General features: G+C 42.5%; 1 protein-coding gene and 2 long non-coding RNA genes across 4 annotated transcripts; 2 read left to right on the forward strand and 1 right to left on the reverse strand.

The window, feature by feature from the left end:
* The first annotated feature begins 23,932 nt into the window (after positions 1–23,932).
* Positions 23,933–61,010, forward strand: LOC139063351 (uncharacterized). The gene is made up of 2 exons (XM_070545068.1): positions 23,933–25,518; positions 60,503–61,010. Exon 1 carries the CDS (start codon positions 24,016–24,018, stop codon positions 25,027–25,029), a length of 1,014 nt encoding a protein of 337 aa, XP_070401169.1. The 5' UTR covers positions 23,933–24,015; the 3' UTR covers positions 25,030–25,518; positions 60,503–61,010.
* Positions 46,363–47,289, reverse strand: LOC139063408 (uncharacterized). Its single transcript, XR_011516772.1, has 3 exons — positions 47,217–47,289; positions 47,041–47,127; positions 46,363–46,557 (listed from the first exon to the last, which is right to left on the reverse strand). It is a non-coding gene; the product is annotated as an uncharacterized lncRNA (long non-coding RNA).
* A 3,801-nt stretch (positions 61,011–64,811) lies between the features above and the next one.
* Positions 64,812–68,218, forward strand: LOC139063409 (uncharacterized). Of its 2 annotated transcripts, XR_011516774.1 has the most exons (5): positions 64,812–65,519; positions 66,362–66,490; positions 66,628–66,696; positions 67,636–67,740; positions 67,893–68,218. It is a non-coding gene; the product is annotated as an uncharacterized lncRNA (long non-coding RNA). The 2 variants fall into 2 exon arrangements; XR_011516773.1 differs by lacking the exons at positions 64,812–65,519; positions 66,362–66,490; positions 66,628–66,696 and adding an exon at positions 66,731–67,048 and having other exon boundaries at positions 67,893–68,205.
* The last annotated feature ends 75,961 nt before the right edge of the window (positions 68,219–144,179 follow it).

Below are 144,179 nucleotides of genomic sequence, written 5' to 3' on the forward strand. Positions count from 1 at the left end.
CCAGGGTGGACAGAGAACTTGGTGGTGTGAGCCCAGTTAATCACCTTATGCCTGACGGAAGGAGGAACAAACAGGGTGCGGTTGGGTACCTGATTGGGACAGGGGTAGTTCCTGTGAGCCTCGAGCACCTGATCCCGTATCTCCCAGGTAACGGCTCCCAGGACACAATCTGGTGGTATGATGGTAGTGGGCTCTGGATCCGAATTCACCGAGAACTGTTGTGAGAGAGCGTCGGGCTTGATGTTCTTGTTGCCTGGTCTGTAAGAAATGATAAAGAGAAAACGTGAGAAGAACAGGGCCCACCTGGATTGACGTGGGTTGAGTCTCTTAGCTTCTTTGAGGTAGGAGAGATTTTTATGATTCGTCCATATCACAATGGGGTGCTCAGCTCCCTCCAGCCAGTGCCTCCACTCCTCCAAGGCGAGTTTCACAGCTAGGAGCTCACGATCTCCCACATCGTAATTTCTCTCGGCAGGAGAGAGGCGCCGCGAGAAGAAGGCGCAGGGATGGAGGCGGTGATCTGTGGGGGAGGTTTGAGAAAGCACAGCCCCAACTCCAGTGTCCGAGGCGTCGACCTCGAGTGTAAACTGTCTTGCAGGGTCTGGACGGGTGAGAATAGGGGCCTGAATGAACCTCTCCTTCAAGACACAGAAACTCCTGGAGGCTTCAGTATCCCAAATGAAAGGCCTTTTTACCGAGGTTAGTTGTGTTAAAGGGGCGGCTATCGGGCTTTACCCTTTAATAAACCGACGATAGAAATTTGCGAAACCCAAAAATCTCTGTAGCTGTTTGCGTGTGGAAGGAGTGGGCCAGTCCTTAACTGCCTGCACCTTTTCGGGGTCAGGTCCCAGCCTTCCACTCTCCAGTACGAAACCCAGAAACTTAACAGATGGAGCATGAAATTCGCATTTCTCCGCCTTAACGTAGAGCCGATTCTCGAGCAGGCGTTGGAGAACAGCTCGGACATGACCAGTGTGTTCCTCGGGGGTCCTCGAAAAAATCAAAATGTCGTCCAGATATACTGTGACAAACTTGTTCAGGTAGTCACTCAAAACCGTGTTAACCAGGTTCTGAAAAACGGCAGGTGCGTTCGTGAGGCCAAAAGGCATGACTAAATACTCAAAATGTCCGATTAGTGTTTTGAAAGCCGTCTTCCACTCATCTCCCTCTCTGATGTGAACCAGATGGTAAGCATTTCTAAGATCCAGCTTAGCGAATATGGTCGCATCTTGTATGGGTTCAAATGTGGATGACAGTAAGGGTAATGGATACTTGTTTCTTACGGTGATTTGGTTTAAGCCACGATAGTCGATGCAAGGCCTCAGGGTGCCGTCCTTCTTGGAGACAAAGAAGAAGCCAGCACCCAGAGGAGAGGTGGAAGGCCGAATTATGCCGGATGCCAGGGACTCGGAGATGTACTTTTCCATACTTTCACGTTCAGGCTTGGAGATGCTGTAGAGACGGCTAGAGGGAAGAGGGGCTGCAGGGAGAAGATCTATAGCACAATCGTAAGGGCGGTGAGGTGGTAATGAGGACGCTTTGTGTTTAGAAAATACCTGCTGGAGGTCGTGATATTCAGGCGGAACCCCGGTGAGGTCGGGTGGTGTGGTCTTCAGGGCTCGAGGCTCGGAACTAGAACGAGCTGGTCCCAAACAGGTTAAATGACAGTTATTGCTCCACATCTCCACTTGGTTTGTGACCCAGTTAATACGGGGGTTATGGTTCTTAAGCCAGGGATGACCCAGGACCACAGGAGACTGAGGGGAAGGAAATACAAAAAAGGTGAGTTCTTCGCTGTGGTTACCTGACGTCATAAGGCGAATGGGTGCAGTCTTGTGAGTGATAGAGGTGAGGGAGCCCCCGTCCAGAGAGGATACACGGTAGGGTGTTTGTAGAGGAAAAGTGGTAACCAGGAGTTGCTCCACTAGCTGTTGGTCAAGAAGATTTAATTCACAGCCAGAGTCAATTAATGCGAGAGAGGGAAGAGTAATGTGAATATGTGACAGAACATTCCAGCAAACACAGAGAGTTTGAATCTGACCGATAACCTCCCACCAGTACTCTCGGGGCTACTGATGGGACCTGGAGTTTAACTGCTTGGGGCAGTTGGCCACAAAATGCCCAGACATGCCGCAATACAAACACGCCCCTGAACTCATGCGCTTGTTTCTCTCCTCTTGGGTTAATTTAGCTCGACCAATCTGCATGGGTTCGCTGGGGGGCGGAGCTGGAGCTGCTGGATTCACATTTTGCGGACAGTTAAGACGAGAAGGTAAGGAGAAGTTGTTACCTCTTTGGCGTGCCTTATGTCTTTTCTCCATCCTACTGCACAGTGCGATGAGACTCTCGAGATCAGGTGGTTCCTGGCAGAAAGCGAGTTGATCCTGAAGCTGCTCGTTAAGAGCCTGGGTGAACGCCCCCTTAAGTGAGGCTTCATCGAGGGTGGAAGTGGCGGCTAGGGTCCGAAACTCTATGGCAAAATCCGCGATTGAGAGCTTCCCTTGACGTAAGCTCCAAATCTGTCTGGCCACTTCAGCCGCTGACTCAGGTTTGTCAAAAGTCATTTTAAAATCTGCCAGAAACTCATCTAACGGACTCTTAAGGAAGTGCGGGTTCCGGCTCTTTGCCTCCGCCCACCGGAGTGCCTTACCTCGTAGAAGGCCGATGATGTAGGAGATCTTAATTTCATCGGTGTAAAAAGACTCCGGAGATCGCTGGAAAGCCAGCTGGCATTGGAGGAGAAAACCTCGACAAACCTCCCGGTTGCCGTCAAACGTCTCCGGTGGAGGAGAGGTAGCGACCCGGAAGCTGGGCAGACTGGATGGTGCAGGAAGAACGGGTCCGGGCAGACTCTGAGCGGGGGATGAGGCTTGCTCCGGGGAGGTGAGTCTGCGGCTTAATTCCTTTACCATCGTTCCTACTTCAAACAAGGTGTGGTTAGTGTGGGAGAGTTGATCGGACAGAGCTTGGAGTGAATTACTGTGCTGAGCTAGGGTGGCGGAAACGACAGAGGGAACTGATTCTGTACTGAGGTTAGAGGAATGGCTGGATGATTCTGTCATGTTGTGGTGAAGAAATCTAACCCACGACATACAGAATCAGATCTGAGATGGTGTAAAATGGTTAAATAAGGATTTATTAAAGGGAAACCAAGGAAGCAGCGTAAACGTAGCTGAGTTCTGGCACAAGGAAGCTGGTGTGGGAAATGGTCTGGAGAGGAGGGAACTGGTTAGAGGGAGGAGTGGTCCGGTCTGGGTTGAGAGGAGATTCCTGAGGCTGAGATCCAGAAGGGGAGACGTGGAGGGAGCTGAGTTTGCTGAGATCCAGGGAGCTTAGGTGGGCAGCTGGAGGTGGTTCTGGCCAGGGAGAAGCTGAGAGACAAATGGGTAGGAGTTCCAGAGAATAGCCAGTCGGGGATGAAGGTGGAGGTTTGATCTGGTGACAAGAGCAGGAGGTCAAAAGGCAAAAATCCAAAAATCCAATATCCAAAAACACATCAAATCTCAAAACCTAAAATCCAAAAACAAATCTAAGTCTCAAGAGGTTAAAGAGCTCGAATAGGTTACACAAGTGGCTGTTAGAAGGTACCCAGGTAGAGTAATCATCCAGCAAAGTGTAGGAGTCTCCCAGCTGCTTAAATACCCCTGGCCAGCTGATGAGCAGATCTGCTGCAGCTTGGTCACCTCCAGACACGCCCACCTGCGGAGGGAAAACTCAAAAGACAGGGAGTGATAGCAGGGAAATACCTCAGACCATGACAAATTCACCATCACACTCATACTGATGGTTCTGAGAGAAGAAAAACTACATTTGTTGTCCTGTTACTCTAGATACCTGTTTATTTATTTATTTTTTATGAGACACAATTTATTCTGAGAATCACAAACACAAATCGGCTGTGCGGTTTGCTAAAAAATCAGTATTTGATTCACTTTTGTGATTTTGATCTTATTCCTAAGAAATTTTTAATCATCCCATTTTGGTTAAGACTCATTTTGTGTCATTAATTTGGGGTTTGCTTCACTAAAAATCCAAGTTGAGAGCATTTCCTATTTTGGGATCCTTTTGGGAGAAAAGTACTTCTGTAAATGTGATAATTGAATAAACCAGGCAGCCTGAGCACATATCAAATTGGGTTTTCCAAATAATTGAAACAAATTACATATTATTCACTCCAAAAGGGCTTTAGGGCATTTTTGATTCATTAAAACTGTCCCTGACTAACAATTATAAGCCAGAGTTAAAATAAATACTTTTTCTTTTGTGAGTTTTCTCTGTGGGCCCTAAGTCTGGCTTTAGAACACCACCATCATCAGCAGAGAGAAAATATGTAGTTTTTCACTTTGTGGTTAAAGTGACCACTGCCCCAAAGCAGCCTGCATCCAAACCATGTCATCTGGGTGTGATTTTAGCATAGTGAAGAGCATTCATTGTCTTCTAGGAGCCTGAGGGTCAGTTGACCGACAAAACACAGGTTCTCCATTAAGCACAGGCAGAGCTGGTGCTGCGTAAGGTTGGATATTAGGGATGTGGGAGTCCTATCTGTCACAATACAGTCTGTCCCAGAATTCACAACACTCAGCTGCCCCAGTACTGTCATCCATGTGAACAGAACTGACCCATAAAGAGTGATTGTGAGCAGGAGTCCAGAAACTGGGAATATGGTATGAAGAAAACAGCCTGGGATTTTTCATTTTTTCTTTTGCACTAAAGGAAAAAAGTTTCGATTAAAAGCACAGAATAAAAAAATAATAATTAAATAAAATTGTCATTGCAATAAAACCCAAATCAGCCTCGAGGCCTGCCCGGGTATGAGGGAAAAAAACTAACTCATACAGTCAAACCACAGCAGGGGGCCAGCTGTCCACAATAAAATGACTAAAGTACTTTGAGTGACAACAATGAGCTGACAGGAGATTCGATAACAATGAATAATGTAGAAGTTTGTCCTCACAAAAGGAGACAAACCCTGTAGGACAATAAGACCTGGGTTTTAGAGAGTAAACTTCCAACCCGGGGTACTGGTTTATAGTATGAGTCTGTTTATATCTGCATAATTATAAAAATAACTGTACTACTAGAAATTACTTTTAGAAGGTCAAACAGTAATTAAATTTTTGGGGTAATATTCTAAGTGTAGGGAGATTAACAGAAATGTTTAAGCTGCTTTCTGTGGCTCATCAGAATCACCATGGTAACAACATTTCTGTGTTTTTATTCTCCTGCCCGGACCCTAACACAGATTAAAAAGCAAATGCAATAAGCCACAATAAAAACTCCCAATGTCATCAAATGGAAACTGTTGTCAAGCAAAAGCCATCAAAGATATCAATGTTTAGACATAGTACTGAATTCTAAGAATAGTTTTTGTTTTCTCACATGTTTTGACAAAGTCTCATTAAAAATACAATTTTCTTACAACCTTTGTTTGCTTTTTACCTTGTAGTACTAATCAAACATAACACCAAATTATGTTAATCAATCCAAAGCTGCAGAAGGGAGAAGTAAACCAAAATGTGTGATTAAAGATTAATGAACAAGTAGCAGTTGGTCTGTTTATGGATTGGTAACTTTAATAGTAGTAGGAAAAAAATAAATCAGACAGACAGAATCCTTATCATCCCTATCTATTTCATTACATAATTCACTGAGTTAGAAATGGGCTGAGTAGTTGTTTTCCAGTTGGGTGGCTGGAGCTCTGATCTCTCAGTCCTACTTCCTGCTTAAGTGTCACAAAAAAGCCAAGCCTCCCCTTAACACTTGATTTGCTTACAGATGATTTTCACACTCCTGAGATTCTGGATTTACAAAACGATTAAATTTCAAATACATGAATGAACAGAAATTCTTGAGAAGATGTGCAACCATTAATCAAATCAAATCAACTTCAGTTTAAAGCGCTTTCACATGCCCAAAGCGGACAAACAAAGCACTGTACACCAATAAAAAAAAACACAGCAATAAAACAAACATATATAACATTAAAATACAATCAAAGTCAAGTCAGGTCAAAGTCAAAGTCATTTATTGTCATTTCTACCACATGTGCAGGACATACAGAGAAACGAAATTGAGTTTCAGTACACACAATTCAAAGATCAGACATACATGGGTAAGACACATGACAAGAATTGGTGACTGTGGTCATTCGCAACATGAGTCGCGCTACCTTAATAGATGAAAAGGGTGTTACATGAGGATAAGTGGGGGTAGGTAAAAAAAGGCATAGCAGAGTTAGACCCAGCGGGGAGTAACTCTATTATACAAAAAACTCCTTAACATGGAAGCACAAACAGCACAGATACAAACATCAGAGTCTGATGGGGAGGCAGGGATGGGCGGGATCCTGAAGCCTCCAATGGGAGCTGCCGGTACGGCGCATCAACCAGCTGCAGACCAACAGGTGGGAGGGAGAGATAAGGAACAGAGAGCACATTGAGTTTCCCGCAGACGTTCAATCTGAAGGAAGAGGGTGAAGGTCGGGACACAGCATCTGTCGGCATTCCTCCTTTCGTGGGGGTGTGTTGAAGCAGCCTTGAGAGGCTGCTATGGCGTCAGATAAGGATAAACATGACTTTGTTTGGCGCAGGCAGAGATAATTTTCCTCTCTTCCTTGGACTCTATAAGTGGTCATTCATGTCCACCGTGAAGCCAATTTTGTGTGTTCTAAACATCTCCACTTCGTCCGGCGACCCCCTCCGAGATGATATCCATCTTGCGTACTAATACAGGCAACGCCGCGAGGACATTATCCAGCTTACCGTTCACCTCGAGTAACGTCCCAGTCTGTAAGGTCACCGCCCGAGCAGCACATTCCATGGGCACGGGTCGCACTCCAATCGCTCCCGTCTTCCCAAATTTCCAGAAAACCAGATATCCTCCCGCTCCAATCAGAAGAAATCCAGTGATCAACAGGCCGAACATCCACAAATCTTCCACGTCCTCGATGGACAACTGAGAAAGGCACACGATCCGCCAGACCTCCCAAGAATGGAGTGCATATCCCGCTGCAAATGTCCCCTCGGGACAGGTGGGTGCCCCATTCTCCGTTCTCATCGTAGAAAAAATTTCGTCAATCGCGTTGAATGACCAGTTAATTAGGTCCATATTTCCAAAAAAGTAGTGGTTTCAGGAGAAATGCAGAGAAGTGCTCTGTAGGCAGACAGGACAAGAGCCTTGGGGAAGCCGATGAGGGAGCTGAGAAAAAAAGCGTCTGTACTCTCTGAAGGCTGAGAAGCACAATCACACTCATACAATATGAATTCCCGAGTACAGTTTAGCAATCCAGATCAGTCCCATTTCCAGAACAAGATCCAGAAACATTCAAAGTAACTTCAAAGTCCAAATGCCAACGAGAACAGATGGGTTTTTAGTCGGCTTTTAAAGCTCTCAAGTGATTGGGCCTGCTTCACATTGCCTGGTAGCTCATTCCAGAGCCTTGGTCCCAGTAGTGAGAAGACACGGCTCCCACGAGACTTCAAGCTTTACCTGTGCACAGTTAATAGTCTCTGGTCAGCTGACCTAAGGGAACGCACTGGAACATGCCGGTGGATGATGTCTGACAGGTATTTAGGTGTCCCCCAGTTTAACGCCTTAAACACAAACAGGATTACCTGAAACCTAATGCGATAGGACACAGGGAGCCAATGCAAGGCACATAGGACTGGTGTAATATGTTCCAACCTCCTGGTACATGTTAACAACCAAGCTGCAGAGTTCTGAACTGCCTGGAGGCGCGCTATTGGAGCTTGCCTAAGCCCCGCTTATAGCGAGTTGCAATAATCCAGCCTGCAGGTAACAAAGGCACGGATCACAGTTTCCAAATGGCTACGTGACAGAAATGGCTTAATCGTCACTATTCGCCAGAGATGAAAATAGCAAGATCTCACGATTCCGTTTACTTGAGAATCAAATCTGAGCTCTGCATCCCGCTTTACCCTTAGGTTAGTGACCACCACCTTCTGATGCGGTGCCAGTATGGAAAGATCAAGCTCTTGGGCACCTCCAAGGGTCGTTGGTGGAGTAAACAGAATTACTTCAGTCTTATTTTGGTTGAAACACAAGTAGTTGTGAGTCATCCATAGCTTAATATCCTCCAGGCAGTCCAACAAAGGTTGAATGGTGCATAAACCACCACGCCTAATTGGAAAAATAACCTGGCAATCATCAGCGTATAGATGGAATGACACATCATGCTTGCAAAATAGGTCACCCAGGGGTAGGAGATATAGGGAGAAAAATAGTGGGGCTAAAATCGATCCCTGGGGCACTCCCCAAGGCAGCTCAGCCAGGTCGGAGGAACAGTCCCCCAACCTAACACAGAAACTCCTCCCTATCAAGTAGGATCTCATCCATTTGAGTGCCTGGTCCGTAATACCCACACACTGCTCCAGTTGGTTTATTAGAATGCCATGATCAGTGGTATCAAAGGCTAATGTCAAGTCCAAGAGCACCAGAACCACATTATCACCGGAATCATTGGCCAGTAAAATGTCGTCAAGGACCTTCAGCAATGCAGATTAGGTGCTATGAAAAGGTTTGAACCCAGATTGAAAAACTTCTCCAATTCCCCATTCCTGTAGAACAGCGGTTCCCAAACTTATTTAGCCACGCACCCCCTTCTATGTCCCGACCATGTCGACGCCCCCCCCCCCCCCCCGCCCCCACATCGGGGCATCAAAGTAATTAGTTATAGTTACTGATTACTTTGTCAAAAAAGTAACTCAGTTACTAACTGAGTTACAAGATCATAAAAGTAACTAATTACCAACAAAAATAACTACTTAGTTACTTTTTTCATTAAAGAATGCAAGAATTACTACAATAGTGAAATATAAATGACTATTGACTGGAACGTAATAAAATGTATGTCCAAATGTTTTTTATAAACCTGAAAAATTTCAATAAATAAGCACTTAACAGGAGGAACTACTAACAGGAACATTACACTAACCTAGACTATTAAAAGGTCACTGTGTGATATTTAACAAGACCCCAATCAGCAAAAATTTAAAATTGCAAATAGAAACACCTGTAAAGGTTTCCGAGCCTTTAAACAGTCTCTCAGTCTAGTTAAATTACAGATATAAATGTAATTTTGCACAGTATTCTAATTTTTCCAGCTTCACATAATTGTGTGTTTTTAGTAGCATTTCTGTTGCTAGTAATCTAGTAATGGTTAAATAAATAAATAAATATCCTTTAAAATGACACTAGAAGAGGCACAAGCCTGATGGAGGACTTAAATGTACTAACGTGGGTCAGACCCAACCACAGAAGAGCTGAAGCTGGGTGGTAAACACACACAGGTAGTTCTAATAACACCTGAGCTCCATGATGTTAGAGACTGATGCATCATTGTTACAGCGGGACTAAAGACATGATCAGAAACAGGTTACAGCTGGATGATCTAGGAAGGTAGAAGATCAGGACGTCTGAGTGGTGAACAGGTGAGCGGACCTTCGGGACATCCCACTGTCACGCCAAGAAGGGCACGGCTGCAGACCCGCAGATTCGCTGCTGAAGATTCCCACCTGCAGCAGCGAATCTGCGGGGGGTCTGCAGCCGTAGATATTCATCACATCTTCCTCGTTCTTCACGGGCCGTGATGCTCTTGGATGAAAACATCTACCGCTAGCCCTGATCAGCTGATGACAGCTTCTACACACCGCGCTGCTTAACGCACGCATTTCCTTATCAGTAACAGAAACAAAGTTTTGATAAAAGAAGCCGTGGGCCGCTGCTGTAAAAAAAGTGAGGCGTGAACCGGAAAAGCTTCTGCCGATCACAATTTAACAACGGATTATGAAAGAACGGATAACGCTCGAAACACGCAGATTCTTCCTGATGTGAGAGGTGAGTCTCCACTTTGTTTTGGTTGTTTTGGCGTCGACATCATCCTAGCGCGCCGACACCTCTCTCTCCCTGCTGCAGCTGAAGTGTGGCGGTCAGAAAGCCTGTTGCTCAAAGTTCGACAAGCACATAGTAACGCACAACCTTCCGTCCCCGGTAACGGCGGGAAAAGTAATTAATTAGATTATTCCGTTACCTATAAAAGAACGCCGTTAGAAACGCCGTTATACTTAAACGGCGTTACTCCCAACACTGTATATATCAGATGTCAAGCTAAACAGACAGGGTTAAAAAAAAATTCCCCATCACTTTCATTTTTTAAATAGTAATTAATAAACATTCGATACCATTACAATTTCCTTTGATTTCATTTTTAATAAATATTTAGAGTGCCCAGGTAGCACATAAACAATGCAATTTAACGGTTTTCTTAAAGTAGGAACGTTTAACCTGTGCGGCCAGAGCGCTCTCCTTCCTTCTGCTCTGCATAAACCTGAGCTAATCACCTACTTGTGCGTAATCAAATGTCAATAGGGGACAAGATATAGCCATGATGTTCACTTTTACCTCAGACCGACTTATTGCTGTTTTATGGTGTGGCTTAATCTGCAATCCGCTGCCACGCTGACTGGAATAACAAATGCTGCAGTAACATGAGATGTGGTCAGGTTCATGAGGAGTCACTGGCTGGAGCGGACCCGACTCATCCCAGAAGCTAATATCTTAATTTGACCTTGAATGAAAAATAACCTCTTAAAAGTTTTTATCACGGTGGAGGCAGCACTCGCACTCATTTCTGCCTTCAGTCTGACGGCGCGCCGGAGTTAAAGCAGCGTGTGCGCTTATTGAATCTGTGTGCGTGTGTGTGTGTGCGCGCACGCGCGCGCGGCACAGCCGCTCAAGTCACCGCGTCTCGCGCTATTTAAACCAATGTTGTAAAATGACTTCTGCCCAGCCCAGATGTGCTCACTTGTGCACCCGTGAGCCGTGGTTCAGCCGGATCGCGTCTGACCTCTGACAGACGCACTCTGAACTTCAGATCTTCAGCGCGCTGTTAATAGCCTGAATGGGAATCATTTCTTGTTATTTTGTTACATCCACAATGTTCTGTGTGTGAGGTTTACAATGTGAGAACACCTGCATGAGACAGGTGTTAATTACAATCTGCCAGAATGACTCGCCACCTTCAGATTCCTCCAACACCGTTAAAAATGATCAAATACGGAACATATCGGCGTGCGCAGGCCAGAGTGCTGAAGCTCAGCGCATTGTTATATTTATGAAGTTAGGGCACATGCGGAGGACACGCACGCGCGTGACGGAACATATCGGCGTGCGCAGGCCAGAGTGCTGAAGCTCGGCGCATTGTTATTATGAGGCTAGGGCACATGAGGAAGACACGCGCGCGCGCAAAAATATACTTGTTTTCATTTACATTTATTGTGCCCACTTACTTTTTCTTTGTGTAACCCGGGTTAAAATATGCATAAATAGTAAAAGATAAGTAAAGTCAAAGAATATAAATATCACAGAGTAAAATTCATTTGTTCAATTTTCTTGTATATTAAAAAGATCAAAGTTCATGTAAAATGAGTAAAAACATGTTTGCATTGTTTAAGATAAGTTATCTTTCTTTTATTGTGAATTGCTTGTGAGAACTGTAATTTCCTACGGGGATATGGTCTGTGAAGGTAACACAGCGTGGGGAAGAAGAAAAAAAGAGGGAAGAGAAAGAGAGAGCACGAGGAGAGATGGTGGTGGTGCGTCAGTTATACGGAGTATCCCGAGCAGTTAGCTTGTTTTTATGTACTAGTAATAAGTGTGTTTTGACTTTTCGGAAACATAAGTCACAGTGTCGGTAAGCTAGTGACATAACATGTAAAGTTTCAGTGTGAGTCTGCTGGACTGTGTGTTTTGTTTACTGCGGCCGTGCACGCAGTGAGTTAAAGTGAGGCTAACACAGCCATTAGCTAACAAGGACTACTGTAGACTGCCATTTCGCTAAAGTTGTGGAACTTAAACAAGCTGCAGAGGATCGTTACTGGACTGGATAGCGACAGACAGACCCCAGATTGTCACTCTGAGTGCCCGCGTCACTCTGAGTACCTCTGGCAACGTGGGAAGCTAAAAACAAGTAGCTTGTGGAGCACGTGGAGATCACTGACCTTCCTCATCTTTGGCCACTGTGTTCAGAGCGGAGTGCTTTTGAAGGAGCTGAAGACAACATGTTGCCTGGATTAATCTGGTGGGAATTGCACGTTTCACAAGGTACTGAGTTTATTTATGTTTGCTCGTTGAGTGAAGAACTTCCGGTTTGGAGATCTTTTTGGATTTATACTGGAGCGATACAGGCCTGCAACGTAGGGCTTATCTCTGCCGGCTTTAAGTTTAGTTTGGGACTATAATTGTTTTATCACTGGTGGTTTATACTTATGGATAGTAAACAAAGGGTTAAGCACAACCTGTTTGTCAGAGAGGTTAACCATAGGCTCAAGAGATTTATTCAGCTTAAAAGTAGCAGAGAAAGTGTTGTTTATTTCAAACCTTGATGTTGATGGTGGGTTTTTGACCCCCTGGAAGAAATAAAAGTAAAGAAAAAGCGTTATGACTGTAAACAGCATGTTGCATGAATTCACGTCATGAATTGCAGACCAGAACCACCTCCGACCCAGTGCAGCTGGCACCGAACCGCAGCCACTAGTCCCCACTGCTCCCGACCGGCGGCACCCGCCTAAAACGGGCCCGTTCGGGCGGGCGGAGGGACCAGCGATGCTCGGCCGGTGAACAGTCTCCTGCGTCATGGCATGTTCTGGAAGCAGAACGTCAGAGAACCTTACACCAGGTGTAACAGTGCAAGAAAGATTTTGTCGTGTCTCGTCCATCTCCCATTAAGTTCAGAGCAACTCGCGTTTTTACCTTCTGAGCCGACGTAAAACTCCGGGCAGATTCCTTAATATGTCTCACACAAACAAGGACTGTCCGTAGCCTACTTAACTTTATGACACAGGGTAAAACAAGGAATTGTTGATAGAGAAATGAATACACACAACTTCACAAGATGGAAGAAAAAGGCATGGAACCGAGCAACGGAGGCTGTGAAAGCCGACCCGTCCACCGGTCCAAAATAAAAAAAAAAAAAATAATAAACCCTACGCTGCCGAGATGCTATCAGACGGACAAACGTAGCAAAATGTAGATTCTACACACCGTAGCGATTTACAAGAACCACCGCCAATGCGGGTTTTGTGAGGACACAGACTGACTGTGTCAGAAATGGTATGACAATCTAACGGGACGCGTTCCCTTTTTGTCTAACTGTGGTGCTAGCTTAGCTCTCCGGCCAGGTCTAGCGTTCTTTGTCTGTAGCGACCAGACTTAAACTTTCCCGATTAACAAGTAGGCATCTCGCCCCGCTTGTAATACGGACTTTAAAAAACGTACGCAATCTGAATGCAGTAACGCGTGACGGCCATAACCCGGCTTACGACGTTTACCGTGCAATCAAGCAACAGTAGGTGCCTACGGGCATTCCGTTCAGATTCCGTTTCTATAAGTCGCTCATGCAATGGAGATATTTTCCACAATAGCTCGCCCACAGTGTCAACACACTGAGACGAAAGGTGTCCGAGAATTTAGTCAAAAGCACAACTCACACGTTCGCTCCGAAGGCGAAGATGGGATAAATCAAAGTTAGGTCTGTAATTTGCGGTCAATTTGAGGTCGGAGATCTTCCCGGTCAAGTTTCCACCAGGACGCCTCCCGGAAGAGTGACTTCAGCGGAACAATTTCCGGTTAAGTTCAAAATAAGACATCAAAGTGAAACACAGAGAAAAGCGTTGTTTGTAGCTTTTAGATGTAAGAAATCAGACATATCGCAGATATAGAAGACTGGATACGCTCGCCATTTAATTAAATGTAGCGTTATGGATTTATGCTCTTTTATGAAAGAGAAACCATGCTACGTATTAATTCGGAATATTAATTTTAATAAATCAATAACCAAATTTTATATTGTTCAGAAGACTCAAAGGTTGTTTTCATCCATAAACTGCCGATAATATCTGAGTGTCTGTGTTTCAGTTCAATGAGGAAACAAGTTTGAAGGATTAAAAGTTTTAATTCTTCAAATTAAACTAATGATTTTGAAAATTGACAAACAGGAAATAACAATCACATTGGCAACTTTGTGGGACAATCTCTTTAACAGTTGATATGCTGTTCTGGCTCAAATAGACCTTCTGATGAATTTATGAAGATTGAGAATGTTGTGATGGTGAGAGTGATATGAGCTGGGATGGGTGCGTGAGTGCATCTGATTTTGCTTCAGGAAGAAACAGGTGTCTGAGTGAAAAGTGATGGTTTGAATAAACTTAGGCTTTTAGTTGGAAAAGATGCATCAAACGCTAAACACCGTGTTCTGTCTCACCGAATTCTTGTGGACCCTCTTTCGGATCCGGGCCGTGGAGGATGTTGTGGTTCATCCGGATGACACCGACGCTGACAGGAGACGTAGGTGTTGAGCGGACCCGGTCCAGAGTTGCCCCTCGGTACACGTTGATGGTAAAGCGTTTTGTCGACGCGCTTTCTTAAGTTAATTCACTCAGAAATCAAAAGACTCAGTAATGAGTCTGCGTTAGAAGTTGCGATTCAGCTATTCTGCCTGGCGTGGCAGAAACAGCGTGAGAGGAGGGGGGGGGATTGAGCCCATGGGCTCCGTTCCCCGTTAGCGGTTGTTCACAAGTCCTCTCTCTCTCGTGGCCCAACACGAACTGAATCAAAAGACTGAAAACTTACCAAAAACCTTTCTCTTCTCAAAGCAAACGTGCGTCATCAAATGTGTCTGGAGTTTACTGTGAGCAGGTGTGTGTGGATGTGTGTGAATGTTTATGCTTGAGTGTGTGTGAAGGTCAGTAACAAACATTCTCAACATTATTTAAGAATGGATTCATTAAACCATTATAATTACCCCAAAGCTAAATAGTCATTCATTTGATTAATCACATTTATAATGAGCAAAATGATAATGGTTACTTTAACATTAAAATCAAGAAAAAGAAGTTTAAACTTTATGTTTTGACTTGGTCTGGGTACAACTCATGTAAACACATCTTCTGGTAGACTGCAGGTGGCAGATGTTATGGTTTCCTCCCAGACTCGCTGGCGTTCAGGTCTTAATCTGTGGGTGAAAGTTCTCAGCGACCCAGCTATGACCCAGCTGAGTCCAACACCACCATTGTGACAGAAAACTCATATTTCCTCACGTTACACTGTGTATGTGGGGATTCTGTGTACACTGGGTAAATTGCTGTGGGTGTTTTGCTTTGCCTGTATACTGAAACCTGCCATTTTATTATTTTATTGTTTTCATTGTTTGGTAAATTAAAGGAGGGTTACATTGCTCTACTTTACATGGTGTATGATATGATTTACTGCACTGTAGACACTAGTGTTCATTTTTGTGTGTAGTGCCACTGTTAAGGAATTAGCTTCATTGATCCCAGAAACAAAAGAGAAGTTAATTTAAGAATATCGTACGGGAGTACACTAGTAAAAGAACCCAAAGCCCATTTATTTAATGGTATTGAGTAAATGAGGGCTACATAAAATGGAGGCACCGCTGGGATGTTTTGGGTCTCATAGAAGCATTAAAGGGGCAACACGCTAAAAAAAAAAAGTTAAAAGTTAATCTACAGTAGCTAGTTTACATTTCTTAGTATTTTTGTTTACTGAGAGTATGGCAGACCACACCGGGCTTGCTGCAGAGCTGAAGAGATGGTGTCGGGGTGAAGGTTTGGAGGAAGCTAAAGCACTCTTGGTTCTGGTTCCAGAAGAAGTGGAAATAGCCCAGATAGAAGAAACCATGGAGACTATTAAGTGTCTAGGGCGAGTCCGGGTTAGAGGGCGCTTGTTCCACACCCCCTTGAGGTGCCTAATGGTTCTCTGCGAGTGCAAACAAAGTGTACCTAAAGATAATGTGCCCAAGGAAGTGCTGGACCCGCACACTAGTGAAAAATGGCCGATAGTGACTCTTAATGAATGTGCCGCTCCTGACGATTTTGCTGTGAAGTTGAAGAGTCTCTTAGACACTGAGGGTAGGACTATTGAAGACCTACAAAGATTATTTCTCAGCCCTGCTCCGCCGCAGCCCAGCTCTGATCCTTCCATAAACTCCACGGAGTCTGTCTTGCAAGCAGTTGGTGATTTTTTGGAGAAGGCACGTAAACCACAAGCAGAAGGTGGTTATTGGAGTTTGAGGCTGTTTTCAGGGAACTTGCCAGTTCCCCTTAGTGAGGACCCCTTTGACCATTGGCTTGAGCAGGCATGGCTCATGGTGGAGGAAAGTGACTGTACAAACAAGGAGAGAAGGCGCAGGCTGATGGGGAGTTTAAAGGGGCCGGCGTTGGAGATTGCCAAATCAGTCCGTGAGTCAGACCCTGAGGCAGGCCCTGTTGAATACCTGGAGGCTTTGGAAAGCTCATTTGGCAGTGCTGAGTCTGGAGATGATCTCTATTTTGCTTTCCGCTTGATGCAGCAACAACCAAGTGAAAAACTGTCTGATTTTCTGAGGCGTCTGGAAAGGGCCCTCACTAAAGTTGTCCAGAGAGGAGGATTTCAAGGTTCTAGCAAAGACAAAGCGCGCCTGGAACAACTTCTGAGAGGGGCCGTCGCTTCCGATCTCATGCTAATTAATCTGCGCCTGAGAGAGAGAAAGTCCAAACCCCCAACTTTCCTCCAACTCTTAAGTGAGATTCGCACAGAGGAAGAGTATGAGGCATCAAGGAGAAAGCTAAATACCTCAGTCCAGCATGTACAGACAAAACCTTCAGGGACTGGCAATGCAGAAATACAAAGTCTCAAAGCTGAAGTTAAAGAGCTTAAGGCCAAGTTAGCCACCTGCATGACTAAGGCCCCTGATGTCATAGATAAAGATGTGTCCTCAGTGCAGTCAAGTGAGCACAGTGACACCAAATAACTGGCTGCTTTGAAGAAACAAGTGAAAAGACTGCAGCAGAAAGTAGTCCAAAGAGATACTGCTCCAGACTCCTCTTTAAAACTGGCTACCGTGGCAGCAGTAGAGGCTAACTCAAAGACAAGGACCCCTTATCAGAACAGAACACCTTTGGGTGAGCAATTCTGTTACCGTTGTGGGGAAAATGGACATTTTGTTGCAAAGTGTCAAAATCCTGAAAATCAGAGCAAAGTTATACGAAAGCTCATCCAGACTGTCAAGACACTGAAAGAAAGTGCAGCTACTTCAACGCGTAATGCCACTGACACTGACTGCCATGTCAAGCAGGGTCTTCTGACTTCTCCCACCCCAGCTGAAATTCCAGAAGGACTGATTGGGCCCCCAAGTATTGTGCCACTTAAAGTGAATGGACAGCCCTGTGATGCCTTATTTGACAGTGGATCACAGGTCACTATAATATTTGAATCCTGGTACAAAGCCCATCTGCCTTCCATCCCAGTGCATCCGGTCAGTGGTCTCAACATTTGGGGTTTCAGTGAGTCCAATGTCAGTTACCCCTACTTTGGCTATGTTGTGGTAGATGTTGAGTACCCGGCTGAAGCGACTGGCACCAAACACACAGTACCAGTCCTTGCCCTGATCTGTCCAAGCCCAAAAGAAGAGCAGATTCCTGTCATTGTGGGCACTAACACCAGCCATGTCCGCAATTTGGTACAGGAATGCAGAAAAGAGGGGCATGACATAACCAAAAGCCTGGGCATCCAAATTCACAGGGAGTCACTACCCACATTCACAGACTCCATCACCCTAGGCTCTCAAGATGACCAGGTTGGCTGTGTGACTTGGCAAGGTTCAAATCCATTGTCCTTACCCCCCGGAAAAGACTTGCAAATAACCTGCAAAGTTCGTTTTCAACAGACAGTTAGCAAAGAGATCTTGATGTTTGACTCTTCTCCCTTAGCTCCTCTGCCGGGTGATGTCCTGCTACAACCCATGGTTGTGCCCGCCCATGCAGTACAAGTTAACAGCTTCAGGATCCTGGTGCAGAACCATTCAGCCAGGGAAACCACTATCCCTGTTGGAACCGTCATGGGTCACCTTTATCGCACCGAAAGCGTAATCTCCATGCCAAGCAAAGAACCAGAGATGACAGCATTTGACAGCAGCCAGATCGACTTTGGTGAGTCTCCTGTGCCTGAAGAGTGGAAGGACCGGCTTAGACAGAAACTAGCGGAACACTCCCACATCTTCTCAGTCCATGAATGGGACGTTGGCCTTGCAAAAGAGGTGGAGCACACCATCCGCCTGGCTGACACAAGACCTTTTCGGCAAAGATCACGTTGACTGGCACCTGCAGACATAGAGGATGTAAGAAAACATCTGCAAGAGTTACTCTGTGCCGGCATCATTAAAGAGTCCCGTAGCCCCTATGCGTCACCGATTGTAATTGTTAGAAAGAAAAATGGAACCATACGGATGTGCATAGACTACAGGCTCCTTAACAGCCGGACTGTGCCTGACCAGTACACGACCCCCTGCATTGACGAAGCTCTGGATTCTTTGTCTGGGAGCAAATGGTTCACAGTGCTGGATCTGCGTAGTGGATACTACCAGATTCCAATGGCAGAGGAAGATAAAGAGAAGACGGCGTTCATCTGCCCCCTAGGTTTCTTCCAATTTGAGAGAATGCCGCAGGGAATAACAGGAGCACCTGCAACTTTCCAGCGTCTAATGGAAAAAACAGTCGGAGACATGAACCTCCTCCAAGTCCTGGTATACCTGGATGACCTGATTGTCTTCGGAGAGTCGCTGGAGGAACACGAAGAGCGGCTCATTAAAGTCCTAGATCGTCTTGGAGAAGCAGGACTAAGGATCTCCCTAGACAAATGCCAGTTTTGCCAGCCACAGGTGAAGTACCTTGGGCATGTGGTGTCTGCCCAAGGTGTCTCTCCTGATCCGCAGAAGATTGAGGCTGTTACCACCTGGCCTCAGCCCCACAATCTAAAGTCTCTGAGATCGTTCTTAGGTTTCTGCGGATACTACAGGCGATTCATTGCTAACTATGCTGCCATTGTGAGACCACTCACTGAACTGACCAAAGGTTATGCTCCGACACAGAAGAGTAAGAAAAAGAGTCCAGACCTCAAAAAGTCCTACTTGAAAGAGTCAGAACCCTTTGGAGATCGCTGGGATGACTCCTGCAGCAAAGCCTTTCAGCAGATCATCCACTGCCTAACCCATGCACCGGTATTAGCCTTTGCTGATCCTACCAAGCCCTATGGGCTCCACGTGGATGCAAGCTTCAAAGGACTGGGGGCTGTCCTATACCAGCTACAAGAAGGAGAACTAAGGCCGGTTGCATTTGCCAGCAGGAAGTTAAGTCAGGCTGAGAAGAGGTACCCCATACATCAGCTGGAGTTCCTGTCATTAAAGTGGGCTGTGGTGGATCGCTTTCATGACTATCTGTATGGAGCGCTCTTTACAGTGCGTACAGATAATAACCCCTTGACTTATGTTCTGTCTACAGCAAAGCTCAATGCCGTGGGACACCGATGGTTAGCTGCTTTGTCCACATATGACTTCGATGTCCATTACCGACCAGGCAAGCATAACATAGATGCAGACATCCTCTCCAGAAACTTTGACACTGACACCGAATGGGAGACTATACCGGAGGCAGCTGTGAAATCCATTTGCAAAAGAGTACGAGTGTCAGAAAGCACAGAGTGTCCCACCAGATGTGTCGACCAAACTGGGGCTTCCCCAGAATGCATCCCTGACATCTATGCATTTCCTCTTACAATGGAGTTACAGTCACTGGAACACGTCTCAAAAGCTGATCTCGCTAAGGCACAGAAAGAGGATCCAGTCATTGGTCCAGCAGTCAAAGCTGTCCAACAGAATTTATGGACAGGCAACAGTCCGGAGCTGTCGCTCCTAAAAAGAGAGAAAGATAAGCTGACTTTGCTGAGTGACGGTCTGCTCTACCGCATCACCAAACGTCACTCAGGGGAGGAGGTCCGTCAGCTAGTCTTGCCAAAGGTGTATCATGACGTTGTGTTGAGATCGGTACATAATAACTCAGGACACCTCGGCATAGAGAGAACTCTGGATTTACTCCATCACAGGTTCTACTGGCCAAGAATGTTGCAAGACATCGAGCAACATATCAAAAGTTGTGGTGAATGCATAACACGCAAGACTCCTGCCCAGAGAGCTGCACCGCTTCACCAGATCTCCAGTAGTGGACCTATGGATCTGGTGTGCATTGACTTTCTCTCATTGGAGACGGATTCCAAGGGCATGAGAAATGTTTTAGTGGTCACCGATCACTTCACACGCTATGCCCAGGCATTCCCGACCAAGAATCAGACATCTCAAACAGTGGCCAAAACCTTCGTGGATAAGTTTTTCATCCACTATGGCCTTCCGGCTCGTATCCATTCAGACCAGGGGCGAGACTTTGAGAGTTGTCTGATTAAAGACTTGTTGAAGAACATGGGGATACGGAAGTCACGCACTACTCCGTATCATCCGCAAGGAGACCCTCAGCCAGAGCGGTTCAATCGAACGCTGCTTTCAATGTTGGGTACTCTAAGCACAGAAAAGAAACGTCAGTGGAGCCAGCATGTCCCTTATTTGGTCCATTCTTATAACAGTACAAGATGTGATGCAACTGGTTTTTCACTATACTTCTTAATGTTTGAACATCTTAGGTGTGTTCTTGCTGTGTCTTTCTAAATCCATGCTTTCGTTCTTTTTTAAACACAGAAACAGTTTTGTTTACCTGTTTGTAGCTACGGTTTCGCCGACAGCTGCCGGCTTCTTCAGGCTGACGCTGATGGTGGCGCGTCACTTCCTTCTCCGTTTATCTGCGGGCAGCAGAGGACGTTGTCGCCCTCTACTGCCAGCTCTCCCCTCTCCGATGATGCAGTCCCATGCGTGGTCCAGCGTGTAAACTCCGTCGTCCCTGTTCATGGTCCCACATCCACGTCTCCTTATCTCTATTGCTTCCTCGATCCATCTTTTGTACTTTTGTTGTTCAGTGGTTATGATCCGTGTGCTGTCCCAGTCCATTATATGGTTTTCTCTTAAGCAATGTTCTGTTACGGCTGACGTTTTTATTGTACTTTCTGCTTCTTCTTTTGCTGCTCTTGTGTGTTTACGATTTGCCTCTTTCTCGCACTCCTTTCTGTGTTCTATTGTCCGTGTATTGAGTTGGTGTCCGGTTTCTCCTATGTATGTTTTATTGCATATTTTGCATGGGATTTCGTAGATGACTCCACATTTTTGTACAGCTGATATTTTGTCTTTTGGGTGTACTAATCTGTTTCTAACTGTTGAGAGGGGAGAGCGGGCAGTAGAGGGCGACAACGTCCTCTGCTGCCCGCAGATAAACGGAGAAGGAAGTGACGCGCCACCATCAGCGTCAGCCTGAAGAAGCCGGCAGCTGTCGGCGAAACCGTAGCTACAAACAGGTAAACAAAACTGTTTCTGTGTTTAAAAAAGAACGAAAGCATGGATTTAGAAAGACACAGCAAGAACACACCTAAGATGTTCAAAGAGAAATACGGACAACAAGGAACGAAGGACTTCCGCCATTTGGAACGATTACACCAGAAACGCGCACTTCTAAGAAACCACCTTCGCTTCTGTTTAAGATGCCGGGACGAAAACATCACACCCACAAGCCTACAGCTGAAAACATCGATCCGGACCCAGACAGCACAAAATATAATAGAAAGAGCACAGAGAGCACTGCTCAAGGAGAGGATAAGGAACGTCATAACCAAACAGAGGCGTGTGGGGGACGAACTGGAAAGAGGACACCTGGACTTGAAAAGGAATTACAAACTTGATAAAGAAATGGAGGAACTAATTAAAGGACACATGATGGAAAAACAGGAACAAGAGTTCATAAAAGTGAAAGAAAGACACATAAAGAAGTTAAACAGACTCATAAACAAGAAAAAGAGGGGAGAAATACAAGGCAACTCCACACCAAACTCATGGGTATGTAACATTTCACAATACAAACTAACAGAAGCAGAAGAGAGCATATTAAAGAAAGGTTTAAACTTTGCAGTCACACCAAAAGAAATACCATATGATGAATTTATTGTAGCAACAGAACTAGCATGTCAACAGATCACAGATGAGGGAAAGAAAGCAGAACTCAGAAATAACGTAGTTGGGATATTAAAAAACAGCCAAATTCAACACAGCAATATTACAAAAGAAGAACAATCAGCCATGACAGCTTTATCCAAAAATGAACAGATAATTATTCTACCGGCAGATAAAGGAAGAACCACAGCAGTTATGGACAGAGAAAAATATAAACAACAGATGAAACAGATGCTAGAAGACAAAAATACATATGAAATACTTAAAAAAGATCCAACAGAAAACATTAAGAAAAACATGAAAAAATTACTGAAGCCACTGCACGAAAAAGGCAAAATAACAGAAAAAATGTACAAACACTGGATTCCCACAGCAAACATAACACCAAGAATATATGGAACACCAAAAATACATAAACAAAACACCCCACTTAGACCAATAGTTGACAGCATAGGTACACCAACATACAACATGGCAAAAGATATCAGCAGAATCATCAGCCCGTTATTAGGAAATACAGACCAACACTGCAAAAATAGTATAGAACTGGCAAAAGAACTAAAGGAGATTACAATAGAAGACAACGACATACTCATCTCACATGACGTCACATCTCTGTTCACAAAAACACCAACCCAAAAAACCATAGACATAGTAGTTAACAGAATCAGACAAGACAAAACTTTACATAAAAGGACAAACCTCACAGCAGATGACATAGCACAACTGATAGGACTGGTAGCTAACTCCACTTACTTCACATACGACAACACAATATACAAACAACTGGAAGGCTTCGCCATGGGTAACCCGTTATCATCCACCCTGTGCGAGTTTTTTATGGAAGACCTGGAACAAAAAGCCATAGCCACCGCCCCCCCAAACTGCAAAATAAAACTATGGAAACGCTACGTAGACGACATACTGGAAATCATACCAAAAGGTCAAACAGAAACACTAACACAACACTTAAACAATATTGATGACACGGGCAACATAAAATTCACTTATGAGTTAGAAACAGAAGGCAGCATAGCATTTATGGACATGAAAATCACCAGGCAGACCGACGGGACCCAAAACATAAACACATACAGGAAACCAACACACACAGACCAATATCTATTATGGACATCAGAACACCCTACCATACACAAAATGTCAGTAATCAGAACATTATATCACCGAGCAAACATAATAACAGAAGAGAGAGACCGTAAACAAGAGGACAAACACATACAACACGCTTTAAAGACCTGCAGATACCCGACATGGGCAATAAACAAAGGAAAACAACAAACAAAAACAGAAAGCAAAGAACAACCCAAAAAAAGAACCAGAAACCCAGAAAGACAAGAACCAAAACCAGTGATAACCCTACCATACATCAGAGGCATAACGGAAAAAATAAGAGCAACAATGAAAAAACACAACATAAACACACCAACAAAGCCATACACAACAGTTAGAAACAGATTAGTACACCCAAAAGACAAAATATCAGCTGGACAAAAATGTGGAGTCATCTACGAAATCCCATGCAAAATATGCAATAAAACATACATAGGAGAAACCGGACGCCAACTCAATACACGGACAATAGAACACAGAAAGGAGTGCGAGAAAGAGGCAAATCGTAAACACACAAGAGCAGCAAAAGAAGAAGCAGAAAGTACAATAAAAAAGTCAGCCGTAACAGAACATTGCTTAAGAGAAAACCATATAATGGACTGGGACAGCACACGGATCATAACCACTGAACAACAAAAATACAAAAGATGGATCAAGGAAGCAATAGAGATAAGGAGACGTGGATGTGGGACCATGAACAGGGACGACGGAGTTTACACGCTGGACCACGCATGGGACTGCATCGTCGGAGAGGGGAGAGCGGGCAGTAGAGGGCGACAACGTCCTCTGCTGCCCGCAGATAAACGGAGAAGGAAGTGACGCGCCACCATCAGCGTCAGCCTGAAGAAGCCGGCAGCTGTCGGCGAAACCGTAGCTACAAACAGGTAAACAAAACTGTTTCTGTGTTTAAAAAAGAATGAAAGCATGGATTCTTAATGTTTGGTCGTGAAGCCAGACTGCCAGTGGACTTGTGCTTTGGGACCACAATTGACAAAGCTGAGGAAAGTCACTCACGCTATGTGTCAAAGCTTAAAGAAGATCTCCGTCAAGCTTACAAGCTAGCATCCGAGACGGCAGACAAAGTTCATCAGAAGAACAAAAAGGACTATGACCAGAGAGTTTGTTTCCAGTCTTTAGAAATAGGAGACAGAGTCCTACTGAAGAATTGGGGTCTCAAAGGGAAGCACAAGTTGCAAATAAGATGGAGTCCAACACCTTACCAAGTTGTTGGAAAAATGCCCAATCTCCCTGTCTACCAACTGAAGAAGGAGAATGGAAGTGGTCATCTAAAAACAATCCACAGAGATCACATCCTTCCCATTGGCCAACATGTGAAATTGCCAATCCTTGAAGAAGGCAATAACTGTTGTGACAGACAGAAACAAAAGGGCAAGAAACCAAAGCAGGCCACAATTGTGTCTGACCCTCAGCTGTCACAGGATTCTGATTCGTCCTCAGAGAGTGAATACTATGAGCCTCAGAGATACGGTTACTCTCAAGAAAGAGTACGAGAAGCACTAAGACAGGCTCTTAGATCCCAAGCAGTGTCACAAGAGGATTGTGCAAGTGACCAGGACAAGGTCAGTGATGAAACTGCTTCTGATGAGCGCAGTGAAAATGAGGAACTGCCACTGGAGGATGGAGACGTTAATCAGGACAGTGAGACCGAGCCCGACCAAATGATGGATATTCAGGAGGAGTCTGACCAAAATGAAGAAGATGATGAAGATTCTGCCCCAGAACCTGATCTGGATCACAGAAAAGCCCGGTCTGACAAAACTCAGAAACCAAATACACACCGTAATCTATTGGGTGACACTCCTAAACTAAGGCCTAAGAGACAGATTAAACCAGTAGTTCGTTTAACCTATGATGAGCCAGGAAAAGCTAAAGATCAGCCTATCACTATTATACATAGAGGGGTTGTTATCACTATAGGCAAAGACTAAGAGCCATAATATGATAAAAAAAGGGGGGTCATCCTACTTCCCAAGTTCTTGTAGTTCCTTGGTAGTCTGTTGAGGACACCAGACATTTAGTGGGGGGAGGGTGTAACCCGGGTTAAAATATGCATAAATAGTAAAAGATAAGTAAAGTCTAAGAATATAAATATCACAGAGTAAAATTCATTTGTTCAATTTTCTTGTATATTAAAAAGATCAAAGTTCATGTAAAATGAGTAAAAACATGTTTGCATTGTTTAAGATAAGTTATCTTTCTTTTATTGTGAATTGCTTGTGAGAACTGTAATTTCCTACGGGGATATGGTCTGTGAAGGTAACACAGCGTGGGGAAGAAGAAAAAAAGAGGGAAGAGAAAGAGAGAGCACGAGGAGAGATGGTGGTGGTGCGTGAGTTACACGGAGTATCCCGAGCAGTTAGCTTGTTTTTATGTACTAGTAATAAGTGTGTTTTGACTTTTCGGAAAGATAAGTCACAGTGTCGGTAAGCTAGTGACATAACATGTAAAGTTTCAGTGTGAGTCTGCTGGACTGTGTGTTTTGTTTACTGCGGCCGTGCACGCAGTGAGTTAAAGTGAGGCTAACACAGCCATTAGCTAACGAGGACTACTGTAGACTGCCGTTTCGCTAAAGTTGTGGAACTTAAACAAGCTGCAGAGGATCGTTACCGGACTGGATAGCGACAGACAGACCCCAGATAGTCACTCTGAGTGCCCGCGTCACTCTGAGTACCTCTGGCAACGTGGGAAGCTAAAAACAAGTAGCTTGTGGAGCACGTGGAGATCACTGACCTTCCTCATCTTTGGCTACTGCGTTCAGAGCGGAGTGCTTTTGAAGGAGCTGAAGACAACATGTTGCCTGGATTAATCTGGTGGGAATTGCACGTTTCACAAGGTACTGAGTTTATTTATTTATGTTTGCTCGTTGAGTGAAGAACTTCCGGTTTGGAGATCTTTTTGGATTTATACTGGAGCAATACAGGCCTGCAACGTAGGGTTTATCTCTGCCGGCTTTAAGTTTAGTTTGGGACTATAATTGTTTTATCACTGGTGGTTTATACTGTGTATGTGGGGATTCTGTGTACACTGGGTAAATTGCTGTGGGTGTTTTGCTTTGCCTGAATACTGAAACCTGCCATTTTATTATTTTATTGTTTTCATTGTTTGGTAAATTAAAGGAGGGTTACATTGCTCTACTTTACATGGTGTATGATATGATTTACTGCACTGTAGACACTAGTGTTCATTTTTGTGTGTAGTGCCACTGTTAAGGAATAAGCTTCATTGATCCCAGAAACAAAAGAGAAGTTAATTTAAGAATATCGTACAGGAGTACACTAGTAAAAGAACCCAAAGCCCATTTATTTAATGGTATTGAGTAAATGAGGGCTACATTTGGCCCACCCACAAATGAGTTTCTACAACAATGGTGACATATGACAGACTTCTCTGAGCTCCGCAGCCATTACACTTTTCACCTCGCGCACCCCCTAGCGGCAGCTTGCGCACCCCCAGGGGTGCGCGCACCACACTTTGGGAATCCCTGCTGTAGAAAATACATCAGTTGGATAAAAACAGCCCTCTCTATGATTTTAGAAATCAAAAGGAGTGTAGATATAGGTCTAAACTTAGATAAGACTGCTAGGTCCAATCCTGGTTTCTTTAGCAGAGGTCGTACCACCGCCTGCTTTAGGGAAATGGGGACTTCCCCAGATAACAAGCTGCTATTCACAATTTGCATTACATAGTCCCCCACTACCGGAAAAACTCCTGTCAGTAGCCTGGCCGGGAGAAAATCAGTTACCGCCCCTGTTGGCTTAAGTCTCATGACCAGATCCTCAAGCCCTGCAAAAGTTAATGATTGAAAACCTTCCAGTGCCTTTGGAACACAGAGTCATGTAGATGGGTCATGCTTAAGTGGTGGAATCAAGGCCCTTGTCCCCACTACCTTGTCCACAAAGAAATCCAAAAGATTGTTACATGACTCAATTGTGTACTCAATCGCAAGGGGCTCATTCACATTTAAAATAGAGTGCACTGTTTTAAAAAGTATCCTAGCATTCTGTGAGTTTAAGGAGATTACATTGGCAAAGTACTTTCTCCTTGCATCTTTCTGATAGCCAATCCAATGTACCATTAGTAGGTCAAGCGAGCTCTGGAGCCCATCCTTTTCCACCTTCGCTTGGCCTTCCTACACATACTTTTCAGTACTCGAGTACTCTCAGTTAGCCATGGCTCCTTTTTAGACTTAGGTTTCTTTACCCGTACTGGGGCTACCATGTGAAGTGCCATGGTGCATGCTGAGCCAAAGTGTATGACAAGCTCTTCTGTGGTCCAAGGTCTGTAGGCTTGACCCCCCCCCCCCCCCCCCCCCCCCGAGGTCCAGATAAAATACATATGAAACAACAGATCAATTAAACAAAATAGATAAATAGAAATAAAAAGATAACAGCATAAAATTGAATAAAAATCTAAATGTAATTAAAAACTTTACTATAAACTGTTCCACACAAGGTTAACCACACGAACACTTCAACCAATGTTTCCTTATACTGGACAAATAGCGACAACTGCACACAGTAGGATCAGTGATTGCAGAAATTATACTGTTGGCAGTCGGCCTTTAAAGTGAATATGAGTTTTCTTAAAAGTGCTTTAAAAGTACAAATGCCTGCTGTTACAAACATCTGACTGGCACTGCCCCCTCTGGGTATTTTAAGTATGATCCTTAAGGCATCATTGTATGCAACTTGCAGCTTATTCATGCTGCTTTGATTGTAGGATGACCACAGTTGGGCTGTGTAAAGCGGAGTACAATATGCTTTAAATAAACCCACCTTAACTGGAGGTGAACAAAAACCAAACTTACGAGCTATAGTATTAGCTTGTGCATACAGCTTACAGCACTGTCTGTGGATGTCAGCATCATCACGCATTTGATCGGTTATAAAGTGGCCAAGGTATTTCACCTTCTCACACACATTAAGATCACTATTAGACAGTTTGAACACAGGAAAGTTTAGCTTTCTATCCTGCTTGGTTCTACATATCAAGATAGCACTTTTAACAGCATTATACTGAATATCGTACTGCACACCATATTCAGAGCAGGTATTTAGGAGCTGCTGTAATCCAGCACTACTTGGACTAAAGACCACCAGATCATCAGCATACATCAGATGGTTGATCAAAGTTGTACCCATCAAACATCCTGTGTTACAGGCTCTCAGCTGCACAGACAGATTGTCAACATACAAATTAAATAAGATAGGAGACAGAATTCCACCCTGCCTAACACCATTACTAATGCCAAATGGTGCAGAGATGCTGGCACCCCATTTAACCTGTATCATCTGATGAGCACACCAGTAAGACAGGATTCTCACAATAAACCCAGGGACCCCCCGTAGCTTTAACTTAATAAAAAGTTTTCTGTGGTTTACACGATCAAAAGCCTTAGAGGCATCAATAAAACACATAAGGACAGAAGAATTTCTATTTCTGTACCAGTTGACCTTTCATTAAGTGCGTTGTAGAGAAATAGAGTGATGTAACTATCTAGAGTTGTATTTTAATATACTGTAAGTAGATCACTTGTTATAATCAGAAGATGGGCTGTTTTTATCATCAGGGAGTTTAATTAAACACTCTGTATTGACTTTGAGACAAGAAAAGAGAGAGAGTTGGGATCGTTTAAGAATCTTTAATTTCTTAATTATAAATTCTTAACAATCTACCAGGACTAACTCTGTGTTGTTTGGAAATGAATGTGATGTTCGATGTGTGTGTGTGTGTGTGTGGTTGGTTCAGACTCCTTAGGCTGACGTCATTGAATCTGGTAGTCTGATTGTTACGACTAGATATCACGAGGCTTATAAAGTGATGACATGAGCTGCTATTTTGCCGTGTACGTACCCAGTGGGGGCCTCCCAGGTAGATCAGGAAATGCCAGGTCTGAAGACCTCGGATGTGCGCTGGAGCTGGTCGAAACAGCGATCGCAGTGTTTCAAAGCCTGTCTGAAGGGTCGACCCAGGTAACAATCGGCAGCGTCAGCAGGTGCTCTTATTTTGAAAGGATGTCGTCTGGTTGTTAAACGACGAAAATCTCCAACTTCACAGTTCTTAGTTTAAAGAAGAAAACACATCTGGCCAGGCTGTGCTTCTCTTTGGGATGACGGTGAATAGAACTGAAGTCAAAATGGAACTGAGCTTAAAATGGCGTTGCCTTGTTTTATATCTGAATTGTTGATAAGTTTTAGTAAAGCGGATTGGACACTTTAAGTCAACAAGCCAGATTCTCTTGCGGCAGCCGAAAGCTCTGATTGGTTGGAACAATGTGTCATGCGTTTCTATGGAGATGAGGGTCAGTCTGTCTGTGCAGTAGTCCTGTTTTCATTAAACACATAAATCATGACATCTTTATTCCACAGATTATTCACTTGATTATTATTGATCAACATCTGGTTCGACTAGCTTTAATCACAAATTAAGTACTTTGATTATTGAAAAGCGTTCTTCTTCTCCTTCTGGCTCTTCTCCTGGAATGTAAACAGTCTGAGGAACACCCGACCTTGGCGTTTTCTACACGGGTGTTACTGTGTACAGGGGCAGCTGTGTGGAGCTGAAAATAATGAACTTCATAACGTTACAGCGTATATACACATGTCAGTACCATGTTTTGGCTTAAAGCCAAACTGATTATCCAAGGAACTGAGGTACACAGTGACTCTATCAAATATAAGTTTTTCAAGAACTTTAGACAAAACACTGGCTAGTGCAATCGGCCTATATCTATCCATGCTGGTCACCTTCCCAGATTTGTTCTTAATGACTGGAACAAGCAGAATTGCCATCATTGAGTCTGGTAGTATGCCATGAATCATAAACCCTGTAAAACATAGAGCTAAAAGGGGAGCTGGTCTTTGGCTAGCATATTTCAAATGCTCTGCACTAATGTGATCCAGACCACAAGCCTTATTATCAACTAGTTTGTGAATAGCATCATTCACCTCATGTGTCGTTAAACATATAGATTCATCAGTAATTGCAGAGCCATCCTCATGCTGATCACTTTTTAAACAATTAAAATAATGATGTCTCCATAGTGCTGCAATATTATCTTCCCCAGAAACACCTTCAACAGTACCTGGTAGAGATGATTTGCAATTATTAACTGTTTTCACATCTTTCCAAAAACCTTTGACATCATTACTCATAAATTTCCTGGCCATAGAATCTGCCCTCATGATCTGCTCATTTTTTGATATAAAACGAACAGCATACTTATATCTGGCATTTGCACGTTTTTTTTGTTCAAATTCCACACCCTGCCTAGGTCTCCCAACCATATCCCAACATTTAAAAGCTACCCGTGCTTCATCCTGATACATGGCAACATGTTCTTTCCAGCCAGGCCTGATATGAGGTTTCTGCTTATTCTTACCTTTGACATGAAAGGGTCTACCACTTTCATACAAAGCATCCACTATATCCTCATACATAGAGCATAGATCACTTTTGTGTTTGAGAATCTTACAGTTGACATCTTCACACAGGATAGCCTCTTTAGCCACAGAGATATTGTTCAGGTATTGATCTGTATTATAACTATAAGCCGATATGTCTTTGTCACTTAATGCTGCCCATTCTAATTTTATATTATCATCATTATTATAGACATAATTAACTCCCATTGTATCAGGCAGTTGTTCCACATTTATAGCGAAAGCAAAAGGTCTATGGTCTGACACAGTTACCCCATATTTTATAGTCATGCTATCCAAAGCTGCATGACCGTCAGCTGTACTAATACAATGATCCAGCCATGATGTAGTATGCCAACTCTCACTAATATATGTGTAACTGTCTTTTGGCAACAACACTTTGCTAGCTAGAACAAGATCATTGTCTTCACACAACTGTGTTAAATGTTTAGCAAACTGAGATTTTTTATCTGAAAGATCAGCATTAAAGTCGCCCACAACATATATACTGTAAGTACTGTGACTTTGAATAAATGCATTAATAAAAGCCAACCTACTAATATATTCCCCTTCTGTCACGGTCTGAGGTATTTCCCTGCTGTCACTCCCTGTCTTTTGAGTTTCCCTCTGCAGGTGGGCGTGTCTGGAGGTGACCAAGCTGCAGCAGATCTGCTCATCAGCTGGCCAGGGGTATTTAGCAGCTGGGAGACTCCTACACTTCGCTGGATGATTACTCTACCTGGGTACCTTCTATCAGCCACTTGAGAAACTAATTCGAGCTCTGTAACCTCTTGAGAACTAGATTTGTTTTGTTTTTGGATTTTTGAGATTTGATGTGCTTTTGGATTTTGGATTTTGCCTTTTTGACCTCCTGCTCTTGTTCCCAGACAAACCTACACACTCATCTCTGACTGGCAGAACTCTGGAGCCCACACCATCTGGATCTCCAACTCCGCTCGTCTCTCAGCCTCTCCCCTGGCCAGAACCACCTCCAGCTGCCCACCTAACCTTCCTGGACCTCCCCAAGCTCAGCTCCCTCCACGTCTCATTTCTGGATCTCAGTCCCTGCTACCCAGACCGGACCACTCCTCCCTCAAACCAGTTCCCACCTCTCCAGACCGTAAGTCCTCCGCACAAGTCTGATTCCCTGTTCCTTTCGCAAATTGGATCTAACTCCGATCTGTCCACAGTTTTCCCGCACCAGCTTCCTCGTGCAAGAACTCAGCTACGTTTACGCTGCTTCCTTGGTTTCCCTTCAATAAATTCTTATTTAAAACATTTTACACCGTCTCAGATCTGATTCTGTATGTCGTGGGTTAGATTTCTTCACCACAACATGACACCTTCATTTCCAACAGTTTCGTATGGAGTATAAATATTAAGGATAACAAAACTAATGTTGTTCTGGATATATTGTATGCCAATACACCAATCTACATCCAGTCTAAGGCTTAATTACAGCATCAATTCTTTTGTTCCAAAGCACAGCCACTCCTCCTGATATTCTACCCCTGACTATAGCTGTGCTGAGATCAGTAGTTGATTCCCCCACTCCGAAAAATTTAGAGTTAAGGCAGTTAAGTTTGTCCAGGTCTTGTTTAGGTAAAAAAGTCTCTTGCAAACACAATATTTCACATTCTTCAAGCAAGCTGTCCACAACAATACATCGAGCTCTATCCCCTGCATCCTGGCCCAGACGCAGGCACGACAATTATAAGACAGCACCCGAAGAGACATGCTTATGCTGAGGTGCTTGGACCAGGGGGAACATCCCCTGCTTGAGACACATTAGTAGAGTGGAGAGAGCGGGGGTTCCATGGTTCATAATACCGTCTGACCAGAGCCCCTTCAGGCCAAAGCTCAGGGTTATACATTTCACCAATGTCATCACACTCAGCCGTAACCTTAAAGGAGCCAAATCTGCTCCGTACATTAACAATTTTCAGACAGGTGACGTCTCTGTTAAGTTTCTCTTTAAGATACAATGAGAGCGTTTCTGCATCAACTTCTGGGGCAAATTTAGTGACGAACACAGTCACTACTTTTGTCTTTACAGTTTTTATAGTACTCACAGTTCCAGTGCCAATAATAGATCCGGCTCCAGTCCTCTTGTTATGTCTAGTCGCGGAAGGAACATGCATCCCTGCAGCAACCTTCTCCGGCTTCTGACGAGGCCTGCCCCTCTTCACGACTGTACTCCACTGTGGGGAGCGTGTGAGAGGCTCCGGTTCCACCATATTCATTGTAAACACAGTGTTCTTCATGTTAGAACCAGAGGCCGCTAACAGAGTCCGATCTTCACCACTCCGTGAAGTCACAGAGGCACATGCTTCCACAGGGCCCATCCCGATCCTCTGGTCAGCCAAAACGCCAACTCCCTGCCTCTCGGTCAGGCCGCCATTACTCTCCAGCCGCTCCTCAGAGTTATTACTCGGATGCAGAAAAGGACCCGTCCTTGGTTCCTGCTCTTTTAGAATAGCAGAACCAGCCAGGTCGCATGACTGATGCTCCAGTGCGGCCACTCGTTGGTTAATTTCTCCAGCTTCAGCCCGAACTTGCTCACAGACATCTGCCTGAAGTTTGGCTACGTGTTTCAAAGCACTAACCTCCGTACACAATTGCTCCATCCGCCGCAGCAAACAGCATACATTCAGGCTGGAGAATGTAACAGGTGGTAAATCCTCCAAGTGATGGGATACAAATCTAGGGATATTTTCCCCACACTCATTCAGCACTTTAAGGCAGAGCTTGATATTATTGGTGTCTTTGTGCTGCCCTTTACAGCCGACGCACCGCTGTGAAGTACTCGGGCAGAGCTCAAACAAAACTTTTTTTGAAGCTTCAATCTCCTCAGATTCAAATGTGTTTGTGGCCAACAACACAATTTCATCCTGGCTCAAGGTTTTAATTTTAACAGCAAGGAAATTAAGAAGTTCATCCTCCACAATCACCTTGCCATCTGTCGTCCTATACACCTCTGGTTTTAGTCGAGATAGTTTAGGAACTGGACCAGGAAACAGAGCTGATGCCACGCTGCCTGCTATGTCCGCCATCGCCATTCATTCTATAGAGTCTTTTAACACCCGACAGCGCTTCATCAGAGCATATTGTTTCACATGTTGGTGGTTCCAGGCCACATCAAACAATACGGCCTGCCATCTGAAAAATAGGCCTCTTGGACCTGCAGGTTGGAGACTACTACACCCAGTGACAGAAGAAGAAGAAGAAGAAGAAGAAGAAGAAAGTATCATTTCTATAGTGCCTCTCAAGATAAAAATCACAAGGCGCTTCACAAAAACAAAAAAATGTTAAAATATAAAAAAGCATTAAGAAAATGTTTAAAAATATATTTAAAATGAGCAAAAATAGACAATTGTGATTAAAAAAATGTTAAGAAAGAGAGAGAGTGAATAGGAAAGAGGGAAATCAGTGGATCCTGAGGAAGGTGGAATAGGTGGGGAGAGCAGAATAAAGAGAGAGTGGTGAAGAAGGTCATACAAATGCCAGCTTGAACAAGTGAGTCTTCAGCTGCTTTTTGAAGGAGTTCACTGAGTCCACTGATATCAGGCTCAGGGGGAGAGAGTTCCAGAGTCTGGGGGTCACAGCAGCAAATGATCTGTCACCTTTGGTCTTTAGCCTGGTGCTGCACAACCAGTGCACAACATTGCACCAAATCTAAAATATGACCACTAACTTGTGTGGGTTGAGCCACCAACTGCACCAAATTAAAAGAGTAAGCAAGATTTAAAAAATCGTTCACCATAGGCTTATCCGGACAACCGAATCATCCCGCCGTTGCACACCACTGACACCAACCCAGAAGCCATTAGATTCAACGGCACTGGGTCCAGCTGATGCCACGGCATCCCAGGAGCCCTATCGGAGCCGACAATTCCCCACACAGCATCCGATGTACCACGTTGAGCCGATCTCAGCTTTATCTGGCATCCGGCGAGCTTCCCCCGTCTCCAGCGGCTCCTCCATGTTGGTTAGTTTGTCACGCAGCCCAATGAACCAGAGAGTAGTGGCAATGCATTCTGCCCAAAACCTTCAGAAAACGACAAGCCTTCAGCTGCTTGGCAAAGCCCGAGCAAGGTTTCACGATTGTACACCTGGATTGAACTGCTAAATTGCAGGGAAAGAACGAATAACATGAAGCATAAGGACAACTTCAGGAGCAATAGACGAGCTGCCACACACACTGGAACCATCTTCACTTGGGAGTCCAGACTAAAAGCAAAAGGGTTTCAATGAGTTGTCTGTCTGAATTCAGATCAATACAGCCATAATAGATTTAGTAGTTGTGTAAAAAAAGCTTTAAATAATTTTTATACTGCAAATTTTTTACTTATCATTAAGGATTGTTACTATCATAGTTATTTTGCCCTTAGTTTTGTCTTATTTTGATCATCGTTGAAATATGAAATATTTAGGAGGCACAGAGGTTTATTAGTTCTATTACAACACCAGTGAAAGTGAGGCTAAAAGGCCTGTCTGAGGAGGCTCAAAGGACTTTTACTGCTCATGGTGCAGAAATTGTTGCTTTTAGATTCAGTTGCCTATAGATCAGTTTTTTTACAGTTTAATCCATAAATGTCCATCTGTCTTGCACATGCTAGATCCACTCCCCCTCCCCCTGTACACCAGGTATGCAGACCTTCATCTTCTGTACCACAGCTCTATCTCTCGTCAACATCACACATTTAACACTCCAGTTAACAGTTGTTCAGTCTTTGCTTGTGATTGGGTGGCATTCAGCACAGATTTAGAAGGAAGCTTCGTTTCTTCGTCTGTTCTTCTGTTCATTGTTGCTGTCAGATGAAATGAACTGTGATTTGAAGTCAAACTCTGTGTTTGAGTTATAAAATGTACAAAAGCCCATCTGTACCTGCCTGCTCCACTAGAGATCCCCAAGTTTTAGGAAACAGGTTAGAACTAAATGACTAAATGAATGAAAGTATAATCCATTGCTGCTGCATGTCCTCATGGACTGTTATAAAAAAGGGAAGGAGTGTCAGACACATGCTGCACATTATTTTCAGATTAACTTGAATCTCTGCAGTTGATATGCATGAGTAACACGAGCAATAGTAGCCACATATGTGGAAAACAGGCCAAGTTGGAATGACCTGTGAATTTCTAGTCTAGAGCAGAGTGCAGTGTGGGAATTTAAAACATTTTGCACATCATTTGGGGGAAAGACGTTTGTATACTAACAGCTAACATGCCCATGCCCTCTAAATCAATTCAACTTGTGCTGAACAGCAGCAGCAAGGCAATTAAAAGTTGAAATTGTTTACTTTTAGGGAGCTGAGAGTACAGAGAACACGCTTGATCACTCAGACTCTGATGTTTAAAAAAAAGGTGAAAATAATTCACAGAAATGCAAACAATTGTGAAAATGCTTTAATTACTATACATGAGTTGGTGGTTCCTGGTCGTCTCAAAATAATATTCTGTTACCTTAGAGGTTTGACTTAAGGAAATGAGAAATATGTATTGGGGTACAAATGTCAGTGCATACATTAAGTAGTTAAATATTTTATAAGGTAATCATTTATATATTTTTTTTCATTTTTTAAAGATCAGATGCTAGTTTGCCGTCTAAGATTCTGTATTGTAATTCAAAGTAATTTTACTTTCAGGTTACTATTACGAATTTTGTGTGCTGCAGCTCGTCGTATCCTGTAACCTTGTATGTTAGAGCAACTGTGCCTGTTGCATGTGAACCCTTCCTCAAGTTGAATAATTTTAATAAAAAACTAAGTAGAATTGGACGTATTCTGCATTCAGTCTCCTTTGAAAATGTTGTTTAGCTCAGTTGTATCTAGTTTTCTGTCCATATGTTGTTGAACTTTCCTGTCTATGTTTTCAGTTCTTGGTCACAGTGAGAGAAAAAGAGCCCAAAAAGCAATTTGCTATTAAAATCCAACAATGACAACAAACTAAACAGTCCCTGTGTGTGTTTTGGTTTGTTTTGATTTTTAGACCTACACCTGTTATCCCAGTGGCCCCTATACGTTCTTGTTCAACCTGAAGGCAAACTCAGTCCTACATGGAAATGTCAAAATATGCATAACACCTTTTCTGACCAACATCCAAGGTGAAAAGGTACAATAGATGAAGGCTGCACCGTTGCAAACTGTAATAACAGAGTTGGAGGATAATGTGAACTTTGGTGAACTTTGTCAAGAATGAAAACGAATGAAATTCTAAAACTCCTTGACATTTTTTCCTGAAGCTGTTTCCCCTGGTTGCTTTTTGTCTGATGTTTTGTTTCCTGAAACATTTTTGACTGACACTGTTTAGTCTGATGTTGGACATCTGAGACCTGAGGATGTCCTAAACAGTGTTGAAGAGAATACTTTGTTACTGTATTTAATTACAGATTACTGAATAACTGCTTTAAAGTGTATTTTGTAATGTTTTCCATTACTTTGCTTAATCATGGTACTGTATTCTAAATACTTGGAGTACTTCCCCCAAAATGGCAGTTTTGGCTTGCTGTATGTATATTTTATGCTTTTATGTTTTTTTCACGATGCAATGGTGGACTGCCTCGTTGACTGACATCTGTAGCGGTCCAATCAGTGTTCTATTGGTTCTTGATGAAGAATAGGGAGCCTAAGTCTCCTCCCTTTCCGGTCGGCTCATGGGTTACCGGAAGAAGGAAAAAATGAATGCAAGTCAACGGGGCCAAAAACACTATTTTCTAATCCGCTTTGCCTTACGCCCTGGATCACACATATGTTGTACTGCAATTTAAATGAAAAGTAATGATGGGTGTTTAGACCATGCCAGTCGCACTTTGGGATTTATTATCTTGTAAAAGTTCAAAATTAGCATGACTACAAACTAGAAATTGGCACGTCGCATATGTGACGTCACCACATAATCTTCTCTCCCCTAACGTAGCTGCTACTTACCAAATGACCAGATTTATGGTGGTTCTTTCCTTCTGTAGGAAGTTTGCTTAACTTATATCCTTTTTCCCTCAGTTTTCTCCGTGTCTGGTTCAATGACATAACTTTCGTGATGCACATTTGTAGTTCTGGATTTATTTTCACACAAAACCTAAAATATAATTTCCCCTGTTCGAAAATAAGTGTGTTGTTGTTATCAAAATGCTTCTTTAACCCTCCCACTGTCTTTATGGGTGACCCCGTGAGGAAAGTTGACCATTGAGCAGGATTGATGGTTTATCCCTTGAGGTCCACGTGGCAGGGGTGAGGTGGTGCTCACTCCTCACCCCTGCCACATGGATCCAAGGGATAAACCATCAACCCTGCTCAATGGTCAACTTTCCTTACGGGGTCACACCCATTAGGATGGTGGAAGGGTTAAAATTCAGGTTTGCGGGGGGCTGGTGCCTATTTCCAGCGGTCAATAGGCAATCAGGCGGGGTACACCCTGGACAGAGAGCCAGTCCATCGCAGGGCAACACAGAGACACACAGGACAAACAATCATGCACACACACACACTCACACCTAGGGACAATTTAGACAGACCAATTAACCTAACAGTAGGGCTGTAGCGAAGCCTCGACGAAGTCGACGGCTCGATTCTAAAAATTTGTCGACGTCAGATCCGGAAGTCGACGCACCGCGCCCACTTGTTGCATCCCCAGGAGTTTGTAAATAGAGGAGGAATCTGCCCGTTTTTCCTCTAGTTCGCCCTCTTCTCGGCCTTCACTAAAATCTCCGCCAAATACCGAAGACCCGGAACAACGTCCGTCCACTACTAGATTATTTTCCTGTTTTGCCCCTTCGTCTCCCGGCAACGGACAACAACTTCCGGGGTCAGATGCGCTGCTTCGTGTCTATCGCAGATGTAGAAAATCACCGGGAGCGCTTCTCCCTTCATTAAGGAGCTTCTTTCAGACATGAGGAGAGCTGTTTTGGTGGTAGCAGTCTCTCCTCCGTGCTGGTCTGTTTGCTGCTGGGTGTTTTTGGTTTATTTAAACTTGGTAACTTGAACTTAACGTTGGTAAAGCTACTGTTAGCATCTTCGCTAACAGATTCTTGCGTTGGGATAAGCTGTTACGTTTTGGTTTAGAGTTCATCTTTTTTGTGGTGTAGATCTCCCTTTTATTACATTTAGAGTGTTGTGGGTTTTCGGTTTAGTGTAAAATATCACCTGAGTTTGGTTTAACCCGTAAGACCACTCGCCTCACGCACATAAGTGACCAAAACAAAGCAGCATGGAGACACTCCATCTTCTACCACCTCTCAGGCAGCAGCCTGCACTCCCAAGTTCTACACGTCACCAGAACATAACCAACCGCAACACAATAAAAGCAGTGTTATACAAAATGGAAGGCCTGTAGTGTTTATTCTCTTACAGTAAGAATTTATCAATTTTTTTGAGGAATTTATTTGAGATTTTCTGGTTTTTGTTAATTGTGCAATAGAAAAATAATCATTAGATTAATTTTCTAAATAGTCATTAGAATAGTCGACTATTCGATAAAATAATCGTCAGAATAATCGTTTTAAAAATAATCGTTTACCCCCAGCCCTACCTAACAGTCAAGTTTTTGGACTGTGGGAGGAAGCCGGAGTACCCTGAGAGTCCCCACGCATGCACAGGGAGAACATGCAAACTCCATGCAGAAAGATCCCAGGCTGGGAAGCAAACCCAGGACCATTTTGCTGCAAGGCAACAGCTCTAACCACTGTTCCACTGCGCAGCCATGTTTAAACCTTTTAATAATTTTTTTTTCAATTGACTCAAAGTTGTTTTATGCTCACACAGCGATGCTTCAGAAAAGAGGATTTCATCCACCCCTTTTTAGCCATAGTTAGCATCTTCTTATATTGAATTCTCATCAACTGCTTTTAGCACGTGAAGGTCAAATGATCAATGATGTCATGACTTTACCTTTAATAATTTGCTTATCCTTTGTACAATCACAGATTTGTTATATTATTACTTGTTACTTGTTGAAAAAACATTTGAATTACAAAAAGTACTTTTAGGTTATGTTTGCATTTTTATTATTTTCTAACACACGCATGAATTAACACCATCAGTCACTCACCCATTCACACACTAGTGATGATGAGCTACAGTGTAGCTACAGCTGCCCTGGGTTGACCTGGTGCCACCGGTCCCCTGGACCACCACAAGCAGGAAAGGTGGGTTAAGCGTCTTGCCCAAGGACAGAACAGCAGTATTCTATAGAGGGAGCCAAAATTGAACCTGCAACCTTCCAATAACTGGACACCTCGCTCTACCTCCTGAGTCACTGCTGTCACTTTAAACTTCTATTCCCTCAGCATATTTGGTACTTTATAAAAAGGTTTAACTTTTACAAAACCAACCTTTTTGTTGTGTCTATTGCTTTTTATTTTCCTATTGCATATCCTTATTCAGGAAGGCAGCTGGGAGGGCCCAACAATCAGGGACGACTAATAAATTTACTTCCAAATGGTAAAAAGAGATCAACCAGTTTCACTTTCTCATATATCCAACCATACTCCGGTCTTTGTCACCCCATCATTATCTCAATGACACTTGTGACTCGGGTAATCTTTTTCCATATGCTGCTTTTTATTACATTAAATAAATACAAACAATGCAGCAACACAGGTAAATGTTCCAGTTTAAGATGACTTCAGTTCATTTGACTGGAATTATTGTACACCAAGTCATCTCTGTCTGAAACCCGCCGTCATGAGTCATTATGTCATTAAACAAGCACCTTTATTCATACTGCGCTGGTTACAGAGACCAATAATATCCAAATCCCATAATAAAGATTTGTAGTTGGAGCAGTTCTGATGATGACTGCATTACACAGAGATTGACTGTAGGTACGCGTTGCATGGATTTCCCACATGTTCACTGTATGAGTCAACATTAACGAACGGGTTTGCTTCTAGTCTTTGCCAACTCTTCATCATGCACCATTTTGCTACAGGATAACAAATGGCTGGTGTTTTTGCTATAGCACATTGTTGTTGTATACAGATAAGCAGACAATTGCATTCAAGAGAGGATCATAAATCAGTGCTCTTTTCAAACACGATTGTAAACCAATGTATGTCGATAAGTGAGAAAGGAGGCAAAAGGTAGGATAACAGCCCACTGCTACCACCTCTGCAGTCAAAGCTGTGGAACTATCTCTTAAGCACAAGTGATGAGTTAATGCAGAACATAAACACTGCATCCTTATGAGTTCAGTGCAAGAGATTAAGGCATAGCAAGTTGGAGCTGCCAGCGCTGTAATGTAATAACAAGAGGAAAGAATATTGGTTCATTCTTTACTGAACTGGCTTCATCAACATGATGCAATAAGCCGATGGGTGAAATCTAGCACAGTCAACATTGTCTATTAATGACAGTAAAATACATTAGATCTAAATAAATAAAACATTCCCTGTTTTCCCAACAATAAAATCTGCAACAGTAATTATGTTTACATTTGCATTCCTAATGCACTGTGGTGAAGCAAGAATACCTTTGCAAATGATTACTCCGATCACACAACCAAATCTGCTTGACATCGGTCTGCGATGAGTTTGCATACACCAAGACATGCAAGGCAAGGCAGCTTTATTTATAGAGCCCATTTCAAACACAGAGGCAATTCAATGTGCTTTGCAAAAATAACTGTGAACTCCTCAGATCAGACCAGACTGTTTTTGTCACTTCTAGTAATTACCTCACTGTGACCACTGTAGGAAGTACGTGGCAACATGTAACTCTCACTATTATTTTAGTGGATCACTGCTCCACTATGCATCTAGGGCTGTTTGTTTTATTACTGTCAACTCCTATCAGTGATACTTTGAGCATTGTGGTGCTGATTACCAGTCTCAAAGGCTGTTATCTGAATGTATCTTCATTAAAATCGTTTTGGCTGTGCTAGAAATTAGCCTTACAGTCTAAAGCATATCTTAATCCATTTCACTGACAGTTTACCTTCACCGTCAACACTTCAAAGAAACAAAAGGAGCCCATGTGTTACTGACGAAGATGGATCTTTTTGAACTTTTTGGCATTGGGGTTCAAATAATCAACATCCCTGCTACAGTGTCAGAGAGAAACTAATTTGATTAATTGATTTTCTCTGCAGCTTTGTGATAAAACTTTTTGTGGCTCAGCTCACTGGTCTTGGAGCTGAAGATCCAAAACACCTGCTTTCACTGTCAACGAAGGCGCCTTACAGCCCCGGACCGTTGGGAGTGTTCCTGTCCTGGCCTGTAGGAAAAACTTTTGACAACCCTCAGCTTGCATCTTACATCAGCTAAACTCCTGCTTTTAAACCAGTGCAGTCTGTGTCCATGTTTTAAGGCATAAACTGAAAATATATGCTGAAGAGTCATCATCATCCCATAGGACATTTTGAAGGTCGAGCCTCCACTGCAGATGAATTATAAACATGAATCCAGCAACTCCGATACAGATGGTTGGCACTCAGGCTGTCGCAGTGTATTTTCATACTGGACACAATGTAGTTGTGAATATTTGCATTAGTGATGCCTGTGAACCCGGGAGCCAAATACCAACATGCAGAATGTAGCTCTCTTACTGCTATTTATGGACATGGAAGGCATGGATGCAACCTTACTTACTTGAACAGTGGCTAGTTAATAAATTTGTGTTTATCTGTTTTGGGGTTATTAGGAGCGAACAATTCGTAAGCTTTAACTTACTTTTGGATTCTTCAATAAATTCTGTAAATATGGGAATATTTACTGATTTATTAATTAATTAAGATATTCTTAGATATACGGGGCACCATTCTCCTTTAACCGGGGAAAAATTGAATCCAAAACTCTTATCAGTCTTTCTTGAAGTTCGTAGAATCCTCGGAGCAGAGACTTCTCTTCGACACAACAAAGCTACTGGAGACGAAAATCTGAATTTTATAACGTTTAATTAACAATTTGTCAAATGAATAAACAGTGGCATAAATGAATAATAACCATGTGATATAATAAAAGGATGTATATTCAAAATAATGTTCAAGGTGTTTTGTGTGTATGTATGTGTGTGTGTGTTTCTAAAATGGAGTCTGTATGCAAGATGGCTGACCCCTTTGTCTGGCTAAAGTGTGGGTGGCAACATGCACTTTAATTTCCAAGGCACTTAGAATCAGTAGTAACTTAACCTTAAATCACTCAAAACATTTCAAAGGATCATGAAACAACACAAAAGATTAATCACAAGTTAATATCTTTTAGTTTCACCACTTGGCCATAGTAGGAAACATTTAAAAATATTCAAACAATGATAAAAGCAGTTTATTCTTTCAAAATGACCCGACGGACGTATTGGGAGCGAAAGAGGAAAACACGAAGCTACTTTTAAGCAATAGACGCGGTTTTATTGCTTATTCTGGACTATAGAGGAAACGGAAGAAGGAAAGAGAGAGAAGGAGATGTTTCTGATCACCAGAACAGTGAAGCGTCCCTCACTGTTTTGATTTGACGGTTCTCCGTGTTTCTCCGCAGTCTGGCGTCGTCCGTCGGTTTGATGGCTTTCTCCGCTGTTTTGGCGTTCTCCGTGAGTTTGACGGAGTTGCGGATTTCCCCAACCCGGTTCTGTGGTCTTCCCTTCAGCAGCTAGGCAGCGAGCGGTTAGACAGACCTGATGGGCTTGCAGCTTAGCCTTCCAGCGGTCCCGTGGCTCAACTTGGGCACTTAGAGCTTCCGCGTGCTCAAGGGAGTCGGAGCGTTCGACAAGCGTGTCCTTACCGCCAGGTATCCTGGGCAAAAGAACGAGGTTTCTTTGTCTCTGCTGAAGATTTATGGTCTTAGTTCGCGGGAAAAGCTCCACGGCCTCCCGCACATGCGCAGAACGTGTTTCTGGTATTAGGCGGTGACATCATCCCAATGCTTCCGTGTGCAAAGCATCATGGGAAATGAAGTTTCTTGGCGCTGATGTGATTATTTGCTTTTCAGAGCAATTTAAGCACAGTCATTTTGGAGAAAATCACTGCATAGTAATTTCCTCATGAGGTCAGACCCTCAACATCTGCATGATCTTTTTGGATTTATGTTGTACAGAGAATCTAATCCTATTTCTGTAGCAAATAAATACTGATACAGAGCTTGTTTTAAATGTAAAGTAGAAATCACCATGCACTGGTTATTCTCTACTACCTCCATGCTGGATGACACTTCTGATATTTCTTGTGCTCAGGAATAAAAATACCAAATTTGGGTTTAGAATCTTCCATCTTGTGTGTATCTCTGACACAAATGGCTGAAAAAAAGCTTTCTCTGTATGGTGACCAGGCTCAGCCTTAAAGGTAGGCTAAGACGCTCCATCCAGAGGTTGCTCAGAGTAATTAGGCTTGTTTCCAATGGGAGGACTTCAGGGTAATTTCTGGGAGGGAGAAATTGACCAGGAGATATGATGGCGACTGGTTGGTGCTAAAAAAAATAAAATATATTAATAGAAATGATCACAAAACTAAAATATTAGGTGAACAGAAATGACAAGTTACAGTGAAGCCACTTTCAGGCAATTGCATTGGTATCGATTCCTGGTATCGGTTGACTTTTACCAATACTGATATTGGTGCATCCCTACTAATCAGTGATGTCACTGATTAGTGCCAAAGAGCATTCACAGACTTTAACTCATTCACTGCCAGCCGTTTCCTGATCAGAAAAGCCCTTTGCTGCCAGCGTTTTTACAATTTTTTTAAAGAATCACAGAACGTTGCACACTAGGATGTCGACGACAGAACTAGTGAAACAAAGAGTAGACTCATCTCTTACATCAGGAAGTATTTACGTGTTTTGAGCGTTATCAGTTCTTTCATAATCTGCTGTCGAATTGTGATTGGCTAAAGCTTTTCCGGTTCACTCCTCACTTTTTTTTTACAGCAACGGCCCAAAACTATCTCCTAACACATGGATTTTCTGTTTCCTGATCACGTGACGTGTGACATATGCGGATGAAGATCGGTTTTAGAGCTGGGATGTTTGTTCTCACGGTGCGGGGGCTCATTCCGATGGCCACACAGTAAAAAAATGCAAAAGACAACTTTAGTCGTCATTGGTAGTGGATGAGTTAATAACATTAAAAGTTTCATTCAGTCAAAATACGCATAATTTAATCCATTTGGATGACCAGTAGAGCTGCTGTCTCATTTGAAGCTCTGTTATTTGCATCATTGGGAGGGGAAATCTGCCGCGTTTTTATGTGTTGGGAGTTTAATAACATGATGCCGGTTGTTTTGGACGATGTCTGTGGATGTTGTTTACTGAGTTACAACCAATCAGTGGAAGTTAAGCAAAGGATCTGCTCAGAGACTCTACTGGGCCTTTCCGAGTACATGTTTGGGTACTCTAAAACTGCCTGATGAAAAGGAGACACATGCCTGCTGGGAAGCCTCTGTAAAACTACCCTGAAGATTCGATAGTGGAAACATTTTTATTATGAAATTATTGAAATAACTATTATTATTATTGTCTGTCAAAAAGCAATAATAAACAGCCTTTAAAGGAGACATAACATGCTTTTAAGTTATTCCTTTTTACATCTAAATCCTTCCGTTGGGGGTCTAAAAACAGTGGAACTGCAGTTCTTTGGTCTGATTTCCTCATTATTGTTGCTCTACAGACCCTCATCTACCCCTGTTCTGAGGAGAGTCTTGAGAACGAGTCGTTTTTGGGTACTGTCTCTTTAAACTGGAGGAGGAGCTGTAAACTCCGCCCCCCTCCATAGTGCAGACCTGTACTCTCCTCCCCCAGCCGGACTTTGTAGTTCTATAGAGAAATCATTATTTAGCATAGCAGATTTAGCATAGCATATTAGCATTTTTAAAACATGTGGGGAGCGTAGTTCATCAAGCTGTTTCAAGGCTGCTAACTCTCTCATGCATTTGTCTGTAGTCACTCACACACACCCGTCACGGCCGACGGAGGGACAAGTGAGCAGGCATGTGCGCGCGCGCACACACACACACACACACACACATCCGTCACGGCCGACGAGACAAGCGAGCAGGCTCGCGCATGCGCACACACACAAATGCTGCTTGCTTATTTTCTATAAAAAATGTTTTAAAAAATGATACAGCTCATTAAAACACCATTAAAATATATTTTATTAAGATCTCTATCTATATATATACATACATATAATTATAAATAATTTTATAAGTAGTCTTATTTAATATTGGGTGTCTTAATGGCTGAAAATGGATAAAAAGCAGTCACATTTTAATTTAAAGATTTGAGATTCTAGTCAAAAATAAAGAACATTCCTCCAAATGTTCTTTAATGTGACCATTATAATTCTAATGCTTAGAACTTTGTTTTTATTGTCTGCAATGCGTAGCCTATATCTTTATTAAATGTGTTTAGCTGTAAAGTGGTAATTCTCTCTAATGTGTACAGAGAGGTGGACATCAGTGCTGCAGTGAAATTCCCAAGATCAGTCTGCTTTGCTAACAAATATAGTTAAATCTTACCTGCATTCTAAATAAATACCGTTAGGTGGAAACATCAGTAGGCATTGAGTTATTGATACAATCCCTAACAGCCAGAATGGAAGAAGTGCATGCTGGGTCATCCTGGATCTGAGCCTGTTCTGTGTATTTACCTACAGGATGCAATAAATGTCTACAAGGCTGAGTTTGGACCATTACATCTAAAAGAAAACATACAATCAGTGATTTTTTTATTGTTTACATTAAAATAAAAAATTTTCTAAGTATTAACCTCACAGCAAATAAGTAGAACTATATAATAAACAGGTTTTAGTAGTTAAACAGGCATTGTGCACACAGGTGCTTTGTGTCCCGGTGCTGTGGTATCTAGGTCTCAGAGTTCCTGTCCTCCTGCCGTCTTCTGTTGTCCTCAGGATACGGATTGATGTTTCCTGATGATGAGGGAGGGGAAGTATGTGGGCTTCAAACTGGTCCTGGATAACAGTGGGAGACCTCCGTTGTCTGAATACTGAGACCAGAGAGTTGGTGAGATGCAGATCTTCTCTACCTCATCTAGAAACGGAGTTGGTTCAGGGAAAACTTTTCCAAAGACCAGTTCCATGATGTCATCGCCATATTCTGCAATGATAGACGATAACTTTAATGACATATTTTGTTTACAAGCAGCTTTAGGAAAGTTGTTTCTTTAGCTTTCATGTTTATAGTCACGTTTGTGTTGCTGCAGTGACTTCATATTCTTACAAATGTAATAAAATAGTGACACTACAATTATACAAATGATTCCTTATGAAAGGAAGCTCATTAGAGAGCAGTGCAGACAGACTTACTACATGCTGCAGCTGTTTTTGTAGGCCAGCTGCTGCTGAATTTGGGGAAAGTTATTCTGCACACATCCAGATCAGATGGTCGATTACAGAAAATAATGTAATTCAATAATTTCTAAACAGACTAAACAAGTAAAACATCAAATAAATCACTCTGCTGTCATCAGACGGAGGGATTCAGGGGGTGAGGTGTTCTTAATGATGAGGGTGGCTGGGAGGGATTCAGGGGGTGAGGTGTTCTTAATGATGAGGGTGGCTGAGGTGTGTCATCACTCACTTTGGTCTGGTCCAGACCGTCTCTTTACTGGTGGGTCTCCTTCCTCAGTAGGTGACGTGAGCTCCAACATCTGAGCGTTCTGTGTTCCTTAGAGGAGAAGAAAAGTAACATTAGCAAACTGGCTAAATTATTTTTACTAGCATCTCAAGGACTTGGAGAAGCAGATCTTCACTTACCTAAACATCAGACCAGTTTGTCCCAGCTGAGCTCATCAGGGCGTTAGTCTGACAGCCTGTCAGTGAAACACGGTTCCAGCATTCTGGATGTGGACTCTAAAAAGCAAAGGAACATTTTTACTTTGTTTTAATTATTTTACAGCTGATTTGATCAGCTTTCCGACGCTCACGCTCATACAGACGGTGAGCTTTGCTGCGTCTGACTGATGCAGAGTTCATTTTTATATCTGCAGTGAGACAAAAAACTAACCTCACTTCACTCAGAGATTGTTCTTTAAAACTATTAAATCCACTGTGTTGACGCTCTTTAATGACTTTGTCACGCTGCATTTTAGCTGATATGGGACTTTATTTACTGGATGCTAAGATTACATCACACTCACGTAAAATAACACACAGGCTCTCTGCTGCTACAATCAGTGGATGTACATCTGGTGTAAAAGAAGGCGTTGATCAGAAATCACGTTTTATTCCAAGAAAATCAGCCAAATCCACATTAATCTGGGTGCTAACTTTACTAGCATACTGTGCTAGCGATAGCAAGCCGGATGCTAACGCTTTAGTGCTGCTAATGCCCGTAAACCTAAAGTAAAGTTTGTCGACATTTTAGAGTGATATGAAGCTTACCGCTCTGCTGCTGTGTCCCGGTGCTGTCACATTCAGATGGAAATGACTCCTTTTAGATAGATGAAGCCCTCGGTACTTACTAGCCAGGAGACACGAACGAACCACGCGCGCGCACGCGCGCGCGCGCGCACACACACACACACAAACACACACACACACACTACTTTTTCTTCTGTTTTTTTTAGCAGTAGTGTCATCAGCTCCTGGGTTTAAATACTGCCACACCACCAAAACGAGGAACAGTTTTGAGCTGTGTGTGGCTAAAATAACCAGACATTCAGCATTTTTCCAATAGGACTACAAAAAATCTTAGCGAGATGAAAAAATGGCGGATTGGCTCTGTGTTTAGCCGAGGGCCATTACCATATTTGGTAGTTATCCTGACGAAATAAATTACTGATTTAATAGATAATTTGAAAAACTGAACGGGTGGACAAATATGCCCAAAACTTAATTATTAAATATCTAAATAGCAACTCCAGTGAATACTATAAGCCTTTTTGCTCACTTAGACACTTAAAATGTGAAACACACTGTGTTAACGGATAAAAAAGTGGGTTTTTCATGTTATGTCTCCTTTAAGCTTAACCCACCCATATTCCAGTCAGAATTGACAAAGATCCTTGAGTGAGATGCAACATTTCTTCAAGAAACCAAATAGTCCAGTTGCCTTCATTCGACCCCTTCTGGAGTATCAAAAATTGTCAGCTGAGAATGTTCTTTCATCTGTATAGCATGCTTCCTGATCACCTATCTTTGGAGGAATTTCTGGTGTGACCCATGCCCATCTGCAATTAGAAGCTCAGAGAAAACACACACACACACACACACACACACACACACACACACACAGGTAGGCTCACCCAGACCATAACAAATGGAAGAATATCCTTGCCCACTTCATAAAACACACCATGCCAGCAAATCAACATAATACTGCTGCCACAGTGTGTCTTATGAAAGCATTGTAGTGGCATGGTGACGCATCTGTGGTATCCAGGCCGCCAAGCTTGCTAGTCAGGCACGTGTGGGGGGGGGGGGGGGCTTGAGACCCTGCCCCTTTTGTCCGAAGTGCCCAAAGTGCCCTTTTTCCGGTCGTTCGTCAGATTTTACCATACAACACAGTTATACTGTTATACAAATCGGGCACTAGGACCATGCGGAGGCAGCCACCTCAAGCTGAAGGCAATTTTCTTTTAGACCGGCCTACAAGCTCACTGATTGGCTCTGCTGCATTATACTAACGTGTGATTCGTTGTCCTTGCTGTCGCTCTACCTTGTAGCCATGGAGACAACAGACCGGTGTTTTCCCTGCGGACAGGAGTCTGCGTTCATCTAACTGTAAGTTTTTTTCTGCCTGCTTCACGTCAGCTGGATCGATTTTAATATCTGAGCTTTTGTTTACGTGCGTTTGAGTCCGTGGATAGTGTGTGTGGAGCAGAGTCAGGTAGCTGCATGTCTGGGACAGAAAATGAGACATGAGAGAGACTTCTCCTGAAGTGTTGAAGAAACTCACAAAGAATCACGGATGTTTCTCACTCTAGATTCTCTGGGTCATAACTTCTGAATTACTAATCAAATAAAAATAATTCAAACGTTTTCTAAAAGTACATAAAACGAGCTTTCCAACGAGGTATTACATGATGTAATTCATGTTACTCCAAAAATTGGTATTAGAAGGAAACCAGCTTTGCAGCGTCACTGAAAGAAACGGATGTCATGGTCTGTGGTGATTTGCCTGCCTGTAACCTGGTTTTTCTACTCTGAGCTTGTTTCCACAGGTGGGCGTGTCTGAGAGCTCCCAGCTGAAGCTGATCTCATCATCAAGGCCAGGGGATTTAAGGAGCAGTGTGACACTTCACCAAGCCGGATGATTTACTCTGTTTGGTTAGCTCTAGCCACCAACCTGATCTTGACATTTTGTATTTTTGCTCGTGATAACCCATTGTCTGAAACCCCTTGATGCCCTCTCCTGCTCTTTCCCAGGTTCCTCTTAAATTCCTCTCCAGAACCAACCCGGATCACAACCTACCTGACACACTGCTCCATCCTCTGACCGCCCACTCTCAGCCGCTCACCTACCACATCCATTTCGTCTCCTACCCCTCTGGACAAACCAACCATCCTTCTTGGATCTCCTCAGCTCACCCGGACCCGACAACCCTCCTGGTGCATTTAGTGCTGCCAAGAAACAGTAAGACCAGTCTCCAGTTAAGTTTCTGTCTGTTTCCATTACTTATTCACTCTGTCTCCCTCTTTAGAAACCTCCACCTGGAGTCCTGCTGCCAGTCCTGCATCTCGTCAAGTCCCGAACCTCCCGTTGTTTGTTATTTCCAAAAATAAAACCTTTTACTTACTTTCCTGCTTTCCGGGTGTGATTCTGCATGTCGTGGGTCAAGAAACTGCCTCCCGTCATGACAACGGAGCGAACCACGACGGGAGAGCGAGAATCGAAAGGAGGAGATGATCTGATCATCTTCATCAGCAACTTTTATAAAGTTATGGGAACATCACAAATAAAATCCACCTGGTTGGTCAGGTGTCCCAGAAGGCTGTTTTTGTAGATGGTGACATGAGGAGGGACAGATTAAAGTCACACTGGTTTTTATTTGAACACTCAACTGTTTACTAAATGATTCAGCTTCATTCCAGCATTATTTATACGTACAATAAATATTTATTTAGCTGAAAATATAATTTTATCAGTGCAGAATTTTATTAGTTGACTTTTTGTAATGAAATGTTTAGATTTAACCTTTTTTCTGCTTATTGATCTTCATAATGCTGGTAGAAATGTAGCTACAGCTGTGAAGTAGTCCATGAGTGTTATTTTATGATACCTAGTATTTTACTGTATCCCGTTCTCTGGACCAGAGCGTAGACCTGTGGTCACAGACAGGCTGCAGTCATTAAACTGGTTAACATGAGGTCAGGGGTCACTGAGTGTTTGCAACACAGTTCTGAGTTTAAATACCGGTAGTTCTTTTGACATAGTTTGCTCAAGTCATTTTGAAGTTCCTGTTTAGTAATAAATGTAAAGAAAATTCAAATTTGTTTTTTTTTTCATTTAAGCTGCAGTTTTACAGACTTTAATAAACATAAACACAAATACAAACCAGACACTGAAAGCTGAGGTTGTTCTGAAAAAAGGAGCAGAGTTACAAACATTTTACACTTTTATTACAATTTTAAAGCCATAAAAAATACTTGTTATATTTATGTTCATAAGAGGGTTAAACGTGATAAATGTTCCACCTCCCACAAAGAGATGGTAAATGTGAATGTGAGCATAATTATATACGTTTTAGTACTATGTATTTTTTATTATTGACTATTACTCCAAAGAGTTCAGATGAAGACATTTCATTTCTCCTCTGAGGAGCTTTGTCAGTTCCAACTGGAATATGGGAGAGTCAACCTCATAAGCTGTAGCTGTCTGTTGTTATTTAAAGAGCAGTAACTACTCTGAGTACCCCGCCTCTCCATCTCCTGATGAGTCGTTAGCCTCTTGATGGTGAGTCATCGTGTTGATTAGATGCAGGAAGGTGTGACCTAGACTGAAACTGAATGAGATTCAAAAAAAAGTTCTAATCTTTTAAACAACGCTGTTGGTCCTCTTGGTCCTTGTTCTGGTTTTCTAAAACCCTGTGTTAAAAACCTTGGTGTGTTTTTAGATGGTTCGTTTAATCTTTACAGACAGGTGAGTGCAGTGGTCCAATCAGGTTTTTATCATTTAAGGCAGATAGCAAAGGTGAAGCCATACCTTCCTGCTAATGTCCTCAAACATGTCATCCACCTGTTCGTGTCTTGCCGATTGGACTACTGCAACTCCCTGTATTCTGGCCTGGACCAGTCCTCCCCACACCGACTTCAGCTGGTCCAAAATGCAGCGGCTCGCTTGCTGACTGGAACCAGCAAGTGGGATCACATAACCCCGGTTCTGGCCTCTCTCCATTGGCTTCCTGTCTCTTACAGGATCCGTTTCAAAATTTTACTTTTTGTTTTTAAATCCCTTCATGGCCTGGCCCCAGTTTACATCTCTGAGCTGCTGTCCGCTTACGTCCCTGCCAGAACCATGAGGTCCAGCTCTCAAGCTCTTTTAACAGTTCCAAAAACCCGCCACAAGACTCGCGGCGACAGAGCGTTCTCTGTGGTTGGGCCCAAACTGTGGAACAAGCTACCTCTCAACATCAGGACCACACAGAATCTAGAGCATTTTAAATCCCTTCTTAAGACACAATTTTTTGATTTGGCTTTTAATGCAGGTTGACTTGAGCATCTTAATGGTTTTTAACAGTTTTTATCATAGATTGTGACTGTTGTGTGCTCATCTTATTTTCGGTTTTTATTGTTGATTTGTTGTATCTTGATTTGTTTTACCTTGTACAGCGCTTTGGTGTAGCTTTGCTGCTGTAAATGCGCTCTGTGAGTAAAATTGACCTTGACCTTGACCTTGACCAAAGCTGCATTATTGATACTGGAAAGGTGAAATCTAAGCCCCGCCCCTATTTAAAGTGGGGTTTTCACGTTTTTACATAGCTTCTTTTACTCCTCTCTCAAATCATCTCTCTTCTCTGTCCAGAATGTGGACTTTGTCATCTTCAAAGGTGTGTCCCTTGTCCTTCAGGTGAAGGTGGACTGCAGAGTTTTGACCTGAAGAGGTGGCTCTCCTGTGTTGTGTTATGTTCTTGTGTAATTGTTGTTTAGTTTCTCTAATGTAAACATCTGGACAGTGCTCCTACACTGGACTGCATAAACGACCCCACTGAGCTTCTGTTTGGGTGTTTTGTCTTCTGGATGGACCAGGTTCTGTCTGAGGGTGTTGTTGGGTTTAAAGTTTACCGGGATGTTGTGTTTGGAGAAGATGCTTCTAAGTTTCTCTGCGACTCCTGCCATGCATGGGATGATGGTGTCTTTGTGTAAAGGGTGTTGTTGTTAGGTTGGTAGCAGAGCTCTCATGTTTAGTGTTAAGTTCAGTGAGATCATGGAATGGGATCAAGAATTTTCTGCTGACAGGAAAAAGATCTCAGCTAACATAGCCGTAGATCACACTGGATAAGTCTTTGTGGTTGCATTTATTTTACATTTATTTTACTACCTCTTACTAAAGCTGTCTTTAGTAAGCACAAAATATCTTTGGTTGTACACCCGTGCAATAGCAATAAAGTATCTTGATTTCTGTTAAATGTACTTCCTGAATGAGTGACCTTTTCAGGCTAAAATAACAAAATGACAAATACAGACAGGACGGCTTCTTTCTTCTTTTATAATGCATTGCATCACCACCTGGTATCAGAACAGGACTCAGAATTGGAAGATAATCAAAAATCAGACAACTTGGATTTGGATCAGGGGCAAAAATGTGGTTGTAACATCTCTAGATATAAGTCAGCTTTAAAAACTAAAACTATTATTTATGAACTAACATAAACACTAATGACGCTAATTTATATATTTTTAGTATGTTGTTTGAACCCAAGGGTCTCATTATCTGAATTTTCTAACTTATTGGATTGCTCTATAAGTGCCCCTTTTTTACTTTGAGCACCCGCCCTGTCAAAGGTCTCTGCACGGCCCTGTTGCTAGTCATTTTATTGCAAACCTGGATTTATGAATGAAGATTACGCTTTGGCGCTACAGATGGTGATGACATGATCACATGTAGAATGACCGCTGGCAACTATACATTGAAAATGAATGTAAACAAGTGAGCTGAGATGGCAAACTGGAGTGATGCAGAGCTCCAGGAGCTTCTCTCCGTTACAGCTGGAGCTCAGAGCACATATGGGTACTGTGGGGGACTGGCACCTTTAGGAGCAGCTTGTGAAAAAAATGAAAGGAGCACGGCGTACTCTTTTGTGAAAAGCACACAATTGTGCCACATTACTGCCACAATCTGACCACTTATGATGGCCAAAGGCCCCCTGATGCTGGCTCAGCTTTGCGGCAAATTGGCGGCATTGTTTAATGAAAGACGCTTTCAAGAAGACTCAGAGCTTGCTCAAGTAGGGAGTACTCGGGCAAGGGTAGGAAGTACAGTTGTGGAAGATTCACTGATGGATGGACAGTTTTATTATCCTACTCTGACAGTTTGTGCTTTCATATTTAGCTTTCAATGTGAAATGATCTGGGACTGATTCATCGTGTGTTCTTCACCACCTGGACCTGGACAGCATGGACACAGGTTGTCATTAGTCACCCTATCCAGATTTTTCAGACCTGTTGACAAGGAGGCATCATCATCTCAGTCATCAGTGGGCCCTCTGTAGTTTCACTGCAGACAAGAACTGGGGAAAAGAACTGAATGGTAGTGCCAGGCTCATCAGCAGCCTCCACGCCCAGCAGCCAGGCTCCACCAGCAGACTCCAGGCCCAGCAGCCAGGCTCCACCATCAGCCTCCAGGCCCAGCAGCCAGGCTCCACCAGTAGCCTCCAGGCACAGCAGCCAGGCACCACCAGCAGCCTCCAGGCACAGCAGCCTGCCTACACCAGTAGCCTCCAGGCCCAGCAGCCAGGCTCCACCAGCAACCTCCGGGCCCAGCAGCCAGGCTCCACCAGCAGCCTCCAGGCCCAGCAGCCAGGCTCCACCATCAGCCTCCAGGCCCGGCAGCCAGGCTCCACCAACAGCCTCCAGGCACAGCAGCCAGGTTCCACCATCACCTCAATACCAGCCACCTGATCCGACCATCAGGCTCAGCCTGGGGCTCCAGGCTCCAGATTCACCGGCAACCAGGACTGAGAGAGAGGTAAGCCTAATACAATTGCCCCTCCTAGAAAAACTGAGAAACTCGAGGAAGATATGGAGGAAATTAAAAAAATCATTGAATTTTATGTCAGCCGAGCTGTTTAAGCTAACAGTACAACAGGATCAACTACTGTCATTAATGGATGAGGTCAAGACACTGAAATTCAAGCTTGCAGAAAAGGACAAGAAGATCATGGTATTGGAACAGAGGGTGGATGAACTGGAGCAGTATACCAGAAGGGATGACTTGGTGATAACTGGTTTGGAAACAAGACGTAGGACTTATGCCAGAGTTACTGGAGATAGAAACACAACTGAGGATGCTCCACAGGAAGAACTCCAGTCACTAGAACAACAAGTGTCGAGCTTCTTGCACAGTTGTTGCAAGTCCGTTCCTCTCTCCAGGTGAGTGGGCTTCTGCTCCCGGGGCCCCGACCATTTAATTAGGGTGCACAGAAATCCGCACATCACGCATGTTCCCGGCTTCAAGCCTCCCCATTGCGCGTAACGATACGCATTTGCAGATTCTATGAAGCCCGGAAACATAGCCACTTTACAATCTTTAACAGAATCCCCCTTCGTTAACAGAATTAGGCCCGGAGCACCTGGGATCTTACAAGTCATTTCTTCACTAGATTTTGATCCAGCCATGACGTTTAATCGCATCTCACTTGTGCCTCAGCACCCGGACAGCGCCCCGCCGCAGCTCCATACTAGCTTTTCCAGCCTCATTCTGAAAGCTCCGGTTACAGGATACTGAAAGATCTATCTGCCATGGCTGTTTGAAAGTTTCTCTTTTTTCATTTATTTTATTTTTATTCGTTTTCACATCTTATTCTTTATTCTTACTCTTTATTCCTTTTTATTTTTTTGCCTAGCTTTTATCCTTGGCTATTCTTACGTTGGAAAGCCGCGATTTCTTTATACCTCTCTGAGTTAATCGTCCGTTCTCCCAAATTTCTTTCCTTTTCGAGAAATTGGTGCGGTTTTCACTCCAAGGTTATAAGCGTATCCGGTCAATGGTGCGTAAGCTTTTATAAGCCTAAAAGACATAGTTCTACGTCGGATAGTCCGGTATCTAATATTTGAACCTTCGCTCATCAGCCCCACGTTGCAGGCGCCATGACGCAAACGTGGCATTTGTCGTGCCCCTCGTTGGGAAGCCATGTCGCGTGCCCGTCCCATTTACCGGTTCCTTTAAAACCCAGTTCCGTTAGAACTTATGAGACGGTGCATCCATCAGGGTTCGAGTGGGGGTGTCGGCGAGTTTAATGGTATTAGACCCGGGTTTGGACCACCTAATTAGAATCTTGTCTTTTATTTTAAAGGTGAAATGACTTGCACGAATAGCCAGCCCCAGAGTATTCCACTTCTTTTAAACTCGTTACCTTTTGGTTAAGATACTAGAGAGAAGTCTGGAGGCAAGCCAAGCCTCTCAGCAATTGTTTGGATTACCCGGAATTAATTGCGCCTCTAACAGCTTATGTGGGAGGTTGATAACTATAAAATTGTTTATGCTAGTTGATCAGGCTATCATAAGTTTATCAATTTATTTATTAATCCAACCTTCCAGCTGTTAGAGACTTTTTCAACCTGCAATCAGAGCCAAAATAACCTCTAATATTCAGTTTTTATCGCCCTTAAGACAACTCGTTACTCGCAAGGAGGGGGAAGTTAAAACTTCCCTTATCTTAAGGTTTCTTTATATTATTCTATTAAAAACTGCAAAGTAAGTCCCGATAATTCAGAGACCTGTGATCGACATGCTTACCTCTGTGCAATTTATGGCCAGGGCCCCAAACGTGAAGCTTTAGAGAAAACCTGAAAGAATCAGGATTATGTTTCTTTTTCAAAAAAGGTTTATTACAAAATCAAAATACAAAAATGGGTAAATAAAAAACAACTGCTATCCCCCAAGGAGGAATTAGTTCAAAATGATTAAATAAGAGTTAGTTTACACTAGCTCCTGTCTTCTCAGAATCTCCCCCAAAACTGCTCCCAAGTCTTTTCTTCCAAGAGTCCTCCTGCCCGATCTGAGCTGCATCCTTTTATATCATTCCTGAGACTGCTCTAAACAATGTAAGAGTCACAAGTCATTCTCTCCTGACAGTTTAGGTCAAGGGGTCATTTACCAAATACACTTTTTTAGCTCTACATAAGACATTTGGTATCATTTTCACTACATGCAGTATTCACATGAGGGCACAAAAATTCATGTTGCACCCCTGGAAAGGGAGCACAGGCCATAAATCTTCATGTTGGTAGCAAATTGTAGATCTCCCTTCAGCATTCCTGAGAACTTCTGGGTCCAGATGGACTTTCTTCACTCCATTCCAGTCCTTCTTTTCCCGCCAGAGGTGGAGTTAGGGGCGGGATCATGGGTGTATCCATGGGTGGATCCAGAGAAGCCAGCCTGTCTTTTGACCCTTTGCCTAGTTCTGTCCTCACCAGTAGGTCCTGAACTATTGTCCTCTTGACCCTTGTCTCTGACCACTGTTTCTAAGCCTTGACCGGCTGCTGGGACTTGCAACACAGTAAGAACATTAATATCCAAAGTGATGCAACATCAATCTGTCATACCCTTCCGAGAAAGGCAGACAAATGAAAACCAGTCATTATAGTGCGATTTACCAGTAGGAAGTACAGAAATGAGTTGTTGAGGCAAGCAAAAAAAAAAAAAACTGAAAAGTACAAATATGTACATAAATGAACACCTGACAAAAAAGAATGAAACAATAGCCAAAGAAGCAAGGTTTGCTGAGAAAAAAAAAATCACAGCCACGTGGACAAGAAATGGTGTTGTATGGATTAGAGAGCAAGAAGGTCTAAATGCAAAAATGATCAAAGAGTTAAAAGCTCTGGAAGTGTTGCAGGGTAAAAGATGATTTATTGTGTAGCACTGACTAAATAATGGATAGTGGAAACAGTTTAACTATGTATATGGAAGTACAAATGAATTCATAAAGAATAATGGATTCCCATGAGAAAATATATGAACTTGACAGTAAAATAGACAAAAGTTTATTTGAGTTAAATATAAATAGTAATTATTATGCAGAAGATCAGCTAAATAGTGGGTTAATTAACAATGATTCATTATCAATCATACACATAAACAGTAGAAGTTTAGTTTCCAAGTTGTCAACAGTAAAGGACTATTTAGATGAATTTAAAAGTAAATTCAAAGTCATTGCCATTACTGAGACTTGGCTTTATGATGAAAGGATGACTGAAGTACAAATAGAAGGGTAAGAACTTCATTTTGTAAATAGAATAAATAAAAGGGGTGGTGGCGTTGCCCTGTACATTAACAATGATTTAAATTGTAAATTAGATAAGAAAATTACTATGATGGCAGATAATGTTATGGAAATGGTAACAGTGGAAATTATCAATGACACATCAAAAAATATGATAATCCGTTGTGTATATAGAGCACCCGGTTCTTGCATCAGGTCATTTACAAATAAAATAAATGAGTTTGTGGATCATATTAAAAACAAAACATTGTTTATGTGTGGGGACTTTAACATTAACTTAGAACATCCTGTGGATCTGAGAACATCAAGTGATTTTTTTGATATATAGTTTAGGTTTGGTTCCTTTGATAAACAAACCTACCAGGATCACAACCCAAAGTGCAACAATAATTGATCATATATTCACTAATAGAAAGGAAGACGTTGTTAAAACTGGGATATTGATGACAGATATTAGTGATCATTTACCTATTTTTGTAGTGTCTAGATATCACAATAACAATAAAAATATCATAAAACATAATTTTATTAATTATAAAAGAAATAAATCAGTTAAAGCCCTGGAGGACCTAAATAAAGATCTTAAAATGCAGAACTGGGTGGAAGTCTATGTCAGTGATGTGAACACTGCATATACATCCTTCATGAAAATACTGCTGAAATCATTTAACAGTAGTTGTAAATTAATTAAAATAACAGGTAAAAGGGACAACCAACCATGGATGACTAATGGAATTAAAAATGCATGTGCAAAAAAAAAGTCTGTATACGAGATTCGTAAAGTTACAAACAAAGGAAGCCGAAGATAGATATAAAAAATATAAAAATAAGTTAGTAACAATAATTAGGAAACAGAAGAAAGAGTACTATGGTGAGCTATTGAATAAGAACAAAGACAACATCAAGACTACATGGGGAATAATAAATAATGTGATTAACAGAGATAATACAAATGCAAGACTCCCAAACTACTTTGTAAAGGACAATAAAGACATTTATGAAGTTAAAGAAATTTCTAATGAATTCAATTATTTTTTTTATAAATGTAGGAAGGAGTCTGCTGGAAAGCAAACCAATAATTCACGATACAATGAATACAATACCTAGAAATGTCAATTGTATTCTGCTTGACAAAGTAGATCAACAAGAAATAAGAAACATTGCAAAAAACTGGGGAAGCAAAAGATCAACTGATTGTGATGATCTGGACATGGTGACTGTAAAAGCTATAATTGAATCTGTTATTGAACCATTCACTTACATCTGTAATCTGTCACTATCTACAGGAGTCTTCCCTGATTTAATGAAAATTGCCAAGGTGGTTCCATTATTTAAGAGCGGTGATAAACAGAGTTTCACTAATTACAGGCCAGTGTCACTGCTTCCACAGTTTTCCAAAATATTAGAAAAAGTGTTTGCTTTAAGGTTGGGCAAATTCATTGACAAAAATTCAATTTTAAATCATGAACAGTATGGCTTTAGGACCAAACATTCAACAGCAATGGCAGTTATGGATTTAGTAGATAAAATTTCATCAGCAATTGACAATAAAACTATTTCATTAGTGTTTTTATTCACTTAAAAAAGGCATTTGATGTCATTGATCATTCAAGGTTACTTCTTAAATTACACCGGTATGGAATAAGAGGGGTGGCCCATCAATGGGTTAATAGTTATTTACGCAATAGAAAACAGTTTGTTCAAATAGATAATGCTAAATCTGAATTAAAAGATATTTATTATGGTGTGCCACAAGGGTCAGTCCTTGGACCTAAACTGTTCATATTGTTCATTAATGACCTGGTAAATATATCTAATTTACTTGACACAGTTTTATTTGCGGATGATACTACATTGTTTTATTCAGGATTAAATGCACATGAAGTAACTCAAGTGATAAACAGTGAATTGATTAAAGTTAAAAAATGGTTTGATATAAATAGACTGTCACTGAACCTGAACAAAACAAACTTTATACTGTTTAATAATAGAAGAAGCTGTGATGTATCTTTAATGATAGATGGAATGGAAATTCAAAGAGTAAAAGAAACCAAATTTCTTGGAGTCATGTTCGATGAGAGTCTCACGTGGAAATCACATGTAGGTTTAATAAAGGGGAAAATCGCCAAAGCCATAGGTGTATTATATAGAGTCAAGTTTCTACTAAATTTGTCGGGGTTGTTAACATTGTATCACTCACTGATTGAACCATATTTATTTTATTGTTTTGAAATTTGAGGAGCCACTTGAGAAACTTTTATACAACCATTGTTCATTTTGCAAAAAAGAGCATTGAGAATCATTAATAACAGTAACTATAGAGATCACACTAATCAACTATTTATTAGATACAAAATACTGAAATTTCCTGACTTGGTAGAGTGGAAAATATTGCAAATAATGTACAGAGCGAATACGAGTAATCTACCAACTAATATTCAGACAATGTTTCATAAGAGAGTAAGTGGGTACATGTTAAAAGGAACTGATGTCCTTAAGAAACCTAGATTCAGAACCAAAGTGAGGGAATGTAACATTTCTGTAAATGGTGTAAGATTGTGGAATGCCATTAACAAGGAATTTAAAGAATCAACTACACTAGCTATATTTAAAAAATGTATAAAATCCAATGTATTTAGTAATTATGAAAGGGAGAATTATAATGTCAAAGATTAGACATGAAAATATTAGAAAGTGACTGAGGTTATACTGTGTTTGTTTGGCGGATAATTTTATTTCGTAAAAAGGGGCAGAAATCATAAGATTTTTTCTTCTATCTGCTCCTTTTCATTCAAATGTTTTTTTTCAATATGTTACTGTATGTTGTATTTGTTTGTGTTTATTTTATACATTGTGAATGAAATAAAAGATTAAAAAAAATGACTGAGAAAGATCCCAACAGCAGGAAAAGAAATAACCAGCAAACATCTTGAAATCAGCCAAAACTTAATATTTACACACTCTACAAACAAAACAAATCTAAGGCGCTCCTAACTGTATATGCTTTCCCACATCTAACTGAACATTTTCCAATGGTTATACCACCATCTGACAAAACTACTCTACCCTCTAGAAAAGATGGACAGGGCACCTCTGACAATGCCAACAAATAGGATCTGCAAGCATGTGATGAATATTCTGAAAAACAGAGAAGCTGTCAAGACAGAAAATCATGAGGAGTAATCTGAAAGTTGATCCAATCCCCCAAGCAGCAAGCTCCTCAATAATTCACCTTCATGCTCAAACCCACTAAAACAAAATAAATTCGGAGTATTCAGATCTTCAGTGCATTGTTCAGAAGACAGCAGTCTTAGCACTGTGTAAAACTGCTTTATTCTTTCTCGACAATAAGTCAAACTGTTCAAAACATTCAGATAAAATGTACTTCTCTTTTTACAACCAAATTGCTTCTGTAGATTGGCTTTCAGCAGCAAGTCTTGCTTTTTTCGAACGAGAGAACTTTTATTTGAACTTGCCTGTTGGATCATTAATGGATCAAACATGGGAAAGCTGAAAGGACCATAAATAATTTCAGAAAGACTCATTGTTGCTTCAGCTTTCCAACACTGACTGTGCAAGGTTGGTATTAGGGCTGGTTCTCTGGTGGTTCCAGCGGGGTACCTTTGTGTAGACTCAATAGAACATCTGTGATCTAATATTATCCCCTTCTATCATGCATATTTCATGTGTTTTTACAGCCATTTCTCAAACCCGCTTCGGTGAGTCATTTAGCCCTAGATTTGAATGTCACTACACACCTTAGCAAATCAGACTCCATTTCCTGCTCAAATTACAGCTCATGTTTAATTCACCATCGAAACATACATTCTAATTCTCCCTTAAAGATATTAAACAAGAAGTTGATAAATGATGAGAAGGGCGTTGGTTCTGTGATTCAATCATATTAAAGAACTGAAATTGGAATGCAAATGGCACATTTAGCCAAAATAATACAAGTGAATTAATGTTACTTCTCACCTATGTTTGCCTAGACAATGATTTAAGGAGGATTAAGAGTTCAATTCATTTTACTTTCAATTCAGATTATTTAAATAGCACCAATTCACAAAAAGTAATCTAAATGAATCTTACAAAGTAGACATTTCAGCTGAACCTACTTGCCAGCGCATTGAGTTCAATTCATTATTCCATTAATTTAAAGTTTCCTATGTAAGAACACCCAGAGTCACAGACTTGTTGTGTCAGTGACTTTATAGCTTTACTAAGTAAGCATGTAGCGACAGTGGAGAGGAAAAATCCATTGCAACAGCAAGAAACCTCCAAAGGAATCTGACTCAATATGAGCTGCCTTTTGCTGTGATGGACAAAGGGTTTGAGAAGACAGAGCAGATCCCAAAAAAATAAACAGATGAACTAGTAGTAGTACTTTTTATGCTGAAAAATATATTTATATTAGATAATGTCAATAATACTATGCATTTAATGCATTACATAATTTTTTGCCTGCGTGTCTCAATTTGTGTGTGTGTGTGTGTGTGTGTGTGTGTGTGTGTGTAGTTTGCATGAGATAGTTTGGTTTGAATAGAAATTTTGATGTCAGGAAAAGCGCAAATCTGCCCGGCAACAGGAGTTTGTCCACACAATTACTGTAAATAAATATAAGCTTTTAGTTAGAGTTTTCCTATATTGTAGATGACATTCTGAATCTCTACTTCCACCTACAGGCAAACATAATCTCTGTACCATTCTGGCTGTTGACCCTTTGCGCCAATGTCACCTAATCACGTAGGTCCACCATGCTGGACGACAAAAGCATGTAAACAGTGAGCGACACAAGTACTAAACAAAGGGAAAAGTAGAGCCTGAAATCGTTTTTGCGATCAAAACAAAAACAAAACTCCTCCAGCATTCCTTCAACTCGTTCCTGCCCAGTTCATTCATCAGAAGAAGCAGCGCATCTAGCCGGGGCTCATAGAGAGCGGTATGTTAACTAGCTTACCAACGTTAGTTTACATTCTCTCTGCAGCTGTTCACCGATGTAAACATGTTGCTGACTTTGTCTAAATTCACCCCGCTGGATTTATAACATTATGTTATGAACGGCGTTTCACTTTACACCAAAGCTGATTTTAAAAAATTCCGGATCCCTACCAGTTTCTGTTGCTGGTGGTGTTAACAGGTTCAGCTGCTGCACTCACACCTGAATGAGAATATCTCTGAATGGTGATGCTCATATAAATTAATAACATAATTTTAACACACGTAATGATACATCAAACCTTTAATATTGTTAATAATTATCTCGCTTTACACTACAGTGGACGGTGTGCATCCTCCGTGGTGAAATACCCATCCATCAGGATTATCAATAACTAGTATAAACACATCAAATTCATCCCTGTCCCTGTCGTCCTCGTGAAATAAATGAACATTAATCTTACATGTTAAAAACATGTTTGCTGCAAATCTGAAGGCTGCTAGTCCGCTTGATTGATCACTGCAGTTCATCTCTGTCTCCAATCTCCATCAAAGTTATTAAAAAAAACATAACGAGTTGAGTTTACATCCTTGTTTGTTAGGGCAGCCAACCACGCAGCAAGCTAAAACCATTTTACTTTCAAATCAACTAAATAAAAGCGATAAAAGGCTAGAAACTGGCTTGTTTTGACTAGCTTCACTGGAGTTTCAACAGGTGTAAATGGTCTTTTTGCTGTCCATCATGGCGAAGGGGGCGACCACATGAGTGGCGTGACGTCACGTGCAAAGGGTCCATAGTGGAAGTCAGGGTCCACACAAACAACTCAGAAGGCGTAGTCCACACAAACTGATAAAGACGTGTGTGTGTGTGTGTGTGTGTATGTGTGTGTGTGCGTGCGTGCGTGCGTGCGTGCGTGTGTGCGTGCGTGCGTGCGTGCGTGTGTGTGTGTGTGTGTGTGTGTGTGGGTGTGTGTGTGAAACTCTATCAACTTTACAGAGTGGACCCAAAGTTTGATTTGTTAGTAGCTAAGAGTCATTCCCAGCACAGAAGTTGAATGACAATCATGGACCTGCCCACTCCAGCTGCTTTGTTTCAGTCACATGACCCTAGTGTTGTGTGTGCACCTGAATTGATTCGCTCTGACCAGTACCTACACCGACTTGTATAAAATAGCTGCTTCTCTAATTATTATAATTTCATTGTGTTTATTTCAAATTTTGCTTATCATTTAGTTTTTTCTTGCACCATGTCCCTCAGCAATCTTCTAATGTTGTGATTCTTGCACATATAGCAATAAAACCGTTCTGATTCTGATGTTGAGAAGTGATAACACAGCATGAAACATTGCACTATTGTGTGAGATCAAACATCCAATTGTTTTAAAAATTTGATCAACACTACAGTCAGTCTACTAATTGTCAAATGGGTTCATATTTGGTAAGGATGATTATACCTGTGATTTTTTTATGTGGTGTCTTTCATGCTTTGGAAGTCTTTCATTTTAAAATCTTGCCATGTGAACCAGGCCTTAGACTCACTGTCCTTCATTAATAAATAGAACAAAAATATATTACATAGTATCCCTGTTCCTCTGGGATCACATTTGTGAGGGACATACATTTTAAACACTGGCTTTTGGTATCAGAACGAGAATTTACAGCTTTAATGAGATGCTGAATATATAAAATTTTTCCCCAAATTCCATTTTTTAGCTTCATAATTCAACTGCTGCCTCAACACAGATGAGTTTACAAGCATGCAATCAGCAAGTCAGAACAAACCTTCTTAGTGCTGTGACTTGTTTCATTATTTTAATAGCTTTTTTCTGGCAAGTACACTCGTGGATGCATATGTAAGAAAATATTTCATTTTCTGGTATTCTTTGACTGCCTAAATGGTAAAAAATAACCAAGTCATCCCAGAATCATACAGGGCTGTGGGTTTAAATAGAAGATGTGTCTGTGAGGCAGATCCTCTAATCATCCTGAGTTCAAAACTGTTCAACTTACATTGTGAATAAACCTCAGAGGTAAAAAAAAATTAGTTGGAATAATAAAAGATGCCAACGGACTGAGTAAATGATGGTCGCTGTAGTGTGAAAGGATGGTGGAAGACCAATGCACAAGTTCATAGTTGTATGCTAGATCTTCGTGAAATAATTTAAGTGTAAAGACTTAAAGGAGCATGGGGCAGGAATTGTCCAAAAACAAAAAGTACATGTTCATTCTTGAGAAGCTTATGGGTGATGGAGCATTTTAAACTAAAAAGAATGATGAAACCAGTTTATCATTCCATTTTGTTAATCAGGCTTTGTGCTGCAAAATGCAAAACATTCCTGATCCGAATTTCCCGCGCTGTTTTACGGATATGACGTTAATTGACGCTTCAAGCGCGTTCTCGACAAGGTTCAAACCCGGAAAAACATTTGGAAGCTAGCTAGGTGGCGGTAACGCGTCTTTCACTACTAGCCACGTTAAAACCCCAAACAGAAGAGGAAGAACCCTGGAAATGGATTCTACAACTAGCAAACGACCAAGCGCAACTCAAAGCCCACTAAAGTGGCACAAAGAAGAAGGTTTTATCAGCGGCATCTCGAGAGTCAAAAAGAAAATATGATAAAAGTCGGTCAGGGACCCGAATATCTATTGGTTATGCTCTGGAAGAATGGAGGCTGCTTCAACTGGATTTGGGCCTGAAAAAGGATGCGGACATGGCGCATTTTCTAGTGACCAGGTAAGTGTTGGTCTCCTTATTACTGCTGTAGGTTTCAGTAACGAGTAGGTAAACATATCAGAGCTGTATCTGCACAATTTGAGAAAATAAAATAAAACTTATGGATTTAGATAATGCTGATTTAGGTAATCTAACAAATCTTTGTGCAGATGAACAAGAAACTTATCTAAGCTAACGGTGTTTAGCATATGGCTTCCTGATCAGTTTGAAAAAGCTAAAAGCAACTAAGGAGTAACCGGATCACTTCTACGTTTTGTGGACGACACGCCGCATGTGTTTGGAGATAAATGGGTGCTCCGTTTATTCTGACGAGAAAAGTAAACAGAGCTTGATTTGATTATATAACGTCACCGCTCAGCCGGAGAGAGCTAGCATGCGTTAGCATGTTAGCTGCGATCACGCTTCAGTTTGTAGAAGAGAACGGACATTTTCCAAACCAAAGATAAGTCTTTAGAATTATGTCATATTTGATCTACAGTCCAACCTCTAAGAGGACTGTTACTTTAGTAGATAATGTTATTCGTGGGGTTTGTGTAACAGAACCCCATCGGATTATATTTCCCTAGCGCTATTGCTGTGCTACATAAGAACAACACGTTTGACTAAAAGTAAAGTTGTTCAGAAGTTTGTGTTTATTTTTCTAAATTTGTCCAGTTGAATGTAGGTCAGAATAAAATATGTTTGTGAAAATGATAAATAATTTTTTTTATAACTGACATGCATTTTCATATTACTAGTTGTGCCACAGGTAAAGAAGCTTAGCCATTATTGATCTATGTAAACAGAAGGTGTAGATTCTCAACCAATTTGTTGACATTTTTGTTTAAAAATGTGTTTTCCAGCTACCGGAAGAAGCAGGCTCCTGAAACTGCAATTCAGGGAGGTTATGTGAAGGCAACCTCGACACCCAGTTAGAGAAGAGCAGCTAAAATGTCGCATCGATTATCTCCAACTGAACCTGTGTCTGAGGGGTTAGTATCTTTTCTGTAAAACAAATATTCACGTTTTTGTGCTATGCTATTTCATACATTAAATTACACCTTGCATATCCACACTTGGTTCAGAACTAACATCACACCACCAAACACTTCTGACATTATCTTTACAGGGAAGATTTTCTAATGGCTGGTGTTGAGGCCTTAGCTGATGACCTAGATTTGGATCCTTTTGAAGAAAGGTAAATTTGTTCATGAGAAGTCTTGCCATATATGCAGGAAATGACTGCTGTACTATGTGCAAAAAAGATAAAAACACAATAGATAAGCAAATATAGGTCATTATATATATTTATTTATGTTGTGAAGTGTCAATTCACAGCAGATTGTTGTTATTTGCAGAAATAATTAATGACAGATGTATTAGGCTCCACATTTATCTCTTTAGAATCAGTACCATTTCAGGTAAGTTCCAGTATTTATCTTTACGTACAACAAATATTATTGTGTTGTCTGTAATTTCAAATCCATGGATCTAGCTACGGATGCAGTCCAAATTGATGAGGACCAAGCAAACAACTTACTCAACAGTGTGTGAATTTCAATGTCTTCTTATCTAGGGGTGGGCAATATAAACGATATAAGGTAGAAATGATATAAAATTGGGCAATGATAGTTTTTGGCTATATCGCAATACGGCGATATTGTGATAACACATGAAGTCACTAAGATGTGCACCCTGCTGACAATGGGACAACAGAATGGCGGTGACTGCAAGCATGGAGTGGGCGGAGGAGGAGGCCTATATGCCTCAAGTGGCATATATTTGCCACATGAGGATATCTAAAAGCATGTCAATTTGACATCTATAAACAGATGAAAAAATATATTGCAATATATATCGTTACTGCACATGCTTCAGATTATATCGCAATATAGATTTGAGGCCATATTGCCCAGCCCTATTCTTATCTACACTCTTTTTTTAAACTCCAAAGTCTTAAAACAATATATTAATTCTACTTTTATTTATTGTTTTCATAACAGAATAGAACTGTTATGAAAACTTTGTCAGGCTGGCGAAGTTTGCAGCCGCAAACAAAACGTTGCAGGTAAATAAAACCCTTTTATGTTTTAAAAAGAACTAAAAGATGGAATTGTTGTTTTATCCTTGTTCACAGGCTGGGATCCTAAAGGGAATTTCCATCCTACTTGTGTGGCTGAATGACATCTTCAACCAATTTTGGTACATTTGCCAGAAAGCACAACATCGTGATATGTTTAATGTAAGTATTGTGACATCTTTTGGACAACAAGACAACAATGCACATTGACATAATTACCTTTCTTTTCATAATAGTGCCAGCCCTCGTGTTTCTGTTGGTGAGCGCTTCTGTCACATGTAAAGTTTTCAAATAAAACTTATTTTTTCTGTTAGGACATGTGGGTGGGTGTGCTTCACCATGTCACAGGGAAGCATGAATGGACCCGTGGCAAATGTGACCATGGACCACTTGATGCAACGACCAGTGATAAAGAGCTCATGGTACCATGATCTCCACCACACGAGGCTCTTCAACGAATCATGTTCAACAGACGCTTGTTGAAGGATGTCACCAATCTGACCTTTAGGTATATTAATAACATTTTCATAAGCAAAAAAGCTAAAGTGTCAATATCAAAGCTGACAATTTACATGTAGAAATGACAATTGTGGGTGAAAAGGCAATCAAAAGTGTGATTCCTAATAATCTATAAAGTTGTAGCTTTTGTTTTTTTTACAGGTCAACTTCAGAACTGGAGAGTTTCCAGAACTGCATTCTCATGTAATCTATGTATGATCTAATGCTGCTGTTCTCTCTCCATAAAGGCCCCAGCTACGTGAAGCATCAAAAGACAGGAATTACTTCTTTCATGCACACAGATTTATTAGAAATTAAGAAAAAATACTATGTACAAATGCAAATAACAGAACTTTTTTGTACATAAATAAAAATAAATAAATTGCACTAACTGTTTGTTTATTTTTGGGTGAAAGTTATTTTGAGGTATTGTGCTGTTTTGGAACTACTGTAGTTGTAGATAAACGGTTTGGATTTTTGGGTTAGGGTGCCCTCAGTCAGGAAGATGGTGTCCTGGCGTCTCTTGCCGAAACTCCAGGATTTCCAGCATCACCCCTGGAAGACGGGTCACCACTCTCTCGAGAATATAATCTCTCTCCTCCTGGCTCAGGTGTTGTAAAGCTGTCTAGAAATTAAAGAGCATATGTTTACATGACTAGATTCATATCTCCAGTGAGTGATGTTTTTGTTTTTGGCATCTATTATTTTATTTTATTTTTTTACACAAATGGCTACAACCAGCCTGCATCTCAGCTATACTGGCAGCTCTCAGCTGTGCAAGCCAGTCTCGGTCCTCTTCTCTGAAAGCTGTTCGCTGCCTACCCCGGTGCCCTGGTCCTCTTGAAGGAGCTCTGGACCTCAACCTGCTGCCCTCACCCCTTGAGCGTGTCCTTCCCCGACCCTCGGAGCGACCTTTTCCTCTCCCCTTTCCTTTAGCCCCTGGTCTCAAACTTTCCCACGACAAATCAAAGTCTGTGGCAGGCTCGGGCACACTCCATCTGAACTGTCTTCCATCACTCCTTCCAATGTGAATTCCTGAAAATCAATGACAGTAATGGAAAAAAAATGACTGTATTACCCTGTAGGTCTTGTTGATATTATGATTTCATTTTGATGCATTTTTGAACTAAACATTGATAGTTATGTTCTTATTTAGATTGTTGTGATGCCTGTCCTGTAATGAAATTGGTTTCACAAATGATGACAGTGACTTGAAATTGGATGTTCTTACATGATGTATAAACAATAACATTAGCTTGTTAGTAAGCTTAGTGCAAAATAATAACTGTAACTGGTCTAAAAACATCAGAAATCACCTGCAGCCACAAAGCCTTATGCTGATAAAGTAGCATCATGTTACTGTCTTGCTCGCCAGTCACAAAACTGGCTTATGAATATTTCATAGGAAGGAGCGCTTGCTTTACATCACGAGTGTCATGGCTAAATTAAAATGCTAATGTTGCCATGGAATTATACAAATATTAGACTATAGTAACAATGTTACTTACTTCATCGCTCGACACGGTGCCTTGTTCGAGCCGCGCTCTGGCCGTACATCACTGTAACTTATTTTTTTTCTAGTGAAGAGTTTGTGCGCGCTCTCATGCCGGGCTGCAGTTACTCACAGCGCCGAGTGCGTCGCTAATGAGTTTCGTTTCTTCATCCTGCCCCATGCTCCTTTAAACTGTATCAAAGCTCAGTCAGCCAAGTCATTTTAAAACACCCCCCTGAAAAGGAGACATCTGATCCAGTTTGGTAGATAATGGAGAGTGATGGTAACTTTCCTACACTGGCTCTGAGTTTGAAGATGGATGCTGGGGTGGAAGCTTTAAAATGAAATAGAACAGCAAGAGAAAGTGACAGCATTATAAGTAGTGTGGCAGCAGGCCTACTGCAAAAAAGATCCTGTCATCCTAAGAAATTTAGCACTGTCCATCTTTTTCCAGCAAACTCCCCCAAACAACATATGCATAGTTTCCAGTGACAGATTCGTCCTGCACAGGAGGCTGCAGGACTTGTGACACTTCTCCAATAGGACTAAAAGAGGATGTGGGACATTGATCTAGTGTCATGCATTCAATAAAACAAGAGGGCAGAAATACAAAGTGAAATCTTCACATCTTAATTTACTTTCTTTTATTTCTTGTTATAATTAAAAAAGATAATTATGGTGACTATGATTGGCTAAAACCTGAGTTTATCATTGTCACATGATTCCTTTTTCTTTCTTTTTGCAACTATGTTGTATTTTGTCACCAGCTCATTTTGAATCAAAAACAACTTCATGCCATTTTTCCAGACTGCATCATTGTACTGTTTTAAAGACAAAGAAGCAAAGCATTGATTAGTGTTAGGAGATTTGAGTGAATGTATTGAACACGTTGGCATCTTGACTTGTTGCCAGCATAATTTGGATCTGATTGTTTTCTGTGACTAGTGCTTTTATTATTTGCATGGAAACATAAAAATTATTTCAAAGAGGTTTTGCTTTATATTTGCATCATGAAACAATATTTTTGCTACATTTGTTTTGACATAACATAACTTTAAAATCTTTACAAGGGTTTGTAGGGACCTCAGGGACTGAAATGGCCTCAGCATAATGTTTGTGAGTTTGAGTGTAAGCATAAATATGATCAACTATAGGCCTAAATTTTAAACCAGATCTCATAAAAATAACAAGCTCAAACTGTCAAGAAAATATACCATACAGCAGTGGTGTCCAAACAATGTTGGCCCTTGTGTCAAGACAAGGGCCAACATTGTCAAGTTACTAGTACGTGCAGGCCAAGAATTTTATTTTCTATATAAAAAAAACAGAATAATTACTTTATTGTGATTTTGTTTCCCCATGTGAACACATTAAATTGGTCCAAAAAAGGTATAGTGGTTATATTAGTTAAATCTGAACATAAACTGTTGCAAGTTATAACTGTACATCAACAACCTACTGAAAAAAACTAACTTAATCATTTTAGATATGCAACTGTGTCCACCCCCCCCCCCCCCACACACACACACACACACACACACACACCACCCCCAAAAGTGAAAAACAGTTCCTTAACTTTAAAACTTTCAAAACTGTTGCACATCATCCTCTTAGTGGAGCAATTGATGCAAATGAAAGGGAGCCCCTTTGAGAGCTCCCATGTGGCATTTGGAGAGGCCATTTGTAGGCTAATTTTAATGAATAAACTCTTTGACTCACTCCATGTGTCTAGACCCACCCCTTATGTTTCAATTCCATAAGCCTGGCCATAACAGGGCCAAACAACATCCCTCCAAGGGCCAGAAATGGCCCCCAGCTCACACTTTGGACATGTCTGCAAAACAGTTTTACATGAAAAGCAAACAATTTTTTTTTTTTTTTTTTTTTACTGAAGGTAGATAAGATGAATACTTTCATAATGTATTTCCTAAATTAGATCATGTCCATTAACGCTGCTTTAGCGAATTTACAGAACAATCTAGGTTTTGAACACAAACATGGTCACGAAAAAATCCCCCCTCCCCTCAGGTATCTTCCCTGTGTAGCGTTATGAACATGCTATTTTCTGCCCTTAACAGCTGCCCTTTTCCACAGTAACAGGGTGCACGAATTACCAAGGTCGTGTGCTTGCTTTTGGTTTACATTCCAGGAAAGAAGACAGAAGAAGGACGAAGAATGCTTTTCATTAATTAATCAAAGAACTTTATTTCTAATAAAGTTAATCAAAACAATGTTGATCAATAATAATCAGGTGAACGATCTGTGAAATCAAAATGTCATGATTTATGTGTTTATTGAATAACAGGACTAGCTATGCCAGACGTACTGATCCACATAAAAACATCATGACACATTGTTCGCTCATTCCAATCAGAACCTCCGGTCTGTTGCGGGGCAGAGTTCTGTAGAGTTTATTTAATCTATCCACTCCGATTGGCTAAGAATTATAAACAACTAAGTTAATAAAACAGAGCAACGCCATTTTAACTTCAGTTCCATCTCAGTTCCATCCAGTTCCAACGGAGTTTCAAAGTAGCTCCAACCAGCTCTCAAAACCATCATCGCTAAGTGAAGTGCAGGCTGGCCAGCTGCATTTTCTACTTTTAAGCTGAGAACTGTCAAGCTGGAAAATTCTGTCGTTTTAACAACAAGACGATGGTTCCTTCAAAATAAAAGCTGAACGCGCTGACATCTGCCGCTGCTACCGGGAGCCGATCCGCAGACGGGTTTTGTCGTGCTGCATACAAGGATTGTAAGCCTAAAGAGCTTAGAGCTGGACCTAAGAAAAAGGGGAAACAGCAGACTGCTGACAGACAACAGCAGACATTCACCGCAGCCAACAAGCGACGGGACCCGGAAAGACCCCGGACCCCTCCGCCTGCTCGTGGAGAGGCCCCTAAGTCACCACGACCGGCACGCGTTGAACGTCGTGTATCTTTCTGTGAAAAGGGGGGTTCTCCGGGGCCCTACAGGAAAGAGTCGCCTCGCCCTGGCGGGAGACGCACTCCTTCGAGGACGGGGTCCCCGCGTGCGTCTCGCGGGAGCTACAGCCCCGCCAGGGGGCGAGAACCTCCGTCTGGGGCAGCGACCCCAGAAGAGCTTTGGGTGATGACGGAGCTACTTCGGGTACTGAGGAGTGACTCGACGACACAGGAGCGGATCATTTGCATGACGGCGGTAGGGACTCCGCAACCTCACTTGGGCTCGGTGGCTGAGACCAGCGTGGCAGAGGCGAAGCCCGTCACGGTGGTACGTCCGCCGGCACCTGAGGCATTGGTGACACCTGCGGTGATTGCTTCTATCGACGCTTGTACGGTGGCACGCGCAGAACCGATAACCCGGCCAAGCAAACCGAAAACCCGACCTAACAACTCGAAACCCCGATCTGATGAGTCGAACAGATTCCCACACATAGTCCTCGCCAGTATCACCCGATGTGGTCCCACGAGAAAACCTCACGCTCTGGTGACCCTGGCGGGGATGCTGGACTATGAGGCTCTCATAGACACTGGGTCAGCTCATACAGTCATGTCCGGCTCTGTCTGGGAACAGGTCCACATGGCTGCGGAGTCGCTGGGTCACAACTTCACACTCACGCCCTGCACGACGCAGATTCCATCGTACAGTGACAACCAGACACCCCTCAAGGGTTTAGCGTTCGTCGACCTCACACTAGGAGTCATGTCCGTGCGCCACCCAGTGTTGGTGACTACCGTTGACTCGTTTCCTCTCGTGCTGGGGAGTGACCTGTTGGCGCGCCTTGGTGCCGGAATTGCGTTGCATGATTGGACGCTCTGAACTGCTTTGACTCATCCGAGACCCTTAGAGGCCCTTGGGCGCCTCGTTGCGGGTTCAGACGGTGACGAGGTAAACAGAGTCGTCGACCCGGTCGATCGGTCCATTACCAGGGATGTCTGTGACATCCAGGGTATTTGCGTGGTCTCTGTGAAACCTTTCCACACGGAGTTGAGGGACACGTCTACCCAAGGGGGGGGTTAGTGGTTGCGATGCGAAAGCGCCCGCGCCGGCAAGCCCTGCGGTGGGGAATCCACCTACGGAAGGGGGAGCTGAGGGTGGGGCTAATACTCACATTGACGCCCAGAGCCTTGGGGGGGACGACCCCGACACCGGAAGACAGGTGGAGGACGTCGGTGACGGCGTTGCGCTCCAGCAGGCGCTGGTGACCTTTGGCCCGGAGGCTGGTGATTTGCCTACCGAGGGCGTGGGGGTCTGGTGTCCTCTACCGGCGCTGGCTGACACCGACATCTCCGATTCCACCTGCTCGTCGACCGTAGGCCCTGCGGAGCCTCCACCTCCACCAAACCCTCGCATGACCACGCAAATCTACAAACTAAAACGCCCCTGGTTTCCATTCCCGGCTCTGGTAAGATACGTTCTGTTAGTCACGTGTTTCGGCCTGCTGTCAACTGCGGTTGGTACTGATCATCGGCCACCTCTGACGCGTCTGTACGAACCTGGGCCCTCTTCGGGGATCACACTCCGAGACCGCCCAGGTCTGCTGATGACTGACTATCGTTTGTTTTCACAAAAGGTCTTTGTAAAATTCGACCCCGCTATGGCATGCACTGATAAGATGAAGACAGCCTTCGGCAACCTGTCGGAAACGGGTGAACACTGGACTCGTACTATGACACAGCATGCAATCGCCGATGTCGGTCACATCCTTAAACAGGCACTTAAATTCACAGTTTCTAACAGTGAACTTTCCGGTACCAGGAAAAGACCAAAGTGTTTCCTGGACGGACTTTTCTCAATTGGAAATATAATTGGCAATCTCTTAAATCTCGCGTTCTCCGCAGTCAACTCGATTGAGATTCACGCAGTTCGTCGACATGTTGATGAGCTTAGCATGGAATACCCAAAACTGCGTGGGCAGGTCCTGCAGCAGCGACGTGCCCTGATACAGCTGGGCGTGTCAGAGAAACAAACTATGGTGGTGCTGAACACTCACAGTAACATTTTGCGTAAAACAACATCCGCTGTGAATGAGTTGCGTTCCTTTGTGGAGATTGATTATGGTCATACGCAGATGCTGACTGCTTGCCTGGCCGACTATGGTCGGGACGTGAGCGCCTCAATCGACCTCCTCATGGGGAGGATCCCTCCGTACCTCGTGTCCCAAGACATGGTCCGGGCTGCGATTGCTAGGGTGATCTCGGAGGCCCCGATTACACTACAGGTTCATCTAGGTTTCTCGTTGGGCAGTGCTATTCCGTTATTCGTCGCTCCAGAGGCGGGAGAGCTAGCCTTCCTCATCAACTTACCTGTGGTTTCTCCACAGAACATATATAGGTTGAAAGATGTGGTGAATGTGGGTAACTGGGTTCGCGACTCTCATGTCAAGTTACATACGCCTCCGGTCATTGCGTATCAGGACCGCGCGCCGCATGTCAGGTTGGTACCGGACTTGAGCGCGTGTTCTCTCAACCGTGGTCTGCACTTTATGTGTCCAGGCACACCTTTTCTACATAGCGAAGCCTTTGTCGTGTGTGGCATTGATGAGTTGTCGGATAAGTCTAGATGTCCTATGACGGTGTATCCATGTTCACATGTGATGAGCAGTAAAGCTGTTATCATTGGCGATCGTTGGTTACTTAATACCCCTGCTAGAGAAGCTGAAGTTTGCTTTGAGGGTTCTGTGTCTACAAAAGTGGAGCTACCATCTGAGACCTTATGGGTAACGGTTCCACGTGGTGCTATGGTCCACGTAGGTGAGGTCTCTCTATATTACTTGGATCCTGGTGAACATAGTTCTGAAGTGGAGTCCTCTCCTTTCTATGATAACATCTCTTTTGCTCTCTCCCCAGCGACGGTGGATCGGGTTACGTTCAACGGTCCGACCGTGGTTCGCGTGGGCGTGGTGAACAGAGTGCAGCGTGAGCTGTCGTCGGATCCCGACCTTCAGTTTTGACCAGTGTCTTACTCCTGGTCCTCCGCTGACTCGGTGGTGATATTCATTATAGGCATAAACATCTGTTTAATCTGGGCTATGTTCTTTCTCCAAAACCGTCGTTTCTTTGCTGTATTGAAACTTCTGGAGACATCGATCGGTGATGTTAAAGGACGCCTGGCTCGGACCTTGGCACCGCGTCGTGAAGCACCGGCTGCCCAGGCGACTGAGCCGGGGCCGGTCGGTTCCTCTCCTCATCCGTCAGTCGAGACGTAGAAGGTGGAGGATCCCGGTTGCCAGACTTGTTGATCCACGATTTCTGTCTCAGGTTACACAAATTTGTTTGTTTGTGAGTGTGCATGGTTGTCTTTCATGTTATACGTCACGTGCAGACTTGGAGCGTGTTGAGACGGACATGCTGTGGGCTCCTGGAGTCAGGTAAAAGGCCAGGTAACAGTGAGTGGGTTAGGCCACATAGTACTGTTCTCCAAAGTTTTTTTTTTTTTTTATCTTTACTAATCCTAATTCCTTATGGGTACATTAACATGAAAGTGATTACTAACTCCACTGATTTACATTTTAGTACTGATTTACATTTCTGTTTTTATAGTATCTTTGACAAGATGATTGAAAAGTGAACTTTATGATTTTCTACATTGATTTACCTTACAGGGCTATAACCAATTTTGCCTCTATCCAGTCAACGTGTATTTCATGTGAGGATTCACTGATACCAGACAGGGTTCTTTCATTTTCTGCTTTTCGCATCATCCTTTTTGCATCTCACACAGAGAGGGCTGCATCCATTTCTTCACTTAAAGGGTATTCACATAAAACTTACACATAGTACATCAGGTACTCATAAAGTTAGGTTTTTATTTGTTTGAGGACATGAAACGCAATATTGTCGTGTCTACATTGAAGTGCCTGCACTGTGCTCTCTCTCTCTCCTCTGCTGAGCTCATGAGGATCCTGCTTCCTGGGGGTGGACCCGTGACTCGTCATCTGAATCGACTACTCCTGGGTGGTTCTCCGGCTCGTTGGACCTGGACGTCCGTGGTTCCGGCATGGCTGCTGGGACACCTCACTCGTTGGGATTACTGTCTACTGCTCTTCCCTTGTTCTGGATTACGATAAGTGATGTTACAAAGGTCAATTTACTATTTGGACTAATTTGGAATGCTTGCCTGCTCATGGATACGTACAATATTTGCTCCTGCTTAACATTATTGCCCGTGGATATATAAAGTTGCTGTTGCTTCAATTATATCTTCCACGGGGAATATATAATAATCTGCTGCCTTGTGTGCTTCCCGAGGAGTATACGAGACTGTTCTTCAGGCGTGGGGTTCGTACCTCACCACAGTTGGCTGTTCCAGGGGGATCGCATCCTGCTCGGTTGTCAAGATTCTTCATAACTTTGGTTTGCTCAGCGACCAAGTGGTCTCTTGCTGGACCACATTGACCTTGAAAAGGGGGTGTGTGTAGCGTTATGAACATGCTATTTTCTGCCCTTAACAGCTGCCCTTTTCCACAGTAACAGGGTGAACAAATTGCCAAGGTCGTGTGCTTGCTTTTGGTTTACATTCCAGGAAAGAAGACAGAAGTAGGACGAAGAACGCTTTTCATTAATTATTCTAATAAAGTTAATCAAAACAACTGTTGATCAATAATAATCAGGTGAACGATCTGTGAAATCAAAATGTCATGATTTATGTGTTTATTGAATAACAGGACTAACTATGCCAGACGTACTGATCCACATAAAAACATCATGACACATTGTTCGCTCATTCCAATCAGAACCTCCGGTCTGTTGCGGGGCAGAGTTCTGTTGAGTTTATTTAATCCATCCACTCCGAATGGCTAAGAATTATGAACAACTAAGTTAATAAAACAGAGCAACACCATTTTAACTTCAGTTCCATCTCGGTTCCATCCAGTTCCAACGGAGTTTCAACGTAGCTCCAACCAGCTCTCAAAACCATCATCGCTAAGTGAAGTGCAGGCTGGCCAGCTGCATTTTCTACTTTTAAGCTGAGAACTGCCAAGCTGGAAAATTCTGTCGTTTTAACAACAAGACGACGGTTCCTTCAAAATAAAAGCTGAACGCGCTGACATCTGTCGCTGCTACTGGGAGCCGATCTGCAGACGGGTTTTGTCGTGCTGCAGACGCTGTTTCATCAGTTCCAGTACCAAGGAAGGTCCAAGGACCTGACATTCCTGATCTGACCCGGGAGGCTCCAAAATGGTACGTAGACCGACACAGATGGCGTTTCATGTTACTTCCTCCTGAAGTCCTCGTGGTGCGTAGTCAAAACACCTTAGACTCAGACTCGCCTGCATCAGCTCGAGATTCTGAACTGACACACACACACACACACCAACACTTCAACATTCAAATCCATATGCATCCATCATATAGAGTTAGTCCTGGTGATTGTTTGAATTTATAATTATAGAAATTAAAGATTCTTAAACGATCCCAACTCTCTCGTTTCTTGTCTCTAAGTCAATACAAAGTGTTTGAATAAAACTCCCTGAAGTAAAAACAACCTCTTCTGATTATAAGGGCCCAGTTCATAGATTAATCTCTGGACATAATAAAAGTGTAAAGAATATATCAACTATATTCCGCTACACCTGAGAGGCTTCTGCCGGAACTGGAGACTCAGAACCAGAGACCCGCAATACCGGAGGAAACGAGATAGCATTATGTTTATGTTTATGTATTTAGCAGACGCTTTTGTCCAAAGCGACTTACAAGTGATAATCGGCATTTTGCCCTTGAGGCTAACAAATTAAACACCAGCATTAAACACCAGTCATTGTTTTCTACGTCCAAAGGTCTCTTGCTGTCCGTGACTGGTAGTTTGCCCTAAAGATGAAGTGGTAGCAGCTGGCTGTTTCTCCTTCTCTGATATTATCGAGCCGCGTAACTCTCACACCAGTGGTGTTCTGTTGCTAAATACACGTGTGTAATGAATGGAGGATGCAGGGAAGTGCTGTGGTTTGGCGAAACTCACAGCCTGATGGTCTAATGGCTGCTTTCAGTTTGAAAACACATATTGGCAGAGGTTTTAAGACAAATACAAGATAACCAATTCATTTTATTTTTTACACAATATATTCATAGCTATACTATGTTAGAATGTTGTCAAGAGGCATGAAAAAATGTTTTAAGTTCATTTGTTTTCCAGATTTGCCATTGTAGCTTTAAATGCATCAACTCACAAAACCTTGCAGTATCTTTCTGGGATTCGCCACTTCCCAATTTTGATAAGCCTGAACACATCAGAAGGTCATTTCTTATTTAAAAAGTAGCAGAAAAGTGTGTGTGATCCTCTGCTTCTAAAGGGTATCTACATTGACATTATATATGCTGTGCAAGTATCTGCTGCATTTCATACAGCCAATGTAGCTAGTTACTCTTGGTGGTCTACCAGCATGGAACCAATCATGCCTATTTTCTTCTGCACACTGGCACCAACAAAACATTCTGGCTCCCGAAACTTCCATTCAATACATGTTTGTTTTTCCAAAAAATCCTTTTAGGCCTCAGGGATAATCGTGTGCAAACACCACAGTAAATCAGCAGTTTCTGGAACACCAGGGTGTGATAGAACGCACCGTTCTTGCTGATTGTAATGCTCAGATTAGGGTTGCCAACCATTCCTTGGAAAACAGAACTATGTGTCTTACTTATTGTCAGCTTGTCAAAGTTGTCTTAACCCTCTGGAAGCAGGCGTTGCAGATTTGCAACGTTAAAACCTACCTGCCTGGTTACTCCACATACGTATTTCATGAGCATTTTTAACTCAGAAGTATTTCTGAAGGACTTAGTTGTTCTTCCTTTTATGAAAACTTATTTTGAGCCTGAGAGGGTTAAATGCAATGTCTTTGTGTCCACACAATTGGGTTCAGGGGTTAGTGTTTGGCTAATGATTTAGTCTAAGATCAATCAATCAATCTTTATTTATATAGCGCCTTCCACTGCATTTGCGGGAGCCCAAGGCACTGAACATAACATACATACACACACACAAAAAGAGAGCAATACAAAAGGAGATAAAAGTAACATACAGACATTAAAGTAACTTACAAAATGTAAAATTGGCATAACAGCATAAAACCAAGTCACATAAAATGCTTGCTTAGTATGAGGATTGCTGTGAAAACACTGACACTAGTTAGTGACTCAAATTCCTTACATAGGAAACATTTTACTAATTGGCTTAATGAACTGAACTGTATTGGAATGTTTACTGTGTGAAGTGCCTTGAGACGACTCTTGTCGTGATTTGGCGCTATATCAATAAACTTGAATTGAATTGAATAAAAGCCAAACAATAAAAATGAGTCTTCAAACGACTCTTGAAGACCTGCAGCGATGGTGACAGTTTAATATCAAGTGGAAGCTCATTCCAGAGAGAAGGAGCAAAGACCAAGAAAGCCTGATTACCTCTAGACCTATACCAAGTCTGTGGGACAATCTGTTGCTCCCCGTTAGCCAAGCGTAGAGTTCGTGATGGGGTGTGCTTTTTTTATTAGCGCTGCCAAGTATGGTAAGGCACCACCATAAAGAGACCGGAAGACATAGCAGAGAATTTTAGCCCAAAAACCTACAGGGAGCCAATGTAATGAGAAGTGTTGCAAGACCCTTTCATTGACATTAAAATAAAAACAGTTTGAAAGGTAGTTTGCAGGAGCAGTTTCCAATGTCAAGATAACTAATTGTAATATACTTTATGAGAATGTTCTTACTATACCAAATGTTTAGAAGAGAATTAGAGGCATAGATACAAAATAAATTGTTGGGTTGTGTGAAAAACCTATACAATTAACCAACAATGTTCCAAGAGATTCAACAGAACCACCATGAATCTCATATGTGAAGATTTATGAAGAATAAAGGCAACTTCCCCTTCTCAGCTATAGCGTCATCAAGTCTCTAACTATGCAGAGACAGAATTTAAGTTATAAATCCTTTCAGGCACACAACAGCTGAAATTAGTCATCAAATTTTACAGCTTTACGGTTTGTGACTTTTTTTGTTGTTGTTGTTTGTTTTCATCTTCATAAGTGAAGTGAGTTGAGTATTTGTGCTGGACGTCACACTAGGTCAGCCAAGGACCCATGTGTATATGATTAATGGTGGATTTGAGTTTAAAAGTTTTTGGAGAATAAAAATAGATAATAATCGGTTTTCCCTGAACAAAAGGATTCTTGCAATTCTAAGTATTGTATTCTGGGTCAGTCGTGAAATGTCAGGTTTGGTTAGTCTCTCTGATGATTTGTGCAGCCTGTTCCAAGCATTTTATAAAACTCTTTGGCATATATAATTAGTTTTGGCATATATAGTTAGTTTTTACTAATTTATAATTAGTAAAAACTTTCATGAATTGCTCAAGATGATAAACTTTGAATCATGAACATGTTTCATGCTATATGTGCTTTGTTCTTTTTGCATGAAATGTGGCTTCTTATTAACTTCAAATGGCATAGTGCCTTTGCCTGCTTGGCTAAATACACAGAGTTCCTGAAACATGAATCAGCAGCATAATATGTATACAAATCAAAGTTGTTCCTAATCACATGGGTTGAGTGTTTTAACTGGGTCATTGTCATCACTCCTGTTTGTTGCATTAACTGCATGAGCTAGCTTCCATACATTCGTCCATGTGGTCTATAATTTCATGAAATTTCTAAGTGTATAATTGCATATATTTTCCAGAGACTGCAGTTGTTCTCTGTGGGATCATGGCTTTATTTGTGCTAAAGGCTTCATTTGGACAAACTGTTACGGCTTCATTAAATACATTAAAGGCAAAGTAGCATGTAAAGTTGCACAATGACCAAGCACATTTACAGATGTCAGTTTCTCATTGCTTACCACTCCATGAAGCAAAAATGAGAATGTTGTGCATGGGACCCAACATCAGAGCAGTTTGGATGAAATATCTGTGGCTTAAAGCCTTATGTCTCCGGCAGCCATGACAAATGATTAACTCTAATCATATGTCTCCCAACTCTGAGACTCATGAATCATTCCGCATGAACAGATTAATAGCTCATAAATCTTGAGAGAAACATTATATCTCTGCAATTAGAGCACTCAGGCTGCAGCACAAGTCTCATGGTATATTCAAAATGTTTGGTGAATATTAAGTGAAAAGAGCAGTCAGGAATACAGATCTGAGCTCACAGAGGAGCTGCCTCTCACTGCAGAAATACATCACAGCAGGCGAGTGGGGCTCCAGTAATGACAGAGAGAATACCAGGGAGGGAAATTACAGCACTCGATGTGAATGATGCTCTAGTTCTGCCACAGTTATCAAAACACAGAGAATCTCCATTAGACCATTTTTAGATGAATGTTTCTGTTTAAGGACGTTATCAGTACAAGCCATTTGTTCTGCAGAAGACAGGCTTGTGGCTTCTCAGTGGATGAAAGATACTCCGTAGGCCTGAGGATCAGATTACAGTTGATGCTTTAGACATTTAAAATCAAAGTACATTAATTGGTTTCTACATCATTTGTTCATTTGAATGAAAATTAGCTAATTTAAATGCTTTTATTTTGTTTTGTCTCTAAGTTTGAATAAGTCAGCTAATGTCTACATTTATTTTTACATTTCAAGAAATAACAAATAAAAAGTAAATATTTATTCAATGTTCTGTCAATAAAGGGAATGTTTCCTTAATTACCAAATACACTTTATACACAAGAGCTATTTAAAAAGGTTTTTCAAACAATCCCAAAACATTTTTTGAGATCAATTATTTGAATAAACTCTTAAGATTGAATTCCTGGGTATAAAAAATTATTTTGCTGTCAAGAAGAAAATTAAAATGAACAGGATGCTAAATGGAGTCCTTGGTAGATAAGAAAGTTGAAATTAGAATATCTTTGCTTTTGTTGAAGCAGGAACTGTTCTGACAGGTAAGTAGAGTTTGTATTCTCCGTGTGTCATAGCAGAGTATACAGGTGAGTATTGGAAGATGAACCTTGATAAGGACTCCATGGTGGACCCTGGGCAGGCTGGTGAGTTCCAAGGATTGCGGTAGGTCTGAGAACAAAGTGAGAATTACAAACAAAGTTGTCTCTCCAATGAGGCCTGGCAAAAACATGTTGAGTGACTGTCAAACTGGCAGAGGCTGACAAGTCACAGGTGTGGAGAATCAGTAACCACAGGAGCAAGCCCCAGGCCTAAATTAGAACACACACAGACAAAAGGAGAGATAATAAAAGGGTAAAATACACTAAAACACTTGAGGAATGTTGCTATATTCACAACATACATTCATGTGCATCAGCATTTTCCTAATAGCTTAGCTTGATTGGGTTCAATGCATAAAATTAGTTCTTCATTTCATCAAATGCATCAGCTGATCCATGTTCCACGGATCAATAGATTCAGAGTACTACATTGCTGTGCTAAAAGCTTCGTGACTAATAAACAACCAACACACCCAGTTTGTGTGATATCATGAAATTAACAACAGCAACCTGTAACGTAAGCTTATGGGCTGCAAATGAGGCAAACTGACTCCACTATTAGAGCAGCATTACAGATACCACCTCTAACTGTGGTTAACACAGCAGCACTGGCTGTAATTACTATATGTTTAATGTATAATAACTACACCAGACTCATGCTTTGATTTAGATCTGTTGGGATTTGGTTCAAACTTCTTCTTGAATTGGAAAAGGGTAGAATGCCTTCTAAGGGACGAGGTCCTGCCTCAAGTGGAGGAGTTGTCTTGTTCACGAGTGAGGGAAAGATGGAGAATGAGATCGATAGGAAGATTGGTGCTACGTCTGCAGTGATGTGGGTGTTGTACCGATCTGTCGTGGTGAAAAGAGCTCTAGATTTATTATTTGATACATTCCTACCCTCACCTATGGTCATGAGCTTTGTGTAGTGACTAAAAGAACGAGATCGCAAATAAAAGCGGCCGAATTAAGTTTTTTCCGCAGTGTGGCTGGGCTTTCCCAGAAATAGGGTGAAAAGGTCAGTTATCCGGAATGGGCTTGGAATAGACCCACTGCTCCTCCATATCGAGAGGAGCCAGTTGAGGTGGTTCAGGCATCTGGTTAGGATGTCTCCTGGATGCCTCCCTGGTGAGGTTTTCTAGACACGTCCAACTGGGAGGAGACCTAAAGGACATGCTGGAGGGACATTTCTTGGCTGGCCAAGGAAAGGTTTGGGATTCCCCCGGAAGAGTTGACCCAAGTGGCTGGAGAGAGGAAAGGCTGGGCCTCTCTGCTTAGGTTACTGCCCCTAACTTGACTCTGGATAAACAGATGAAAATGTTCGTATGGATGGATGGATGAACTTTTTTAATAAACATTGCATATACATTCACTATCAAGAGTTCAGACTGGTGACACATACTCTTTCTTCTCTTACTGAATACCAATTTAAGTCTTTTTATCAACAGATAAGTTGCCTTTTTGGTTCTAAACTGTTTATTTATATTCCCGTAAGACCAGAGCAGTCTGACATGTCCAGACAAATATCAAACAGTAAAAGGTGACCTTTTGTTTTTATCGGTCCGTGTATTTAAATGTTTTCCATAATTTCTCTCCTGTTTTGGTAGCAGAAATGAAATAGAATTTTTGCTCCCTTCCCCCTCAGGTTTATTGTGTTAGGCTAAAGCCTGTGCGCACTCCCACACTGAATGACAAATAAATGAAATGCATTTCCTATGTGCATTTTCAAAACAGTCAATTAGAGCTTTCTTGTCTTTGTGTGTGACTGCAGCAGAACACACTGTTGCACAATGAAAGCACTTTGATTTTTGCAACCCAGCCAGTGATAACTGGGCAGTGTTTGACTTACAGAATGTACTCATTTCAATGAATGCTAAAATCACAGCCTTGATTGACATGTTCTACATGTCAGACTATTATTGCTGAAATAAATAGTGGCAAGCATGACTTGAACATTTCAGAAAATGATAAGGGGCTGCATGGTGGCGCTGTTGCCTGGTAGCAAGAAGGTCTGAGGTTAGAATCTGCTACAGTGTTAGCATGTTAGCATGTACTGATTTCCCTCCACAGAACTAAAACATGCACGTTAAGTTAATTGGAAGCTCTAGAATTGTTCCAAGGTGTAATTGATTGTGTCACTGGTTGCTTGTCTCTGTGATAGACTGAGACTTGTCCAAGGTGTCCTCCCTTTACCTTGCCAACTGCTGAGTTGGACACAAGCTCCCCTACAGCTCCAGTGAGGATGAAACAATTTAGATAATTGAGGGATGGAAATTTGAAGCATGCCAAATGGAACTGCTGCCCTTGCTTCCAAAATAAATCACCCTTCTTCTATGAAGCCCAAAAATAATTCAGGAATTACTTGCTTTTTGTTTAAGCTTTAGTAAAATGGTACATTTTGATGTTTAACCTATTGGAAGTGTAAAGAGAATGTTTAAGCTAGTCCCAGTGTCTCTTTAGCATCACCATGTTATCCACACACCTGTCTGTCACGTCCTCACAACTCTAAAGTTAATGTTACGCTGAGCTAAATATTTCATCTTAGAATTCCTAAAAAAGAAAAGAAAGTTAACAAAGTCATACAAGATATAAAAAACACGAGTCCAGTCATGTAAAATCCAATTGTGTTTGGCCTGTTTTAATTCCAAACATTGTTTCTATCCAAAAGTCTGAGTCTTAGAGCTCAAAAGAGTTTGGTTTATATTGTTACAGTACACTATTTCTGATTGGAATATAAGTTTTAATGCATTTCTTTCAAAGCTGAAGAAAGATGCAATGCAAAAAATGATAGCACAAGCTTAAAAGACATAAAATCATATGTGTGCATTGGTATACCGTAAATCCTCTAATATTGGCCTGTATTCCATTACCGGCTGGGTTTCCTACATCTCACTGTCAGCAAGAGTAAATAAAGGCCAGTCTCTAATAGTATTATTAATAGTATTAATAGTCTCTAATAGTATCAATAGAAACTACTTTTTTCTTCTAGGTAGGCAACAACATTACCGGTATTTCCACGGGGAGGAGAGGTCACAGGGGTCAAGTCAGTTTCACATGAAGTTGCGTTCACATCACCATCTGCAGAGCTGGGTAAGGAGGTAGCCACAGCAGCACAGAACCTTATTTACTTTGCTGACTGGGTGTAAAAATGTGCACATTTCGTGTGATTGGAACAAAAACAAACGAGGATGAGAACAGTCAATTAGAGGAACAAGAGGACGATGAAGAGGAACTGCACAGTAATGAACTTGTTGTAGAGGCTGGTGCAAGTGATGAAGAGATTACAGGGAGAGATGAAGAGGAGAAAACTGAGGAGGATGAGGATTAAACAGTTGGAGGACTTTTTTTTTTTATTTACTTCAAACCAAACAAGACACAAACGGTTCAACTTTGGAGGGGAAAAAGTCTCTGTTGCCTTTTGTTGTGAATCAATAACTTAATTATCACCAAATGTTTACAATGTACTTCTGGCATGTTTGCTACGTTTTTGTTAACATAGTGGGATTTAGCCTGAAATAGCAGCATTTGTTTTAAATGTTCTATATGCATTTGTACGTACAGCATTCACTGTACATTTTCAATAAACGAACTTAGTGTTTTATAGGTTCAAATACCGTAGACACAAATTCTTGTTTTTATTCATTCTACTGGTAGTTTATTTTGCTCAAATTGAAATTTAGGCCTACTTCTAATTCTGGCTTCCATCCAGTAAAGGTCGGAACCAGGATGCACGTGAGTAAATAAAGGCCCAGTCCTGTACTAGAGGATTTACGCCAAGTAGTAGCTGTACCTTTTTCTTTTAATTATAAATAACATTCTCTCTCTTTAACTAGTTTGCTTGAGTTGTGCAAGACTTTGGAGCATGAAGTGTCATTCTCTGCCAAGATCACTGGCAACATAACAAAGCGATGACCCAACATATAGAGTTGTAATATCAATGTAAATATTGATAAAGTTGTGGAAAGCCGTTCTGCATTCAGAGATAAAAAGAAGGAAGCTCAAAAAGTCATTTTTACCACACATAAAATCTGCTTATGAAGCCTGATTTATTGGAGTATAAACAACCATGTGATTGGGCATCAATACTGTCTCTGAGGACTTTTATTTAGACCATGGGGAAATTAAATCATAATCGTCTCTGGATCAACTGCAAACATCTCTTCTGAATATGTCATTATTTAATTTGACTCTTTCAAGCATATTCTTGCATAACACTTAGTGCATATTATGTGCTTTGATTGAATGCAGATGCAAGAGTGGCTGGCACAACCAATGACATGCATTAAATAAAAATGCATATGCTTTTATATCTGTTGTGTTTCTGCCTGTTGGCTGAAGAACAGGAACATCAGCCTTTTGGTGTGGTCCTGCATTTTTAAAGAGAATACGTATAGACTAACAAATTATGTATTAAAGTAAGTATTTAGTATTTTTCATTTTCTCAAACCAATTGATGTTATCATTACTGTTACCATCATTATGAAAATAATGTCTAAAAACAATAGATTTTACCTTAATATATAACTTTTCTTTTACCTATTCAGGGGGGTATGATCAATATGGCAGCTTTTTATTTTCATACTCTGAAAAGTCTCTGGACAGGTTGCCTGTGTTACTATAGGTTTATGACTCATCAGTAATAATCATTTATTTTTATGGCTTAAACCCTGCTTTATGTGTTTGAGTTTCTGTTGTCGAAAGGTTAGGAGTTCCTTTGTTTGCATCTCCATTTGAGATGCACCCTTTTTGTTGTTTACCAGAGGTGTGGACCCGAGTCACATGACTTGGACTCGAGTCAGACTCGAGTCATTATTTTAATAACTCCTGACTTGGCTTAATAAAATCTATAAAGACTCACAACTTGACTTGGACTTGAACGCCAATGAGTTGCGACTTGAATCGACTTGCATCTGTTGATTTGATGATGACTTGAACACATTTAATATTTTAGCACAAAAGTGGTACGACATGGACAAACAGCGCCGGCGCTCCGCACACGCACACCATGCACAGCGCGTAGGGCACCACGCCGGGGGAGGGGCACCAAACGCAAGCTTATGAAAAAAATTATATGTATATAATACAGACAGATTTCAATTAGAAGATGTGCAAAGCAAGTTAACAGCATGTTTACAGAGAGAGAACAACACAAAGCGGAAAGGAGATGGACCGTGTCGCACCGTCAAAGGCCCCCCCGGGCGGACGATGCAGCGGGCACAGTCATGGCTCCGAAAAGGCTGCAGGAGTCCGGGGCAGTAAATAGACAAAAGAAGAAACAGCGGGATGATGCTGTTGCTTCGATTGTAGGTAAGACAAGTATTTAAATGGAAATTCTTTTTTTTTTTTATCTATTCGTAATTCTAAACACGTGTGGTCAAGTTCAGAGGGTCGTTTGACCTAGCTTAAATTCAGACTTGTTACTGCTGTTAATTAATCTGTTTATGGTCAAATTTTGCCTAGTTTGGTATAAGCATGCTGCTTTTCAGGACTTTTATTTGGTGTTTTTCGTTCTCTGCTTCCGTACATTTAACATTTTGACTCTATCTGCGTGGTTTGGGCAGATTTCGTTCTCTGCTTCTCCAGTATGTTAAAAGTATAATGCGCCACTCTGTCCCGCAGCCTCCCGTCCACCTACCGGGCGTTTGTTAGTAGCTGAGTGAGAGAGGCTGAGAGGGAGAGGAACTCAGACAAGCTTTAGAGCTTTTTACTGCTGGAGAAAAAAATGTAGCAAGTCATCATCTTCCTAAATGCAGTTATTCTCTTCTGAATCAGCACTTCTTTAAAGAAGAAGAAATAGTTAAATGCAACAAAGGGAAATATCCTTTTATTCGGCCTGTTCATGCGATTAAAAAATAAGTCTGAACAGTGTTAAAGGTTGTTCACCTAAAAAATAGACCTTGAAGAGTTTGAAGATTTTTTTGTTTTAATAAGTTCATCTTAAAACATCTTTCTCAAGTAAAATAAAGTTTCCCCTGTGAGGTCAGATCTGTGCTGTTTTGAAACAGAGATAAACAAATGAATCATATTTGTCCACCCAAATACTTAAATATCACAAAAACAGGAAGGACAAAAACACCGTCAAGGTAAAGTAAGACATTTTATTTTTAAATAAGCAGCTGTTTGTGATTAATCATGAGTTAACCATGGACATGATTTATATCATTATTAAATAGCCCATGTGGCCTATAGGCTATGTAACTAAGATTTAATATGAAAAATTAGATAAACCTATTTTTAAATTAGGTATTTGCTCTATGTTGATATATATTTCATAAATATTTACGGGCCAAGGGGAACATCAGCTGCTGATGGTATAATTTGAAGAAAAAAGTCCATTATGCTAACCTCCTCCCTTCATATTCAGAATTTTGTAGTTGTGTGTAAAATGTGTATTGTGCCTCTCTAGTCCTTAATAAAGGTTAAATAGTTTTGAATTTAGTCATGTCACATGCCAGTGATTCATAATATAAACCTATAAATAATCTATTGCAGTTTTTTTTTACCATGGTTAAAAACTTTTAACTTATTATAGAATGAATATGACAAATTATCTTTTTGTGTTTGAATGCAGGCTCAATGAACAAGTACATTCAAGGAGGAGCTCAAGCCAAAGTTCAGATCAGCCATCCACCAGCAGTTCAAGAGCTCAAGATCAGTTGTCAGCCATCACGTCTGAACCTTCTACAACATCACCCAGCCCTGACCAGGAATTACAAAGTAAAGCACACCTACAGACCGAGCACAGCCCACAGCCAGCACTTCTGAAGGCAGAGTGAGTCCTGGATCTGAAAAAGCATCTGAAAATTACATTGGAGAAACACGTGTGCCATAACCGGTGCTTGTGTTGTGTGGATCTGTTACATAGTTCTAAATAATAACAATATGAAGTTCCTGTGTTGAGTATGTTATATTATGTAAATATCAGTCCTACTTTTTGTAAATAATAAGCAGTTTGTGCATACAAGAGAATTAAAGATAATTTAAGGCGAAGCGCTTGCACATGCTGTGTTATTGTGTTGTTTTCTGCGGGGTGGGTGGGGGTGGGGGGCACCACAAAGTCTTTGTGCTTAGGGCACCAAAATAGCTAGCAACGGCCCTGTGGACAAAAATCATAAATCATTCTTGTTTCTGGGTTTGATCTTGTACTGCTAAATGCAGCAACACTTGGTTTATAATCAGTTTCAGTTGCACCTTCAGCTTATTTGAGCAAATAAATGAAGCTTTAAGAAGCTTTATTTCTGGAATGTATTTAATATCATTGTCATTGGACTTGACTTGACTTGGACTTGGACTTCCACATCATCGACTTTGAACTCGACTTGAACTTGGTTGTGTTTGACTCGAGACTTGACTGGAAAGACTTGTGACTTACTAGTAACTTGCAAAGCAGTGACTTGGTGCCACAGGGATCGATCCTTGGTCCTCTTTTGTTTGCCATTTATCTGCTACCTCTGGGGTTAATCTTTCATAAACATGACCTATCATTCCATCTCTATGCTGACGATTGCCAGATTTACTCTCCATTGTGTCAGGAGAAAGGTCACTCTATCGAGTCCTTTGTGTCAATCAATCAGTCAATCAAAGCTTTATTTATAAAGCGCCTTCCGCAACCCTGTCAGGAAGCCCAAGGCGCTGAACATTGTACAATTCAAAGTTAAATAAAGTGAATAAATCAGAAAATAAAAGCAATTCAAATTACAGATTACAAATTACAAAAAAGGTGAAACATTCTAGTAGAAGACAATTGTGTAAAACAAGGGAAAAAGTGAAACAATGAAAACTGTGAGATAAAATCAACATAAAAGAGGGCCAAATTCAAACATGTTCAGGAAACGCCAAGCGGAGGAGGTGTGTTTTTAGGCGGCTCTTGAAGACTGGCAGAGATGGGGACAGCATGATGAGGGTGGCAACTGGTTCCATAGTGACGTGCTAGGACTGAGAAAGCCCAGTCCCCGCGAGTACGACACCTAGAACGAGGGACAACGAGCAGGCCTTACTCAGAGAAGCGCAGAGCGCGTGATGGGGAATATCTGTTCAGGAGCGTGGCCAGATAGGGGGGACCACCACCCTGGAAGAAATTATAAACAAAGACGAGGAGTCTGAATTGTGAAGGATAGCAAACCGGAAGCCAGTGCAGGGAGGCCAGAACCGGACTGATGTGGTCCTCTTTCCTGGTCCCAGTCAGGAACCTGGCTGCGCTGTTCTGCACAACCTGTAGGCAACGCAGTGATGACTGACACAACCCTGCATATAGAGAGCTGCAGTAATCAAGCCTAGAAATGACAAAAGCATGGAGTACTCGCTCCACATGGGCTCTTGACAGCATGGGCTTGATTTTTGCAAGGCGTCTCAGGTGAAAGAAACTGGACCGGATCACAGAGTTGATGTGAGCATCAAATTTAAGTCCAGCATCAAGTTTCACCCTCAAACTGGTCACAACTGGTTTTGAGTATGGAGAAAGAGGGCCAAGATCAGCATAACGATCCTGCTGTTGGGGTGCTGTTGGGGTGAAAAACAATGAGCTCTGTCTTTCCCTCATTCAGATGTAGATAGTTGGACATTAGCCAAGACTTCACCTCGTTAACACAGGACACAAAGGACTGGATAGAGTGACCTTTCTCCTGACACAATGGAGAGTAAATCTGGCAATCGTCAGCATAGAGATGGAATGATAGGCCATGTTTACAAAAGATTGACCCCCAGAGGTAGCAGATAAATGGCAAACAAAAGAGGACCAAGGATCGACCCTTGCGGGACCCCCCAGCGGAGCCCCTCCCAAGAAGAAAAAACATCACCCAGTTTAACACGGAATGTCCTGTTGTGGAGTTACGATCTAAACCAATCCAGAGCTGACCCTTTGATCCTAACCCATCGTTCCAAGCGATCCAGTAGAATCGCGTGGTCAACTGTGTCGAAGGCTGCTGTCAGGTCTAACAACAGAAGCACCACAGTTGTACCCTGATCTAGTGATAGATAGCTTTCATTTAGGACCCTCAGTAGAGCTGACTCTGTGCTATGGCCAGACCTGAACCCTGATTGGAAAACCTCAAACAGATCAGAGTCAGCTAATTGTGAGACCAGTTGCTGATAAACGACTTTCTCAAGCAGTTTAGATGTAAAGGGCAAGGTAGAGACAGGCCTGTAATTTTCGATCACAGAGACATCAGCACCAGGTTTCTTCAGGGTCGGCCGAATACTGCTGCTTTCAAAGCAGCTGGGACCACACCTGTGCTGAGGCTCCCATTGATAATCTGACCAAGTGAAGGGCCAAGGCACGGAACGGCAGCCTTCCAGAAGTGAGGCGGCAGAACGTCAAGTGGAGAGCCAGATGGCTTCTGCCTCGTAACAAGCTTACTCAGCTCAGAGTATGAAACCGTTTTGAGGGAGCTCAGGGTGGGTGGTGATGGAGGAACTGGAACCGGGTCAACAGAGTTACCAGAAATAGCTGCTCTAATGCCTGACACTTTATCAACAAAGAATCTGTGAAAAGCTTCAGAGTTTCCAGCAGCTGTAGGAGACATGGAGCTAGGCTCCTGATACACCAGAACAGAGTTTAGCGTTTTGAAGAGAATCTTAGGATTGGAGTTTGTTTCAATGATGTCTGCAAAATTGGCCGTTCTGGCAGCCCTCACAGCATCCTGATAAGCAACCAGTGATGCTCTGAACAACTCACGCGAGACCTGTAGGCCATCCTTTTTCCACTTTCTCTCAGAGGATCTACACGCCCGCCTGCAAGCCCATGTGACATCAGAGAGCCAAGGCTCCCTCCTAGGCCTAGACTTGCAAAGCTTGAGAGGGGCAACCACGCCCAGGACCTGATTACAAAGTAAATCAAAGTGTTGTGAATAGTGTTCAGTGTTAGATGGATCTGGGTTAAAGGTCTCTAACCTTACAGACATACAGTCCACAAACTTTGAAATAGTTTCTGCATCCAGGGCTCTGAACCTAGTAGCAGGAGCTTCACACACAGGGACAGGACATGGCAACGTAACATCACAGAGTATTGGAGAGTGGTCAGAGAACACAGGAGGCAAAGTCACAAGGTTCATGACGGGGAGACCAAAAGAGAGAACCAGGTCCAGGGTGTGACCCCTGGCATGAGTTGGGGATGATACCCATTGAGTTAGATTGAATGAATCTAGCAAATTCAAAAAACCTTTAGCAAGCACATTGTCAGAAAAGCAGATATGGATGTACAAAATCACCCAAAAATAGGACATAATCATATTTTAGGATGCAGTCTGCCACAAGATCACAGAAATCATTAAGGAAGTTAGAGTCAGTCTTCGGAGGCCGATAAATCAGCACGACGAGCAGGCGGGGGGAGATGCACAGTTCAAATAAGCACAGTTCAAAGGAAGAAAATGACATGGTGGGTGTAAGCTGTTTACAAGGAAAGCTGGTTTTAAAAACAACAACCAGCCCTCCACCTCTGCCCCGTGATCTGGGTTATATTAAAACAGGAGCAGCCAGGTCGTACCAGCTCCAGCAGGGCGCTTGAGTCACCAAACGGGATCCAGGACTCACAGATGCAGAGAAAACCCAAGTGATGCTGAATAAAAAAAGTCACGAAGAATAAAAGTTTTGTTCAGCACAGACCTGGCGTTGACCAGACCAAACCGAGTCTGCGGCGGGGCTGCAGCACGGAGACCGAGCACAGTCTCCTTTAACTCTGTGCCCGTAACCGCGCGCAGATTCTCCCAGCAAACCCCAGTCTTGCGAGATCTTCGAGCCGATCGGCCATGGCGCGGTGCCGGTTCACCCTCAGAGCCGGCCAAGTTCCCTGGGCAGGGCGCCGAGTAATCCAGGAGACATCTCGGAACCACCGGGTCAGAAGCTGGGCCGAATCAGGCCAGCCGCTTCTTCAGGGATCCAGGCCGACGTCTCACATGCCGGCTACCTCTCTTTCCTCGTCTTCCCTGATGCTTCCTTCTCGAGCTGGGGCGGACAGAGGGCCGACACATCACGGCTTGGGGGGAGAGAGCAAACGGGCAGTCCAACCAGCAGCACCATCCGTGAGGTTCCCAGCTTGCGCAGCCCGGTTCCCAGCGAGCGCTGCCGGCTACATCAACGGAAGGACAAAGCCTCAGCAGCGTAGCTCGATCGTATGTCAGCAGAGAATCCACACCATTCAACAAAAGCATCAGAGACAACAAAAATGCATAAAAGCCAATAAAACGCCAATAAAAACCAGTAAAAAGCAAGGTACCAGTGCATAAAGAGGTCGAGCAGCAGCTCGCAGCGTGCACCCGCGCGAGCGCCATCTTACTCTCAACTACTACTTTGGACATCAGCCCAGGATCTGATCTATCATTCCATCTCTATGCTGACGATTGCCAGATTTACTCTCCATTGTGTCAGGAGAAAGGTCACTCTATCGAGTCCTTTGTGTCCTGTCTTAACGAGGTGAAGTCTTGGCTAATGGCCAACGTTCTAAATCTGAATGAGGGAAAGACAGAGCTCATTGTTTTTCACCCCAACAGCAGGAATGTGGATCGTTATGTTGATCTTGGCCCTATTTCTCCCTACTCAAAACCAGTTGTTACCAGTTTGGGGGTGAAACTTAATGCTGGACTTAAATTTGATGTTCACATCAATTCTGTGATCCGGTCCAGTTTCTTTCACCTGAGACGCCTTGCAAAAATCAAGCATATGCTGTCAAGAGCGGGTACTGCATGCCTTTGTAATTTCTAGGCTTGACTACTGCAACTCTCTCTATGCAGGGTTGTGTCAGTCATCACTGCGTCGCCTACAGGTTGTGCAGAACGGCGCAGCCAGGTTCCTGACTGGGACCAGGAAACGGGACCACATCAGTCCGGTTCTGGCCTCCCCGCACTGGCTTCCGGTTTGCTATCTCTCTCAATTCAAAATCCTCATCTTTGTTTATCATTTCTTCCAGGGTGGGGGCCCCCCCTATCTAGCCACACTCCTGGACAGACATTCTCCATCATGCGCTCTACGCTTCTCTCACCAAGGCCTGCTCGCTGTCCCTCATTCTAGGTGTCGTACTCGCAGGGACCGGGCTTTCTCAGCCCTAGCACCGTCACTCTGGAACCAGTTGCCACCCTCAGTTAGGCTGTCTCCATCTCTGCCAGTCTTTAAGAGTCGCCTAAAAACACACCTCCTCTGCTTGGCGTTTCCAGAACATGTTTGATTTTGTCCCTCTTTTATGTTGAATTTATTTCACAGTTTTTGTTGGTTCACTATATCCATTGTTTTACACATTTGTCCTGTACCAGAATGTTTCACCTATTTTGTAATTTGTATTTTGTAATTTGAATTGCTTTTATTTTTGATTTATTCAATATATTAAATATATATTAATATAATATATTTAATACAATTAAATATATTAAATATATTTACCTTCAACTGAACCATGTTCAGCGCTTTGGGCTTCCTGACAGGGTTGCGGAAGGCGCTTTATAAATAAAGCTTCGATTTATTGATTGATTGATTAAATTAAAGTTGGACAGACGACATGATTATGACTTGAATATTCTAAGTCAAGTCCAAGTCCTTGACTTGGACTTCCACATCATCGACTTTGAACTCGACTTGAACTTGCTTGTTTTTGACTCGAGACTTGACTGGAAAGACTTGTGACTTACTAGTAACTTGCAAAGCAGTGACTTGGTCACACCTCTGTTACAATGAAAGGCTTCAGTAGTAAATACTGCATTCACTTTTTTGCCCCGGCTGTTCTTCATTCTGCACCAAATAGCTTGTTTTCATGCATTCACAAATATTTTCAAGTCTATTTCTCACAATAGAATCATTTCCATAAAGATTTTTGTTCAGGAAACTTTTTCAAATGAAGTCTGAAGAGAACACAAGCTTAATTTCGGAGACCGAAAGAGTTTCAATGTCGACCAATTTTTCAAATGTTTATGATTTTATTAATTATTTAAATGTTTCCTTTTAGTTTTCATTTAAACTAATTCTGTCCGATCCAGTTTTATTTGTAGAGCACATTTATAAACAGCATATCAGCTGACCAGATAGGGCAAAAAACAAAATCATGGTACAGCAGTGCTAAAAGCCCTCAAACCAGCAAGCATAGAAACAACAGGTTAGAGCTAAAAACACATAAAATGTTCAATAAAGATAAAAATGATAAAGGTGGACATTAATGTCCCCAGAAAATACATCATGATAAAAACAAACATTTCAATGTAATTATTTTTCAAAAGCCATTATAAAGGCTAGATCTGAAATATAGAATATTTGTTAGCTTTGACTTTGTCTCTGGAAGCAAATACTTTTTTTTATTATCTTTTAATCACGCCATTGCTTTACTAAATTTAATCTGTGTTTGGTACTTTATCTGATGATTCATCATGCTGCTACAGCTGTGAGAAATACATGAAACAAAAAGGATAAAATCTCATGAAATGCTTTAAACTCTTGCAAAAAACTCCAAATAATGGAAGCATTAATCCAGGAACCGCATTCCTAAACTTCATTTGAAGTACTATTTTATTAATTTCATATAAAATTACAATAAGGAGCTTGTGGATCGGCTGTATGTGCATTATTTATGTCACACTGAAGAGCAAAAAAAAAGCTAACAATTCCTTTAGTTGCATTAGACTCAATAAATGGTAATCTTGTTCTTGTCTTGTTTTTAATCACTTGCAATTGCATGTTTAAATAATCTCACTTTACCACCATCTGACTGCTTTAAATGAACCAGGAAACATCACACTGCACTTGTGAGAAGAAAGTTAGAATAACGCACATTGCTGGCAGCTAAAGAGGCAGATGTAGAGTTGTCGTGTGTTCTGTTTTATAATGAACCCGTGGTTGAAAGATGCAGGGCAGGTTTTTTACTGTGAGGGTGATTTAACCTCATATTCAGCACCTTTAAAGCTTAGTTTCTCTACTGATCGACACATTATAGAACCGACATACAGCTGCTTCAGAACCTCTGACACAAGCACCATGGATTGGATGTACCACTAGTTCTACAGGTAGTTTGGCAAATCTAGTGCTTCATGTGTCTCTTGCTGACTTTAAAAGTGACTGATGTGCACCGAATCCCTGTGTCGCAATATGAAAACGTAGAAAACCATATAATACATGGGTCCCAAAGCATACTTTAAAGTGAATAAAAGCTCATCGAAAATTAATGAAACAAAGGAAAAATGGTCACTAAAAGCAAATGAAGGTCCTCCACTTGAGTTATAGCTAAAGACTGGTGGTGCAGAACAAAAAAGACGTTTTTGTATTTTTTTTTATTTTTTTTAGCTTCCAGTTATATTGGAGCACAAGTTAACTAGTAAAGTTGTAAGGAAGCATGATAAATATTAAAATGTGTCAAGTTCAGTTTCAGAGTATAATCATAATAGTAATAAAGTCTTGATGGTTAAAAATCAGCAGACCACTGGAATAAAAGACGTGTTGGTGTTGTTATTTGTTGAAGTAAACATTTTGGTTTTATGTAACCAAATATGAATAATAAAAGAAAAATAACAGAAGTTGAACAAATGAATAGATTAGCAGACTTAGTGAAACAAGATGTTCTGAGATGAACTCATGGGTTGAAATGACAGGAATAGATTTGAGCAGCTGCTCCCACAGAGGAATGGGGTTAGTCCGAATTTCGACTTATTTCCGTTTAAAAAGTGTTTTATTTTAACCTTATCCCCACTTAGAAAGGTTTTCATCCATGCCTGAGCAGACTGCATTTGTCAGCGTGCAGCCCCTTTTCATTTCCTCCTGCAGAGTTCACCTTGTAAATTTGGCAGTTTTCAAAGTTTTCCAGAAGTTATCTTTTGTCTTAACAGAGTGATTTAAGTTATTGTTTGTAACTGTGTTCTGTACCCTTTTGCATTAATCCTGACTGTTATTCAAGTCCCAACTTTTATGTGATTTGATTGAAGATCATGATTTGAATTAAATCTGCTTTTTAATTGGCTGAATTGGAAAGTTTTCTGACACTGGAATGCCCCGTCTAAATGCTCATTTTATTTATTTTTGTTCAAATTCAACAGGCTTCCTTATACACAATTTAACTCCTGCTTTAATTATTTAGTAGAAAAGCTAAATTAGGACTCAGATTGTGGTCATTTTGTTGATTTCATAATGTGAAAGCTTATGAATCGGTGCGATAAGATGTTACATGCTAGCCCTTGAGTAAGGCTGCCTGAGTTGCTGTGGTGTTTTTGCAAATGAAATCCTTAGTGTTCTATTTATTTTTGAGGAACTTGTTTGAAAAAGCCAGATGTTTATCTACAATTCTGGCTGTTTGGTTCAATTAGGTTTTTATGATCCTTGTCTTCAGATCATATTTATGCCTGCTGATATCGTTCATGCAGAGTTAGAGGACTGTAACGGTTTCCTTCCATCAAAAAGTTCAATAAAGATTTGAATTTTCTCAGCCTCTTTGGAGTTATTCCAACAAGGACAAAATGGATAAAGAACTTGCATAAATGTGTTTGAATATAAAATTCCAGACACTGTGCTGCTGCCTAAAGGGTTTGGTTAAACGCATCACATCTTCTCTAAGAAACACATTGTTCAGATTCAGTGAGGGGGTGGACGACTCAGAGTCGGGGAGAAAATCTGACGCTTCAGATGACAACACAGGGACACACTGAGTGATATTAAACTATTGAATTGCCAGCGTTTCACCCGTAGTGTTTCTTTGTATAGCCTGCTCAGCTAAAACTGAATTTCTGTCTATTGTCTGATGCGTTACAACAAAAGTAAAACTGTATCCAGTGTGGAATATTTCTGTCAGAGCACTTTGCATCATTTGTTTTATTGTTTGCAATCTACAAGTGCTCCATAATTAATCCTGTGAATTTGCATCAACAAGCAGCCCTGAAGCTGTTTCACAGCACCAAAGTAATTACCGGTGTTTCCCTGGACCAAAGCAACATTTAGTCATGCCCTCATGTGCAAGAAGTACATTAATATATCTGAAATACATTTTCATCATTAGATTTTTCAGCCAGTTTTCAATGATAATGCTCTTTTGCACGTCTCCTGGTTCCTCGCCCATCGCTACTCAGTGACAGGTATACTTGAACCTCGCTGGAGCTACTGCTGTGTTGAGTGAACACGCTAATTACCGACATGAGCACACAGCCATCATCCTGCCACGCTGCACCTCCCATACAACCAAGCTTGGGTGAAACAATAAGGCCTCATCAGCCTCAGGAGGAAAAGAAATAAATCCAGTCACTTGGAAAAAATAACACTAAGCAGGTAAGACGGTGGGATATGATGAAATCTATTGGACAGCAAAGTTAAATGGTTTTTGTTAGTGTTGAGAGGTCACAAATTACATTGTTTATGGCAGGATATTTTCATCTCATTTGTCACCAAGGCATAATGTGGATACTAGCACAGAACTGGCGGAGTGTAGGCTGGACAGAACCAGAACCAACTTGTTTCTAAATGAGGGGTTGCATCAAGGATGTAATCTAACAGATCTGGGTCTTTTAAGACAGTTTACCTGTTGTTATGCTTAACTCAGAGAGAGAGAGAGAGAGAGAGAGAGAGAGAGAGAGAGAGAGAGAGAGAGAGAGAGAGAGAGAGAGAGAGAGAGAGAGAGAGAGAGAGAGAGAGAGAGAGAGAGAGAGAGAGAGAGAGAGAGAGAGAGAGAGAGAGAGAGAGAGAGAGAGAGAGAGAGAGAGAGAGAGAGAGAGAGAGAGAGTTTGGTCACTGATGGAAGGCAGAGACAGGAGGGGACACGGGAAAGGGTCCACTGAAGCCATCCAGCATAAAATGTAACATTAAACATGAGATATGTAGCAGAATATTATTTAAATGTGGTTTCAGGAGGAACGTTTTGAAAGGTTTGTGTAGCTCATACATAAGTAAGTGAGCTAGCGTTAGGGCCGTGATGGATTTGCTGTTTAACCTCGCGTTGGAGCAGGCAGCAGGCTGCGTTTTGTTCACATACTTGCTGCTACACGGCACTGCACTACATGTAGTACTGGAGTGTTCCTCTAGGGGCGCACTGAAGAACTCAGACCAGATAGAGAGTCGGGTTTGTGGGTACAACCAAAACAAACATGCCGTGAATAAAAGAGCTCACTAACTGGTTAAGTTTGAGATCACGACAGAAAAAAAGTCAGTAGCGGTATAGTAGATGGTTGTGAAAGACCTCTAAACCAGAGATGGAGTCACCATGGTGAATGTGTCTTGCTCATTTTTTCAACTCCACCTACTGGCTTCTTGTATATCACAGCGTTCGAACATTGCTTCAATTTTGTTGGGATGTGCACAAATGATGCTTCAAATCAAAGCAAATAACATGTGGCACCCATTTTTGCATCATTATGGGCTCGACACACGGGAGGCGACATCGCCTCTCCTCCATTCATTTTCAATGAGACATGCGCGACAAAGCGATAATCGCTGATCTCCCTCCTACCAAGCGAAACGCGAAAAACGTGCGTGTGAAATTTTGCACTAGTGCACGTGTCGTGCACAGGCGACCCAGCGACGCGATCCCAGAAAGTTGAAACATTTTCAACTTTTTATCGCTGTCACTCGGACGAGGACCAATCAACAGAGGTTTCATTCACTGACCAATGAGAGGACAGGATGCTCCGTACATCTCTGAGCAAACATGAAGGAGGAGTTGATTATTATTATGTTTTATATAGTAAAATCGGAAGTAAGATTTCACATAACTCTAGCAGCACCTTGTGAAACATCATATCTACCACTTTTTAAAATCTGAACCGCTTAAATAACCTTAATTCCCTCCAACCTGACACAGCCAAACAAAACAACGGAAGTTTCGATTTCGCCATGAACAGAACGCGTAGACGGCTTTGCCGCTGGCTGCTGCTGCGGATCGCCTCCCGTGTGTCAGGTAATAAAAGCGACGGCGACAAATTTCACTGATCGTGGTCGTTTGTCGCCTCCCGTGTGTCAAGCCCATTAAACAGCAAGTATATCCTGCCCCTTAGCCTCACTATTAGTTCACTTTAGAGAACGTGAAAACGGTATGATTCATACAGAATGAACTGTTTTGGTATTGATCATTATTGTGAAAGAAATTATATAGAGTCTCCTCCCGTTGGGTCCCCGGTAGAACAAAACAATTAAAGCAAGTCAACGGGGCTAAAAGAGCAATTTTCTAATCCGCTTCGCCTTATGCCCAATCTATGTTGTACTTCAGAAAAGTAATGATCTCTGTTTCATCTGTCTGTCACGTACTTAATCAGCTTGTCAAAATTTGTAATTCCTATGACTACCAGTCAGACGTCGGCACTTGGCATATTTGACGTCGCCGCAGAATCTCCTCTTCCCCAGCATAGCTGCTACATACCACATGACAAGCGTGGCGGCAGTTGTTTCATCCTGAAAGAAGGATTAGAAGTTTGCTAAACTTACAGCAATTTTCCCTCTTCTTTTCTCCGTGTCTGGTTTAATTATGTCACTTGTAGTCCTGAACGTATTTTAACACAAAACGTAAAATAACGTTTGCCTCATTCGAAAATAAGCGCATTCTTGACATCAAAATGTGTCTTTAAAATTTACAGACATCGTATGTGAAATCTTTGGCACATGACAAACTGGATTAAAACATAACGATTTTAACCTCATGATCTTGCATTAAGTTTTCCGTTCTTCTGTGGACCCATGGTATGGAAGTAGAGGGGCGTGATTTAGGCTCCCTATTGAAGGAAACTGAACCTGTCTGTCTGGATGTACAGCTGTGTTTTTGCCACAAATAAATGTGTTAGTCACTGTAATCCTGTTGGTCCACTTAAATTTGCCCAATTTTACCTGAGCCAGGGAATATGATAGTTCCTTGATTTATTGCTATTTTCTAGTGCGGCAGCAGTCTTCTCATTAGCCAAGTAGCTAACTACAATGGTCTTGACTTTTTCTATGTGGTGACATATTTTGCCCCGCAGTAGCTATGCCTATATGAGTAATAGTATTAGATCAAGGGAGCATAGAATGTAATTTAACTTTATTGTCCCACAATGGGGAAATTGTGGTTATCAGAATATTGATTTTGGTCACATCAACAGTCTCATAAGTAGGTACATGAACATCACTGGCATGTGAACTTCAGACTGGAATCAACTGCAGTATTTGGTACCAAAATAAAGTTTTTAAGTCTTTGTATATTTGCATTTAAGTTCGGTGCTGGAGACATAACATCTATACTGTGATTCTGTCTAGAATGATCATTCTACAAAGCCAGCGACTGTGGTCATTGGTGTGCAAGCTTCCTTCTGATCACTATTCTGAAAATTAATACATTTTCCAGTTGTCAGCTTTCCACCCATCAGAGAGAGAAAGCCCAGCATCCATCAGCGCTGAGATAAAACTCCTCAGAGGAGAAATCTCCTCTCCCTTGTTCTGGCATTTATCATTTATTAATGACTGTAATTGTTCCTGGCACCGGTGAACATAGCAGTCCAGACACTGGATATTAAATCACTTTATCACCCTGAATGAAGGCTGCAGTTTTCTCTGCATCACACGTCTTGTGACAATTTACAGATTTTATTGTCATTTATGTAGAAAATTGTGCATTTGGACTTATAGTTTTTTTCAACAGCTATTCTAAACTTTTTGTCTTGAAAATGAATTTTATTCCCCTGTTTATTAAATCTGAGCTTCAGCTGATGTGGCAGCTAACAAATACAAAGCAGCATGTAGCTTATAATACAGCTACTATACTGGAATGAGGGGAAGGCATTATAAGAGTCACTCTAGTCCTCAGGCAGCTGTTTAGCATTTAGCTTCCTGGTCTTTAATCAATTTGACAACAGAAAGCAGGTTGAAAATAAACAGAATTACCTGGGTGATGATTAGTTTGGCTGTTGCAACAAAAAGCTTTTGAGCAGGAGCTTTCAGAGCAGTTTAGAATCACTGATCTGATTGTAGATATCAGAGAATTTCAAGCTTTCTAGTTATGAAATTCTTTTAAACTTCTCTAGAAGTAAGATTTTTATTCAGTGGAATTGTAGAGAACTCTTTATTTAATGTAACCCTACACGTTCTTTTTAATTGGATGTCAGAAAGGTGCGAAACCTAGATAAAACCATGTTAAATTTCTACCTGACCCCTGCCCTGAACCTATCAGAAGACATTCAACAGGCTATTTAGATAGATAGATAGATAGATAGATAGATAGATAGATAGATAGATAGATAGATAGATAGATAGATAGATAGATAGATAGATAGATAGATAGATAGATAGATAGATAGATAGATAGATAGATAGATAGATAGATAGATATAGAAGAATGGAAGAGTGAGATGGCGCCCGCGCGGGTGCATGCTGCGAGCTGCTCGTCCTCTTTATGCACTGATACCTTGCTTTTTACTGGTTTTTATTGGCGTTTTATTGGCTTTTATGCACTTTTCTTGTCGCTGATCCCTTTTTTGAATGGTGTGGATCCTCTGCTGACATATGATCGAGCTGCGCTGCTGAGGCTTTGTCCTTTCGTTGATGTAGCCGGCAGCGCGCGCTGGGAACCGGGCTGTGCGAGCTATGAACCTCACGGATGGCGCTGCTGGTTGGACTGCCCGTTTGCTCTCTCCCCCCAAGCCGTGATATGTCGGCCCTCTGTCCACCCCAGCTCGAGAAGGAAGCATCGGAGAAGACGAGGAAAGAGAGGTAGCCGGCGCGTGAGACGTCGACCTGGATCCCTGAACAAGCGGCTGGCCTGATTCGGCCCAGCTTCTGACCCGGTGGTTCCGAGATGTCTCCTGGATTACTTGGCGCCCTGCCCAGGGAACTTGATCGGCTCTGAGGGTGAACCGGCACCGCGCCACGGCCGATCGGCTCGAAGATCTCGCCAGACTGGGGTTTGCTGGGAGAATCTGCGCTCGACTACGGGCACAGAGTTAAAGGAGTCTCTGCTCGGTCTCTGTGCTGCAGCCCCGCCGCAGACTCGGTTTGGTCTGGTCAACGCCAGGTCTGTGCTGAACAAAACTTTTATTCTTCGTGACTTTTTTATTCAGCATGGTTTGGGTTTTCTCTGCATCTGTGAGTCCTGGATCCCGTTTGGTGACTCAAACGCCCTACTCGAGCTGGTACCACCTGGCTGCTCGTGTTTTAATATCCCCAGATCACGGGGCAGAGGTGGAGGGCTGGTTGTTGTTTTTAAATCCAGCTTTCCTTGTAAACAGCTTACACCCACCATGTCATTTTCTTCCTTTGAACTGTGCATCTCCCCCCGCCTGCTCGTTGTGCTGATTTATCGGCCTCCAAAGACTGACTCTAACTTCCTTAATGATTTCTGTGATCTTGTGGCAGACTGCAGCCTAAAATATGACTATGTCCTATTTTTTTGGTGATTTTAACATCCATATCTGCTGTCCTGACAATGTGCTTGCTAAAGGTTTTTTGAATTTGCTAGATTCATTCAATTTAAGTCACTGGGTATCATCCCCAACTCATGCCAGGGGTCACACCCTGGACCTGGTTCTCTCTTTTGGTCTCCCCATCATGAAACTTGTGACTTTGCCTCCTGTGTTCTCTGACCACTCTCCAATTCTCTGGGATGTTACGTTGCCATGTCCTGTCCCTGTGTGTGAAGCTCCAGCTACTAGGTTCAGAGCCCTGGATGCAGAAACAATTTAAAAGTTTGTGGACTGTATGTCTGTAAGGTTAGAGACCTTTAACCCAGATCCATCTAACACTGAACACTATTCACAACACTTTGATTTACTTTGTAATCAGGTCCTGGATGTGGTTGCCCCTCTCAAACTTTGCACGTCTCGGCCTAGGAGGGAGCCATGGCTCTCTGATGTCACACGGGCTTGTAGGCGGGCGTGTAGATCCTGAGAGAAAGTGGAAAAAGGATGGCCTACAGGTCTCACGTGAGTTGTTCAGAGCATCTCTGGTTGTTCATCAGGATGCTGTGAGGGCTGCCAGAACGGCCTATTTTGCAGACATCATTGAAACGAACTCCAATCCTAAGATTCTCTGCAAAACACTAAACTCTATTCTGGTGTATCAGGAGCCTAGCTCCATGTCTCCTACAGCTGCTGGAAACTCTGAAGCTTTTCACAGATTCTTTGTTGATAAAGTGTCAGGCATTAGAGCAGCTATTTCTGGTAACTCTGTTGACCCTGTTCCAGTTCCTCCATTACCACCCACCCTGAGCTCCCTCAAAACTGTTTCATACTCTGAGCTGAATAAGCTTGTTACGAGGCAGAAGCCATCCGGCTCTCCACTTGACGTTCTGCCGCCTCATCTCTGGAAGGCTGCCTTTCCATGCCTTGGCCCTTCACTTGGTCAGATTATCAATGGGAGCCTCAGCACAGGTGTGGTCCCAGCTGCTTTGAAAGCAGCTGTTATTCGGCCGACTCTGAAGAAACCTGGTGCTGATGTCTCTGTGATTGAAAATTATAGGCCACAGTTGGCGCAGGAGGTGAGCATGCGCATGCGCTGACGGCCCGATCACCGGACACACGGCGGCGTCTTGAAGCAGATGGCAGCTTGTTAATCAACTTCCACAAACAATTAAGACAGATTTTCGCCTAATTTACTCACTGACAATGCAAAAACATTAATAAATCTGGTAAATATAACACACTCAATCTGGAGGTAAGTGGAGAAAATCTGGAAAATTTGCAAACATATATTGACGAGGTTTTTGAGTTTTTTGTCATGGGACCGAAGAAAGCAGCAGCAGCTGAGGCAGAAACGCCGTTGACCAAGAGGAGCCGTCCCCAGGACTCGCCCGAGGCCTCATCTCCCCACAAGGATGTCTTAGATCTACTACAGTCCATAGATAAACGGCTTCTGGGATTTGAGGGACGACTCCACCTGCTTGAGGTGCTTCACAAGGAGTTCCAGGACCTCCGAACATGTCTGGAGTTTAGCCAGGAGCAGGTGGAACGTCTCGCGACTGAGAACGCGTCTCTGCGGGAATCGGTTTCCTCATTAACTGCAGGATTAGATCGGATCTCCCAGGACAATAAAGCTCTAAAGGAGATGGTTCTGGATCTCTAATCACGCAGCATGAGAGATAACCTGGTGTTCGCAGGCCTCCCAGAGCAGACCGGAGGAGAGGCGGAGGATTGTGAACAAACCATCAAGAACTTTCTCCACACTCACATGAAGGTACCGGAGGAAACGGTGAGGAACATCACCTTTCATCGGGTACATCGCCTTGGAGCCAGGAGAACAGACAGCAGAAGACCTCATCCCATCGTGGCTAAATTTGAGCACTTTAAGCAGAAAGATCTTGTTAAAAGCCGCGGGAGAGAGCTTAAAGGTAAAGATTACAACGTAAACGATCAGTTTCCTAAAGAAATTCTGGATCGCCGCCGAGTTCTCTTCCCGCTGCGCAAGAAGTTTATCCAAGATGGGAAGCGGGCTGTGATCTCCGTGGATAAACTGTTTGTTGACGGTAAGATCTACAAAGAACGAGGAGTAACAGACTGGCTTTATTAGACACACTTCAGGTACAATTTTATTGTTATTAAAAGCACTCACTTGAACATGTCAGGATTAATAGCTGCTAGATCCGTTTAGAAATGTTCACCTATTCCCTCACCACCTCACAACCACAACACTTTTTCTTTTCTTTCTTCTTTTTTTCTCTTTTAAACCTTTATCATTCCTTTCTTTCCCTTTTTTTAATCTGCTTCTGGATTTTTACATCTGCATGGCACAATTTTTTTTCCCCTTTGCACACTGCAGCACACAACTTGCGCGTGCGCGCACACACACACACACACACACACACACACACACACGCACACATATACACACACACACACAGACTCCATACGCAGTCACACACACACACACACACACACACACACACACACACACACACACAGACACAGACTCCATACGCAGACGCACACAGAGACTCCATACGCAGTCACACAGATAAGTAGCCTAAGGCGTTTCATTGCACAATCTAAACACTGTTGGGCTTGTCTTGTTGTTGTTGTTGTTGTTATTATTATTATTATTATTATTACTACTATTGTTTTTTATTATATATTTTACGTTATCATCATCAGCATTAATATTTTTATATTAAAGTTGTTTTTTTTATTATTGTTTTTTACTACTATTATTATATTTAATGTTGCAAATTATAATAATGATTATAACAACACCCTTATTATTATTATTTACTATAAGATTAATATATGCGTTTAATTACTTATTTCATACACATGAAGGCGTCATATTATAGCTACTCACACACACATCTATGGGTGCACTAAGGTTTGTCTCATGGAACGTACATGGGGCTGGCTCTAGAGAGAAAAGATTAAAAATTTTTGATCAGCTAAAGAGAGTGCAAGCAGACGTACTATTGTTACAAGAGACTCATAGATCTGCCACATCTGCAGATGAACTTAAAACACCTGAGTTTCCCAGCATGTTCTCTGCCTGCTATAACTCTAGGCAAAGAGGTGTAGCTATTTTAATACACAAAAACATAAATTTCACAGTATTGGACACAGTTTCTGATCCAGAGGGTAGATTTATAATGTTAAAAGTATCTATACAGAACCAATGCTTATGTATCGTCAGCATATACTGTCCAAATATTGATGACCCTCCATTCTTTCATAATTTTTTCTCTGTACTCTCCGAACACTTGGACTGTCCACTTATACTTGGAGGTGATTTTAATTTTTGGATGAATTCCTTAACAGACTGGCTCAGTACAGCTGCGACTCAGCGCAATTGGCAATCCACTAACATAGTTAAACAGTACATGAGTGATTATGGGCTTTGTGATGCATGGCGATCTCTTCATCCTAACTGTAGAGAATATACTTTTTTTCGCACGTCCATCACTCTCACTCACGTTTGGATTATTTTCTAGTCAGCAGCTCATTGTTGGCTGACATAGTTGTCAGCGACCATGCTCCGGTTTCTTTAACTCTGGTAAATAAAAAGACAATCCCACCAAGCAAAAACTGGAGGTTTAATACATCACTGCTTAAAGACGAAGGTTTTATAGAATTTTTTAAAAAGGAGTGGGCTTTATATTTAGAAGATAATGACCTGCCTGGAACATCAGCATCTATTCTTTGGGAGGCAGGAAAGGCAGTGATGAGAGGTAAAATAATCTCTTTCTCATCATATAAGAAAAAAACGGAAAACAAACGTATTCAGGAGTTAGAAGAAATCATCAAGTCTTTAGAGGCGTCCACAGAAGAAGAGTCAATGAGCAAATTACGTAAAGCTAAATTAGAACTTCATGGAATTATTGACAAAAAGACACAATTTTTAGGACAAAGACTACAAATAGAAAACTTTGAACATAGTAATAAATCAGGTAAATTCTTAGCTAGCCTAAAAATAAATAAAGAGAAAACTACCATATCTGCTGTTAAAGACTCAACCGGGAATATAGTATATGATCCTGAAAGAATAAACAACACTTTCAGAGACTTTTACCAAACTTTGTACTCACCACAGATAAACCCATCAGATAATGAGATCAATGAGTTCCTTGACAGGATAACACTTCCTAAATTATCAGACAGCCAAGTTACAGTCCTGGACTCGCCACTAACATCAGCGGAGCTCCAGGAAGCCCTTAAATCCATGACTAATAGGAAAGCTCCAGGTCCAGACGGGTTCCCAGTAGAATTCTACAAAGAATTCTGGATCATTCTGGCTCCAACATTTTTCAGAATGGTGAGGGAAATCGAAGAGAGCGGCAGATTACAGCCAAACATGAATTCAGCCAATATTAGTCTCTTGTTAAAACCAGGCAAAGACCCGGCATTTCCTACCAGCTACCGCCCAATTTCTCTTATTAATGTTGATCTCAAAATAATTTGTAAAGCCCTGGCCAAAAGATTAGAGAAGGTAACCCCCTTCATAATACACCCTGACCAAACTGGTTTCATTAAGGGTAGACAATCACTCACAAATTCACGCAGATTACTTAATTTGATAGATTTCTCTTACAGTAGAAACATAGAAACTAGTATATTATCTCTAGATGCAGAAAAAGCTTTTGATAGAGTTAACTGGAAGTTCTTATTTGCAACTTTACATAAATTTGGTTTTGGGAACTTCTTCATAAACTGGCTACAAACATTATACAGTTCACCAACAGCACGTGTCAGGACGAACGGCCAAATATCAGCTAGCTTCTGTCTTCAGAGGGGGACCAGGCAGGGATGCCCACTCTCCCCCTCACTATTTGCTATCTTTATTGAACCACTAGCAGCAGCAATTAGGCAAACAACAGATATTAAAGGGATAAAGTGTAAGAAAATAGAACATAAGATCAGTCTTTATGCAGATGATGTTTTACTCTTTCTCCAGAATTCTCAATCCTCTCTCTCCCAAGCAATAGAACTGATAAACTCTTTTTCCAGAGTTTCAGATTACTCTATAAACTGGTTAAAATCCACAGTTCTACCAATTAATTTCTCATTTGTCAATTTGCTTAATGCACAATTGGAGTCAGGGAATATCACATACCTGGGAATTAATATCTCTCCCAAGTTAGCAGATCTAACCAAACTAAATTACATCCCACTTTTAAGGAAAGTGTAAGATGATCTTAAAAGATGGAAATCCTTACTAATATCACTCATGGGGAGAGTTGCTACAATTAAAATGATGGTCTTACCTAGAATAAATTACTTATTCTCGATGATCCCAAACAAACCTCCAGCTGACTGGTTTAAATCTCTGGACTCCTCAATTACTAAATTCCTTTGGCAGGATAAACCTCCACGAATTAGCTTAAAAACGCTTCAGAAGACCAAAGACAGAGGAGGACTGGATTTACCCAACTTTTATTTTTATTTCTTAGCCAAAGGGCTGCAATATATACCAAGATGGTTGCAAGATAACCCATTAGATAACCTGGTTAGATATAGAACAGACAGTTTGCAATACGATAGAGCTTTCAGACTTACCATTTATTAGTTCAAGCATAAGAAAACATGAAATCTTCAAAAGTATTAGTATCAGCACTTCTCTGACAGCATGGTGGGAGTATCTTAAAATGACAGAGTCTTCACTAGTACCATGCAGACGCACACCTATCTGGAACAATCCTGACATTTTGCAAAACAACAAAATGATGAACCTTCCGGACTGGAAAAATAAAGGAATCCTATACCTGGAACACATATATTAAGGATTGGACTTCATCCCATTTAATCAAATAGTCTCCCAATTTGGAATGGATAAGAATAGCTTTTTAGAATATCACCAAATTAAATCTGTAGTCAAAAAAAAATTTAAGCTCAATAAAATAGAATTACAAACACCACCAAGGGTATTAGACTTTTATAATCTTAAACCCCCCAAACTACTGTCTAAAGTATATAAGACACTGTCCAAAATAGACGATAAAATTACAATCCCTATTGAAAAATGGGAGGTGGATCTATCAGTTAGCTTTGACCAGGACTTCTGGTCCCAAACTTGTTTAAAAACTTTTAAAATGATCAGACACCCCAATTTACAATTAATTCAGTACAAAATTCTACTCAGAGTACACTATACAGGTCATCGGATGTTCAGGATGGGGTTTGTGTCATCTGACACCTGTACACACTGCACAAACAACATTCCTGACAATTACATTCATGCACTGTGGTCCTGCCCACCTGTCCAGGAATTTTGGGGTAGAGTATGTGAGGATCTGTCAAAATGTCTGAAATGTCATATCCCAACTTCCCCCTCTCTTTGTGTACTGGGGAAGCTGGACGATGTCCCGATTGCAACATCTTTGGTTCACGTGGTTCTGACTGCCATATGCATCGCTAAGAAAACTATCCTCTTGAATTGGAAAAATAGAGAAAGTCTCTGCTTTAACAAGTATAGAAATCTTTTATTAGATCATATTGCACTTGATATAGCCTCTGCTTCCACTTCAGATGAATCTCTCTGGGCTCCTTTGATCGGTTCCATCACATAGCGAGGGTGGGGGGCCGTTGATGTTGTCCTGCGGGATGGTGTGAGTTGGGGGGTGTGGGGTCTGAGTTTGGAGTATCCGGATGTTCCCTGGAGGTGGTTTCACTGGGGGTGTCTGGGACTGGGGGACCGTTGCCCCCCTCTGGAGGTGCTTGGGTTGCCTCGGGGGGTGGACTGCTGGCGGTTGTGAGTGGGGCCCCTTGGGGATCTTGGCGGCGGCCATGGGTCACTGCCTGGCGGCTGCAATGCCCCTGGGCGGGTCTGGGTGGGGGCCTGGGGGCTCGGGGTTTGGGGGTGGCCGGCCCCGTGTGGGGATCTGGGCGGGGCCTTGGGGGTCGGGTCCTGACATGTATGCTGCCGGGAAGAAGGCAGGGACACCCAGCAGTGCCTGGCCCGGGTTCGGGGGCCTCAGGTAGACCTCTGCTCCTCTGCCGTTCCATCACAGGGGAGGGGGAGGTCCAGGAGAGGGAGGACCCAACCTTACCTGGATGTCCCATGTCTTATATATTCTGGAAGTTGTGCAAATGCAGGGGTGGGCATAGATATTCTGCTGGGGTGGGGCTGGGTTGGTGCCCTCGGACTCCGTGAGGCTCTGTAATGCTGCTGCTTTGGGCCCTGGCAGGATGGGCTGGGGTCTCCATGCCCTGGGTGGCAGTTTGACAACAGAGGTGCCTATTGGGGCCAGTAGGGGAGCTGGCTCCCTGGAGGGCTAAGCCCAACCAGCCATTCCTCCCCATCCCTGCATATTTCTCTCCTCCTGCTCCCTCACATCATCACACAAACATACACATAGGACCTTGGGGGGTAGCACATTCAACGGCATTTGGCAGGGGGATATTTCAGCCTCCTCCCGAGTGCCGGTGCCCACTTCCAATTTTAAACCACACTTAGACACTGATGGCTGAGGGTGTAAGTGGGGTGGTGCAGTGGCATCAGCTGGCATATGCTGGATGATGCCCGCACTGCCCACTCACCACAGCCATGGAATACACCTCATGATCACACAACACTATATTGGAGCAGGTGGAGGGAGACTAGGGGTCTTAGCCACCTCTGTTGTTGCTAGGCTTCCTGGGGCTGGAGGCTAGGAGGGAGATCTGGCCGTCTGGTTGGGGTCTGGGGTGGTGGGTTGCTGTGCTCAGCGTTGGGCGGGGGAGCCTGCTCATCAGCACCCCAGCAGAAAGGGTCAAACTCTGGTTACCGGTGATGGTTGTAACCAATGTGCAGCAGTACCGGGACCAGAGTGAATAGGGTGTGTATGGGGAGCATGAGTGGGTGTCCGGCGTGCATTTTTGTAAGTCTTGGGTTGTATGTGCATGTGTGAGCATGAGGGAGGGAGCGTGTGACTGTGTTTGTGTATGACTGTATATGTCAGGTGGGGCCTTTGGGTCCTCCCCTCTCCTGGAACTTCTCTTGATGATATAGATCTCTGTCCCCCCTCCCCCTGCCACACCTGGTGTGGGGGCTTGTGCCTTGGTCTGCCTGAGTTTTCGTGGCAACTGGGTCTGGGGGTTTAAGATTTTGGCATCTGCCTGTTAGATCCCGGTGGCTGCCCGGTGGGGTCTGGGTCCCTGGGCTCGGCTGGGTCCCCGGCGGGGGTGGTCGCCCCTGGGTCCCGGGTCGCTGGGTCCCGGGCTAGGCCGGCTAGGGGGTGGGAGGCTGCGGGCGGGCCTGTGGGCTTGCCGCTGATATCTCCAGGGACTCTGCCGGCTGCTGGTTGTGGCCCCCCGGGGCGATCCTCTGTGCCTCTCGAGGGGGGCGGGGGCCTTCCTGGTTGCAGTCTCCTTGGGGTTCCTGCGTTCTGGGGCAGCGCCTGGATCTCTGGGACTTGGAGCTCCCCCCGTCTCCTGCGCATCTTTGGGGGGCAGATCTGTGGTCCCTCAAACTCTCTGTTGGGCGCTCCTATGGAAAAACCTTAAATAAACAAGCGCGTGTACACACACAGGTGCTCACATGGTGCTCTCAAAAGTATGGGCTTGGGCACGTTAAACACAGGTCTTAAGACTATCGTGGGCACTTAATGCGTTGTGATTTACTATCGTGATTCTTCAGTTAAGCAATGTTGATTATATATATATATATTTTTTTCTTTTCATCAAGTTGACACAGTGATAGGTAGATCTTGTTGTATTGTTGTTGTGTCCCTTTTTTTGTGTCCCTTTGTTTTTTTTTTTGTCTTTTTTTCTGCAGGTCTAGAAGCAGAATCTTGTTCATTTTTGTTTATTTTTGTGGAACCCCCACCCCCCCACCCCCCCACCCACCTTTTCTTTTCCTTTCTCTTTCACCTCTGTCTCCGTGTCTGGTCGGAATTACAAAGCATTCAACAACAATAACAATAAAGTTTTAAGTATCAGGTGTGACATTAAAAGCAAACGCTTTGATGCTCCACCTGAGAATAAATCTGTAAGGCTTGTCACCAGCATTCAGACATCAATTCTGCTTGCTTCACAGCCAGACAGGACACGGTAAAAAAAAAATAAAAAATAATTACAGGCCTATCCCTACCCTGCCCTTTACATCTAAACTGCTTGAGAAAGTCGTTTATCAGCAGCTGGTCTCACATTTAGCTGACTCTGATCTGTTTGAGGTTTTCCAATCAGGGTTCAGGTCTGGCCATAGCACAGAGTCTGCTCTCCTGAGGGTCCTAAATGACATCTATCTATCTATCTATCTATCTATCTATCTATCTATCTATCTATCTATCTATCTATCTATCTATCTATCTATCTATCTATCTATCTATCTATCTATCTATCTATCTATCTATCTATCTATCTATCTATCTCTAGAGCAGGGAACATCTCTGGTGCTTCTGTTGTTAGACCTGACAGCAGCCTTCGACACAGTTGACCACGCGATTCTACTCGATCGCTTGGAACGATGGGTTGGGATCAAAGGGTCAGCTCTGGATTGGTTTAAATCGTAACTCCACAACAGGACATTCTGTGTTAAACCGGGTGATGTTTTTTCTTCTTGGGAGGGGCTCCGCTGGGGGGTCCCGCAGGGGTCGATCCTTGGTCCTCTTTTGTTTGCCATTTATCTGCTTCCTCTGGGGGTCAATCTTTCGTAAACATGGCCTATCATTCCATCTCTATGCTGACGATTGCCAGATTTACTCTCCATTGTGTCAGGAGAAAGGTCACTCTATCCAGTCCTTTGTGTCCTGTATTAATGAGGTGAAGTCTTGGCTAATGGCCAACTATCTACATCTGAATGAGGGAAAGACAGAGCTCATTGTTTTTCACCCCAACAGCAGGAATGTGGATCGTTATGTTGATCTTGGCCCTCTTTCTCCCTACTCAAAACCAGTTGTTACCAGTTTGGGGGTGAAACTTAATGCGGGACTTAAATTTGATGCTCACATCAATTCTGTGATCCGGTCCAGTTTCTTTCACCTGAGACGCCTTGCAAAAATCAAGCATATGCTGTTGAGAGCCCACCGGGAGCGGGTACTGCATGCCTTTGTAATTTCTAGGCTTGACTACTGCAACTCTCTCTATGCAGGGTTGTGTCAGTCATCACTGCGTCGCCTACAGGTTGTGCAGAACAGCGCAGCCAGGTTCCTGACTAGGACCAGGAAACGGGACCACATCAGTCCGGTTCTGGCCTCTCTGCACTGGCTTCCGATTTGCTATCGCTCACAATTCAAAATCCTTGTCTTTGTTTATCATTTCTTCCAGGGTGATGGTCCCCCCTATCTGGCCACTCTCCTGAACAAACATTCCCTATCACGCGCTCTGCGCTCCTCTGACCAAGGCCTGCTCGCTGCCCCTCGTTCTAGGTGTCGTACCCGTGGGGACTGGGCTTTCTCGGTCCTAGCACCGTTACTCTGGAACCAGTTGCCACCCTCAGTCAGGCTGTCCCCATCTTTTCCAGTCTTTAAGAGTTACCTAAAACACACCTCCTCCGCTTGGCGTTTCCAGAACATGCTTGATTTTGGCCGTCTTTTATGTTGAATTTATTTCACAGTTTTCATTGGTTCACTCAATCCATCCACTCAATCCAATGGTGTTTCACACATTTGTCCTGTACCAGAATGTTTTATCTATTTTGTAATTTGTATTTTGTAATTTGAATTGCTTTTATTGTTGATTTATTCAATATATTTACCTACAACTGAACCATGTTCAGCGCTTTGGGCTTCCTGACAGGGTTGCGGAAGGCACTTTATAAATAAAGCTTTGATTGATTGATTGATTGATTGATTGATTGATATAGATAGATAGATATACAGATAGATAGACAGACAGACAGACAGACAGACACAGATAGAGAGATAGATAGATAGATAGATAGATAGATAGATAGATAGATAGATAGATAGATAGATAGATAGATAGATAGATAGATAGATAGATAGATAGATAGATAGATAGATAGATAGATAGATAGAAAGATGATAGATAGATCGATCGATCGATAGATAGCTAGCTAGATAGATAGATAGATAGATAGATAGATAGATAGATAGATAGATAGATAGATAGATAGATAGATAGATAGATAGATAGATAGATAGATATTTTTATCCGGTCAGCAACAACAATTTATCAATTTTACATAAAAGTAATCAAGCAACCAAAAAAAAGGAATAGGTTGAACTTAGCCTAGTGGCTTATAATTAGCCTATCCTTAACTCCCACAGAGATAATCAAATCCTTAATCAAGAGAAAAAATGTAGGGCTAATAGATAAGATGCATAACATTTAAAGAAAAAGCAATGGTAAATCAAGAAATCAAATCAACACAATGTTAGACATCAAACTAAGTTTCTATAACTTTGGAAGATGCAAATTTAAATTTTTTTCTTGAAAATGACAAAGAATAACACAGCTTAAGTAAAAAGTTTTGACGTTGGATTTTTTTATTTGAATCAAACATCAAAGCCGACACAAAATGAGTGAAAAGTAGTGAAATGCAGCATCAACATGATTAGTTCCAATTAAAAACATTGTGTTCCGTCGTCGTCGTCGTCTTCCTCCGCTTATCCGGGTCCGGGTCGCGGGGGCAGCATCCCAATTAGGGAGCTCCAGGCCGTCCTCTCCCCGGCCTTGTCCACCAGCTCCTCCGGCAGGACCCCAAGGCGTTCCCGGACCAGATTGGAGATGTAACCTCTCCAACGTGTCCTGGGTCGACCCGGGGGCCTTCTGCCGGCAGGACATGCCCGAAACACCTCCCCGGGGAGGCGTCCAGGAGGCATCCTGACCAGATGCCCAAACCACCTCAACTGGCTCCTTTCGATCCGGAGGAGCAGCGGTTCTACTCCGAGTCCCTCCCGAATGTCCGAGCTCCTCACCCTATCTCTAAGGCTGAGCCCGGCCACCCTACGGAGGAAACTCATTTCGGCCGCTTGTATCCGCGATCTCGTTCTTTCGGTCATTACCCAAAGCTCATGACCATAGGTGAGGATTGGGACGTAGATCGACCGGTAAATCGAGAGCCTGGCTTTCTGGCTCAGCTCCCTCTTCCCCACGACAGATCGGCTCAGCGTCCGCATCACTGCAGACGCCGAACCAATCCGCCTGTCGATCTCCCGATCCCTCCTACCCTCACTCGTGAACAAGACCCCGAGATACTTAAACTCCTCCACTTGAGGTAGGACCTCTCCCCCGACCCGGAGGTGGCAAGCCACCGTTTTCCGGTCGAGAACCATGGTCTCAGATTTGGAGGTGCTGATCCTCATCCCAGCCGCTTCACATTCGGCCGCAAACCTACCCAGCAAGAGCTGAAGGTCAGAGCTGGATGAAGCTAGGAGAACCACATCATCCGCAAAAAGCAGAGACGAGATTCTCCTGCCACCAAACTCGACACACTCCACACCACGGCTGCGTCTAGAAATTCTGTCCATAAAAGTGATGAACAGAACCGGTGACAAAGGGCAGCCCTGGCGGAGTCCAACCCTCACTGGGAACAGGTCCGACTTACTACCGGCTATGCGGACCAAACTCACGCTCCTCTGGTAAAGGGACTGAATGGCCCTTAACAGAAAGCCACCCACCCCATACTCCTGGAGCGTCCCCCACAGGGTGCCCCTGGGGACACGGTCATAAGCCTTCTCCAAATCCACAAAGCACATGTGGATTGGTTGGGCAAACTCCCATGCCCCCTCCATCACCCTTGCAAGGGTATAGAGCTGGTCCACAGTTCCACGGCCAGGACGAAAACCACATTGCTCCTCCTCTATCTGAGATTCAACTATCGATCGGACCCTCCTCTCCAGTACCTTGGAGTAGACCTTTCCAGGGAGGCTGAGGAGTGTGATCCCCCTATAGTTGGAACACACCCTCAGGTCACCCTTCTTAAAGATGGGGACCACCACCCCGGTCTGCCACTCCCTAGGAACTGCCCCCGATGACCACGCAATGTTGTAGAGACGTGTCAACCATGACAGCCCTACAACATCCATAGCCTTGAGATACCCAGGATGCACCTCATCCGCCCCCGGGGCTCCGCCGCTGTGTAGTTGTTTGACTACCTCAGCAACTTCTGCCCCCGAGATCGGACAGTCCATCCCCAGGCCTCCCAGCTCTGGTTCCTCCTCGGAATGCGCATTGGTGGGATTGAGGAGCTCCTCAAAGTATTCCTTCCACCGTCCGACTATAGCCTCAGTTGACGTCAGCAGCTCTCCATCCCCACTGTAAACTGTGTGAGCGAGTTGCTGCCTTCCTCTCCTGAGGCGCCGGACAGTTTGCCAGAACCTCTTTGGAGCCGATCGATAGTCTTTCTCCATGGCCTCACCAAACTCCTCCCACGCCCGAGATTTTGCCTCGGCAACTGCCACTGCTGCACCCCGCTTGGCTATCCGGTACCTGTCTGCTGCCTCCGGAGACCCACAGACCAGCCACGCCCTGTAGGCCTCCTTCTTCAGCCTGACGGCTCCCCGAACCTCTGGTGTCCACCAGCGGGTACGGGGGTTTCCACCACGACTGGCACCGGCCACCTTACGACCACAGCTAGCAACAGCCGCCTCGACAATCGCAGAGTGGAACAAGGCCCACTCGGACTCAATGTCCCCCACTGCTCTCGGGACGTGGTCAAAGCTCTGCCGTAGGTGGGAGTTGAAGACCGTCTTGACAGGTTCTTCTGCCAGGCGTTCCCAGCAGACCCTCACTATGCGTTTGGGTCTGCCAGGTCTACGCGGCATGTTCCCTTGCCATCTGATCCAACTCACCACCAGGTGGTGATCAGTTGACAGCTCCGCCCCTCTCTTCACTCGGGTGTCCAAAACATACGGCCGCAGGTCAGATGATACGACTACAAAATCTATCATCGACCTGTGACCTAGGCTGCCCTGGTACCAAGTGTACCGGTGGGCATCCTTATGTTCGAACATGGTGTTCGTTATGGCCAAACTGCGGCTTGCACAGAAGTCCAATAACAAAACACCGCTCGAGTTCTGATCAGGTGGGCCGTTCCTCCCAATCACACCCCTCCAGGTCAAGCTGTCATTGCCCACGTGAGCATTGAAGTCCCCCAGCAGGACAATGGAGTCCCCTGATGGAGCACTATCTAGCACTCGTCCCATGGACTCCAAAAAGGGTGGGTACTCTGAACTGATATTTGGCCCATAAGCACAAACAACAGTCAGGACCCGTTCCCCGACCCGAAGGCGCAAGGAAGCTACCCTTTTGTCCCCCGGGGTAAACCCCAACACACAGGCAGAGAGTCTCGGGGCTAACAAAAAGCCAACCCCAGCCCTCCGCCTCTCACCCGGAGCAACTCCAGCAAAGTAGAGTGTCCAACCCCTCTCCAGGTCTCGGGTTCCAGAGCCAATGCTATGTGTCGAGGTGAGTCCGACTATATCTAGCCGGTACCGCTCAACCTCTGCCACAAGCTCCGGCTCCTTCCCCGCCAGCGAGGTGACGTTCCATGTCCCAAAAACTAGTTTTCTTGTCCGGGGATTGGACCGCCAAGGCTCCCGCCTTGGTCTGCCACCCGATTCACATTGCACCGGACCCTTCATGTTCCTCCTGCGGGTGGTGGGTCCACAGTTGGACGAGCCCATGTATCCGGTTCGGGCTGGGCCCGGCCGGGCCCCATGGGCGAAAGCCCGGCCACCAGGCGCTCGCTCACGGGCCCCAACCCCAGGCCTGGCTCCAGGGTGGGACCCCGGTAACCCTCCGGGCCGGGTACTCCGACTCTTCGTTTTAACCGCCATGAAAGATCCTTCGAACCGTTCTTTGTCTCACCCTTCACCTAAGACCAATTTGTCATGGGAGACCCTACCAGGGGCACTAAGTGCCCCAGACAACATAGCTCCTAGGATCATTAGGGCACTCAAACTCCTCCACCACGATAAGGTGACGGTTCAAGGAGGAGAACATTGTGTTCCAATTTAAAAAAAAAAAAAACATTGTGTTCCAATTTTAAAAAATTGTAGTTCCATTTCTCTCTCTCCTATTTATTTATTTCTTTTTGTAAATTGACTTTCATATCATTTCACTCACCATGTGGTTTTTCTGAGTGCAGTTCCCGTCATTTATGTGGAGTGAAGTCTAAATGGACAAACTATTAGTAAGCCTTAGTTTCAAACTACTTCTGCAGCCACTTTTATTATTAAAATAAATATTACTAAAATATTGTAAAATATTTTAAATCAAATGTAATACCAAAGGTATTAATATAGTAAAAAAATAAAACAGGATTAAAATATTCTGGAACAGATTCAGTGTAATTTTGTGTATGCATATTTCCTTTTCTTTTGTTCATTCAGAAAACATGAAACAATTCCAAGTTAAATAACAGCTAGTCGTAAAGATTCACTCTAGTAAGCTGCTGAAATCTACTTTCACCTTATTAAATATTCTTTCATTATTTTCCAATGTTATTTTTATCGGTTTCAAAAAGTTGAATGGGCGACTGAGAGATTCTTTGAAGCTGAATCCCCTTGTGAAAATGAAGTGATCTGAATTTGAACGATGACACCCAGGGATGTGGATCCAGGGCCAGCAGTTTGAAGAGCAAAGGGAGCAAGATAAGGCTCAAAGCTAAGCTGGGGCAAATGGGAGGAGATGGAAAAGAAGTTCAGATGGAGGGGAAATTTGATAAAATCCTGAAAAGGAATCAATTAGCTTAGCCAAATATCAGCTTGGTTTATCTAAGTCGTCTAAAGATCCACATGAATTTTAAAGTGCACCTGTGTTCCAGAGGTGAGCTGTCAGTCTTTGAACACTTCAGTCACTCTTTGAGTTTAAGAAAAAAAGTAAAAAGAAACTCAAAAACTGAGTATAAAACATTAGAATACAGTGTGATGTATTGCAATACTATATGAAATGAAATGTCACAGTGTAGACTACAATATCATGTAGTACAATACAACATATAAAGATGTTTTACAATATGAAAAAGTGAGCTATAATACGTATAAAGTCAGTGCCCTAGCGGTATCAGTAGCCGCCCTAAGACATGGGTTCAAATCCATGGTCGGGTCATATCACTCTTAAAAATGGGATCCAATTCATCCCTGCTTGACACTCAGCTTTAAAGTGACAGTGTGTATTGTCTCTGGTGATAGGGGGCAGTGCATACCTAAATCACTGCAAGCAAGCATTATTTTTCTGTTCAAATAAGACGTTACCAATGGTTGGCCATTGGGGTAAAAAATCCCTGGGAGAGATTTCTAGAGATTAATGGTAAAAACTACACATTGTCACTCGGGGTTCGATTGGGGGGTTAAATAGTTCCTGAGCATAACTGTGTCTGCAGCTCACCTCTCTCCTGGGGAATGCGTCAAATGAGGAGAACAAATTTCACTAGTGTAGATTTTTACTGTCTATTTTCTATCAGAGGCTAATGCAGGAGATTGGTGTAGGAGACTATTTTTATGTTCAGCCTGCTTGAAAAACTAAGAGTAACCGAATATAATCAGAAGGAAACACATTTAAAATGTGTTATAAGTCAACCACACCTTTAATCTGATTTATAAAACAAAAAGTAGAAACGCATGATTATCTAAAAAGCAATGTGCTGATGTAACAATTTAACAAAGAGGAGTACTTACATATAGTGACTACATTTATGTTTTCTTTTAGATTATGTCATTGTGTTTTTCTTTTTTCTTTTTATTTGATTTCAATTTTAAAACTGTTTTTCACAGTTTTATGTTGCTAACAAACTATATATCACAAATTAGCCTCTATAGATAATATGAACAGTGAAATGAAAAGTGTTGGGTATTTTTATAATTGTACCTTTTTGAGGCCTAAAAGATGCCCATTTTGTGTTATTCACACAAAATGAATCTCTGTTTTTGCCAACTGTTGCTGTTCATGAAAGGTTGAGCAAGGATGTTGATTGTGGGTTTCCAACTGAAAACTGTACCTCTGTAACCTGAGAAGGCCCGCCTTCTCCCCCATCCTTTTGCTGAATAAAGCCCCTGGCAAACTGAGGAGATTTGGGAGTGACGGGGGAAAAGCCTCGGAGGAGGTTTTTCCCTGCGTTAACTCTCCATTTATTTTGGGGACTCAGGGTAAAATGTCTTCCATGTTGTCAAGATTCAGGTTCCAGGGTTATGGAGATTAAATATTACCCCACATGTAATTACTTAACATTTGGTGGAGATGCCGAGGATGCAGAGCTGGTGAGCTGAAGGCTTTCCCCAGGAGCAGAGGGGGGCTGGTTAGCTCCATGGAGGGGGTTTCTGCACCCAGCTCTCGCATGACGATTCATGGACATTACAAATAATCTCTCTCTCTCTCTCTGTGTGTCGTCCTTTAAGGTAATATGGGATAAATCTAATTACCTATCAAAAAGAATTCAAAGTCTCTCAAAAGAACAGAAAATCCAAATTCTGTTATGTAGATGTTTTGATAAGATTCAGGCTGATCTAGTGATAAACCTTTAGATTTGTTTGTTGTATCGTCTATCATTTAGAATATTGTTTATTATTTTGTAAAGCACTTTGAGTAGCACTTTGTTTGAAAAGCGCTTTATAAATAAAATCTGATTGATTGATTAATTGATTGATTGATTGATTGATTGATTGATTGATTGATTGATTGATTGATTGATTGATTGATTGATTGATTGGTTATTATTATTATTATTATTATTTGTGATTGTTTGTAATACAAATTAGAAGAACAAAAATAAAAGCTGTAAAAAAATAAAAACAAATGCCACTATATTTGTGTACTTAGACAGATTTTTTTCTGTAGATATCTTCAGATGACTCATGCTCTGTATTTTAAAGTAAAGACTTGTGGACTGAGCTACGTTCTGCTGCTAACACCCTAACTGCTACCAACAACAGTAGACAATTGCTTTGGGCCCTAAAGACTTACAGACTCAATGGCACTTAACAAAGATGTTTCCTCCAAAATAAATTCACCTTGTCATTCTTTAAGACAAATTACACTGAATAGGCATCAGATTGCCTTGTGTGAATGTTTTTTAACTACCCCAGTCACCAAGCTGTAATGGACTACTACAATATTGCACATGGACTATAAGTTATTGACTGATGAGCAACTTTGTCGTCAGATGTAAATAATAGTAAGTAACATAATTGTGCAAAAATGAAGTGAAGCTATCTAAAGTGTTCTGAAATGTAAAAGAAGCTGGAATATGGTAAAAACTTTGTAGCAAGACAACCAAATATTATGGATTTCTTTAAAGTGCAGAAGAACACTGAAAGCTGCATTAATGTTCATGCTTAAATGAAAAGAAAGAGGTCACTGCTTGCTCTAGCGCTTTTTCCTAAGTAAAGGTTGAAAAAAGTCCAGGACAACAGCTGCAATGGACCCCATGCTTTGGTGTGCATAAGGCCCCCAAACCACTAAGTCCTCCACTGCTAACCACTAAAGCACTGTGTTTGCTGCAGGAATAGCCTCTTCAAATACTCTGCTCATGATGAAAGCCGCAACATTACTCCTCAGCTGTCATGGGCACGACACAAAATTGTGAGCAATTCTATCTCACCTCAGACAGATAATAGCCGGCTTGATTCCTGATCTAGGGCTCTGCTGCTGTGAGCAACTGAGAGGGATCATCCGATTCCCAAATGTAATTCTCTAGCGTGGGCATTTTGACAGATCAATTACACCATATTACCCATTCCTCCAATGGTCAGCTGATAAAAGGAAGCAGGCATAAGCTCTCAGCTGAATAGCAATTTGGTCTTCTCAGGCTGTCGGAAACGGCTGTAAATGAGACCAAGTTTGTGGTGTGTGTAGGGGCGTAGGGTTACACATTATGGAGTATCTGAGAAGCAGACGGAGGCTAAACAGGGGCACAGCGCAGATATCATTGGTTCAATCATCTCGGACATTGTATCTGCATCGGTGTGATTTGAATGCACGCAAACGAGAAGTATGGCAACATTGAAGTCATTATCTCTTATTGACAGCTGATACCACAGTGGGAGAGAGCATGACATTAAATACTGACAAGGCTTGTGCCTATTGAACTCACCACTGACAATGAAGTGTGTGTGAGGGAGAGAGAGAGAGAGAGAGAGAGAGAGAGAGAGAGAGAGAGAGAGAGAGAGAGAGAGAGAGAGAGAGAGAGAGAGAGAGAGAGTAAACGTTTAGCAATCTCTGGGCTTGAATATGAATGCATAGCCTTGTGATGACTCCAGACCTATGGCTATTGTTCTGTCACAGACCATGCCAAGCATTGGTGGGTTGGTAAATAGTTCATCAGTGCTTACATGGAACTTGGTTCTCTAGGGCAGGGGAAGCTTTTGGTTCTCAAAATCGATTCAGTTTTTTCTATCAAAATAAAATACAACAAAAAAATTCACATGTACAGACAGAGTTAGATAAGAGACACCCTTATCTAAACATGACCTCTACTGTGTGCTGTCTCGAGTTCTGCCCTGGAGCCTCTGCCTGTGATAATTACACTGTATCACACCACGGGTTCACGTTATTAAAGAATCACCAAGGACTGATGGAGCTTGCCGTATTTTTAGAGTTTGCCCTTTTGTCCTAACACCCATCGCTCTGCGCATGGTGGTTAACATCAGAAACAGAGGTGTTAAAACTCTACTGTAAGATTCTGTTTGAATGAAAAATCACATTTGGTTTGTTTTACTCAGTGAGATAAAAAAGTAGTGATGCACTGATATGAAATTTTTGGGCCCATACCGATATCCGATATTAAGATCACTGTTATGGCCGATAACCGATATTTGCAGATACCGATATACTGGCATTAATGCTTCTAAAATCAGCAGATTTTGTATAGAATGAAAATGACTAAAGCTGAATTTACGGTATTATGTACAAACACCACACACATTTATGCTTCTGAGATAATTACAATCACTATCATATGACTAAACACATACACATCACCCCCCTTACCCTCTGAAACAGATAAACAAATGGAGACAAGATGGAAAAAATATTGGTTGTTAATATCAGTCCGGTTTTATTTATCGGACCGATACCAATATGTTAAAAATTGACTAACATCGGCCGATACCGATATTGATGCCGATATATTGACCATCCCTATTAAAAAGCCAACAGGAAGTTGTTTTGTAGTCACGTAAAGTTGCATGGATGTTACTGGAGAGCTTGTGTAAACAGAAGCCTCTCCCTGACATGGTTCTTTTGTAAGAGAACATCTGCTTGTAACATCTTAATGTGCCTTGTTGATCCCTGAGAGGCCACCGGCCAAAGATGTCAAAATAATATTTATGATGCTTCTGGACACAGGGCAATTCTCCTTGTGACAAACTCGACATATTGGTCCATCTGTGCCCCCTTCAGTAGACAGTAATGACAAAGAAAGACAGGATCCATAAATCAAAAGCCAGTAGGGATGGTGGGCGACAGTGATGCATGCTAAGATGCTAACACCACTGCAGTTGAGGAGTAAAAGACAAATTAAAACAACGTTCATAGAGTTCACTTTGCAGTGAAACCCTGTGTAAGAAGTGCAGTCAAATGAGACAATAGTGTAGGTATGTGATTCGACATTCATATGTGTTCTATGGCTCGACAATGACAGCAAGCTGTTATGAATGCATGTCTGAATAAATAGATTCGATTGTTTTTTGGGGGAAATTCCATTAGGGATTTTATCACCATATCAAACTAAGTGGTCCCATTACACCACACTGAAGAAAGGAGGGCAGTGTTATGGCTGAAGCCAAGGCTTTCTCTCATACTTTATTGGGAAATGAAATATCCGCCAAGCTGACACTCAGCAAACAGATTTTATAAGGCATTACATTTATAGGATGTCTTGACTGACCGCAACACTGATTCATCACTTAGACCTACAAATATTACTTTATGTAATTCTGTGTTTGATTGGTGACAGTTTGCATCATTGGTCCTATAATGGTTAATCAGTCAGTGGATTCGGAAGACTGATAAAATAATTTTTACAATTTGTAGGCAGCTGAGATTGTTGTTACACAGGCCATTGAGGTCAACGTGTTAATGAAGAGTCGGTGGTTGTCAATACATCAACATATTTGAGGGTGTATCTGTGTGTGTGTGTGTGTGTGTGTGTGTGTGTGTGTGTGTGTGTGTGTGTGTGTGTGTGTGTGTGTGTGTGTGTGCGCCATGCACAGTTCATTTCCACTGACATCATATTTCACAGGCTAAATAAATTTGATGAAAAGAGTCTGAGCATGATCACAAGCAAATATTAAATGGCATGCACTGATATAATACAGTCCATGTGTTTGTGTGTGTTTATCACACACACACTCACACACACACACACACACACACACACACACACACACACGGGCACACACACACACGGGCACACACACACACGGGCACACACACACACGGGCGCACACACACACACACGGGCACACACACACACACGGGCACACACACACACACACGGGCACACACACACGGGCACACACACACACACACACTCGCCTGGTTTAGAAAACAATGCTCCAAGAGATGCCCTGAAACAAATGACCCCAAATCCCTTTTTGCAACATTATGCAATGCTTGTTTTTTTAGATTGTGGATTATTCTGAACTTTAGGGCTGAACTAAAATCATACCTGACTTTCATCCAAATACATTTGGAACGAATGACATAACTTTTTGTAAACATGCAGCCCAATCATTTTCAGTCCTATGACTACAACGTTGCAGTCATTGCTGTCAAATATAAGCAAATGAATACCTTTTTATAAGTAGATTAAATATATTTTATTTAATTTTTTTAAGTAAATGGCATATCAAGTGTGCCATGAATAACAACAACAGGCTGCATGGTGGCACAGTTGTTAGCACTGTTGCCTCGCAGCACGAAGGTTGCAGGTTCGAAACTCGGCTGCGGCCTTTCTGCGTGGAGTTGTGTGTTCTCCCCATGCATGCGTGGGTTTCCTCTGGGTACTCCGGTTTCCCCCACAGATCACAACATGCCCTATAGCAGGGATTCCCAAAGTGTGGGGCGCGCACCCCCGGGGGTGCGTGAGCTGCCGCTAGGGGCTGCGCGAGGTGAAAAGTTTAATGGCTGCGGAGCTCAGAGAAGTCTGTCAAAAGTCACCATTAGTGCAGCCAGAAACTCATTTGTGGGTGGGCCTAAGAAAATGTAAGTGGGCCCAATAAACGTAATTGAAAACAAGTATATTTTGCTTGTGTGTGTGTGTGTGTGTGTGTGTGTGTGTGTGTGTGTGTGTGTGTGTGTGTGTCCTCCACACATGTCCTAGCTCAGGGGTTGGCAATCCACGACTCTGGAGACACATGCAGCTCTTCCATCCATCGGATGCGGCTCTCTGTGCTTGTAAAATAATGAATGGATATTTAAATAAAATGCTTTATATTTTACTGCATAAATTTTACATCTGTAAGCTAATTCTAAATGTAAAGATTGTCTGCGTAAACCTGAACAGGTCCAACCTGGTCTGTGTGACCGGGTTGACGCGTCACGCTTGTGCGTAATCATATAGGCGCTTTCTGAGCTGAAGATGATGTGAGATTCTGGGACTCTCCTCAGACGCCACATTGGAGACAGGAACAAGCACAATTCAGCCAAAGTTTCATCATCAGGGAACATTTTCTAAGTGACAAGTCTCTCTGAGAGACCGGGTTTGGAAAACTCTCGCTTCAGTGGAAGGAATCTTCCCGCATGCGCTCTGGTTCTGCAACGCGTTCCAAGCCCCTCTCCACATCTTCAGCTCGCTGTGCACCTTATGTACGCGCTGACTGAGCGGTGTCCAGCTCAGATGTTCAGAAGGAAATCTTTTCTTGAGTGATTTAGCTACATCTGCGATTTGCGAAACGAATACAGTGTCAGTTCGTCTCCATGCGTCGGGGTAATTCTTTCTCTGTCAAAATAAACGGCCAAATACGGAAACTGTCCGGTTAACACAAGCCCTGCTTTTAACTGTTCTGTTTTCTGTGAAAATTGTTACAAATTTAACTTGATTAACACCAGAGCCAGGCGCACTGCGCCGTTATCTTCGTCGCTGTAAATGAGGGGAAAACAAATTGATCGGATCCTTTTCTGACCTTCCCCACCTACAAAGTTTAATTACAACAATCAAACGTGACAGAGCCTGGATTTGTATTCTGAACAGTCTAAACATGTTTTAAAATGGAACGTATGACAAAAGTGGCACCTGCTCAGTAAAACCACCAACAGGGTGAAAAATATCAAAATATTGTCGGCAGAGACAGGCTACAACTTCTGGATCCACTTTATATAAATCGTTTTATTGATTGTCTTCTTATGAAAGATGGCTTTGGCGTATACGAGCGACCGGTACCGGCTGCTGCCACCTGTCGTGAGCAGTGCTCTGCTGTCTGAGGGTAGGCCCTGCCCACAACGCCGCGGGTGCTGCGGTGTTTTCTTTACTGTGGGAAAAGGGTAATAATGGCTCTTTGATGGGAACAGGTTGCCGACCCCTGGTTTAGAGTGACGTCTGATATATATATATATATATATATATATAGCCATGCCCTGATGTGGGGCTGGGGGGTGCGTCAACATGGTCGGGACATAGAAGGGGGTGCGCGGCTAAATAAGTTTGGGAACCACTGCCCTATAGGTTATAAATTGTAAGTCGCTTTGGATAAAGGCGTCTGCCAAATAAATAAACATAAACATAAACAACAGTGCTTAGCTCTTGGACAGGAAATCTTTTACTACACTCTGAAACTCAATGTTCACAGAAAAATGAAAGGCAAGGCAGCTTTATTTGTATAGCACATTTCACACACAGGATATTCAATGTACTTTCCAGCTACAACTAAAAATCACAAACACATTTAAAACAAATTAAATGCACAAATTAATTTCAGATTAAAGAATCGGATAAAAGGCAAAGACTAAGGTTGAGCAGTTACAGTGCAGAAGGTGCAGCAAAAGGAACAGTCATTCAAAGGTTGATGAAAACATGAATGTTTTCAATTTGCATTTATTGGTTCTTTTTTAAACATAGAAAATAAAAGCTGTTCTTCACCTTGTTTGCTAACATTTCGGCTACTTCCTGTAGCCATCCTCAGAGCTGTGACGATGCTGGTGGCATTACTTCCTTCTCCATTTATCCGCAGGCAGCAGCTTGATGGAGGTGTGGGCCAGTGACTTGTGACTTAAAAGCCCTAGTTAGTGTGTGCTGTACAGTCTTATACCCGTAATTCTCAACCCATAATCAGAACTGAGGAAGCTTTTTAAAGCTGCCATTTTTATAGCTGAAAGTTTTATTCTATTTTTATTCTTATTATGTGTTCATGTTATATGTAGCACATTAGTACCAAAGCAAGTTCCTAGTTTGTGAATTGTTTGTTAACTGACAATGACAATAAACCTTTTCTGATTCTGATTCTGATTTTTGAAAAATAACTGAAACGTGTTTAGTTTTCTTTGTTGACTATTTTACTCTTATGACTAAATGTGGTTTAACACACATTAGAATCTTTTCATCTTTGAACAGAAAAAATGAGTCCCATAACAAGCACAGATATGGAGCAGCTGTTTCTTGTGTATCTCTAATAAGCTTGGTGCTGTATGTGTATTCATGTTAGCAAACATAATGAGACCAAAGAGATATCTCTGTCTGAAAGAGGGAAATCAGGTTATGCTTTGCAGAGGCGAAGAACATCTCTGCCCTTCTTCAAATCACTGTGTCATTCTCCCACGTAAAAAAGAGCTGCATAAGATATTCATGTGTGCCAGTAACCTAGATTTTTAAATGTTTCATTTGACAGCTTGTCTCCTGTTTCTCAACAGCCCCAATGAGGCCTCCTCTCACTGCTTTGATGTCTGGACCAAAGCTGGGTATGTATGCATATGTATGAGTGTTTAAATTGTAAATTACCAAGTATATCTTACTGCCTGTGTGCTCCATAACAAAGCCAGACAGAAAAAATATTTCTTGTGAAACGTGTCAAATCACGACACCAGTAAAATCCTGCTTCTTGGAATAATAAGGCCTTTTGAAACATGTAGGTGCATGGGAGCATGATCAGACATAGTTGAGAAATGGCCAAATGGCCAAATTTAGAGCCAACCTACATCACAGCTCCACGGTGTATTGCAATACAAGAGAACTGACACTGACTGGTAAGGATCAAAGTACATGCAATTGTAAGTGTCTTGGTTACTGACAGGGTGACCAGCCGGAAGCTTTTTAGATGCTCCTGTGACACAGATGTCATCTGAATCCCTGTCTACTAAAGAAGAAATGACGACGTGATCAGGTGTTGTTATTTAAGTAAGACAACAAAATAGTGCTTCTGAGGAACATGAGTGCGTGATGCATTTACAGAGCAAACATTTCTAATAATTAGTAGGGCAAGAAAGAATAAAGACATTATTAATTTTGCCTGATGGCTGTTTTTACTGACAATTCATTCTATATATGTGAATTTATAGTCCAGCCACAGCCCATAGAGACATCTCAGTACTTTGAGGGAATCTACGGTTGTCTTTCAAACTGTCTCCACATGCTATTGGACAAAGAACGTGACATACTCACCGCTATGGATGCCAGTCAATGGGGCGGTCTGCCATACACTGTCGAAGAAGACACAAATACATCTTTTTTTTTTTTAAAGTACTTTAGTACCACTGTGTGCTCTTGACTGAAAGAAGTCTAAATAATACAAAGTTGATGCCAGGGCTGTTTAAAAAGGAGCTGTCGCCTTCTTAGTTTTTCCACTCCGTTGCATCATCACGACCACCAAACCGATAGAGCGCTGTGATTGGCAAGGCATAATGACTTCTATGGAGCATGGCTAGGCCGGCATGCAAAACAAAATTATTTAGCTTTGGCTACTATGTATTGGCTAGATTTCTAGGCTGTTTGTTTTATAGACACTTTTAACCCTCCCACTGTCCTAATGGGTGTGACCCCGTGAGGAAAGTTGACCATTGAGCAGGGTTGATGGTTTATCCCTTGGGTCCATGTGGCAGGGGTGAGGAGTGACCTTTGGCCGCGGCGTTCCTCCCTGTCCTCCCGGAACCGGAGGCGAGTTTGGACCGGGAGCCGCTGCCAGATCGCTCCAGCTTCGTGGGCACGAGCCTGGCGGTCTGTTCCCCCGGAGTTGGTCCGCGGCGTGGAGAAGAACGCCGAGCTCCACCGCAGCCCTGTGTCCTGGGGCAGAGCTGCGGACTCGCCGCTGCCCCTGCCCGACGCAGCGCCTTGGACCCGCCCCCGGCCAGGCCGGCAGTCCCGTCACCGGTCCCATCGGCGCCCCCGTCGTCTGCAGGTGGAGGAGCAGCACCCGCAGCCCAGCTGAGAGAGCTTCAGGCGGAGCTTGGCCGGATCCGCCAGCTCGTCAGCCATCAGGAGTCTCACCTGAACACTCTTTCATCCTCGGACCGCCAGGAGAGGGCCTCCGTCCAGCCGGCAGCTCCTTCATCTCGAAGCCAGAAGAGCGAGCCCGGGGTCCACCCAGCGGAGCTCGCCGGTCTCCGGGCTGAGCTGGCCCAGCTCCATCGGACCCTCAGCCACCAGGAGCGTCAGCTGGATGGTCTGTCCTCCCTGCTCTCTGCGTTTCCAGCACCACCATTTCTCACACAGCCTGTTCCATTGGTGGCCCCGGTGGTCACACCGCCTCCAGTTCCAGCGGTGGTCCCGGAGGTTGCACCGCATCCAGTCCAGCTTGTCCAGGCAGCTCCTCCCGCATCGGCTCTGCCTCCGGCCCAGAAGCTGATGGTACCGGCCCAGAAGCTGACGGATCGGGCCCAGAAGCAGACGGTACTGGCCCATGAGCTGAGGGATCGGGCCCAGAAGCAGAGGGTACCGGCCCGGAAGCAGACGGTACCGGATCCGATCCAAAAGTATACGGTCCAAAAGTTGAAGGACCAGAAGCAGACTCCCCCGGACCAGAAGCCGACACCCCCGGACCAGAAGCAGATGGTTCCGGTTCCGGTCCAAAAGTTGGTGGTCCAAAAGTCGACGGTCCAGAAGTCGACGGACCAGAAGCCGACTCCCCCGGACCAGAAGCAGACTCCCCCGGACCAGAAGCCGACTCCCCCGGGCCAGAAGCCTACACCCCCGGGCCAGAAGCTGACGACCCCGGACCAGAAACAGACGGTTCCGGTTCCGGTCCAGAGGTCGACGGTCCAGAATTCGAAGGACCAGAAGTCGACGCCCCCGGACCAGAAGTCGATGGTGGTCGACGCCCGGTCCTGTCCTGTTGTCGACACCCCTTCCAGTTCTGAAGTCGACACCTCCTCGTGTTCTGAAGTCGACACCTCCTCGTGTTGTGAAGTCGACACCTCCTCGTGTTCTGAAGTCGACACTTCCTCGTGTTCTGAAGTCGACGTCTCTTCTGAAGTCTCCTCTGAAGTCGACGTGTCTGAAGTCGTCTCCTCTGAAGTCGACGTGTCTGAAGTTGACGTGTCTGAAGTTGTCTCCTCTGAAGTCGACGTGTCTGAAGTCGACGTGTCTGAAGTCGTCTCCTCTGAAGTCGACGCGTCTGAAGTCGTCTCCTCTGAAGTCGTCTCGTCTGAAGTCGCCTTGTCTGAAGTCGCCACTGAAGTCGTCTTGTCTGAAGTCGCCTTATCAACTCTAGAGGTCGACGCTCTCTCCACTCTAGAGGTCGAAGCTCTCTCCACTCTAGAGGTCGACGCTGTCTCCACTCTAGAGGTCGACGCTCTCTCCACTCTAGAGGTCGACGCTCTCTCCACTCTAGAGGTCGACGCTCGTTCCACTCTAGAGGTCGACACTCTTTCCACTCTAGAGGTCGACGCTCTCTCCACTCCTGAGGTCGACGCTCCCTCTGGTCCGACGTCTCCACCGTCTCCGGTTCCAATGGTGGTTCTGAAGATCGCTCTGGTCCAGCCCATCCAAGGGACTATGTCCCCGGTCTAGCCTGCAGAGACTATGTCCCCGGCCCAGCCTGCAGAGACTATGTCCCCGGCCCAGCCTGCAGAGCTCCTCTGGCGCAGGCGCCAGCCTCCAAGGGCCCGTTACCTCCTCATCTGCCGCAGGCGCCGGCTTCCAAGGGCCCGTCGCCTCCTCATCTGCCACAGGCACCGGCCTCCAAGGGCCCGTCGCCTCCTCATCTGCCGCAGGCGCCGGCCTCCAAGGGCCCGTCGCTTCCTCATATGCCACAGGCGCCGGCCTCCAAGGGCCCGTCGCCTCCTCTTCTGCCGCAGGCGCCGGCCCCCAAGGGCCCGTCGTCTGCCCTTCTGCCGCAGGCGCCGGCCCCCAAGGGCCCGTCATCTCCTCTTCTGCCGCAAGTGCCGGCCCCCGGACTCTGCTGGTCCCTGCCGCCTCTCCATCGGTCCCTCGGTTTCTCTGGGCCCTCCCTCCGGGTCCCCCTCCTCCCTCCCTGCTCCTTGTTCCTGTGGGCGTCTGGGATCCGCCCTTTGGGGGGGGGGGGGGGGGGTACTGTCACACCCTGCCCTGTCTCCCTGTTTGGTTCAGCCTTGTGTCTCGTCAATTACTCCCACCTGCCTCTTGTTTTCCCAATCACCGTAGCTCCCGGTCCTCCTGTATTTAAACCCCTTCTGTTCTGTGTCTTGTGTCGGTTCATTGTTTCTTTGTCCAGCGTGCATTCAAATAAATCAGTATAAAGAGTCCTACCTGTCTGCCTGCTTCCTCCCCGGCCTGGATCCTCATCTCTTCTCCGCTTCACCCAGCCGGCGCGCGTGACAAAATGTTTGTTATCATCTGAAAGCTTGTAATATTATATATCAAGAGAAAATAATCAAGAAAAAGATAAACTTTCTGCACATCTGCCTTAAAAAGGGGGCAGGCAGGTCAGGAAATATTGGGCTCCAGATTAGGGTTGTCACGGTATGAAAATTTAACCTCACGGTTATTGTGACCAAAATTATCACGGTTTTCGGTATTATCGCGGTATTTTTTAAACGGTGTTGCATATGTTCAGAAAGCATTGATAGTCCTGTTCTACACAAACTGAAATAGTTTTGAAAAGGTTTAACAATGTTTATTAAACCTAAAATAACACAAAGCCTTAGCAAAAGTGCAACTTTTCACAAGTAAAGGAACAAATAGCTTCTTTTTCTGGAACATGTTACAGTAGTCAGTGCAGGTTTAAATTATACAAATCCAAACATTCAAAACATAAACAATATGTAAACAAATCAAAGAAACACCACTTGTTTTCTCATATACTTGTTTTCTTCATTATCAAAATGAAAATCTAAAACTCCAGTCCACACTTGACTTGAGCACTGTACAAGTCAACCTTAAAAAAATATGCATTTAAAATAAATAGCCACTTTAAACAAATTACTAAAATAACTACTACACTATGTAATCAAATCCAAATGTTCAAGTATAAATGGCATTGAATAAGTAAACAAATCAATGACAAGGAACTAATTGTATATTTCTCTCAACAAATAAGATGCTTCATCCAGCAACAGGGTGTCTGTGACACGGTTTAAATGCTCGCAGAGGACGCTGCGGCTGCAGTCTATAGTGACTCGTTGCATTCTCCCTCAACCAAAAGTCCTCACATCCTCACGTTTAAGCTAAAATGCTAATGTTACCTTGCACTGGCTGTAGAGACGTGGGTGATGGTCACGCAGATGTGCCATTAGATTCGAAGTGTTGCTACCTTTTGCAGACACTTTTTTCCTGCACGATCTGCAAACGGAATAGCAGTCTTCTATTAACTGTCCCTCAGCGTTTTTCAGGAATCCAAAATATGCCCATACTTCCGATTTAGTCTTCTTTGAGGGCTGATGGATGTCCTGGGCGCTGCAGTCTCCTCCTTCGGCCATTATTTCAGCTTCAAAGTTTTGGTTGCAAACTAAAAAGTGCGTGTGCGCGGGAACTTCAGCAGAAGTGACGGTGGCTGGTAAGGGTCACTGCGCCTAAACCGCGGCCACGGTAAACCCACCGAGATAATTTAGTTTTTTAAAAACTGGACGGTTATTTTTATTGTCAACTTTTTTACTGGGGTTTACCGCTATACCGGTTACCGTGACAACCCTACTCCAGATGTAAGGCATAGTGTGAGAGAAGTTTATCTCCTTCAGTAACTGTTACCTGCCTTTTTGATTTTGCAACGGAGCCTAAATTAGTTGCTCCAAGTGTGCAATTTGGTCAGACATTTGAGCTGCACATTTTTACAGCAGTATCAACTTTTGACTACTAGATTTATGAAATGTATGCTGAGAAGGAGAAGATAGTGAGAAATGATGCAAATGATGTGCTGAAATTTGGGCAAGGAACTTGCTCTGTGCATTCTTGGTGAATTTGAGACAGAGTTTTGTGAGAAATGCAACGACAACCGGAGAGGGGGGGGGGGGGGGGGGTTCATGTGTGTTCACCACAACAAACATTAACCAATCAATGAGCCAGTTTTTCCAAAACTCCATTCTGAGTAAAATTTAAGAGGTACAATCAGGTCAGTCCCTTGCTGTCGCTGTGGACCCTTGCTGCACACAGATGCACGACGGAAGCAAGGCTTTCTGTGCTATTGTTGCAGTGTCAGGATACTCCTCACTTTATATTCCTGGCTTCATTGTAGAGATTTGACAATGTCTCAGCATCATTTTAGGGCTAAACCTCCCCACTTACAGTTGATCTTCTAGAACAAAATCAAACCACCACTGGATATGGCAGGTAGGAAGAAGGTTCAAACTAGAGATGTTGAGCAGATAGATTAAATATTATTGGAAAAGTCTTTATAGTGAAAGTAAAAACAAAAAATGTATACTTTTTTTAAACTGAATGCTGGGAAAGTTTGAAAGGGTAGATGACTGAAAAAAACTTTCTGATTATATTCGCTCACTCAATTTTTCATGCAGGCTGAACATGGAAATAGTCCAACACCCATCTCCTGCTTAGCTTCTGATAGAAAATAAACAATGAAACTCCTCCTCCTCTGATGTGGCAATTTTCTAGTTCCTTAAACTGGTGCACCAGAGCTTTTTTTTCCCAGAGTATGACTTACAAGGCGTTCATTCTGACTAGACACCACTGCAAATGTATTGATAAAATGAGTGTTTCTGCTACAGTAAAAATGCCCATCGGTCTAAAGTTAGGCCTGGATCTGCTCTGTTTATATTTTGCACCATCTCTGATGGCGTCTTCACATCTGGCCTGGGCAGCCAGGTTTTGTTCACATAGCCTTCCCAGGAGCACAGATGTCTCTGAGCATGTGGACGGGGCAAACGATGCACAGAGAAGTCCGGGGTCTTTCCTTAAGTTAGTAAATAAAGACAGCCCTGAGTATTGTTGCTTTTGGAGATTTATATGAAGCACACTGCTTTCTACTCTCTCACTGAGACTGCTGTGTGCTCCTCACAGCTGTCTGTCCTCATGCAGCTGGAGAAGCAGGTCCGAGCTGCAGTCAGAGAAGATCAATCAATCAATCGGATTTTATTTATAAAGTGCTTTTCAAACAACGGGCTACGCAAAGTGCTTTACAAAATGAACCCAAATTCCCATAACAGTTTAAAAACATTAACAGACATATGCAAACACACACACACACACACACACACACACACACACACCAGTAAAAATTTATATTCGGCTGAGTCCAGATGAGCCAAGTAAGGTAAGGCAAGGAAACACCATCAGAGGAGTCGTCTGCCCCGGCAGCATCAGGTCTTCCACACTAAAGTCAGGGCGCTCAGAGGAGGAGGAGCAAAGGCCCCCACCTCCACTTAAACACTACCTACAGAGCGCCCAGGAAGCTAAAGTCGACCACCACCCCCGGGGCAGAGGGCCCCTACAGAGAAAACACTGGATTAAAATGAGTAAAAATATGAAAATAAAAAAGTAAAAATATGAAAATAAAAAAGCTATTATAAATGACAAATGCAAGAAAATAAGTAATCAATTAAATCATATAGACTGTAAAATAATAATATTAAAAAACGAAACAGTGCTAAAATGTAATCATATAAAGTATGTGAAGCAAGCAATAAATATATAATCATGTAAAATGAGAAATAAAACTATAGTAAATAATTAGATAAAAGCTAAAGGTCTTGAGACTGGACTTAAAACATGAACATTCTCTGTGGCCCTGAGGTCCTCTGGCAGCTCGTTCCAGAGGCGAGGGCCATACTACTGGAAGGACACCTCGCTGTGGGTGTGTCCTGACTTTAGGGATGACCAGGAGACGCCTGCCAGAGGAGCGCAGAGGCCGCGAGGATTCATATGGTTAAAGCAGTTCTGAGAGGTAAGAAGGCCCAAGACCATTAAGACACTTAAAAACCATTAGAAGAACCTTAAAGATGTTTACTCCATTGCATCCAGACTGATAATGAATCACGTATGCGGGAAGCCATTGCTGGCTGATTCTACCTGCCGATAAAAGGCCCCCACTATAGGTAGGCGTGATCTTCAGCCAGCCAGCCAGTGGGTGTGGTGAGTCGGTGGAGAGCAGGTCCAAAAAAAAAAAAAGGTTACCTGAGCAGGAAAAACACACAGATTTTGAAGATGTGAACACGATTAACCTACCAGGGCTGGGCCATGCCGACCCAGATGTGAAAGCCCATTATTATGCTCACTCTGCTGATATTTCATACAGATTAACACGTTTATGGTCTTGACTACCCTCCAAGTTTCTTTCTCCCCCTTAAAGACAATGCGGTCTTTACCTCTCTTTAACTCCAGTGGTAAAAACTAAATGTGCAGGAGTCCAGTGATATAAGTTTTATAGTGTGAAGAAAATCCTGAGTGCGGCTCTGTGAAAATCAATAGAAATTTACTTTGGGACTTGAGTAATTAGCTCAGTCTGCAGAAGCAGTCTGCTGTTAATGCTGAATCTGTTACTTTGCTGTTGGATTGACTGCTGTAGTCTGTCGATGTGTGGAGTGAAAATGAAGCAGAAAGATCCAGGTGTACCTCGATAGAATTTAATAATAAAGAACAACAAGATTAAGGAGTAAATACACTAATTATTCTATTATAAGGAAGAAGGACAAGAAGATACAGAGGAGAAAAATAATTAAAGCTAAGCTTTCCTTACTGCTGGCTGGACTTACTGCCACTTTGACGTTTTGTTGATTAGCACTTTCTGTTTGTCCAGTAATTGTCATTTTAAATTTAATTAAATGAACTCTGCCACATCTTCTTTTAGCAAAAATGATTCCTTTCAAAGGCAAAGCAAAGGAGTAATTGGTTTTTCTCTTGTTGTAAAGACCGCAGGGGCATTTTGGGAGTGAAAGAAAATATAACAACCACAAATCTGGAATTATTTACCTTGATCTGATAGAATTATCACTATTCACATTGTTAGAGCATTTTTAGTCAGTTTGTAGATAAGTCACAACATAAAATGATCTCAAACCCAATTTATGCAATAAAAATATTGGTTGTATTCAAAAAAACAAAATTAATATATTCAAAATGAGCATGGACGTAATTTTCACTTTAGAAGTGGGGGGGGACCGGGGGGGCACGGTTATCTGATGGGAAACAGGCTTCAACACAAACGGTTGTTTTCTGCTTGGTCCTAGAGTGTCAATTTAATATAGCGTAATATTGTTTTTGGATGGTTAAAAAGTGCAGGGGTCAAAATTTGACTTTGGAAAAAGTGGGGTGTCCCCCCCCCCCAAAAATTACGTCCATGAAAATGAGTAAAATGTGTTTTCTTCTTTTTTGGATGAGGTGAAAGTGAAAAATCTGAAAAATACACAAGGCTTTGTCAAGAAAAAGACATATAGATGTTACTTTAAAACAAATTTTAAAATTCATGAAAATGAATGTAATCTAAAATGTTGTGTGTATAGTGTTTAGTCATCTTTCTCAGACTGAGTTGGCCACAAAATATGCCTTTAAGTTAATGAACTGGTTAGTGGAAACGAATCACGTTCATTCTTGGATATTTCTGCAAGACTGACAAATATTTGCAAATATCAGAAAACTGAAAAAGAAAATGTGCATGGAAGTAATGTCAGTCCAAACTGACCTTCCTCATTTGTATTCCTCCACTTTTCTTCTTCTTTTCTGTTTCTCTATTGAAACATTTAAACCTTCTCTTTATATTTTTCTCCTCTTTTTCTTTCAGAGGTGTGTTACTTTCACTGTGTCTTTGCACACGCCCTGGACTCATCTTTACTCAATGACAAGAGAAAAAAACTCAAGCCCCAAGATGCAAAGTGATCATCTAGTTATAAAGAAAAACAAAATCCTAAGGTTAACACAGGGAAAGATATTTTTCCCAATTAGAGTCAATATTTAGGTTCAGAAAAACTGCCATCCTTGTTTCATGTAGTTACATCACTGTTGTGACAGAAAAATATCCAGCCGATCGTTTCATGTTGTTGTGAGGAGCGGCAGTGAGACAGCACAGCCAGAGTCAACACATGAGAACTGAATGTGAGCTGTTGTATGATGGAAACTTGATCTCCCTAGTGGAAACCCGTAGTCACATTAATACGGGAGTTTTCAGCCACATGCCCTCAAAGTTTCATTTGTTTTTAAAAGTTGTGTTTCTCAAAACCTGTCCACCAACATCCAGTTTAAAGAGATAGTTTTAATGTTCTGAGGATGTGTTCTGCTGAGTTCTTATTAATTATGAATGACTTACCTGCAGTTTGGAAAAGTTCAGGTGACGAACTCTAAAGGCCAGTCACAGCAGGATCACAACGGAAACCTACAGATGAAAAGCTGTCTCTTTTTCATTAGTGATTAATTACATAGATGTTTACACTAAAGCGTGTGTAAGTCACGGGTTACCAGTGATGTGGGAGCATCTTGGTGGTTAGCTTTGGTACCAAACAGAAAAAAAGGTCTTGGATGTGCAGGTAAGTGTGGAACTTTTGATTTTCTTACAAAAATGAGCAAGTTTATTCCGTCCCAATTAGCACTAAAACATAAAAATACTCTAATTTTATTTTGAGTTATTGGTAAGACTGAACAAAAGCTCCAAGATGATGCTCAAGACATTAGAGCAGTGGTACTCACTCCTGGTCCTGGAGGGCTGGTATCCAGCAGGTTTTAGTTGTAACCCTGTTTCAACACATCTGATTTCAATCAGCAGGTGATTAGCAGGCTTCTGCAGATCCTGATGAGCTTCTGCACATGTGATTCAACCACCTAATTAAGTGTTGGAGCAGAGAAGCAAAGAAAACATGCTGGATACCGGCCCTCCAGGACCAGGAGTGAGAACCACTGCATTAGAGGATGTTTGTTGATTTCGCTGGTTTTACCACAATCATCTAAACACTCCATTTGCACAATTCTTATGTGACGTGTGATATTTAAGCGTACAAGATACTATCTGGTGCACACAGCAATGCAGCTTAGGTTTTTTCTCCAGTGTCTCTTTGCAGGCATTATACTTTCTTGTAAATATGAGATACCATATGCATTATGGTATGTGAGGTACCATTTGGTTCACACAATAAACTAAAGTCATCCATCCTTCCATTTTCAGCCGCTTATCCAGACTCGGGTTGCGGGGGCAGCAGCCTAAGCCGTGACGCCCAGACTTTAAATAAATCCATTAGTAATTTCTTATTAAATCAGGCGACCTGTGGTTTCTCCTGCATACCAGATTGTTTCTCACGAGTATCAGATAGTACCTTGTATTCACTTGGTATAAAACACTTTCTGGTCATATTAGTTTGATTTTTTTTTCTTCTGTGTCCCTCTGGGGTTCAGTAAAGTACTCTCCTGTGAGTATTTTTCCTGGACAGTTTGAACAATGAGACGTTTACAAGCACCCTACAAAATGCTTTAAAGATTTTAAAACAAAAGAAAACATTCCACTTTTGACCCTAGCTAATTTTTAAATGTCTTTTCTTGATTAATCCCAGGTAGTGAAAAGTATCAGGTCACTAAGGTTGTTAGTGTTTGATAGCAACATGAAACTCATACAAAACAGGGTTAATTTATGCAGGTTTCCTCCTAAATGTCTGAAGATGTCTAGACGAAATCTGTCAGATGTGATCTCAATCAGCATGTCATCAAGACAATACCAAACTCTAAGTACAAGAGATATTCGTCGTCATAAAGGACAATAAATACTTAATTCTCCAAAGATTAAAGGTTATTATTACGCTTGTATGAAAACGTACATTAGATAAGTTTCTACTCCAGTTTGTTCTTCTTGAACTTTATAAATGTATGAAACCTGGGGAAGGAAATCTGACACGAGATAGCCTTGTCAAGTGGTGTCTAACTTTTATCTGGGTGTGTATGTCTTGCTTGCTTGAGAGGTGAAAGATAATTAAAAATCAAATGAAGGGCACGGGGAGAGCTCAATTCTAAAATGAGAAACCTGCCATTTGAAAAATGTGACATCGTGCCTGACACGATGATTGCTGGCACGAATAAAAGTCATTATAGAAAATTGAAGAAGATATTAGCCATCAAAAAATAGAATAATTTCTGATGTGGCTATAAATCATCTGTTTTCTTTAAGGTCTATGTTAAATATATTTCAGATATTAATCTATGGTAAAAAAATGTGGCACAGTTGCATGGGTGACTTTGCAAACAGGTTAAATTTGGTGAACTTTAAAAAGAAGAGTTCCTGTCTTTCCTTCCCCAAAAATGTCGAACTTGACCCGTTTCAGAGGCGTCTCACGTAGAAAATAGAGCCGGCGCGTAAGGGAGGCGACATGCTGCTCCTGAGACGCGGCCGACTTGCGCTGCTGACGGCTCCGGTGGAAAAGGTTCTGTTGACCACAGCGGTTCCTATCAGAAGCTATGACGTGCTGCTACAGTAACATACTGCTGATGGCTCCGGTGGAAAGAAGGGGTAAAACCTAAATCTAACAGCTGACATGTCGCTCCAGGCATCATTAGTGTCTACAGGAGCGGTTTATCACTAACTTAAACAAATTAGCTGTGTTCCTGATCTGAAACACGCAGGAAATGTACTGGAACTAGACTGCAGCACCATGAATTTCAGCTCCATTTTCAGGGGCTGAGTGACATTTCATGAACCCTGTAAAGGGTCATTTTAGCACATACTGGCTCAAGAAAATGATTTAAAAATATGAAAATGTTGCATAGTGCCTCTTTAAATAATGTAATATGGGTCATGTAAAGTAATTAAGTTGTTATGGGAAAAAATAATGAACAAAAGTGTACTTCTGCTGTCCTGAAACTACTTTTAAGTCCAAAGCATTTTACTTAAATACTTTTTACATCATTGTCAGTCATTTTAACTGAGCAGAGACTTGCTAGCTAGCTCCGGCTGCCCCTGTTTGCCCTCAGAAATAACCACACCATTCTTTGTAAATGCATGTATAAATAAAATAAATGAGATTTGAAACAGTCTGCATTTTAGAAGTTGTTGGGATGGAATATATCCATTTTAGTCTATGCCTAGCTGTGACTAGCTGTTAGCTTGCCTGTCTGGTTTGAACTTAATTGAGGTTATTCAGAGGAGTATTTATAAAAGGTAAGAAAGCAATTAATTGCTCATATGTTTTCCACAGAAACTCACTTAAAAATAAAGGAAATGTTTCACAAGTGTGTACATATATGATGAGAAGTATCTGAAAGTCACGTCTTTAAGGAAAATTCCACTAAAACCCTGACACAAAACTTCAGAGCTGCACCAATCTACAGTTAACATGCCAAGTTTACCTTCAGCTTGATAGATTACAGCCAAAGCAAGCTACTGATGGCACCATCCATGACATGATGCATTAAGGTCATCTTAGGGGCAAAACCCACATTTGCTGTTATACTTAGATTAGAAAGATGAATGATCGCAGAGGCAAGGTTTCACTCCAAATCAGTTTATCTCCAGCTGAGTGTGTACGTGTGTGCACACCTAGGAAGGGATATGTTACGGCACTGTAATCCAGCAATCCTTCCTCATCCGTCCGTCTCAGAGGCTGGATATAATGGCCAATTGACATTCACTAGTTAGCTTGAATGATCTCCCTTCACAAATGCATCCTACATCAGATACACATACTATTTATAGATCATTGAGAATAACATGCATGTGCACAGGTTTGACTGCTGCACTATACTGTATTTATAGATATTATTTCACAGATCAGATGGCTTGCTATAAAGCTGAATTTAGACATAAATATTCAAGTGAACTTTAATTGTTATATCTTTAATATCTATTGCATCAAACATACATTGGAGTTTGCTGTTGAAGAAACTAGTTTAATGCAAAAACATGCAAAGCAGCTTTCTCAGACAAGATAATGAGCAGTCATCCCATCATTCTAACAAGGATAGATAGCTTTCTGTTAAGCTCCACGACAAGCAGCAACCCTGTGTGCATGAAAAACAGAGGAATAAATCAAAGGCTTTGCTGAGGGAGGGCAAAATGATAAATGTTCAGTGTGTGTGATAGCAACTCTTTGATGTTGAGACTTGTTTGTGATTCAGTTTGTCTAATTCATCTATCACTAAGGCAGTCAAGGTTTTCTTGTACCTACTGGGTGGGACAGTTTATGCTGGAAATAATTGTATCTATAATTAGGGTCTAGCTTTTTTTAATTAAAATATATAACATTTTTAATACTACTATGATATGACTTTTATATCTATCTGAAAACAAAACGGTGATACAAATGTGCTGATGCACTTTCACATATTTGTTCTATTTTCAATTTGCATTTATTTCTGGTAGCTATGTCCTTTAAATAATACATGCAGACAAAATAGAGCACCAGGTGCAAGAAAAAAAAGCTTTCTGCAGCGTTTGGGAAGCTGTTTTAGTTACAATCATGAAACATACATAGCTTAAGAAAAAGCTCTAAAACATCCATTATTTTGCTGAAAGCATTTAAATTATCACTAAACACTAGCAAGGTTCTGCGCCAGTTTGTTGACCCCACACAGTAGTGTTCGTAGAAAAGTAGCATGGTCACGAGGAAACCTCATTACACGTTTGCATGGTGCTAGAATGGGATGTACTGATGACCTGCATCTTGACACAGTCTGAGAGAGTCTGTTAATTGGTGTGAACTTAGCAGGTGACCCTGTAATGAACTCATGATCTGTTGCAAATCTATACTTACCCTTTGACAGGTGAGAAAGGCCATACCGAAATATCGAAGCTGCATTGAAAAATAAACAAAAAAGCTATTTTGTATGATGCTCTGCTTAAATCCAAAGTGTGACCCCATGTTGGCAATGAGGAGATAATTTCTGAACCGTGACTTAAAAAAAACGTTTATAGCAATCTGTTTAATGCTTATTGTTGACAGGTAGATGTTTTTGTTTTGGCCAAAGTGGTAGACTATGCACCCAGCTGTTTCTCACACTTTGAACAAAAACATTTGACCTCCGTGTTAAGTGCACAGCCAGACCCTTAACTATCTAAATCATGAAACTGGGCATCAGGCGGCATGCTGGAAATAGCCTATTTCACAGAGGATGAAAGGCTAATGTCAGTGTGATGACTAATCTTAAAAAGGGCATCCCACACAAACACAGACAGAAAATTCTCATGAACTGTTGTTTGTGTTTCTATATTTTTGTATGCCTCTGATGGAACACACATTTGGTAACAATTTACATTAAGAGTCCCTTTACTAATGTTACTTAATGCATTATTAAGCTTTAATAAACAAAGGGTCCTTTTTATTAAAGTTCCCAATATTGTTAACTATTAAGTGTCCTTGAAGGTTAGGACAAGGCAAGGCAGCTTCATTTATAGAGCACATTTCAAACACAGAGGCAATTCAATGTGCTTTACAATTATCAGGACATGACATGAAAACACATAAAAGCACACATTAAAATACACACAGATAGAATTATAGTTTAGAGGTAAAGAAAAAGACAAAGTTATAGTGGAGGTTACGCACGATAAGAAACAATTCATTTAAAGGCTGATGAGTACATTAGGGTTTTTAGTTTTGTTTTGAACAACACTGGGGTTGGGGCAGATCTGAGGTCATGGGGAAGTTGATTCCATATGTGAGCAGCATAGTAACTAAATGCATCTCCACCATGTTTTGTCCCATGGTTCTGCCAGTTGATTGTTTCCAAGGGATCTCAGAGCCCTGTTGGGTGTATATGCAGTAATGCGATCGGACATGTATTTTGGTCCCATGCCATTGAGTGATTTATAAACTAGTAGGAGCACTTTGAAATCTATTCTGTAGTTTACTGGTAACCAGTGTAGGGATCTAAGAACAGGAGTGTGTCATGAGCTGGGGTGAGTACTCCTCATTCACCTTGACATCTTTGAGTCTCTTGCCAGGAGAGAGAGTGCCCAGCTGTTCCTGATCAGCAATCAGCGGGGTGGTTCCTACTTACGGTGGATGGAGGGCACAGTTCAACGCCGGAAGTTTGCCTCAGCTTGGTAGTACCCAGCCACTTGTGTCTACTCTAGGATCGCTAGGATAAATTTAGCTAGATGTGTTTTTGCTCTAGGTTTTAGATTTTTAGATTTTACTTACCTCCTGGAGCTGACTCAGGTTTTATTCTCCCCTTCAGGATTCCCGTGTTTGTTCTCTGGTCGCTGAGCTTTGGATACTCACCTCAGGACTCTTGGGTTTGGAAACTCAGAACCT

This window comes from Nothobranchius furzeri, chromosome 15, assembly GCF_043380555.1.
Source record: "Nothobranchius furzeri strain GRZ-AD chromosome 15, NfurGRZ-RIMD1, whole genome shotgun sequence".
In the NCBI taxonomy this organism is placed as follows: domain Eukaryota; kingdom Metazoa; phylum Chordata; class Actinopteri; order Cyprinodontiformes; family Nothobranchiidae; genus Nothobranchius; species Nothobranchius furzeri.

What these genes read in the sequence shown, in the direction of transcription:
- LOC139063351 (XM_070545068.1), top strand. Translation starts at nt 24,016, where the DNA reads ATGTTTGGTCGTGAAGCCAGACTGCCAGTGGACTTGTGCTTTGGGACC.